General features: G+C 41.7%; 2 protein-coding genes across 6 annotated transcripts; both read left to right on the forward strand.

The window, feature by feature from the left end:
• Positions 1 to 2,479: 2,479 nt before the first annotated feature.
• Positions 2,480 to 66,980, forward strand: EPC1 (enhancer of polycomb homolog 1). 5 transcript variants are annotated; one of them, XM_066628207.1, is made up of 15 exons: positions 23,650 to 24,032; positions 34,414 to 34,573; positions 42,113 to 42,258; positions 42,338 to 42,544; positions 42,839 to 42,987; positions 43,835 to 43,994; positions 45,789 to 45,965; positions 46,059 to 46,148; positions 46,240 to 46,388; positions 47,040 to 47,392; positions 60,334 to 60,452; positions 60,533 to 60,616; positions 62,444 to 62,585; positions 63,072 to 63,435; positions 65,627 to 66,980. In XM_066628207.1, exons 1-15 carry the CDS (start codon positions 23,880 to 23,882, stop codon positions 65,697 to 65,699), a joined length of 2,526 nt encoding a protein of 841 aa, XP_066484304.1. In that variant the 5' UTR covers positions 23,650 to 23,879; the 3' UTR covers positions 65,700 to 66,980. The 5 variants fall into 5 exon arrangements, with proteins under 5 accessions (XP_066484301.1, XP_066484304.1, XP_066484299.1 ...); XM_066628204.1 differs by lacking the exons at positions 23,650 to 24,032; positions 60,533 to 60,616 and adding an exon at positions 2,480 to 2,766; XM_066628202.1 differs by lacking the exon at positions 60,533 to 60,616.
• A 28,308-nt stretch (positions 66,981 to 95,288) lies between these two features.
• Positions 95,289 to 140,740, forward strand: KIF5B (kinesin family member 5B). Its single transcript, XM_066627210.1, has 26 exons — positions 95,289 to 95,715; positions 105,705 to 105,792; positions 107,189 to 107,262; positions 111,211 to 111,315; positions 112,995 to 113,043; positions 113,905 to 113,960; positions 114,040 to 114,127; positions 114,808 to 114,932; positions 117,505 to 117,609; positions 117,960 to 118,105; positions 119,382 to 119,530; positions 119,923 to 120,116; positions 121,397 to 121,465; positions 124,326 to 124,532; positions 126,303 to 126,446; positions 128,940 to 129,128; positions 129,826 to 129,943; positions 130,292 to 130,353; positions 130,456 to 130,565; positions 131,242 to 131,343; positions 134,222 to 134,282; positions 134,361 to 134,432; positions 134,543 to 134,647; positions 135,611 to 135,827; positions 136,735 to 136,886; positions 138,351 to 140,740. Exons 1-25 carry the CDS (start codon positions 95,590 to 95,592, stop codon positions 136,869 to 136,871), a joined length of 2,898 nt encoding a protein of 965 aa, XP_066483307.1. The 5' UTR covers positions 95,289 to 95,589; the 3' UTR covers positions 136,872 to 136,886; positions 138,351 to 140,740.
• The last annotated feature ends 3,439 nt before the right edge of the window (positions 140,741 to 144,179 follow it).

The following is a 144,179-nucleotide window of genomic DNA, read 5'->3' on the forward strand; positions in this document are numbered from 1 at the left end:
TGCAAGGCCTTTTATAGGCCTTGAGCTATTGCAAGACCTTCATTCATTCATATAAGTTCATCTTTAATACATTCATTTATGTAAAGTTATGTAAATTTATTCAAATTTTAAATGTAAATTAATTCTTTCCCCCCCGCCCCCAACACAGTGTCAGAGAGATGATGTGGCCCTCCCTCCAAAAACTTTAGACACCCCTGATCTGTCTGAACACAAGCACCTTCCTGCATCTGTAATTTTCAGAATAAAGGGAAGGTAATACATGTGCTGTACAGACTTCTTACGTGCTGAAATATGAAGTGGGAAAAGCAAGATGGATGAATATTTGCAATCTTGCTTTAGCTATAGATGGGGGGAGAAGTAGTACTGCTTGAATGTACAGCAGACTCTTGAGAACAGATGGCTAAACTGAAATTTAAGAGGTCACTTGAAATGATTTAAACTAGTTTGATTCTGCTGAAGTTTATTGTTGTCACCAAGCTAGGATCAAGCTAGTCTAAGTACATACATGCTTGCTCAAATAGTTTGTGGTTTGCATTTTAAAGCCACAGTTCTAAAAATCAGGGATTATTTGATAAGTCATTTGAAGCTTGGTAGAAAAATTGCAGTCAAATTAAAGACACCCATGAGAATTAATTTGGAACATTATTGAGTCTATGGAATTGTACAGGAGGTGTCATGTTTATAAAATGTAATAAATGATGAGCACATTTAATTTGCATAAGCAGTGTATTTCCCCCAGCATAAAGGACTAAATGGATACAATAGCTAAACAGAAGTTTCTAACATATAAAATTGTTCACAAAGAAACAGTAGTATTAGTTTAAGCTAAAAATATAATAAACATACAATAATATATTATACCAGTGTTTCTCAAACTGTGGGTCCCCATTCATTTTGATATTTTATTTTTAATATATCAGACTTGATGCTACCATGGTATGTGACTGCATTTGGGGAAATGTTACAGATCTGTACTTTTAACAGGCTACTATGTATATGATTTTAACAATGATAATAAATGGGACTTACTCCTGGGTAAGTGTGGGTAGGATTGTAGCCTAGGATTATTAAAAATTTTCCTGCTTGATGATGTCACTTCCGATCATGACATTGATTCTGGTGGGTCTTGACAGATTCTCATTCCAACAGTTTGCTAACAGTTTGAGAACCACTGTATTTTAGACATATGCAAACATTAAACTTTGGTTTCTGTCTAAAGCGAAAGTGCTTAATCGCTTGCATTGTGCAATTAATGTCTCCTCTGAAAGAGTAAACGTGGAGCCTGGTTTAGCCAGAATTTAATAAATGTTTTTTTTGTTTTCCTTTGTTAGGCCAGGCATTTTGATCAACACAGTTGCAGCAACTGAGGAGTACTCAGCTATTCAGTACTCAGTACTCAGCAACTGAACTCAGCTCAGAACTGAAGACACACAAGCATCCAATGTCCCAGCCCACTTCGTCTGGAAGCCTGCCAAAATAGGTGAAAGACGTTATACATATGTAAAGCAGGAAGTTCAGATTACACAGCCATGTAAATTTCCAGTGATCGATGCACGTTTTATTTAAACAATTAAAAAAACAAACCAATCCTCCAAGAGAGGACAGGGTTTCGCCAGCGTCCTCACCTTCCTGGTGCTATGTGGAGTTTGGACTTTGAGTGCTGATTTATTCTGGATTTCTTCCACTTCCCGGAGAGAAACCTGGTGGGAGGATCCCCCAAAACTCGGTGCCACAGCCATTTTGTTTGTGGGCAGCATGGCAGAATTCTGTCAGTCAGTGCAAGGAGGGGTTTTTAAACAGCCTTTGTGGAAAAACTCTGCCTACCACCATGGATGATGCATCTCTCGAAATTAATATTCCTAGCAAGAAGAATATTTGCAAGAAGAAAGACTAGTCTCTTCTGTGGCTTCCACAGCCTTCCCATATCAAGGAGTCCTGGATTCTGGTTCCAGGCGTGACTGCCTGTCTTCTTAGCTGCTCTGATCTCATTCTGCCAAACTCATTTTCCTGTTTCCTTTTCTTGTTTTTTTTTTCAGTGGTACCAAAATAATACCTTGAACCAGGAGGGAGGTTAATGGACGCTTTATGAGTTGAACTTCATTTTTAAATACTTAAGGTGGGAGGGGAAAAAAATCGCCAAGCCCCTAGGTGGGAATGAGTGAATTATCTGTGTGTGTCTTTTCTTCTTCTTCTGCTCTCTGTGTCTTTCTTTCCCCCCAACAAGGACACTTTCTAGACTGAAGGAGACCTGGAGAAGAAGCTGAAGGGAGAGCTCTTGTTTTGCAGTGTCACAAAACCTGAAGCCTGGGCTTCTGCTGGTTGGGTTGGGGTGTGTTGAAGAAGCCTGTATAAAATGGCACACTGCATTTCTGCATTTTTTCCAGGCTGCAGAAGGAGGGGGGAGCGGGGGATAGTGCAGACTGTGTAGGGACACTGCCCTCCTAACCAATCAGAACACGCCTGTTTGCCATTACAAAGTTGTTAACCCCAGAGTCTTCTGGCTCCTGCCGCTGCCTCTCGCTTTTAATCTTCTTTGGCTATTTCTCCGGTTTGCCCAAACGCCCCCCGCAGATCCCGAGGAAGAACCTTCGGCATCGACCCCGATCGTGGGAAAGAAGAAGAGTCTCCTTTATCCTCGGCAAAGATTTCTAAAGATGTTTGGGGATCCTCTCGCTGCGTGGAAGGGGCGATTTGCAAGCGAGAAACTATACACAGCCTATTTTGTTACAGTCGTGGTGAAGAGGCAGCTGCCTGCTTCCTTGCGAGGTAAATTTCCTAATCCTTTTAATTTTTGAATCTATGTATCTTTGTTTATCTGTATTTGTATCATTCTGTTTGTGTGCCAATCCGCTAGCCTGCCTCAAAGCTGTTTCTTGCGTTGATGATGAATCAAATGTATGCTTGTCTTTTCCTCCCCAGGTCTGAGCTCTTTTAATTAATTACACCAACGTCGTATCATTATTTTTCTGATCACTGGAAAATAATTTTGCTTTTCTCCTTGGAAGTGAATATATATATATATAATATAAGTGAATATTTATATATATATGAACATACGTTGCGCTTAGATCTTTTCTGGAGTGAACAAGAACTCCAAAGATATTTTCAAGGTGGAGTTGGAGCCTCCAGCATGGATAATAAATAGATTCAGAGCAAAATATAATTTTTTTTTAATATGGTTTAATTGGAATACATCTTAAGATATTGTTGGAATTAATCGTTTTCCTTGTTGTAAACTACAAGACAAACTGCCCTTCATGTAATGAAGGAGGGGATTGACATAACAGGGTTTATATTAAGTTATGTCTGTTACTAAACATTGGCCTTTTTATTCACCAATCAGCTTTCTTTTGGTCACTCATCTCAAAGCCTTCTTTATGTAAAGGATCCTAATGAGCATACCTCATCTAGGTGTTGTGTTCTTCTCTTGAGAAGGTGCATTTGGGAGACATTTTGTAATTTTTGGCATTTTTCTACGTTTTTTTTTTTTTTTTTGCACACGGTGGGAAATCTTTTTTGTTTTGTATTGATCTGTGTTGGTGGCGCTGTGGTGCTCCTAAACAATTTATGTCCGTTTCACCAAGGGGGGGGGGGAGAAAGGTGGGGCAAGATTTGATCTATTGTATCATTTCCTCCTTTCTTCTATTGAAGTACAACTTACAATTTTATTACATATATTTATATATTACATATAACACACATACTTGAAGTACAGCATTCAACATAACAGACATGTCGTCACAGTCCTTTGTTGTTCTGTGAGACGAGGCAAGGTTTGAATTTTTTTTCCTTGCTGAAAAAAACCCTACTAAGGTATGTGAAGAACTGGGATGTTTTTCAGTAATGTTTCCAACCTTTTTCCAAAAAGAATGTTATAGTGACTATGAAGGATTATGTACATTCTTGGAAAATCATATATATGACTTGACCATTCTGTAAAATCATCACTGAATGTTAAGAATTATTCACAATTAGTGGCTTAATTTTAACTCCCTTTCTCTTGGTTAAAGGAGTAAAAAGGACTTGTAAATGTAGAAGAATTTGGAATTGGGGCATTCTTTCCAATACTGTGTATTGTTTTTAAAGGTATTTTTGTAGTTTGTCATGTTTTAATTCAGATGTATTTGTATAAGCATGGAAATTAAGCCTAACAAGGCAACTATTACATAAGGCATCTTAAGTATCAAGCAGTCTTCTAACCATCATAAGTGCTTAAGATACACACACACACACACACACACACACACACACACACACACAATACATATGTATGTATATGCACACACATACATTAAGGTCACAAATGTGTTGAGTCCTCAGCAAACACTTTCATTGTGCATACATAAACAAAAAGTGATTAATGTGATACAAAGATGGCTGGGAAGATTTAGCCGCACATGCCAAAATAATTAAATAAAAGGTCTTGTCTTGTATATGTATAGTTCCAAATGATCAAAATATCTTTGAAGACGCAACAGGTTAAGGAATCTATTAAAGAATTGTAAAGGAATGTTTTATTTTTCTCTCCTTAGGAATTCTGCAACCTGGTACTATGAAATCCTTTGTATGAATGATTTATTTATATAATTCTGTGGCATACACACATTTAAACACACTAATCATAAAGGTTGTCACTATATTGTTCTGTACCAGAAATGTTTTGAACATATACCTCAAGATAATTGATTTTTTTTCTTGTCCTTGAAACTGGATCTCTTACATTTTGCAGCATCAAACTCCTTGTATCAGAAGGTTGTGGAGAAAATTTGCTTAATAAGGGTCACATTTTTAGAAGATGGATATCTATTTGTATAAATATCAAAATACCCACATTTTTCTAGAAGTAAAAAAAAGGATCTTAGACCAGTTCAGTCCAAATGTGCAGCAGAAGTAGAAGCTTTTGTTGGTTATGGGCCATGCTATGTAATAACAATGGTTGAAGAGGCCAATCATGGATGTTCTCTTGCAGATCTTGGAATGCAACTCATGCAGCCTCCATCTCAATAAAAGTGGCAGTGCAGCATATGATTGCACCATACTGTGTTACAGGCACTTTGATACCTGGGTGCAGTTCCTACCACCCAGTATGTGCAGCTGCTATGAAGAAAGAAGTATGTGAATCTGCCCTGGCTGACTTGGGTCAATAAGTTACCTGTGTTTTACTAGAGACTGCTATTTACTCTTTACCCATGACAGCCCTCTTCATTCCTCTTTCGTTTGACCACAGTAGCTGTGTGTGCAGGATTGTAAAATCTTGCTATTGTTTATCTGTAACACCTGTGTCTCATTCTTCCTCTAAAGAACTCAGAGAAGTGTGTGGGGAGGGTCTATAATGTAAAGATAGTGCACCTGTTTTGCATGAGTTAAGGTCCCATATTCAGTCCCTGCCATCTTCATTTTACAAAGGCTCTCAGATAGTAAGATTTGGAAAGATCTAGATGTAACAACTTGGACAATAATGAGTGAGTTTTGTCATTTTTTTATTAATATCTGTTCAATACAGAATCCACAGTGGGCTCCAGGCCTGTGTAATTTTAAGAAATGGAACTAAATAAGGCACCACCAGATTGTTTTCTAGATCTTTTATACCATCCATGACTGCATATTTTAAACCTAGTATAATAGGCATTTCTTCTGCTGATACAATGCTTTACTAAAGTATACCAATTTTGGATGGAATTGCTGGCCACTATGTGTTGGAGGGAAAGAAAATAACTTATACAATTAATACACCTGCACAATGTTATATTATATATTTTAGTTGACTGTAAGTTTGGTCATCTGATGAAAATTACTAGCCCACAGGTTTTTACTTTTATTACACTACACACTTTAATGTTGGATTGAGAAATCCATGTTCAAATCTGTGTTACTTTGCACTGTTTTTTGGCCTGATCTATCTCAGAGGACTAGATGAATATTAATATAATGTAAATGGTTGTGCTGTTCAGTTTCTAATGGATTGATGGCATAGAGGGGTACAAACATCTAACTCTTAAAGTTTCATAAAAGTTTTGCTTGGTTGGCTGCCTGGAGGCAATACTTGTGATAGATTACTAACCTAAACATGTATCTACTGCTAACTATGTGCTAGTTACTATTGGGAATATAATTGACATGGCCCCTTTCCCAAATTAGAGAAGACAAGAATAACAGACGGGAAAGGTCAGAAGTGAGTAGTGAAGGTGGGATAGAGGAGAGCTCTGTGCCAAGACTAGTGTGCCAAACTTGAATAGTTTGGGAAAGGGTAGTTAGAGGAAATGAAACATTTTCCTGAATAGACTGGGGGCTTTTGGAAGCTTAAGGAACAGGACATGGTTATGGTAAAAGGAAGACATTAAAAAGGGCCTGAGAGTCAATGAGTTTGTCTAGAACAATGGTCTGCAGTTTGTGAAGATCTCAAATCTCAACCTGCAACATGGGACCTATCTTCAAGAGCCCAGTGGGTGAGACAGGTAAGCAGCCAGGTACCTCCTCTTTTCTTGCCCAGTGATCATCAATCAACTCTTTCCTTCCAAGTGCATTAGAAAGATAAATGGCATGGTAACAGGGTACAGTCTGTTGCAAAAGTTAGAGGGCGAGAAAGAAGAGTTGAGGCAGAGGAGAGAGAGTGTCACAGCAGAGGTGAACAGGCTAGTGCAGTGTTATTCAAACTGAGGCGCGGCTCTTTAGGATGGCGCCAGGAACTCAAAGGGGAAGTACCAGGAACTCAAAGGGGAAGCGGGGGATGTTCTCTCACAGCAATACAGTCACACCCCTGGGCAGAATACCAGACAGTCTTCTGCCCCATCTGTGCTTTTTTTTAAAGCAGACCCCGCCCTCTTCCGAGCAGGCTTGCAGTCCTTAACCCTCCCTGATCCTTGTCTGGTTGGTTCCTAGTTCCCAGCCTGGGATCGCTTCTCATCAAAGTGAAATCTCTCTTTTCAACCCCCTCCCTCTTCCACTCCCCCCTTCGATCTCCAAACCTTCCTGCTTTCCTCCCAGATAAAACACTTCCTATTTTACCAGTCATCAGGACTCTTAAAGTTGCTTCCTTGCAGTTGGCAAAGGGGGCAGGGGGAGACAAGCACACAGTTTACTTTACTTGGCCAGGAGCAGAAAAAGGGTACTGTTTTTAAAGTGATTTATTAATCTTGTTGTTTGACTGAAGAGGAAAGGCTGTATTTTTAAAGTGATGAATCTTGCTATTTCAAGGGAATACTTATCAGCCATTGATGAAGTGATTGTCAGCCCAATCCTATCCACACTTTCCTGGGAGTAAGCCCCATTGACTCTAATGGGACCTGAGTAGACATGCATAGGCTTGAGCTGTGCATCTCCTAGTATAGGAGACAAATCAGCTTCCTAACCAAACCCTTATCAGCTCTGATATATTTTCATGGTCTATTTTTGTTTTCCCCACCAGCTGCTGGAAAAATTTAATTTCATTAAATTAATAAAGGGTTCAATCCTATTCAAGGAGAATGGGAGAAATGACTAGTCAGATTGGGGTCCACAGGGACGTGTGTGTGTGATGTTGGTCAGACTGGTTGTTCACAAAGTTCATTTGATAAAACAATTCTATTGGTATGCTTTCAAAGTTTAAAAAAATGAGTCCTCCAGGACCAGACAAAATCTATCTACTCCAGCATCCTGTCTCCAACAGTGATCAGCAGCTGATCACTGATCATAAAGCTGATCAGCTGATCATAAAGATGATCAGCTGATCATAAAGCATGTATATTGCTGTGTATTAATAATATATTTTTAAGATCTGCATTTAATTAATGATATGATTAATATAATTAATATTAATATAGTTAATATATATTTAATATTTAGTATTATATTATAATAAATATTATATTTAATATAGTTAATATTTCTGGCCACTTCCTGTTTAATGATGTCACTTCCAGCCCTCAGGAACATGATGGGGAGTCATGGCCAACAGCCACGGGGGTCAAGGGAGCCACTGGCTGGAAAAGTTTGAGTACCACTGGGCTAGTGAGAAAGAGGGCCTTCAAAAGATTGGAAAGTTTGTGCAAAGCTACCTGTTGCCAGAGTCTTTGGCTTTGATTTTCCAGCTATAGTACCTGTAGCCCTAGCTCTGGCAGCAACACCACCACAACCCACTTATGGGTCCTGACACATCTGTTGAACACCTCTGATCTACAACAGCATTTCTTAATGTTTGTCCCCCACTGTACCACTTTACATGGTCCACCTATTGCAAGTACCACCGAAAGTAACTGCTGATGATGTCATCACCAGTTACTTCCAGATTGGGAGGGCAGATACAATATGACAAACACCTGTAGGAGGATCAGGGAGGAGGGCTTTTTCAAGTGCACGAAAAGTGCATGCTAGAGCTCTGCCTGCCAAATCTCCTACCACTGCTTGCATAGTTGGTCTTACTGCCAGGCGGTGGAGGTCTGGGGGTCCTGCGAGTACGACTGGACACCACCTCATGTACCACTGGTGGTACAAGTACCACTGGTTGAGAAACACTGATCTAGAACAAAGCAGTAGAGGGAGTGAAACAGGAAAGGAACCGTTAAAGGTGGAAAGGTGATTAGCTATCTGAGGACTAGAAAGCTGATGAAACAATTGCTAGTGTAAGGTTTTGAAAAAATAAGTAATCTTGATCATTGTTGTAGAAAAGAGAGATGAGTTTAGTGCAGACATGCTGAATTGTGGAACAACTGCAGGAGGAGAAAAGGAAGGGGAAAGCTTCAGCAACCCAAATAAGAACTGGCCAGTCAGTCATGGGATTTGCTCAGTGGCAGAAATACACCTTTCCATGTGAAGAACCACAAGCAGCTTGTGCACATCTAGGATTATGGAGAGAGCTTGTGATTGGAAGGTGTAATTTTAAGCAAGTTTGAGCCCTTGTACTGCTTTTCTTAAGAAATAATCCTTAAGTTGGGCACGGATAAATGTTACATAGTATACACGAAGTTTAATTGATGTGGGACCTTCTTGTTCACTTAAAAATGTATAGTCAACATAAGAACAGCCCCACTGGATCAGGCCATAGGCCCATCTAGTCCAGCTTCCTGTATCTCACAGCGGCCCACCAAATGCCCCAGGGAGCACACCAGATAACAAGAGACCCTCCCTTGCATCTGACATAGGCCATTTCTAAAATCAGGAGGTTGCACATACACATCGTGGCTTGTAACCCGTAATAGTCCTATATTATACTGCTGTTTTCCCCAATTAACTGTGCTAGTAATGTATCTGCTGTTTCTGAAATTGAATGCAAATGATCCTTCATAATGGCAAGAGTTTTTGGCCTGAATGCATACAAGCCTTTTTACCAATTAAGTTTTCAATCATAGTGGACCAGCCTTATCTGCAGGTCCAATATTCACTGATTTCACTATCCACGGATGCTGTGGATGTGGGGTTTCCTTTTTTAAAACATTAAAGCAGGAGTGCCCAAACCCCGGCCCTGGGGCCACTTGCAGCCCTCAAGGCCTCTCCATGCAGCCCTCAGGGAGCCCCTAGTCTCAAATGAGCCTCTGGCCCTCCAGAGATTTGTTGGAGCCCACGCTGGCCCGACGCAACCACTCTCAGCATGAGGGCAACTGTTTGGCCTCTCGAGTGAGCTGTGGGATGAGGGCTTTCTCCACTGCTTGTTGTTTCACGTCTGTGATGCAGTAGCAGCAGCAAAGGAAAGGCCAGCCTTGCTTTATGCAAGGCCTTTTATAGGCCTTGAGCTATTGCAAGACCTTCATTCATTCATATAAGTTCATCTTTAATATATTCATTTAAGTAAATTTATTCAGATTTGAAATGTAAATTAATTCTGCCCCCAACATGGTGTCAGAGAGATGATGTGGCCCTCCTGCCAAAAACTTTGGACACCCCTGCATTAAAGTAAAAATCAGTAAGAAAATAGCCTTCCCTATCTTCTCGTTCCAAAATTGTGCCATTTGAAGAGCTATAGGGCAGTCTTCTGCATGCCTGTAAGCCACTTCTGGGTCATACAATGCATTTTGGGGCAAGCCAGGGTCAGGGAGGAGGCTGCATGACCCAGAAGTAGCTTACAGGAGTGCAGAAGACTGCCCTACAGTCCTGCAAACAGCATAATTTTCTGACACAATAGTAGGGAAGGTTATTTTCTTCATGATTTTTACTTTTTAAAACATTTATAAAAGGGACTCCAGTATTTGTGAATATCAATATCCACAGGGGAGGCTGGAGCCAAACTCCCACAGATCCAAGGGACTACTGTAATGCTTGGGGTGATGATAGTTTAAACCAGCAATTCTCAAACTTTTTGGTCTCCAGAACCCTTTACACTCCTAAACAGAGTCTTGGGGAGCCCTGCCAGCACATGGACAGAAGCTCAGGGAGTCCAAAATCACCAGTGCGTGCTCAGAGTTGTGCGGCACCAAGCACTTGGTGGTCACTTAAAGTGTGCTCATGAAGTCCCTGTCTACCTAGGAGCACATTTTGGGAAACACTGGTCTAAACATTTTGCATCTAATGTGAGGCATAGAACATGGGATAAAAAAGATTACTTGTTTCAAGTGCTACTATCATTTCTTTTGAAAGTCCCTAATATTTCAGACAGAGAAAAAGAAGGCAATTTATAGAGAAATCCATCCTTGCATGTTCCCTCCTGACATTCAGCAGTCAGAGGATCAAGTGGCAGCTCCTTGGCGAAGGTTGTATCCTATGGTCATTTCAACTAATGATACTGGGTAATTTAATTGAGTAGCTCATGTTTAAGTTATGAGAGGATAAATTGCAGTTCATTTGCCATTAATGTATCTCCATTATTACCCTTTCCACCAATATCTCATTCTGAGTTGACAAATCTTAGACTTGCTGTGCACAGAAGCTATTGCATATCCCTGTGAGAGATGCACACAGATGTCCCATTCTCTAGGCTGCTCTGGTGCACTGCTTATGTGCCCATATGCTTGCAAAAAATAACAATGGGGATAGGAACTAGGACATTGTTAAACTTTAAGGGGATTCTTTCCCACAGGGGAAAGATCATTCCTATTGTGTTTCCTATAACAAGGATACATTTTTCCAATCAATTTAACTTTGCGTCTATCATTGAGTAGCATGTGCCACTGTATTCAGTAAGGGCTTGATTACGTGAGCTTATTGTATAATTCATTATAGTCTGCTTCTGTCCAACTACATTGAATAATTCCGCATTGTTGTCAAGATGGTTGCAAATGTAGAGCAAACTAACCATCTGTTAACAGTTAAAGAACTTTGGGTTGTCTTCTGTTTTTTTGTTGTTTTTTTTAAGTTAAATAACAGCTGAAATAAAGTCAGAGATGATCTGGTACTTGAACTGCAAGCAATCACCTACTACATTAATTGTATTTTTTCTTCTTTCATAGTTCAAGACCTACATAATTTTGTACAGAAATGAGAACTCATTTCTCATCTTACAAAATCTCATGTTACAAAATTAGACTGCTTCTTTTCCCGTTCCCTATGGAGATAAACTGGGGAAAAATTTCAGACTATGTCTGCAGAAAATCTTCTTTGTTCAAGGACTGGAATGTTTGTGCTTTAAACTGCTACCTGTCCCTCAATGTTGACTTACAATTTGGTTCCCTACTCATAAATCCCTACTGCCTTCATCCCTATAAATTTAATAAGCTTGGAATTCCTTGCATCAAAAATTCAAATTCCATAGAAACAAATTCAGTTTGTAATAAAGCAGTATTAAACATATTTATGCAAAATGAGTATTAAAAACAACAACAGTGGTCTGAATAATTTTAATTTCTTCAGCACATGCATGTTTGAGATGGGGGTTTGCAAAAAATATATAGCTGTGTATATTAGTGCCTATAAAGTGTTCTTTGGGTATTATCCAGAGTTGCATGTTCTGAATGAAGTGTAACTCTGGATGTTACCCTCTGTTTGCACAGTATTCTTCTTGTCAAGTGCTTTTAGGAACTCTGCTTCCCTAAGACTGGTGCAATTTTTCTTGGATTTTCAGAGTGACTGAGCACCCATTATAATGAATTCTTCTGAACACTGGGACAATCTAGCTAGGAAGGAGGATAGGATTGGACCCTTTCTCTCCAGCGCCACTGCAGCTGTACCAGTGAGGTGTAAGCGAGATCCTGCAGTGTGGAGTAGGTCATGGAGGCCTCCTCAAGTTAAGGCAGGGGTTCCCAAACTGTGTCGTGATGCCCTGGGGCATTAGGAGTCACTCCAAAGAGTGTTGTGGGCACAACACTGCAAAGGATGATAAGAAGCTCAGTCAAAGTCCTTTGTGCAGTTTTTGCACACTGGGAAACATCCTCCCACTCACCTTGAGCCTCTAACTGGCCTTTGTAGCATTGATCTGGGTTTCTAAACCTGTCAGTATCTGGTAATAATGTCATTGCCAGTCACTTCTGGGAGCTGCATGCTATGTTTGCAGTGCAGAGGGGTATTACAGGCTCCAGAAGATTGGGACGCTCTGAGTAAAGGGAACATTTGTTCCCTTACCTTGAGGCTGCATTACACCTGCATCAGCGTTGGAAAGTTTGATAGGACTGGGCCCTAAATGAAGGAAGCTAGGTGAGTTTAGAAAATGTGTTAAGGCTACAGAGTTTTCTGTGCAATGTTTTTGGGAAAAAAAGAACTTTCTTGGAATTAAAGAAAAATAATGATTACCAAAATGAAACTTTCATTTGCTTTAATGTAAAAGCAAGATCAAAGCCAATTTTTTTTTTCAGAAATGTCTTCTTCATATACATGTAAAGCAACCACTTTGTTAAATTGGAGAACACTTCAGCTCTGTTGAGCCTTGTTGGCAATGTTCAGTCTCGAAAGACTATGGTATTGCGCTCTGAATGGTGGTTCTGGCACAGCGTCTAGTGTGGCTGAAAAGGTCGATTCGGGAGTGGTAATCCCTTCCACACTGGGAGCAAGTATAGTGTGTCCCTGGTCTGTCTCCCTGGCTATGGGCCTTCCTTTTTGGGCTGCCTCAGTCTGTTGGCAAAGTGTCTCTTCAAACTGGGAAAGGCCATGGTGCACAGCCTGCCTCCAAGCAGAACGTTCAGAGGCCAAGGTTTCCCATCTGTTGAGGCTCTGTTGAATTCCTAAGGCTTTCAGATCCCTCTTGCAGATATCCTTGTAGTGCAGCTGTGCTCTACCCGTAGGGCGCTTTCCCTGCACAAGTTCTCCATAGAGGAGATCCTTTGGGATCCGGCCATCGCCCATTCTCGCGACATGACCAAGCCAACGCTGGCATCTCTTTTTCAGCAGTGCATACATGCTAGGGATTCCAGCTTGTTCCAGGACTGTGTTGTTTGGAACTTTGTCCTGCCAGGTGATACCGAGGATGCGTCGGAGGCAGCACATGTGGAAAGCATTCAGCTTCTTCTCCTGTTGTGAGCGAAGAGTCCATGACTCGCTGCAGTACAGAAGTGTACTCAGGACGCAAGCTCTGTAGACCCAGATCTTGGTATGTTCTGTCAGCTTCTTGTTGGACCAGACTGTCTTTGTGAGTCTGGAAAATGTGGTAGCTGGGGGGCGGAGTTAACACTCAGTGAAGTAGCAGGGAACCTTGGAGGGCTCTGGGGGGAACTGCTAAATAGATGTGTTTTCCAAGGACCTCAACAATGAGGTACTCTTCATTGCCAAGAAGAAGGAACGAAGGCTGAGAACTTGAATGGGGCAGTCTCTTGAAACGACGGTTTCAGAGATATTTCCCCAATTGCTCTGTGCTGAATCACATCGTATCCCGGACACCATCTTCGGAGATGATTCAGGCAGCTGAGGACTCCGCCCCCCACGGCCTAGATAAAACATGAAAACAAACAAAGCCTTTAACTGAGTAACCAGTTCATTAAAAGGCTATAAAAAGAATTGCAATCAAGAGGTTGGAAGGAGGGTAAGACAACTCTAAGATTATTTATGTTGGCTTGCAGCCACCCAGAGGGGAAAAAGAGCGAGTGTGGATTTAAAAAGCTCCTGCTGGAGCAGTTTTTTCTTCTTCTTCCTTATAACAAGGATGATTGGAAGAAAAGAGATAAAGGATCACCCTGTTGGACTGGTGTGCATGGAAAAGAAATTAACAATTAATCTTTAAAGTATGGAACAATTTTCACTTTCATTTTTGCGGCAAAAGGCTTGACTCAGACCTGAACAATTAAAGGTATACTAACTTAATTTGACAGTGTTAACTTGAATTGGATTACTGACCCACCCCTTTTGGATATAAAAACTTAAAGACTATCTTTGACAAGAACGGATGCAAGACAATAAGAATTGGATGACTCTTTAACTGTGGGAATCGGCTTGATTTGATACTGATAAGAATGATATCAAAAAATTTAAAGGATGTTAGCGAAAGCCGGACCTCATTAATGGAGATGTTGTGAGAATTCAGAAATGAACTGAAGCAAGAGGTTGGAAAACTATCTGAACAAATGAGGCAAATAAACTTCTCCCTGACAAACAGACAAACAAAGAAAAGTATGGAGGGGATGGAAAAAAGAATGGACGAAATGTCAGATGAAACTAAAGAATTGGAGATTTTTGTAATGAGACAGGAGATGGAAAAAGCAGCATTTGTTATTAGAACTCAGAATTTTCAGGAAGAAAAAAGAGGGAACTCTCAGAGAAAGAGAGCACATCCTTTCAAGAAGAAGAAGAATTTTTGGATTAAATTCAAAAAGAATAAAATGGAGAAAACGGAAGAAGAAAAGAGAGGGATCAAGAAATATAAGGGAGTTAAGAGGAAGGAGGAGGAGTAGAAGGAGCAGTGGGAGGAGCAAGAAGGAAAATATCAACAAGACAGAGAAAAAAGAAAATACTAAGACAGGAAGGGGAAATGGTTGAATAACAAGTGGAAATTTTTTTTGTAGATATTAATGGATTGAATTCTCCTCAGAAGTGAGTATTCCATTAATTATGTCAAATCAAGTAGATGTAAATGAAAACAAAGTTGGAACACAAATATTAAGATAATTAAAGTGGTATCTTCTAAAGAGAATTTATATAAATTGTTTTATAGATGATATTTAATGGCAGAGGAAGTAGCAAAAATGTACCCTGGATCATCAAATAATTGTTAGATATCCAAAGAGAATGAGGGAATTCTTTATTATATGTGGTGGTTATGTGGAAAGTAAAGAAATATTGGAAAACGATATATATTGTTACAAGAGATACTGATTTGTGTAGTACCATTCAAACTGGAAATATTCCTTTTAAATATGATATCAGAAATTGACCAATATAAGAAACATTTTATTGTACATATCAGTATAGCAGCAAGAATATTCTATGTGCAAAATTTGAAGCCTTTTTATGATTGGATAAATAATTTTAGTTAAACAATAGTGATTGTTTAGTTAAATCATTAATTAGTATAATGACAAATAGGGTAATTTTTGTATCAATAATTTTTTTTTTCAGTCGTTGTTGATTTCTTTTTTTGGATTAAGACATGTTGTAATCTATGGCCAATATCCTCATGTGTAACCTATGTAGTCCCAGCCCTAAGTTTAACCCATTTTCCTTACCTGTATCTGTAATAAATAAATAAACTTTGCATTAAAAAAAAAGAAAATGTGGTAGCTGCTTTACCAATGCGTTTCTTTAGCTCGGTATCCAGAGAAATAGTGTCAGAGATTGTTGAGCCAAGGTACACAAAGTCATGGACAACCTCCAGCTCATGCACAGAGATTGCAATGCAGGGAGGTGAGTCCACATCCTGAACCATGACCTGTGTTTTCTTCAGGCTGATTGTCAGTCCAAAGTCTTGGCAGGCCTTGCTAAAACAGTTCATGAGCTGCTAGAGATTTTTGGCAGAGTGGGTGGTGACAGCTGCATTGTCGGCAAAGAGGAAGTCATGCAGACATTTCAGCTGGACTTTGGACTTTGCTCTCAGTCTGGAGAGGTTGAAGAGCTTTCCGTCTGATCTGGTCCGGAGATAGATGCCTTCTGTTGCAGTTCCAAAGGCCTGCTTCCGCAGGACAGCAAAGAAAATCCCAAACAAGGTCGGCATGAGAACACAGCCCTTCTTCACTCCGCTTTGGATGTCAAAGGGGTCTGATGTGGAGCCATCAAAGACTACAGTGCCCTTCATGTCCTTGTGGAAAGACCTGATGATGCTGAGGAGCCTGGGTGGACATCCGATCTTGGGGAGAATCTTGAAGAGGCCGTCCCTGCTGACCAGGTTGAAAGCTTTCGTGAGATCTATGAAGGCTATAAAGAGTGGCTGTCATTCTCTGCATTTCTCCTGCAGCTGTCTAAGGGAGAATACCATATTGGTGGTGGACCTGTTGACTCGGAATCTGCACTGCGATTCTGTTGAGCCACAGCACAAAAATACATAAACCAAGTGGCAAAGCACTACCGTTCTAAAATGGTAGTTTGAGTCCTTGTATAGTCATTTGAAATTTTTTCATGCTCTATGGAAAATGAAAAAGTCTTTTCATTAATGTTGGCTTTCTAATTTTTCCTTGCAGACAAATTTAGTAGTTGAAAACTTCCAGCACCATAGCTTGTATCTTAAGAGAAACAACATCCTGGCAACATTTTTTTAGGAAATGGCAAAGAAGATATTTTGTGTGTGAGAGTAGTTACTGAAAGGGTGATAATACAATGTCTGTCACTTTGGAGCAGCAGGTACCAAACCCTGGTCTGCGGGCCAGATCCAGCGTCCTGGAAAAGGTGTCTGAGTGCAGCGCATAACTTTATGTTCAATTCTGCAGCCTCTGTTCTTCATGCACAATCTGCACCCAGCCTTGCAGTCAACTGCTTCTGTTTCCTGTTGCCCCAGACACTTCTGTGCCCTGATTTCCTAGGGAGCGTGGCTGCCTTGTGTAAGACTAAAGGAAAACTGGGTGCAAAGAACAGAGGCTGCAACATGGAATGGAAAGCCCCATGCAGTGATGGCTTTTTCTGAATGCAGTAGTCCATGATTTGGAGACCACAGACCAAGAGAGGAAACAAAGAACAAAAATTGTATTCCTTGAACTAATCTTAGTTTTTTGACGGTACAATCCTAATCTTCCCTAGCACCAGTGCTGTGAATGCAAACATGCCTTAAAGCATGTTGCAACAGCCTAGCAGTTAGGAATTGGTAGGAAACCCTGTACCATCCCAACAAAGCAAGTGGCAGAAGAAATGTGTGCTGGAGCATGTAAAAGCTGCTCTGAGCAGCACAGGGGCTAGGGAAAAGCAGGGGTGGGTGGATTGGGTCCCAGGAGGGGGGCAGGATTGGCAACAGTGGCACACACCAAATCCTACCCCCCCCCCGATATTCCATCATAAGGCAACTTGAACTTGAGCCAGCTCTTTAGCAAGTGCAGATCCAAGTTGCCCCACTGAGGAGCCTGGGGCTTTACCCCAGGGTAAGGGACAACTGTCTCCTTCACTTGAGGAGAGTTCCAGCCTGTTCAATCTGTGCTTAGGATGCAGCATGGCCATACTGGCCCCATGGCAATGGTGTGGGTTAGGATTGGGCTGTGAGTCAAAGTAAAAAGATTCTGCTCTCCAATAAGAATTAGCTATTTTGTTGTAAAATTATAAAATATTTTCAGAACATATTCTTATGGTTAAATACAAAATAAGTATTGTAAGGCATTTTGCACCCATATTCCGTTCTGAAACACATTATATAAAGTTATTTATATAGTACCATCAATGTGTGGCACTTTACAAAGATCTCTGCCCTGAGAAACCTAAAAACTAACATTTATATTGAATTCCAACTTCCAGATAATATGTTAAGTATTAGTGTTAACAGTGCAGTCCCTTGGGGTAGCATTGAGCACCATCCATTAATTTTTGTGGTGCAGGAAAACTTTTGGGACTGGCAGAAGCTATTCTCATGGATGATCTGTCTGTTCAGTGAGTGCAGAGACCAATAAAGCTGGTAAATAACATTAAATAAATTAAGGATGCAGATAATTTTCTTACTAAGGGGCAGAGATGAATAGCTTTACTGTATTTTCTTGTTAGGACAGTGGTTTCCAAACTTTTTAGCACCAGAACCATTTTTTAAAATGACATTCTATTGCAGTGATGTCAAACATAAGGCCTGCAGACCAAATATGGCCCCCAGAAGCAGTTTATTCAACCCCCCCCCATTGTAATTGGGCTCTCCCACATTAATAACCAGGCTCTTTCATATCTTGAAAATGATTTGCACATTTTCTCTTACATTTACAGCTAATGAGTTCCTATGTGGGAGCAAAGTGCTTATTTCTGGCCATCGCCTGCTTTATAATGTCACTTTCTGCATCATGATGTCACTTCTGGCCCTCAGCAGGCAGCATAAGAACACAAGAACAGCGCCACTGGATCAGGCCATAGGCCCATCTAGTCCAGCTTCCTGCATCTCACTGTGGCCCACCAAATGCCCCAGGGAGCACACCAGATAACTAGAGACCTGCATCCTGGTACCCTCCCTTGCACTGGCATTCTGACATAGCCCATTTCTAAAATCAGGAGGTTGCACATACACATCATGGCTTGTAACCCATAATGGATTTTTCCACCACAAACTTGTCCATGCTAACTTCAGCCCTCGATATGAAACAATTTGACACCCTTGCTCTTTCAGGACCCACCTAACTTTACAAGACTTAGGAAAAAAGTTTCACCTTACCAACTGCTGAAGCCTCCATTTTTATCCTTTTTGCTATTGAGGAGGTCATCTTCTGGAGTCTTTGTTGAGTTCCATGTTCATCAGATTGGGACCTTTCTGGTGATGTTGTGTTCCCCATGTCCTGCCCTTTGAAGTGGACTGAGGCACATTTGCCTACTCATGAGTAAATGCACACATGTGGCTTAGTCTCCATAGGGCTCAATACATTTTTGTCAAGTTTAGAGAGGAAGTACTTCTTTCTTGAGTGTTTTTTGGGGCCTATGGTCATTGGATCAGGACCATTCACTTTCTATCAGACTCAATACATTTTCCTAGTCAGCTGTCAGTTTGCTGGTTTCAGCTTCATGACATCAAAAATTGGGCCACGACCAATTGGTCGACCAAGATACAAATCATTTAAAAAATGCATTGTTACAATATAAAATGAATTATTTTTACTACATGTTTATAGTATGTCAAATATTTATATAAAAGCATGTATCCTGGTTTTCAGGTGGCTAACAAAGCAGTTAAAAACCATATAATCCAAACGCTAATTAAAAAAAATAATGAATTGCAAAAACACCTAGAAGCAGAAATGACAAAAACAGAACCATAAAACTGTCAATTGAGATTAAAAGCCTGCCTTAATGGATACGTTTTCAAGACACACTGAAAACAATATAGAAGGACTAGGCAGATCTCCTAAAGCTGGTTCCATTCTGGGTACTGCCATAGAAAGTATTTAGTTGTACCTCCTTTGTTCCAGAAATAGTGTCTAAAATACCTCTGTGCTTAAAAATGCAAGTACAATTAATTTCTGTTAAATTGCAATTCTATCCACACTTAAGCCCCTGGAAGCTCCTGGAAGTAAGCCCCGTTAACTATAATGGGACTTGCTTCTGAGTAGAGATGCATAGGATTGGATTCACAGTTATCTTCAATTCTTCAATATCTGTGACAATAGATAAACAAGTTTGTGTGGACACCAGAGGTTGTTCTTGCGCATCTTTTGATCAAAGGTGACAGCACAGAGTGAAATAGTTCAAACTTTTACTATCTTCACATTATCAAACAGCACGAGTAGTTTCTGTAGGAATTAGTGAAACTCTAATAAAATTTAAAACACAAAACCAGTTTTTTAAAAAATGGAGACTCAAACTTTTCATAAGCATGCTGTCTCTGCATCATCTCCTTATAATTCATAAGACTGCCTATCCATAATCCATAAAAACTACCTGTATTTGAGACTACAATTATTTGGTTGCTTATTGAGCCCAATCCTGAGCTGCCCGGCGCACGGGATTGCTGCAGTGCCAAAATGGCTGCCACAGCATCCTATGGGTGTTTGAGCAGCCAGCAGCGGGTCCCAATGCCATCTTGGGGGAAGGAGACATTTGTCCTGCAATGGGATTACTCGACCGGTGCAAAGTAAAGGAGTCTATGTCAGGCTACAAGGCCTGATGCAGGGTTCTGGATCCAGTGGAGCTGTCCCACCCCTATCCCTCCCCCTGCCCTGCCTTCCCCCCACGCATCTCCCCATCCCAGAATGCCTCCCCCAGTCTCCACTTACCTCTCTGCCATCCAGCACTCCACCATTCTGGCAGGTGCCAGCCCAGAGTGGGCTTGAGCAGGGCCTGTTTTGGTGCTTGGCCAGCACTAACCTCTGCAAATGTGCCTTATGGCGTGTTTGCAACAGTGCGTGCTGTTGCTAAGTCATCGCACACTGTTCAGGGTTGGGCCCTAAGTCGTATAAAGACATTTGTATGGAACATGCATAGGATCAATTTGAACAACAGCTTTTGCCCTAGTGGAACAAAAGTCATGTATTCATATGCAACGTAAACATGCATAGTATCTGTTGTACTCGTATTAATAGGAAAATAAGAGGGGCTTATATTTTGATGGGTGGTGTGTGTGTGTAACGATGACAGCATCTGAAATATGTAATCTTGTTCCTTCTTAAACACATCTTTGATGTATAATCTAACTAGTGGAAGGTAAACCCTGATAAAGATTTCTATTAGATTTATTTCTCTTCTGTTAATGGTATTGTTGCATCAGAATAAATGGTTCAGAATATTTTGCATACTTCATTCCCTGGGAAAGTGGGCATATTTCCCCAGTACCTTCCCCAAAAAGTGTATTCTGTACATCTCATGCAGATGCTCCTTAAAAAGAACCTTCAAAAGGTCATTTCACACCCCAGGCAGCCTTTAAACCGCCTTCCATCCCAAGTGGGAAGCATTTCAGTGTAAAACGACTTCACCATGTAGTTGATGGACTCCTAAATCACATTTTAATTTGGAGTTAGAATTGGAAATAAACCATTGGATCCCATTATCTGTCTCTTGCTTGAGCATTGACCATCTTATAGTACCTAAAAATGTCCTTCCAAATTTTGTACTGTCTAATAAACTGTCTTCATGTGATGTGACTCATGGATGAGTACTTAGTACTTGCATGTTAAGAAATCACGTTAGAAATTAGACCTTGGTTGTTAGAATATGTGCCTTCTAGGTATATTTGTTTAATGGTACTTACTCCTAGGTAAGTATGCCTAGAATGGCAATCTTAAAGTACATGCAGTACTGCAGTATATATCTGGATCAGTGTGAATCAGGAGTTGCAAAGTATTTTACTCTGTATAAACCTTTATTTCTTCCATGTCTTCTCAAACTTTACACCTACTCATCTCTACTATGCCTGAACTGTGTGTTATGGACTACAAAGTCCACTGCTTAAGGTGTAAACATAGCTCTTGTGTCTTACAGTAAGTACAGAATTTCATGTACTATACATAAATGAAGAAGGGGCATATGTAAAGTTAAAGGTGTGAAGAAGATCCTGCTGCTGGTAATGCTAGAGACAGCTTCTTTCCAGAGGCTCAGATCTAGCATTAACAGTAACCAAGTGTTATAATTTGGAAGCCTTAGAGAGAAGGGGGATATGAAAGTTTCTGTGCAGCACTTCCACTCCACCCTGCTCCCTTTCCTGAATTGCTGATTTAGCAGAGAGGATGAGGACAGTCTTTGCAGAACAGGAGATGAGGTACTGAGTTGTCTGGATTTCAGGATTTCAGACCATAGGTGGAGCCCAGATGATGGAATACCCTCGTGTATCAAATATTCCTGCACATCAAAAGTGGCATGGGGGGTGAACACTTCTCCTTGATGTGCATATGTATGTATAGACGGCCTCCCACCTGCAGTCTGAAATGTATAGTATAGCTATTAATTTATCCCCCATCTAATCCACTGTCTGTAAGAGCTATGCTAAAGGTGCCCACTTCTCTTCTAATTCCAGAATTAGGTTCTATGAATGAGGGCACTAAGCTTTACCCCTCCTCCCCCCCCCCCCCCACACACACAGCAGGCTACATCCTTGTATGTAGATGCCTAGAAAAAAGGATAGTTAGTGGGCTGGATGGGTATTAAAGGCAAATTTGGTCTAGAACAGCATTTCTCAACGTTTGTCCCCTACCATACCATTTCACACGGCCCATCTATTGGACATACCACCAGGAGTAACTGGCAATGATGTTATTACCAGTTACTTCTGGATTGGGTGGCCAGATGTAGCACAACAAACATCAGTAAGAGGCTCAGGGCAGACAGGAGGGCTTTTTCAAGCATGCAAAAAGAGCAGACTGGAGCTCTATCCATTGAGCTAAGCCTCCTACTGCTGCTTGTCGTGTTGCATTGTGGTCTCGCTGCCAGGTGGCAGGGGTCTAGGGGTGTCACAAGTACCATTGGACACCACCTCAAGTACCACAGGTGGTATGAGTACCACTGATTGAGCAACAATGGTCTAGTAAAGAACTCATTTTCAAAAAGTTAAGAAACGCTGCTTTAGCATGTCATTTGTTTAGTACTGTGTACTTTTTTTTTTTTTTTTTTTACTATCGAACACTTTGGGTTAGAAATGCTTGACAGGAAGATCAGTGATGGAGAATGAGGGGGAAAGGGGGCTTAGGACCCAATCCTAACCAACTTTCCAACCCAGTGCAACCGCTATGCAGCATTGAGATAAGGGAGGAAACATTTCCATACCTTATTGAGGCCTCTGTGACTGCCCCACCACCACAGGACGCAGTGCATGCCCACTGGTACGGCAGCACTGGCACTGGAAAATTGGATAGGATTGGGCCCTGATAGAGTTCTAGCAATTTTGGAGGGGGGGAAAGCAAGTTACATAGAACAGTGTTTCTCAGCCTGTGCCCTCCGCTGTATCACGGGTCCCTGTATTCGAAGTAACTGGAGATGACGCTGCCAGTTACTTCTGGGTTGGGAGGCCAGATGTGACATGACAAACACCAGTAAGAGGCTCAGGGTGGAGGGGTGGGCTTTTCGAGCATGGAAAAGCAGGCTTTGGCGCGCTGCCTGCTGAGCCGAACCTCCTTGGGCTGATGGTTGTGTCACATTCCTGGTCTTGCTGTTGGGGGGCACGAGTGCCGCCTCTGGTAGAGAAACACTGAGCTAGAAGAGGGAGGCGGCTGGGTGTGGGAAGGCAGGTGAGGCAAAGCCTCCCCTCTGGAGTGCTCTGAAAAGCAGCGCCCCCGCTGTGTGAGGTGTGCAAGCACTCACAACCCATACGCTCTGCACACCTCACACAGCGGGGGCGCTGCTTTTCAAAGCAGTCCAGAGGGGAGGCTCTGCCTCACCTGCCTCCCCACATGGCCCTCAGCCCAAAGCTGCCCAGGACTGGAGTGCGCCTCGTGCATGTGCTGCTCAGTTGCATGGAACGCTCTGATGCCGGGTGTCTTCCACGGCAGAGCGCAAGCGCCAGGGCTGGCGGGGGGCTGCTCTGGCCAGCTGAGGCGGGGGCGTCTGTCTGCCCCCCGCGCCGCGGGCGCGCCCTCCACCGTGGCGGAGGCAGGCGCTGAGGGACGCCGACGCAGCGCTCCCGCCCCTCGCGCGAGGGGACTCCTGCGCGCGCGGCGCGGCCCGCATCACAATGGGGACTCCCGGCCGGCTCCGGCTGCGGGGCGGCCCGTGCGCGCGCCCCCGGAGCAGCGCCGTGCGCGCGCCCGTGCGCGATGCAGTGTGGGAATGGCTGTGGCGCTGGGGTTGGCTGAGAGAGGCGGCCAGTCGAGGTTTAATGTCCGCCATGTTGGCCGCGGCGTACTGAGCGGCGGAGGAGAGGAAGCGGCGCCCCAGCCTCGCCGGGAGGGAGCCCAGCCCCGCCCCGCCACGCCGCGGGAGCCCCGCTCCCCCCATGAGAGCGCTGGGCGCGGGGCTCGCAGCTCGCAGCGCCCGCGCCGCCGCCCCAGCCCGAGCCCGAGCAGCCGCCATCGCCGCAGCCGCCCACGACCGACATGAGCAAACTGTCGTTTCGGGCCCGGGCGCTGGACGCGTCGAAGCCGCTGCCCGTCTTCCGCTGCGAGGACCTGCCCGACCTGGCCGAGTATGCCTCCATCAACCGCGCCGTGCCGCAGATGCCCACCGGCATGGAGAAGGAAGAGGAGTCGGTACGTGACCCCCCCGCCGCCGCCTCTGCGCAGGCACAAGATGGCCGCCATCTTCCCTCCCCTACCCTCCCCCCCGGGGGGAGCACGAGCCCCGCCGCCCCCTCCAGCGCTCCGCGCCGGAGCGCCCCAGGCCGCCCGCCGCCTCAGAAAGGCACAAAGGGGGTCACGTGACACGGCGGCCGGCCGCCATTTTGTCGCGCCTCGGCTCTGCCGGGCTGCGCTTGTGCGGCTGCGTTCGAGGCGGCTGCGGTGGCGCGCTCCGACCGCCAGGTGGCGCCGGCACGCAGGGAGCGCGCGCTCCGAGGGGAGAGGAAGTGGCCGGCTCGGGGCATGTGAGTTTGTGTGGCTCTGGTTGCCTGGAAGGGACCCCAGCAGAAGGAGCCACCTCTGGCTGCAGGGGCTGGGGGACTCCCACACTGTGAGCTGTTGCCAAAGGCGGGGACGTGCACCTCCCCCACTGACAGGGGAGGCAGAGCCTGCCCGCTGGAGTCCTTTGGAAAGCGCCACCACCGTGGGAGGCACCCAAGCACCCACAACCCACGCGCAGTGCACGTGGGTTGTGGGTACTTGGGTGCCTCGCATGGCGGCGGCACTTTACAAAGGACTCCAGCAGGCAGGCTCTGCCCCCCCCCGCCTCCCCACCCACCACACAACCCTACCCAAAGGGGAGTCACCAAAACCAACCAGGGAGCCACAAAATCCTCATGAAAACCCACCACCCTACACAACACATGGGATTGTATTCCTAATGGGGACCCGCAGCCAGGATCCCAGTAGGATTCGACCAGTCAGAAAGGTTTGGGAACCTGTGCTGTAAACTGTAACTGCACACGTGGAGGTGCACTCCTTCCAGCTGACAGTTGGACAAGACTGCTAAGCATTGCTGCCTTCTAAGATGACTTTTTGAAAAGTCGTTCCTGCCCATCATTGCATAGACGCAACAGGGACCAAATGTGTATACCTTTGGGCTGGGTAGAAATGGGTTGATGTTGCCATATGCTTTTCCCTTTCCAATAAATTTAAAATGAAGCACTGATCAAGTGCCTCTTAAGCCGACTTTCAGCAGCTTTTTTGGTGGAATAGTTAACGGAACCTGCAATCCTGTGCATACTTTCCTGGGAGTAAACCCCACTGAACACACTGGGACATTTCTGAGTAGATGTGCATAGGATTGTGCCATGACTTGCTTTTTAAAATTAAACTTTATCTTGGTTTTGTGTGAATTCCTGTCAAAACACTTCATCAGCATTGCTATTGCATCTATCATTACCAGACTCTAGAATCAACTGTTAGAAGTCATGACATTACCCTTTTTGTTTTTGCAGATGATGCCAATTCTAAATGTTTATTTGATCAATTCATATGTTGGTATAGGTCAGGAATGTCTGGACTTGTCATTTGGCATAGTCACTGTGACAGCTTTCCTCTGTTTGCATGTTGATTAACTAGTTTTAAAGTTGGCATAGTCTTTGAAGATGAAGGCTGAAGTTCAGGCTTTAGGGAGGAAATGTGTGTAGCTAAATGGGATGCTTTTAAATAAAGCCTTTTTGCAGCGAGGTTGGGAGCTTGTAATATGGCAGCAGAATTACAGTTGTAGAAATGTTTCAGTAACTTGTGATAACTTAAAAGTTTTTGAACTATGAATTTAAGAAACTGAGGTACTTAGAAATATGGGATACTCTTCAGTACAGTATGTAATAATTCCCATTAGCATCCTATAAAACTAGAATGATCACATGATTTTGTTTTTGAGTTTTAAAAAGAATGCTAGATTGTGTCAGTGAAATTGATATTCTTGACCGAGGACAATTTAGTACTTCTTTTATTTAGCATCCTTAAAACTATTGACCAAAAAGTAATACAGCTTTATGTACTAGTGGAGAAATGTAAGACTGATCTGTACGCATTTTCTTTTGGTATTTTCTGTATTGCATTTCACCAAAATGCAAATTCCATTTAGGTAGTCAGCATGGCCTGCTTGATTGAAAACAAGTTTGCTGTGAAAGAAACAAGTAGTGAAATGAAGGTAGCAGTCCTAGAAAATCAATTCTTTCTTATGAGTGAAGAGTGGCACTTACTTCTGAGTAGACACTGTCATGATGCAAAGAAGCAACCGGAACAGACTTTTATTTATATTTTCCTTACTGTCTTGCTATTAATCTTTGTGACACTCAGCCTTGCTGAATTGCTGCCTTGCATTTCCTTAATACTGAATTTATGTGCTCGCATGTATCTCAATAAATCTACTACTGTGTCCTGAATAAGTGAGAATTAGGAAGTCACTGGGTTTCAACTCTTATGAACAGAAATTAGCAGATAGAATTAGGAAGGTTTGTGGAGGTGAATTCGTTTAGGGATATCATTGTGCACGTTAACTGATGTTCTTGGAATTTAAAAGAATCATACAAAATAGATGTACAGTAGTGGATGTTCTGCAGTAGTTAATGACTGAAAAGGAAGCAGACTAATCATGGGAAGCCTTTGTGTCTGTATCCCTTCTTTTAAAAAAGTAATGCTTTGGGCTAGAATAGTTCCAAACACATTTGCTTGTAGCTCATACTATATGAATGTTCTTTTTTTTAAAGTGGGAGTGCTCTAAAGTAAGTAGATAGTGGAAAATAACAGTTGTGTAACTACTTGAAGTGTTAGAAGTGTACTATTGAGTTAAGCTAGTATAATCTAATGACAGTTCTTAAAAGGCAAGGAAGTTTTTGTTAGAAAAATGCATTTTGGAATGATTAGAAGATACCTATAGTCTCATAAAAAGTTTAAAAAGTTGTCTTGTCAGTTACACTGGATAACTGGATTTTTGCAGCTTGTTGAACGAATTGAAAATATAACTGAATACAACTTCAAAAATAGTTACATTAAGTTTTAAATAAAACATAACAAACTGTTAATAGGAGAAAATGTGACTCAAACTTTGTTCATCTTTCTGTCTTGTATCTAAGAATAACTTCAGGACATTTCTCAACTAATACATGCCCCATGTCTGTGAAATTATTGCCTTGTGTACAATTTTAAAAAACTAATGTTCTAAGACGTTTAACATTGGTTTTTTCAAAGGTTTTTCTGATGGGTTTAACCTCTGAGAATAGTCACTGACTTCAATAACTGATATTGGAGTAAAATATTTGTGCTTTATTGTTGACAGGATTGATGCCAGAGAAAAAGGTCAAGTGAGGTCCAGAGAGGGCTGACATGTTCATTTTGTGTTAGTGACAGAGTTCACGTGTTCCCTGTTGCTAATAGTAATATACACTACAGAATACGATAATTCTTGATCTCTTTATTCAGATGTTTGCTGTCAACTCTTGTTTTCTGCTCTGATAGGATCCCAACCTTCTCATGTGTTGGCATGTGGAAGTAGTATTAGAGTGATTTACCCATGCATTGAAGAATCCTAGCTAAATAGTTAGTACTTTGGTGGTGGGATTGGTGGAGCAATGAGCTATTTATGGTAGTGTGGAAAAGCAAGTTATAGCTTCATGGTTTTGGAGCTCTGCTATACCCTTCATGCCTCTACTCGGTTGGTTGCTTATTGCCACATAAAATATGGAATGGATTGGAAATAAGGATGCCCCCACACACCACCTCAGGATGCAAAGTACACCCACTGGCACAACTGCATTAGCATTGGAAAATTGGATAGGGTTGAGCCCTTAGAGTTGTTACTTGAATTATAAATATGACTCTACCGAAGACCATAGACGTTAAACTTCCATCTCATGGAGAATGTTAATCTTTCCAGGGGATGGAAATGGACAGTTACATGACAAAGGAGAAGGGACTTTGTTGTTGGTATCCTTCAGTCTTGGAAGACTATGGTATCGCGCTCTGAATGGTGGTTCTGGAACAGAATGTCCTCTTCAGAGCATGAAGCCTGGGTAAAGTAGGTATGGAGGATAGACTGTTACCCATGCAGCAAATCCCCCCTGTCCGTGTCGCTGAAATGGTCCAATGGAAAGGCAGAGGCCAATGCGGTTGGTTCCAGCAGCGTCACAGGAGTTGCCAGAACATGACTGTGTTCAGCCATGAACTGCCTCAGGGACTCCAGCTCCGGATTCTGCCTCGAGGTTGACTCCTGAAGACTTTTCCATAAGTAGATGTAGCCACAAGGCAGTGGAGGTTTGGGATCAGTTTTCCTTCTCTTAGATGAGCTGCCTTCCCAGGCTAATGAGTCCCATCTACCCGGTGGCTGTTTAGTCGCCTCTTACGACAAGTACAGCCAAACCGAGGGCCTATTCTTATCCCCAGCCCCCAGGGGAGACTAAACCAGACTAAAAACTGGTTTAACCAGACTAAAGACTAAAGGGAAAGACTAAACCAGAAAGAAACAAAGACTGTGACAAGATAACATATTTTTAGTGTTAATAGTTGTGGCTTAAGATAATAAATTAGGAGTATTTTGAAAAAAATTCCTTCACATTAAAATAAGCGAAATGTGGTAAAGGAGCAAATAGACACTAGTTTTTTTTTTCCAAGTTGTGCTTGTCTTATATTTAAGAGAGGAGAATATCTATCCATTCCAGCACAGAGTCTTTTCTAGTGCTGTTTCCTGGTGTTTCTTCTGCATCTTTTTAGATTGTGAACCATTTTGGGGTAGGGAGCGATTTGGTTATTAATTTTGCCTGTCAAGTGCTTCGTGAGCTTTTTATTGAAAAGCAGTAAATGCATAGTCTTAATGTAAACAATGCAGCAAAGAGATGCAAAGTCTGATTATCAGAATTAAGCATCACTGAATCACTGGTTTTAGTGACTAACTAGTGTGCTTTTAGTTTTATTTAAGTACAGTTTATTAAGTACAGCGTAGTAGTAGTTTATTGGTCTCAGACCAGCATTTAAATACTAAATGGACGGTGTTGATTTAAATCAACATTTGTTTTTGTTGGTGACATCAGTGTGTTTGTTTTGTCTTATTCCAACCCACCTGCTCAAAATTGTTTCCCCTACATTTTGGGGATGCTTGTTCTAAATGAACTTTATTGCTATCTGTAAGAGCACCTTACAAGAAGACCATGACTACCCTCTGCAAGGCTATTGAATTATGACTTAATATGTTGATGTATTGGTGTGCTGCTGTTTCCATGTAGGTGGGACCGAAATGATTGTAAGTTCTTAAAATATGAGGAGATATTTATACTTCCTTCCCAAATTACCTTTGCATATTTCTCAGTGTGCAATTGAATGTCACTTTGTGTATATTGTCATAAGAGAATGTTTTTGCATGAGTAATTAACACATGACTGAGCTCTGAATTTCAGATTTTAGGTGGATGTCCAAACCTTGCCAATATGCAAAAGCACAGTAACATGATACCCCATCATTTTATTTAAGACATCTTCCTGTTCTCTACATAAACTCAGGTTGGCTCACGACTGTAAATATAAAATCAAATTAAAAAGGCTAAACATTAGTACAATAGCCTTCAAAAATTTGTGCAGTATTGGCAAGATATATATTTTATGATATCAACACTAACAACACATAGGTAAGCCATAGTGCTGGTGGAGCCTGTTTATCCATGGATTTTATATCCGTAGATCTGGCTCAACACGGGTCCCCCGGAACCCACCAAAGATGATTGGAGCTTCAGCAGGCCTCTATTAAAAAGTCACTTCTTATTTCCTTCTGGAAACCAAGTAACTTTTTTTTTTTGACCAGTCTGAAACCCACAGAGGCCATGGCTGTTTGTTCTCAGAGGCTTTAAAAAGGGTGAAACTGCAGATTTTGGTATCTGCTGTGTTCGGTATCTGCAGGAAGTCCAAGACTTAGATCCCTTGTGGATACTGATGCCCTGCCTGTACAGTTGTACAAAATGGGTATTGATTCACAGAAAGCAAATCTGGACAAAATGAGATTAATAATTTCCTACACACCAAAGAAGTTTGTAAGCCCACAGTGGGGGAGGTTTTAACACCTCTCTGCTAAAGATGCAGCTCTCCAGAACTGAACTAGCAGAATCTGCAGCTGTGCCTAGTGGTATCTTTAAAAGTATTGTTTGACATGTTAATTTTGTGTTGGGCATAGCCTCTATACATCTCTTGATTACCCTCCCAAAACATGGGACTGTATCAGACTATATTTGTTTGGAACTTCTCTAGTGAGAATTCATCTGACTTGAAGACTGCTTCATTTTGAAGTTGAATACATGATACTTTAAAAACTTAAGATGTATAAAACTATTTAGTGCCTCCTTTGTAAATTATTCTGCTCTGTTGGCATCACCATTTTGCCTGTCTTACATGTAAATATGGATGGATTTGAGTTTTTTATTTAGCATTCTTCTGTGGACATACAAAGAATGTTTCAAATTGTACTGTGATGATAGCAAAACTTGTGGGATGATCCTCGAGAATGTATCTAGAGACCTACAGGAACTGGATATGTATCTTTTAATTTCTGTATCTTTCTAAAATTTCTGTATCTTTCTAAAACTGTCAGTAAGAAAAATACTTGCCTGCTACTCTCTAAAAGCTGCTCAATACAGCATCGAGTTGTTTTCAGCTTGAAGCACCAATAAGTGTTTGGCCCTATTAACAGCTAAAAATTTTACATATTTCGGTGCTACACTTAATTGTGTTGGGAGTGAGGTGATGACACTTTTAAAATCTTATTAAGTGGTAGATTCTCTCAGCCCACCCCATGAAATGTAAAGGAGAAAGGCTTTTGAAGGCAAATGGGGAGGGGGGCTAAAATGTTTTTCATGGTTAGTAAAAATATCTCCCTAGTCCAGTGATTTTCAACCTTTTTCATCTTGTGGCACACTGGCAAGGCACTAAAATGGTCAAGGCACACCATCAGCTTTTTGACAGTTGACAAGGCACGCTGTGCTGTCAATGGGGCTCACATCCCCCAATGGTCCTATTGATAAATGACCCTCTCCCAAATTCCCGTGGCATACCTGGGGACCATTCACGGCACACCAGTGTGCCATGGCACAGTGGTTGAAAATGGCTGCCCTAGTCTTTGTATCAGATTGACTCTGAAATAGATGTGTACCCTCTAGCATAGTGCCAATTGGGTTGATGTATAAAGGATTACAACAAAACAGAATGATTAACTCTGTCACTCATTCAAATCTTGTCTAAATGGTATTAGTGCCTCTGGAAAATAGTGGCTTGGTTCTTGCTTGTGCATTTGAAATGCTTGACAATGGGACTTGATTTTTTGGGGGGGAGGGTTAAAATTCTGAGTATTTAAAAAGGAAAATATGCCAGATCTTAATATGTATACTCTTCAGTCTTGATTAGAGAAATATTTTGTTATGGAGTATTGACACTGAACTACAAAATGTAAATTAAGACTTAGGCCTCAGTTATGTTTTAGGTTCATAATTTTGAGAAGTTTAGCATTTTAGCTGATTTAATGCTTATTCAGGATCTCAGTTACAACCATGATTGGCAAGTTAGTTTGTGATACTTAATTACAAATTCTGTATTTCAGGAATAAACTAGTATTATAAGCACTTTCAGCAATTGCTCTCTAAGCTTAGGCAGCTTGTTTAGCCAAAGGTATAATTGCCATAAGTGGCAGTGATGAATTCTAAAGCGACTAAGGTAATTGGTTAAAGTAGGCTGCTACTGTAAAGGTGGAATAATCTTTCAGTTTGTACCTCGAAGCATCCCCAAAGTTAGCATGCTATGTTAGTTGCCTATTCTGACTATGCTTAACTGCTGTGATTTTAAACACGTGCTTCTTAAGGAATTCATCTTCTGTTCAGCAGGAGAGGATGTAAGAGTTGTTGGAGAGGTTTTGAAAGACTGAGTATTATTCAATATACTCAGCAAGGTGGAGGTTGAGTTCTGGCATTTGTGCATGCTGAATTAGTGTGGTTGTGGTGGGGAAGTTCTTGGGCAGCCAACTAGATATTTGGGTCAGCATGAACAAAACTGGTAAGAGAACTTAATAGGATAAAATATTGATAGCATCACAAAATGAATGCTGCAAAAAGGATTTTCATTATTTTACCATGTTAAAATACAGCTGCTTTTTAAGTTACAGATAGCTACACTGGTGCTTTTGCATATGTGCAGTCAATCTATTATAGTACTTTTGTACATTACATAGCATGGTCCAGCAGGAGCGAACTGTTTCCACCTACCTCTAGAATAGAACCAGTATGTATGGTGGTAAATTAGAAGCTCTAGTAGTGCAGATGAAAGTGGCTCAGTGAACATGATTTGGGTCATGGGGTACTTGCTGTAAGCTTGTATATGTTCTCTTGTTTTGCATGTGTGTGCTGGTTTGTTGGACCATAATTTGCCTGATTCAGATACCAGAGCAATTATCATCTAAACCTGCTGTTTTTAAACTCTCCAGGAGTTTGAAACCACAGTAAGTTCTTGCAAGGGAGGGGAGGGAGGCAGCGGGAGCGGGGGGGAAGGCAGTGACGCAATCCCCAGGATCGCGCCACTCAGGGGGGGCTGCAGGGACTGGGGTACACCCACCAGTCCCTGCAGCAGCCTTCTCGGGGTGCACCTGCAGGGCTCCCCAGGTCAGGGAAAGTGAAAGTGACCGAAAGTGACAGTGGCGATTGCGCTCTGCCTCCGCCAAACGAAGTGTAGCACAATTGCTTCACTTTCCCTGACCTGGGGATCCCTGCAGAGGCTTGTGCTGGGCTCCCCGCACCCCGGGAAGGCTGCTGCAGGGACTGGTGGGTGCACGCCAGTCCCTGCAGCCCTATCAGAAGTGAAAGTGGAGCGATCGCGCTTCACTTTCGGTTTAGCAGAGGCGGGGTGCATTTGCCCCACTTTGGAAGTATCGGGGAGCCCTGCGGGCAGCTGCGCAGGGCTCCCCACACCCCCTGGCAGGCTGCAGGAGGCTGTGGTAAGTGCAGCCAAGCCTTTGCAGCCCCCTGAGCAGCGTGATCCTGTGGATCCCTGCCTCCTGGCTGCCCCCGCCACTTAAGGGCAAAGAAGCTAGGACCCGCAGGCTGGGTTGTCGCAATGTCCCAGTATGGAAACCTCTAATCTAAACTGTGATATGGAAGATTGGAAACATCTGAATTTGAGTGGTCCCTGTTTACTGTAGTTTTCAGGAAATTGGGAACCAGCCATGGATGTATGCTCTCTCTCCCTTTTGTGGAGCAAGTTCCTTCTTAATTACAGTTTTTCTCCAGACTTATTGTATAGTCTGTTCTTCTGCCAAGAGTAGCATCCATAGATGTTTTTCCTTCCCCCCAGAACAATCCTGAAAGGTAGTTAAACTAAGAAAATGTGACTGACCCCAAGGTTTATGCAGTGAGCTTCATGACCATATAAGGATTGGATCCCAGAGTTCACGCTTCTTAGTCTGATACCCTTAACCATGACACCATGCTGACTCTCTTGGTTAACATAAGTGTTGATGTTTTGCTTAGCCACAATTTGGAGTGAGAGTGAATTACTTCCAGGAAGGGTTCTGTAGGAACAGAACACATTCCTGAGGCTTGCTCTTAGTTAGCAGGGAGCAAGCATTATGTCTGCACTGGTCCATATAGTTGCTGTTAGTGATAGTTTGTTCTGTTTTCTTCCTGATTTTTTTTTCCTGATCTCCATCATTTTCCTCTGGCTTTCTGGAAGGGGAGAGTGGAACCCTCTGATGCACCAGTGAGTTGGGATGGGTTTACCAGGGCATGGTGCAGCATTTATTTTTATGGATGAAAGCTGTTGTCTGTGAGTAGTGGGCTGCAGCATTGGGCACCATTTTCTGTCTCAGAAATGGAACACTGGGACAAGTGTAATACTCTGCACTGGAGGGTGCCAGTTGCTGCTGCTGCTGCTACTCTCTCACAGTTACTGACTTTTTATTGGTAAAGGATAAGAAGCAAGACCACCCCCCATAAACCTGTGGGTTTTGTGAGATTATTCATGAAAATGGTTAAGCCCTCCCTTTCTCTAGTATGTTCACTGTTGTGGGGATTCTGATCAGGTAGCTGGTGATACGATGGTGGTGTTTTATGAACGGTCTGCCTCTGAAATGTCTTTGAACATATTTAAAAAATCACCTACAATCACCTACAATCACCTACACCCACCTACAATGGGTTCTTGCAATCAAAATTAGAATGTTTTTACTTGCAGAACTACTGGGGATGGATTTTGGTTGCCTTTTGTGTTTAATGGGTATAAAAAAATGTAAGTAATTGGAAATCTAGTAGAATTCTTAAGTTAGTTCAACATGCTAACTTTTTTTACCCTTCTGTAAATCTATATAGTCTTCTACAAATGTTTGTAATGTAGTGTCTGGCTGTTACAAAGTGTATTGGTTTGTGTATGTTGACTTGGAATTGCAAAGCAAGGGAACAAGAAAGGAAACTTAATTTCATATTTCTGCCCCCATCTCTCATTTAATTTTCTTATGAGTAGGGTGTTCAACTTTTTCCTTTCTTTTCTTCTAGGAACACCATCTTCAGCGGGCTATCTCAGCTCAACAGGTATATGGAGAGAAGAGGGATAATATGGTTATACCAGTCCCAGAGGCGGAAAGTAATATTGCTTATTATGAATCTATATACCCTGGAGAATTTAAGATGCCAAAGCAGCTTATTCACATACAGCGTGAGTATTTCTGTATATCTGAATGTCAAAACTTCACAGATGGCGCTTGGGTGTTTTTCTTTGATAGTCCTACTGCAATAAATACCTACCTACCTTTGATAGTACCATTCTTATTCTTTCATTTCAGAAAAGTAGCTATGCTAGTCCATAGCAGCAAGATGACAAAAAAATGCTGTGCTGCCTTTAGAAACTAGTCTCCTTGTTGGGGCAAGAGCTTCTGTGCTTTGTTTTTGTGAAGCCATGAACACAGAAATGGCACAGTTCAGTCACCTGTACTGACCCATGGTTTACCAGGACTATTCCAAGTCTCGCATCTTATGCTTTTTCCTTCATGCATGAGTGGAGGAAATATTCAGCTTCAGCTGGTGGTTTCTACCTAGCCAGGATTAAGTTTGAATCTAATAAATATTGACTACTAGCTAGTCTATAAGCAAGCCAAGACTTGCTGGATTCAGACAACAAACTCTAGCTTATTAAAAGCACCAACATAAACAGGACTTTCCTTCACATGTAAAGTGGAGTGTGTGTGTGTGTGTGTGTGTGTGTGTGTGTGTGTGTGTGTGTAAGCCCAGGGCTCACAATTGTCACACTGAACTAGTTGATGTGCCAACTGTGGCTGTACTTCAGGCTGTTGAACCTGACTATGTTGGTCCATGCTTTAGTGACATTGCAGTGGGATTATTGTAATGGGCTGTGTGTGGGACTGCCCTTAAAGATGGTTCTGTTGCAATGATTGCAACCTTAAAGTTGCAATGATTGCAGAATGTGGCGGCTTGTGTGGTTACCAGAACTCTGTGGTTTGTTTCTATCAGATCGCTGCTCTGGTGGCTACATTGATTGCTCATCCATTTTTTGACCCAGATAAAGTTGTTGGTCTTTGGATCAGGCTATCTGAGGCCTTCTCCCATATATTCCAGTCTATCCTCTTAGGTCATCTGAGGGGACTCTGCTGCAAGTGCTGTCTCTGAAACAGGTTGGGGGAATGGCAGCACAAGGACAAACCTCTGTAGTAGCACAACAGTTATGGAATTCCCAAGGCATTTAAGAACTATCTCTTTCTTTGCTATTTTTTGGCAAGTGCAGAAAAACATTTTTTAATCATTCTTTTAATTCATGACCTTTTAGGTTTGGGCCTCCTGTATCAACATTGCATATCTCTAGCAGCTCTTTCTTCTCTGCTGATGCTATTATTGTTTGTAACTCCTGGTTTTATTATTGTGCTGCTGATCTCTGTAAGCTTCTTAATGTATTATTGTTTTTAAGGAAATTTTTTTGTAAGCTGCTTTGGGCATTTAATAAATAAACTATGGTTTAGTAATCCAATGCCCAAATGGAGCTAATATATAAAGGAATAATTCAGAAGCTGTTGCTATTCTTTTTGGTGGTTGGTATTTGGTTTTATTTGGATTGTGTTAACTGTTCTAAACTGTTTAGATTTTTTCCTAAATACATGTATATTTTGTTAAATATTACCAGGACAAAATGTGGATTCCAGACAGCGTAATTACCTTTATTGTGTAGCCTTGCATACTCAGGCAGTAGTCAAAAGACTTAAATCTTTGCATGAGGCTCCATGATTGCAAAATCTTTGTTCAAAGGCAACATGTATTGAAACATTCATAATAGCAAAAGCATATTTTATTGGGCATAGCTGCTGTGTCTTGTTGGTTGCAAAAGATGAAGTTGGAGGCAGTCTGTGGGGTACCATGGATTCTTAGCATTTTACGTGAAATTGTTAGGAAAGCATCTGTAGATTTGGGACAAGGTGCTACCTATACATGGATGATGCCCACCTCTTGTCTGTTGTTGATTTGGATGCAAGAGATGGGTTGAGGGGTGTCGAGCTCTGATTGCTTGGATGGGGGAGAATAAACGGATACCGAATCCACAGAAGACCATCATGGTAGAATGGGGGTGATCTTGATGAGGTGTATATTCTTGGCAATGGATGCATTTAAATTCCTAGCCTGAATTCATTTTTCAGAGTATGTCTTTGGCTGGGGAGGGGTTATTTTTCAGTTATTTCTCAAATACTGGCTGCATCCCTTCTAAAGCGCAAGGGTCTTGCTATAGTTATCTACCCTCTAGTACAGTGGTTCTCACACATTTAGCTCTGGGACCCACTTTTTAGAATGGGAATCGGAAGTGATGTCATGACCAGAAGTGATATCAAGCAAGGAAATTTTTAACAATCCTAGGCTTCAATCCTACCTGCACTTAACCAGGAGTAAGTCCCATTTACTAGCATTGTTAAAAGAATATATATAATAGCTTGTTAAAAGTACAGGTCTGTAACATTTCCCCAAATGCAGTTACATACCATGGTAGCATCAAGTCTAATATATTAAAAATAAAATATTGAAATCAATGGGAACCACCTGAAATTGGCTCATGACCCACCTAGTGGGTCCCAACCCACAGTTTGAGCAACACTGCCCTAGTAAACTCCAAGGTGAATTGATGGTACTGTGTTCTTTCTGGAGCTGCCTTTGACTATTCAGAAGCTGCAGCTGATGAAGAATGCTGTGGCCTGGGCTCCTTATGGGTCAGGTTCCAGAGAACCTAACTAACCTTTGTCCTATATGACTGGTACTGGTTTCCTGTTCACTTTAGACACAGTTCAAGTACTGGCATATACAGTATCTCTGCTTCAGTCTCTTTCTGAATTACAGGGTCACGCTCATGAACTGTGGAGGTTACATTCCAGGCCATCCCCCCATGGATAAGGAAACCTGCGGATAATGAAATCTGTGGGGTTTGGGGGCCCTGTAATCCTCTGGAGGCAAAAGGAGCTGTGCTTAGCCTGAAAAGCATGCCTCCGGCTAAGCACCTCTCCTGCTTCTCCTAAGCGCCTCTGAGTGTCTCTCCAGCCCTCAGAATGCCTTCTAAGGCCTCTGGGAGGCCTTCTAATGTCACTTCCAATATTTACAAAAAACTGAAAATGGCATTTTAAGGCCTTAGAAATCATTCTGAGGGTCGAGGAGGCTGTGCACAGCCCCCCCCCCCAAGTCCTCAGAAACCTCGGAAAGGCTCCAGAGGGTCCATGTGGATCTGATGCAGGTTTGGGAACCTGCAGATACTGAAATCCGCGGGTCCTGGATCTGTAACTACTGTCGGCCCACCTGTATTTTTAATGAATTTGCCTTTTCAGTGCTATGTTTCAGTCGGCTTTCCTGGATTTTTACAGCTAAGTTGGATCCTATTCACATGTATGGGAGGGGGAGTGGGAGGGGGTTGTTGCACATATAGTGCTGTCCACAATGCATTTCTTATTTTAAATTTTTTTATCTGCGATTTTGTTGCCTATTCACCCAGTTTGGAGAGAGTCTTTTTGACTTTGCTATAATTTCTTCGGGATTTTCCTATCCACTAGAGACACTTGGCCAACAGTCTGAGGCAAAGAGCCAAAGAAGGAAGGCCCATAGCCAGGGAGACAGACCAGGGACACACTACACTTGCTCCCAGTGTGGAAGGGATTGTCACTCCCAAATCGGCCTTTTCAGCCACACTAGACACTGTGCCAGAACCTCCATCCAGAGCGCGATACCATAGTCTTCCAAGACTGAAGGTTGCCAACAAGTTTGCAAATGTTGCTAATTCACCTCCTTGCTCCTGGCAAAACTGATCTTGGCTGTTTAATGGCTTACTTCAGTCTGCTGTGCAAACTGTCAGTTTGTTATACTCTCTTTGTTCTTCTTTGTTAAAAATAATAATTGTAAATTATAACCAATTCTGGTTTTTAAATCTTAGTTCATATTTAAATGAACGCAAGAAATAAAGAAAAGTAATTAAAAAGTTAAAATAATAATAAAGTTAAAAGCAAGGCAAAGAAAATTTCTAACTGTTCCTAATGGTACTTAAAAGAATGAAGCAAGGAAAGAAATAATCTGCCAGCTTTCATAGTAATGAGAAACAAGCTGCATCTCCCTAGGATCTGTATTGGACCAGTGCTATTCAACACATATTTTTAAAAAATTGTGTACCAACCCATAAACTAGACAGAGGTGGTTGTTATAGAAATGTATTGGGTAGGCTTCTATGCATATCATAAGACTCCTGTTGTAACTACACACACATGCGAATGCAAGGGTAAATGGATAGTATTCAGACCTTCATCAGAGTCGTTGTTCATCATCAAAAGCTCCCTCCAAAGAAAAAGGAGTGTTGCACTTTCACCAGGGGTCCTTGTGCAAGGGATCATTTGTGTACGCAGAATACTCCTTTTCATGGAAGGCGCTTCTGGTGATGGAGCACCGCTTTGCTGAAGGTTTGGCTGCTCACAAATGACTCCAAATTCTTAACTACTGTGTGTTTGAACTAAAAACATCAGGTTGAAAACATTTGCTTTGATTAAAAAAATACCTGATCCAACAAACTTTGCAAATGGTTTTTTCTGTCATTATTATACTATGGAGAAGAAATATAATTTGGCATTTTTCCTACACCTATTCACTTGCCTATTGGCTGTGATTACTGATAGATGGGAAACCTTGGCCTCTGAGCATCCCACTTGGAGGCAGGCTGTGCAGCATGTTTGAAGAGACACTTGGCCAACAGACTGAGGCAAAGAAGCAACTAAGGACGGCCCATAGTCAGGGTGACAGACCAGGGACAGACTACACTTGCTTCCAGTGTGGAAGGGATTGTCACTTCCGATTCGGCCTTTTCAACCACACTAGACGCTGTTCCAGAACCACCATTCAGAGCGCAGTACCAGAGTCTCTCAAGACTGAACGTTGCCAACTCCAACTGGCTCTGATTAACACTTGTTCTGACTCAGATTATTTGGATTGTTTCTACAATATTCATAAAATGATCATTATTCATTGTTACGAAAATTTTTGTGTTTTGTTATGCTTACTGTTAGAATTTTTGTAGAAATTAATGTATTTTGAAGCCACCTCAAATTTGAGGACCAACTCAGTGATTATAACTTGGCTACTGGGTTACATTTATATGATTGAAATGGTAACCTTAATCTGGAATACTTTTCTGGGCATTCCCAATAGATTGCTTTGTATTACTAAACCACCAATGTCTTGTGTACTCTACTGGGAGTCTAAAAGCATTAATAGGAATTTGTGTTTTTTTTTGTTTTTTTAATGGCACTAGCTAGATCCTCTTAAGTATAGACTTGTGTGTTGTTGGGGGGGACAAGAAATAGATGACAGTTTGCAGTTAGTTGCTATAATAATTATAGCTTGCATTTTGATGGTACTTTTCAAGGAGTCGCTGCAGTTGTGTGAACCTAGTTAATCTTGCTAAAACAAGCCAGTTATTCAGAAGTACTCTTGTTTTTCCACACAGTATTGCTTTGCAATCTTGGAGTTAGGCTGTTGGTTACTTGGATGTGTGTCCACTATGATTAACAGAATTGACTTGTCGTCTGGGGACAGGTACACGTACATATATGAGTGTGCTTTTGCTACTACATTCTCTGCACACGGAACAGGCACCTGAGAAGTTCCCAGTGTGATTGTTTCCCAATGTATATGTGGTTCCCAGTGTGACTGTTAATGCATAGGGATACATTCCTTGGCCTCCTTTTCTCTCCTGCATAAAATCATTACAGAGGCTGATTTCTTTCTTTATGAACCTAGATGTTCCTGTATCTGTTTGCTTATATCTTAGTGTAGCGTTTCTCAAACTGTGGGTCCCACTATGTGGGTTGCCACCTGATATCTGCTGGGTCGCAAACAGCCCAAGTTTCAACTCTTGGGTTGAGAAAAGTCATGAGAGAGGGGAAGGGGGAAAAGTTCAGTTGGCAGTCAAGAAGGTGCTTGGCTCCAGTGCAGCTTGATTCACCGCAATATGTAAATGAGCCTAGCATCAAATGCATACTGGGGTTCATAGTTGTAGTCTCCAACTTGTTCTCTCCCTCTTCCTGGAAGCAAAAAGAATAAAGCCACATCCCCTTGGTGGAGCAGTCCAAGTACAGTGCTAAAGTTTACAAATGGACTAAATTCAGTGGGGGAGGGAAGCATGGAAGGGTCTGTGTTTTTGAAAAGTTGCGTGCTATGAAACTTGGGTGTTACTTTTTGAAATAAGACATCTGCAAAGGCTGCTGTCCCTTTCCTGAAGTGTTTTGCATCAGGATACATAAGACTGGGCATGAGATCATCCAGCCAGACTTGGGCAGTGTTTTAATAAAGATCAGGAAGCGTTTTCGAGGCAAAAAGTCATAGGGAGGAATATTCGAGTCGCTCTCGTTCAGCTCAGCTGGATGAGGAGTGGGTCAAAGCTCACCCCTGGACTGTTCAATAGGGAGGGGAGCATGCAAGCGCCTGCTTGTTTTGCCCTTCCAGTCTCAGTCAGAGCAGGTGGTTGAGAGTAGACAGACAAGTGACCTGCTCAGTCCTGGCTGTCCAGGGGAGGAATAGGCCTGACAGTAGGCAGCACTGCCTCTGGGTGCTCCATGCAAACTTGAAGCAAGTTGGCCACAGTGCACCGCCAACCAGGCTTCAGCAGCTGGAAGAAGGGGATGCCTCCAGGCCTCTCCAGTAGGCAGCATGAGCACCTCTTTCAGGGCTGATGGTTGCATTGGGACTTGGTGGCAGCGGCAGTAAGAGAAGAAAGATGTCTCTTCCCTTCTTAAAGAAGTAAAAGAAAAAAGCTTCCCTCCCAAAAGACCTTGCTGCAAATTGAGTTTAAACAAAAAGACCTGTAAGAGTGCATACAGTGAGGAGAGGCCATGGGCGCCTCTCAGGCACACGTTTGGGAAACGAAGGCTTTGAAAGAGCTCTCCTGATCATTTCTGCATCATTAGCATAGCGCTGACTTGAATGTGCATCTTAAGGATGATGGTGATAATAGTACGTTTGAGGACTGAACTCACTGTCCTGCTTTTACATGCTTTGCATTACTGTTGACTGTATTATACCTTGATTGTGCACTTCCCTACATGTGGGTTGCCCACAAAGGGGGGGGGGATCACGTATCTAGAAAATAGGTGCTCTAGTAGGCAAACATAGAAATAAATTCCACCCATCCAGCCCAGTTATCTTGTCACAAACCAGAACACATCAGAAAAAAAAAATGGGAACCACCGGCTTAGAGTAATTTACTGGAGTTTGGAATAAACAGAGTGCTCTTCCAGAACCTCTGCTGCTCATCGCGCTGGAGGTGGGAAGAGATTAAACAATCTTCTTTGCAAAACTGAATTGGATGCAAAGTCCATATTATAGCTCTTCAGCTCTTGCTCAGTTAAAAAAAAAAACAACCATCTGTCCTAAGATGGTATTCTTAGGATTGTGGAAGAAGGATAACTTTTTGTTGGTACCACTTCATGCAGATTTTTAGATCCTGAAATTATCCAACCTGAGGTATGCATTCCTCTGAATTTAAAATACAGCAATTAAAGTGTTTATCTTAAGGTGTATGAGACAGCAGGGTTTTAGGCTGAAGTACGTTTGTTATTCTTAAAGCAACTTTAACAAGATTCTAAAACACATTGATTTACACTTGTTTTTGTCCTGAATATTTGAAAAATAGCAAAGGTAAATATATTTTTCCCCTTCTTTCTTACCCACCCCCCACCAGCTTTTAGTTTGGATGCTGAGCAGCCAGATTATGACTTGGATTCAGAAGATGAGGCCTTTGTGAATAAGCTGAAGAAAAAAATTGATATTTCTCCTTTGCAATTTGAAGAGATGATAGATCGGCTAGAAAAAGGCAGCGGTCAGCAGGTACAGCATTGTTTCAAATAGTTGAAATTGTCCTAAGAAATATTTTTATGAAAGTGACATGCTTGGGTTTTACCTTTAGCCAGTCAGCCTGCAGGAGGCCAAGTTACTCTTGAAGGAAGACGATGAACTGATTAGAGAAGTCTATGAGTACTGGATTAAAAAGAGGAAAAACTGTCGAGGTCCCTCTCTTATCCCAGCAGTGAAACAGGAGAAGCGTGATGGTTCCAGCACAAATGATCCCTATGTTGCGTTTAGAAGACGAACAGAGAAGATGCAGACCCGAAAAGTAAGCCTATTTATGATCTTGCACTTCAGTTCATAAAAATCTAGACTTCACTTTCTATTCCTTTTTAAAAGTATGGTGTAACATTTTGTGTTTTCAGAAGAGTCAGTGTGTTAGTCTGTTGTAGTAATAGCAATAAGAAGTCTTATGACACTTTTATAGTGCTGCAATTCTTTGTTACCTTTTGGCTTTTGTAATTTATTTGTATTGCAACATAAATGTGTAAGACTTTTAGAGTGTTCAGTCCTAGAATGTTTTGAGTCGATTTAAAGTGTTTTGATTTCTATACTCTTGCAGAATCGGAAAAATGATGAAGCGTCTTATGAAAAGATGCTTAAACTGCGTCGGGATTTGAGTCGTGCAGTAACTATTCTAGAGATGATAAAGAGAAGGGAGAAAAGTAAGAGGGAGTTACTGCATTTAACACTGGAAATTATGGAAAAGAGGTAAATAATGTTGAAATATTTCTGTCTAAAATTATCACTGTTAAATATAGAAAGCAAAGATGTCTCTAAATCTCTGCACAGGTGTATATGGTTACTTCCCATTTTCAAACGAATATAGTAAAGATTTGACTGTAATCAAACAGCTTTGCTCTTTAAAAGCTTTATTTATGGACAGTTTATTCAAAAAGTTTATTGACATGGAGATAACCTGATAAGAGCTGAACCACATATTATATCTTTTGAGATTAAAAACTAGTCATGCAGAGTTTGAAGCAGAAGTTCTGGATTGTTGAGCACCTTTTATAACTTTAAAATTGAAGCATTCTGTATTCATTCTATAGACTGAAATGAATTTGGTTTGTTGTAAAATTTGACACATTAGTGCAGTGGTTCCCAAACTTCTCTATGGATGTTTGGGAAGCGCTAAGTGTTTGCGGGGACGGGGAGAAGGCAGCAACATGACACCCAGGATCTTGCTGCTGCCAAGGACAGAGGGTTTTTTAAACTAATGGTGGCTCTTGCAGCCCTTTTAGGGGGTTTGGGGAGCCTGCAGAGCCTTCTGCAAGGCTCCCTGTACCTCCAGACAGCTAAAAATACTGAAAAATAACCACTTTAGGTTTTGCAATGAAAACCCTGGCTAGTCCTATCTGGTTTTCACTGTAGTCCTGCCATCAGATCTTTAATATTGTCTAGAAAAAATAGTTTTCTTTAACTATTTGCTCAACTAACTATTGTTTAGTTGTTAATGTGGTAAATATCTGCATTCACTGGATAATGTGGGTTGTGCCAATATTGGGCATAAACATGGGCTAATATTCAAATAAGCATGTAACATTTTTTCTTTCAGATACAATTTGGGCGATTATAATGGAGAGATCATGTCTGAGGTAATGGCACAGCGACAGCCCATGAAGCCTACCTATGCTATCCCTGTTATTCCTGTTCCTAATAGCACTCAGTTTAAACACCAAGAAAGTATGGAACTGAAGGAATTTAAAGTCAATAAGGTGACTGAATCTCTTAATGTGTGTAGTACTTGCTGATGAGGATAAAAAACCCTTAGGGATTGTGTGCCATAAATAATCTCACTAACCTCTGTAATTTTAATGCCATGATATGTAAAGATAAAAGGTCTCTACAGCACATATTCCTGCCTACTACAAAGTATAGCAGTTTATAAAGTAATTGGGGTTGGCAAATACCCTGTTAGCTAGCTTTGTAAGACAGAATTTTAGAATAGATCTGGAAAACAATTGAGAAGGTTGGTGCAATAAGACAAAATCATGTAGAATTGAAACTCCCTTAAAGCCAACAAATATGTACTGCCTCTTTAAGAACTAAAAACACAGTATGAGAGATGCAGGGACTGAGGTAACAGCAGCTTCATTCTCCTGTTTCAGGCATAAATGGAGTAAATTGAATAGTGGGTGGAGTCACCTGCACTATTTAAACTATTTTTCTCAATCTTTTGGGGAGAGGGCCATGTGCACATACTGAATTCACACAAGTCAGTTGCATGTAAAATATGGGCCCAAGTGCATAAGGTTTGGATCTCCAAATCTCACAAATCTGCAGAGGTTAATATATTAGACCTCAAGTGAGCAGTAATATTTCAAGTATAATACAGATGTTTATTCAGGCATGTTTTTCCTACATTATTACTCAACTGGTTCATGTTATACTTATCATTTGGCATCGTAAAATGACCCCACAACTTACAGCCCAATCCTAGGTATAGTTACTCAGGAATAAGTCTAAAGTGAGTGTGAGTAGAATTGCAACTCTAGAGCCTAACCTACAGCCCAATACTATCAACTCTGGGGCCGCAGGATGCAGCATCGCCAAAATGGCTACCACTGCATCCTGCAGAGGCTGCTGGACGTCTCCTCAGGAAGATGTCTTCTCCTCCTCATTTGTCCCCTTTTCCGTGGGTAAGGGTCAGACCCCACAATGGGGCTCACAAGTCTCCACCGGCTATTATGCCAGTGCAAACAAGAACCTATGTATTGGACTTTTCAACCCGACACTGCAGATGGGATCCGGCAGAGGAGACCTCTGTTGTCCCACCACTCTCTTGGCCCAGCCCCTCCCCCTGTTCTGCCTCCCTCAGTCTGGTACACCTCCTCTTCACCTCGAACAGCCACATTGCCAGCTGGTGGTGCCACTTACCACTGGCTCATGTCTTTCTGGCTCTGGACCTGGCAGTGGCATTCCCTCCTCCTGCGATGTCATAAATGTGCTTTACAGCATGTTTACGACACCTAGCTCTGGCTAGGTAGGGTTTGGGCGGGATCCTCTTGGGTCAGTACCATCCTCACTAGGGTGTTCTCAGTGCTCCTGCTGGCCCTGAAGATTGGGCCCTTAGATTCTTCTAAAATAACTGGAGTATAGAAATGTAAGATAAAATTTTTATTATTATTAACAATAGTATTTATATACCACTTTTCAGTGAGAGGTTCACAAAGCGGTTTACAGAAAATCAAACAATTAATGACTCCCTGTCCCAGAAGGGCTCCTGAACTTAAAAAGATGCAGAAGAACACCAGCAGACAACCACTAGAAAAGACACTGTTGGGGTGAAGAAGGCCAGTTACTTTTTCCGTGCTAAATGAAAGAGGAGCACCCATTTGAAAAAGTGCCTCTTACCCAGTTAGAAGGGTTTTTAATTAATGTTGTTTAGTTTAATGATGTTTAAATTAATGGTGCTGTTTAATTTTTGTGTTTTCAACTGATCAGATATACATTTACCTAAATTTTTCTGTGAAAGACTAGAATGGTTGACCTGTTCTCATTTCTTGCAGCAAGAGAAAGCTGATGCTATAAGACCCAAAAGAAAATATGAGAAGAAGCCCAAGGCTGTACCTTCGTCGGCTGCTGCTGCTGCTACTCAACAGACACCTGCTGTGCTGCCTGTCTTTAATGCTAAAGATATGAATCAATACGACTTTCCCAGCTCAGATGAAGAACCTCTTTCCCAAGTATGACTTCTGTATGTTTAAATGTTTGGAGGAAGAAAGAAAACTGTTTATTCCTTCAATTCTTACCCGTTCTTCTGTATGTTTTGTTTAAAGATCCTATCTGGCTCTTCTGAAGCTGAGGAAGAAAATGATCCTGATGGTCCGTTTGCTTTCCGTAGGAAACCAGGCTGTCAGTATTATTCTGTAAGTGTTGTTTGTACAATGTTTTGAATATTGATATTCAAGAGTGAGAAAACTGTGTTTTTAATTCTTTTATTTTTTTTCCCCCTCCAAGCCTCATTTAGACCAAACTGGTGACTGGCCGTGGAGTAGTCCTAAAGGGGGAACATTGGGAGATGAACGTTATAGATACTGCTTAACTACCCTTACTGTACCTCAGAGGTGCATAGGGCTTTCACGTAGACGGGTTGGACGTGGTGGAAGGTAGGCTTGTACTACTTTTTAAATGTGCTTTATAAGGAATTGAAGATAAAAATCTTAATCAGCTCTCAAAACCTTATTTAAGAGTGTGCAGATGACTCAGTTCAGGCAATACAAACCACAAGTGCCTCAAACTTTGCATCTCTTCAGGTATATACCAGTTCCTTCCTCCATTTCCAGGTTGCGCTAACCAGCTTGCTGTGGCATCCAAAGCCATGGTTACCATGAAGATATTTAAACCATGGTTTGCATACCTACTTACAAACTATGGAATTGAAGTTATGATTTTGACTTTGCCACTAACCATAGTTGTTCAGTTAATACATACAGGCAAGTTTGTTCACCTAGTGCCAAGTCAGAAGCTAAGAGAGATCCTGCCTACTTCTCAGTGCATGCTATCTTGACAATACAGCTTTTTAAAAATGATAAGCCTTCATGATGCCTTACTCTGTGTCTCTCTCATATGACTTTTAACTTCTCTAACAAGTAATGAAGAACATTGCTAACAATTGACTTGGGTGTTTTGTGGCACAGATTTCTCAAAACTTGTTTTGGCTCAAACTTGTGCTGATTTCAGCGTTAACAAGCAGAGGTTGGGTTGGATTGCTCAACAGGCTTGGTATGCTGCTAAAATGATTATCTTCCTATTTTTAGGGTGCTACTGGACCGAGCCTATTCGGAGAACAACAGTGCATTTTGCCAGCTGGATTCAGAAATGCTTTCCTCACAACTACACTCTTCAATCAATCAATTTGCCAATACCTCAGAAACAAATACCTCGGACAAATCTTACTCTAAAGACCTCAGTCAGATATTAGTCAATATCAAATCATGTAGATGGCGGCATTTTAGGCCTCGGACACCATCCCTACATGACAGTGACAATGATGAACTTTCCTATAGGAAATTACACAGGAGTGTAAATCGAACAGGCACAGCACAACCTGGGACCCAGACATGCAGTACCTCTATACAAAGTAAAAGTAGCAGTGGTTCAGCGCAGTTTGGTACGTTCATTTTGAAAATCTTAATTCTAAAATTGTCTTTGGAAAAAATAATCCCACTTTTACTTGGCTCCTCTGTGTCTCTTTTTATTGGCTAATGGTGGTATTTTGCATATTGAGAACTTCATACTAAAATCTAAACATTTTCAACGCTGTACAGACAACTGTATAAAACTTCCTTGTATACAGAATTATTTTTATGCTTTGCTATCTGAGCAACTGCTTAACCCATGAAAGATGTCAAAATTCATTGTATCAATCCAGTACTGGGGTTAATTTTACCCCAAGAAAGTAATAAAAATAAAATGCCTGGGGGATTTTATTACACATGAAACCTTTTGCAAGCAAAAATACATTTTATTGAGAACTTTGCAGTACACCAAGTGCGTGTATATTATCAGGGTCAATAACACCCCCAAAATATAAGGTATATAATACGTATATACAAGAATAGAAGGCAAAGTCTAACCAACTCTATCTTTTAAAAAATGTAACAATCCAGGAAATTCAGAAGACTCTTCCAGTAATGTCATGGTGGTTTTTTCAGGGGATACTATTCAGTCATTCTTCTTTTCCTCTTTGCTTGTCAGAAGTTGCAGGAAATTGATTTTATTCCCTGCTTGTTAATCAGAAGCAAAAGGAAATAGCAGCAAACTAACTACCTTTTAAACTAGCACCTGCAGAGTCATTATCTTAGTTCTACAAAAAAAATCTGTGACTTAATGGTTTTTAAGATGGATTCTTTCCTGCTACTTAGATAAATGTACATATTATGAACTAGCTGGTTACAAAGATGGCTGAAAGCAGCTCTCAAAGACACAGTTTGGAGAGATCCTTCTATAACTGAGAAAAATGTTCATCTAAAAGTCTTTGATGGAGAAGTACCATCAAGTTTGGTCATGTGCAAAAATGTGAGGTTGGGGGCTTTTTGCATCTGCAAATTTTGCAATAGGGAGAAGTATGGCATCAGAATTAGAACAGTTTCTGAACATGAACTCTGCTGATAGCTGTAATAAAGAAAAAGTTTTGCTGGGTCACAAAGAACATTCTAGCTGGAAAATAAAGCAATTTAAAATCTTACATTTATAAAGAGTTTTATAAAACTGTGGGGCAATATAGAATTGTTTCTATGTTGTTAAAGAAATTGAGAAATATATCCTCTGCTCTTTTCTTTCTTGAGATTGAAATAACAAGTTCTTGTCTAAGCATTTAGATGCATGAAGAGGAAGTAAAATGTTAATTGGCAGTTTTTACTCCCAGCACTGTTGTGTGCATGGGTTATATTTAGTTTTCCGAGACTGTAATTCTGTGCACATTTTGCTTGGGAGTAAACACCAATGAACACAGTGGGACTTACTTTTGACTAAACTTGCATAAAATTGTGCTTAGACATTCAAATAGGTAGAAGTCACCCCATAATGGAAGAAACACACACACACACACACACACACGTGTATATATTTAATTTTTTTTTTACTAGATCTAGGGGGAGATTATCTGAAAAATAATGGCCATTCTGATCTTCTTGTTTTTGAGGAATACCCCTAGAGCAGTGTGGGCTGCCAAGGCGTATGCAAGTGAAAAAAATGTTGGGAACCAACAGCAGGGGTGTCAAACGTCAGTCCTGGGGGCCAGATGCGACCCACAGAAACTTTTTATCTGGCCCTCAGACTCTCAGCTGCTGAGCAGAGCTGAGGTGTTACTATTGAAAAGGCAGCCCACATGAAAATTGGGCTTTCCCATATCTTGGAATATGATCAAGATTTGCATATTTTGTCTTCTGTTATTTGCAGCTAATGAGTTTCTATGTGAGAACAAAGTGCTGATTTCTGGCCATCAGCTGCTTAATGATGTCACTTTCAGTTGAATGATATCACTTCAGGCCTTCAGCAGATGCCTAACTTTGGTCCTCTGTATGAAACAGGTTTGACACACCTGCCTAGAACATAGATTTGTTAAAGGCTTGCATAATTATTTTTTTTTTGTAGTAAAACATTTGACACTGAGAAGCCACTAAAACCCCTTTGAAACCCAGGGCTAAGCGTTAAAGTTCACATTTTCTTCTGGCTTATTTGTAAATTTTCTCTAGAAGGGAAAATAGCTTAAATATATTTATAAATGGCAAAGTATGTGACTTCTGAGAAAAAGTATTCTCCAAGTCAAACTGTTTTTCATGTATACTTGCACCTGGCAACAAGCCTAAGGTATGATGATTACGGGCCCAATCCTATGCAGTGCACACTGGCTCACTGCTGGTGTGCACTGCTGCAAACATGCCATAAGGCACGTTTGCAGCCCTCAGCACTGCTAGAGCACCAGTGCTAGCTCAGTGCTGGCCGATGATAGGCTAGCACCAGTGGAGCACTGAAGCTCTGCCGCTTGGCAGTCGTGCAGACCACTGGGCAATGGAGAGGTAGGTGGGGCATGGGGGAGGCAGGGACGAGGCATTCCAGTTGGGGAGAGGAGGAGGGAGGGCACAGAGAGGCAGGGAGGAGGCGTGCTGGGGGAGGGAGTGGGGCAGGTAGGAGGCCACCTGCCTGCCCGACACAGAGATTCTAAATTCTATGCTGACCCTTGGATTGCCATAGAATTGAATTACCCTATTGTTGGGCTACTCTCCTTACCCGGGCGAAGGGGTCGAAAGTCCCCTTCTCCCAAGGTGGCAGCGGTAGCTGCCTGGGGTGCGCTGGATGCAGTGGCAGCCATTTTCGGGGCCCCTGCAGCCCCAAACACAGGGCAGCTCAGGATTGGTGAGCTGCCCATCACCATCAACTCTGCTGCTTTCTGGAAGTATTTGCCAGATTTGAGAACTTGTTTAAATTTATAACCTGTGAACATCAGTGTAGAAAGTATATTTATAATTTATTATTTTAAAGATTTATATCCTACCTTTCCAATGCCAGAGCAAATGCTTAAGGTGGTTAATTGCTGATTAGTATACAAAATGGATAGGAAAAGGCAGCCAACAGCAATCCAAGTTGATGAATACTTTAGTAGAGATGGGTGGCTTTTTCTATTTTAAAGTTACATTTAATCTCCTCCACTACTGAATAAAAAATTTCAACAGTGTTGTCCCATGCAATTCTTATTAACTAATTTGGTAATTCATTAATTTATTCTGTTACCCATGTTCTGGCCTAGAAAAAGTTCTATTAGCGTCTCTTATATCCTATAAACTGTTATCTTCAGTGTCGGAGACAGGAGAATTTGTAATGCAAGAACAGTTGCATATACCATATAGTACTAAAATGCATATTCATGCGGCCACTGTAGCATTACATAACAGGCTTTATGGCCCACACACTTCATGGCCTACTAAACCAAATGCAATCTGCCAGTTGTTTGTTGTGTCTCACAGGGTACTCTGCAGTCCTCCTCCCACGTTCTTAACAGTCTTGACAAGCAGGATATTGTTTGAATTTGGGTGAACTGTGTGTGCTGGCTTGGTGAGGTACAAGCTGTTGTTCATTACCTACTGAGAGAATTTAACTATATAGTGTTCAAGACTAGGTTCATTGCAACTGCCTCATTAGAATTAGTTGGTTTTATGTAATGTTAAAATAGTATTTCTTTGTTTATACTTAGAATTAATATCTTGCATTATGACTGCAGCAGTCCTCCCTAGGTACACTGACAAGCTAATAAGTTTAGTCAACAATCTCAAAGTTGACAGTTGTAAACATACAAGTAATTGTATTGAAAGGAAAGGAAATGGCTGTCCAGCCATTGAAAGGAATAGTGTGCCTGAATAGTAGTTGTAATTTTGAAGGCTAGAAATATGAATAGTTACATTTTCTTTTACTATAGTTCAAGATAACTGACCCTCTTATTTTCCAGGGTAGCAGGTGCCTACACTTGCTGTTGTGAAATGCAAATCTGGAAGGTAATAGTAAGGTCTAATGTTTAAAGTCTTTAAGATGATAGCTTAATCTGTAGATCAAGGAGGAGATACTATAGGTAATTATGGGCCCAATCCTATCCAACTTTCCAGCTCCGGTGCAGCCACAATGCAGCCCCAAGGCAAGGGAACAAATGCTCCCATACCTTGAGGAGGCCTATGTGACTGTCCCCCCACTGCAGGATGCAGCGCAAGCCCAATTGATTTAGTTGCACCAGCCCTGGAAAATTGGATAGGATCGGGCTCTGTGGCTGTAATAGTTTAACCATGGCTAAACCATTGAATCTAAGTTTTGGATTTGCATACTTTCCTGCTCCTCCATGGTGTGTTCAATTCCCTTCTTTAATTCATTTTTCAGGCAAACAGTAGTTTGCTGCTAATCCAAATTGACAAGATATGGTTTATGCTTGCCATCAAAACCAAAATTGGAAATTGCTGTTTAATGTGAGTTTCTAGTATTGGTTTGGAGAGCAAACATAAACCATAGTTTGGCAATGGTTTGCTTCAGCAAAGAAATTGGGAAGAGAAGTGTACAAACTTAAGAAGACAGCCAGACTTCTTCTTAGGTTTGGGACTTGTGTATGAATTGGCCCATTTTACTCTCAATAGTAAAATTATATGTAGAATTTTATGTGGAATAGGCCACATGAAAAAGTTCTGAAGTTACTGTATTAAATAAAGCTTTCATGGGAAGATTATTTCATGCAAGTAACTGCTTTGTGTGTTGACTGGGCCTGTAAAAAAATGGACTCTAGTCCATTCTGCAAATCAGTACATTAGACTACAGTTACAATATTTTAGCTTATTATTAAATTTTATTAGGTTTGGCAATAAAACATTTTTGTGAACATATGAGTGGTTTGGGGTTTCAAGGTTGAGGTGATTTGGATGGACTTTGCAAGTTGGCTCTTTTCTGTCTTGTATTGTGTATTTTGTCCTGCCTGAGGAAGTTAGTTTTGGAGCCAACAACTTTTCATAGTCAGTGTCCAAAACACTTGGAATTAATAACTATACATTAAAAATGCAAAGGCTTTAGTTGGGCTAATATGCTTTAAAGTTGGAGGGGTGGGGTAAGTACAACATTAGGACTGCTTAGAATGTTGACACTGTCAAATCCTGCAGTGGGGAGTAAATATATTTTAAAATTGAGCACTATCACATTCTTATTCCTAAAAGTTAGGTTTAATTATGTACCAACCACAAAATAAAATTTTGTCTACATAACCATGAAGTAGTTACCTTGAAGTAGTTAAATTTGCCTCAAGAATTCAAGACAGTTTTTTAAAAATGTTTGTTTTCACTGTTAAGATTCCTAACTATCACCATTATCAATACATGTTGAGGCATTCAGTTCCTAGCTATCCATATGTAAAGTAAAACAAAACTGTTGACATCCTTTGAAGTCATACTGGTACCTGATAGGACCAGTGGTGGTGAGTATTTCAGTAGTCTGGTGAAGGGGTGTGTGGGGGCATTTTGGGCAACCCATTGGGTGTCGGTAATCTTAAAAAGGTTAAGAACCCCATCCTAATACTAGATAGGTAGATATAGCAATTATAGGCAGAAGCAATTGACTGGTTCACTGCATTATCCTACAGAGGTTCTCTTCAATGTTCTTTGTTTGAATGAAGCCTAGTCTTCCCACATACCTAATTCTTTCTCTACTGAGAGACTGCTCATATTTATGCTACCTGGGCAAAGTGGCATGGCAGGGAGGAGATGTTCCATACAGTTATATTAAATGGGAAAGCCTGTGTTTTGGTATATTGGCAGCAACCGTTGTGTTGAATAAAGGCACTATTGAGATTATTGTTTGGAGAGGTTCTAAGGAGTCTCTTTATTTCAGTGAGACTCAGTAGGCTTTATAATATTTTGATAGTATGTGAACTTTAAAGCAAAAAAAAAATTCCTGAATTTTCACAATGTAGCAATGTAAACTAAGGTGAGAACCAGATAAAGTCCTAAAAAGAGAGAGCTTCTTTTTAAACCTAGGTCAATCTGCATTTTGTTAGACTTTCTGTTGCTATTATGAGTTTTTGTTTGTGATCCTGTCTCTGTTCAGACACAGGCACCCCCCTGTATCAGCAGGTGAGCCATTCCAGCTTCCCCCCCCCCCCGTGGATACAGAAACCTTGGATATGTGGGAACTCTATCCCCCTGCCACCCATTAACAATGTTTACAGGCTTACTGGGGCGAAGCATTTCTTCCTCTTGCAGGATGCTACAAGCATGCAAGCTTATAGTACTATAAGCTACAAGTTTGTGCTTTAAGTTTGCATGCTTATAGCATCCTGTTAAAGGAACAAATGCTTCACCTCAGTAAGCCTCAAAACAACATTAAGGGGGGAGGGAATCCATGGATAACTGTGGATATTGGATATAGGGGGACACCTGTATAGGCATTCAGCATACACCTGAAGTTTCTATATCCCTGTCTTAGTGCCAGAAATTTGGAGATACTGTATAAGAGAGGCCCTGCATGCTGCCTCTCAACCTATATTAGAGTAGAAGTAGAGTATCAAGATATTTTGTGAAATTGTCCCAAAATTTAGGTACGGTAATATGAGAAAGATGGTACATGGTTTATACAGAAAGGAAGAAAAAATAAACTTCAGAGTAGTAGATCTTAAATCTGAGGCATAGTACTTTTTAGTAAGCTTACTTGTCAGTCTCATTAAGTGGAATGTACTAGTACAGAGGTTCTCAAACTGGCGTGTTGTGATGGCCCATTCTGAGGAGCTCTGTTTCCCCTTTAAGGGGCAGGGGGGAATGCAGTGACACAATCCCCAGGATCGCACCAGTGGCAGGGGCTTTGTTTTACTCATCACACTGCAGTAGCAGCCTCCTGGGGGTACAGGGCGCCCCATGGAAGCCTCCACACGGCTCCCCAAGCCTCAGAAAATCTAAAAATTGTGCCCCACTTCTGGTTTTCGATCATGAAACCGGAAGTGGGTTGCAATCTTTATTTTTTTATTTTCCGAGGCTTGGGGAGCCCTGTGGAGGCTTCCATGGGGCTCCCTGCACCCCCAGGAGGTGGCGGTGGCGGCGGCGGCGGCTGCTGCTGCTATGTGATGAGTAAAAAGAAGTCCCTGGCAGCGACACAATCCTGGGGGTTGCGTTACCACGTTCCCCCTCCTCCACAAGGACTTACTTCGTCTCCCAGACTCCAGATAGTTTGGAAACCACTATACTAGTACTTTGGTTAATGCTTCATCTGTGTCTTGCTAAAATCTGTGTCTTGCTAGGAAACAACGAGCTCAAATTCTAAATACAGAACTTGAATTGAAATTTCTTTTCTTGCACTAGATTATGTAGTACCATTTGGAAGTTTAAGGGCCCAATCCCATCCCACTTTCCAGTGCTGATGCAGATGTAATGCAACCCCAGGGTAAGGGAACATGACTGCTTCTGCACAGCAGTATGCAGCGCATGCCCCATTGGTATGGCTGCATCAGTGCTGGGAAGTTGGATAGGATTGGGCCCAAACATTAACAAGGTCCATTCACACTTGGACAAAAGTATTCAATATATGCATGCTGGTCCTACAAATAGTATGATTTAAGTTCAGCATCTCTTCACATAAAATGAAAACAAGATTATTTGTTACTGAAACCTACACTTATGTCTGATCTGCATGCCTATATTCTTGGAACTAATGGTGCTGTGCTCTAGCATACCTGCTGAGGCAAGTGACCCTGGGCGACATGTCTACGGGGGGTGCTGCCACCACCCCCCGCAGCCACTTGGAGCGGCTACCCTGAGTGGTGTGCAACTACTCAGTGTGCCAGAAGTAATTGCAGTGATGTGATGACACCACAACAGTTACTTCTGGGTCAGCATGTAAAGTGCTGTGCTCCTGCCCACCCACCCCCAACTAACCAACATAGGATCTGAATTGACCATCCTATTTATGTATTGTTACTTTAAAATATACATTCAGGGCCAAGAGTAACCAAATTTTATAATGTTCTTTACTTGGATGCACAAGCATAAAACAAAACTGAAATGGACTTTTCTTCATATCTGCCTCAATCTAATAGAAAGCTACTTTAGGTGCACCCATTGGGGCTCTGGCTCTTTCTTTGAACTGAAAGTATATTGGTATTTTGCAAACCTTTTAAAATTTCCCAAGTGTTTCAATAGTTTGGCTGAAAAAGTGACTGGTACCCAGTAGAAATATCTGATGCTGCACTAGGACTTTCCTGGTTTGTTGCAGTAAGTAGAGGTGTGAATTTTTGGTTTTATTATTTTCACAAATTTATTTATTTATTTATTTATTTATTTATTTATTTATTTATTTGCAGAAATGAGAAGTGCAGAAGGCAGTGTTGGGTGTGTTTATTCCATGGGTACATTTTTATAAATAATAATTGCTTTAAAAGTATACTAGGTAGGTGGTATAGTGTTGGCAGGTGCAGCCGCAATCCTTACCTGTGCACACACCCCCAATCAACACCCCCAATATGTAGAGGAGTTAGAAAACAGTTTAATTCACAGATTTAGAGTATGTTTTTTGTTTTTTACAAAAGTGAGAAGTGCAGGGTTGTGTTTTTTTATTTTGTTATCATACCTCTACAAAAAAGTAATTTTAAAAGTATTTTAAAAATAGTTAATATGTTCTTATAAGAGTCGATGTACTCCAAGTACTACTCTGAGCTCCAGACTAACAGTTGATATACGATTTTAAACACTTACGTAGTCTGCCTAATGGGGTGTTAGAATTAAGACCTGCATTTAAATCTCTTTCTCAGTTGTTGCAGGATAATATTTCAGACAAGATGAGGTTGGCATTCTTTAAGGAAAACTTCGAGCAAGTTTAATGCATCATTGGGTAATAGAATGGAACGTTGAACATTTTTGGATTTGGTTTGGCACACAACTTTCTGTGTGGGCTAAATATGTTTCCCCTCCTGTCTAGAAGCCTCATAGACTTACCTGGTGCTTCAACTCCAGTTTCCTCCTATCAGTAATATTACTAATAAGTGGCTTTTCAAAATGGAATTTAGAAAGCTCAGAAATGGTACTCTGTCAAGCCTTTTGGGTCTTAGAAGATTTTGGGCATTATACTATCTATGTGTTTATTTGTCAAAGTATTGTAAACTAGATTTCACTCGACTTTTTTTTATTAAAGATGAATTTCATAGATGACCGTTTTGCACTTTCTAGTCACATTGTATAATGTGTTGAAGGCTAAGGTATACATATACAGAGGTCTATTCCTAAACATAATTGCTATGCCCTATTTTACTTTTCATAAAGAAAATAAATTCTTAAAGCTCTTTAGTAAATGTATGCAATCACTGGTTCATAAATGTGATGTGGACTGTTGGGGGGGGGAATTGTAACTGAGCAACTGCTTTGCAGGACTTCAGATTTAACCACTATTGACTAATGTTGTGTGATGCTTGTTTTGAAAGGTTGTCGGTTTATCGATAGCAGCATGCCACTTGATACTAGTAAAGTTGCTTATTAAACATACATCCCACCTGAACCAACCAAACTGTGTAGAGTTTTTCTTCCTTGTACCATTTGACAGAAGCATTTGAAAAGGCATGATGATTCCTAGACATTGCATGAAGTAGTCCTTCACACTGGCCCAGCTATCACAGGGGTGAAACTCATCCCTATAGCACTTTCTGTTTCCTGTTTTCCACTTATTCAGAGATTCCCATAATAAGTCTTCTACCATTACCACAAAAGATTGTAATAGACAATCTCTGTGACTTCCTGCTAAATACTTGTTAAAAGATAGCTTGTAGAAAGTTAAGTACTTCTCACTTTTAATAGTTTTAACAGTGTGGCTATCTTTCCATAATCATGACTGCTTTTAATAGGAGAACCCAAAAAAAGTCCTCAAGCATGGAGAGAATAATTACTTGCCTGTTAAAGAAATTGCCGGGTACAGAGCAATCACTGGAATAAAAAATGCCCAGAGTGATGACACATAACTGGAGTCTTGGTAACTGAAATTGAAATACAGTTACCTTTTAGGTAACAAACATGAAAATGTATAAAGTGTATAATACACTCATATTTTCTAATATAACAAAATTTTATGTTGCTAAAAGGATTTAGATGATTCCAATATGTGGATGGATGTTTGATTCTGGAAAAATGCAAACAGAGCTAATCTCTGAATTTTCTTCTCTGTATCTGGAAATGGCAGAAAATTTCATTGCAACATTATGCATATATTAGATATGTGAAGGATTTTTGGTGAAGTAGTTGGTCACAGAGAAATTGTTACCTGCCCCAGCATATCAAAATGGGTTGACCTAATGAGGATAAACTAAAGAGAGGTTGAGAAACATTTAGATTCTGTTAATGCTTTATCTAAAGGGGAATATAGGTGCTTAACATCTTCAGCATTAATACTTCTGAAAATCCAGCCTTGGTTGAATTTCCTGTAGCAGATAATACACCCTTTGATTATGGTTATGAACTAGGAATTGCAATGAAAGAATTTTGATGCAAAATTCTATAATCTTAGTGCCACCAGCAGTCCTAAAATCTGTGGTGTTATTTTTTTTTGAGGAAATGTGCGTGCTAACAAAACTTGTTTTTTCTTCCCTACTAATAAAAAAAAGTGCAGTATTGCTGGAGATGGTAGAATCTATAGGCGTTTGTTAAAGTTTTGGCTCTACCTGTGGCAGCCCCCATTTCAGCAAACCCCACTCATTTCTACCTAAACATGCCAAAATAGTCTGTGGCCACAATTAAACATTCCCCTTAGCACTGTACCATGCAGAGACTTACTTTTTTCCTTCTTGTGTCAGCTTCATTGTGGAGTCTGCTTTGAAGCTTCCTTGAGTTTTAAGGAATAATCTATTGTGCTGCATGGGAAGCTGCTTTTAGAAAGAATTTTGAAATCTCTAAATTCTCCATATAGCCTTATGAATTGGAACCTTTGACTTCTTATTAGGGGTCCCATGGGTCCTGTACCAAATGTAACTGACAAGGACGCCACACTGCTGGTGGGGGCTCACATATCCCAATCTCTTTACTAATAAATGACCCTCCTCCTGACTCCTGTGGCACACATGTGGACCATTTGCATCACACCAGTGTGCCGTAGCACAGTGGTTGAAAATTGCTATCCTAGAGAGAGTGAGGTGTACCTAACTGTTAAAATCAAGAGCTTTATACATCTATTTGTACGCAGAATTGAGACTCTAGACACAGAAATAGCCGTTTGTTGCACTGGAAAACCATTTTAGCACCTTGTCAGTGTGCTGGGAGATGAAAACAGTTGAGAATCACTGCCCTAGGATCACTGTTAAGACATTCTTGTTTACAACTTTAGATCTTAAGAAATGTATGCCTATAGTGGTAAGGAATCCATAGTACCACCTCACCTCATTTTGTGTGCTTCAGTGGACTTTGGGTCTGAACCTGAAGAGGCATTTCCAAAAGCAGTTTTATTAGGATTTTAGGATCTGCTTGCAATAAAAAAGCTGCATCTCACTGGACATATCTAAATAGGGTTTTGGATCCCAGCTCAGCCCTTGTAAATATGCTTTAGGGGCCTTTTCATGCTGTTGAATTCCATCAGGTGATAGTGTGTGCAAGTTGCACGTCCAGGTGAAGAGAAGTTGGTGTGAATATGGCTAAATGAGTGAGCCATCTCCATGATTATTGCTTGGCTGCCCCACTCCTTTGTACAGCTCAATTCTGACATCCCTTTATCCATGCAGTTGTGTGCATATGTGTATATATGATTGCGTGGAGAAATGAATGAAAACGGTTTTTTGACTGCTATGCTGTTGGAAGGGTAGTAGTAGTAGCTACAGTGTTCAACATTTCAAGTTTTTCTGTGTTTCATCTCTGCATAGAACAGATTAGAATACAGGATCTTCATTTCAACACCCAATTATAAAGGTGTTAACTAACTTTTCCTGTGTAGATGTCTTTTTAAGGTAATTTATCTGCAGAACTGTAGCAGTAGTGAATTATGTTCATTGTTCTGTCCATATAAACAATATTGGAAGCAATGTCTTTGCATAACTACTTTTGATATCTGAAAACGATTTGCTTGGTTAGTAAAGTATGCCCAGTGTTTCAAGTGTGGAGTCAAAGTTATGATTTGGAATTCTATAAGATATGAATTATATTTTTGGTTAAAAAAATTGTCTTGCAACCTCTTTAAGAGTTTGGTAGATTAACTCATTCTCAGGGATTTCTTATTTTATGTTTAACCAGCATTTTTAGTGAGGCTGTACTCTGTTTCTGGAAACTTGGCAGGCACATGAAGAGTACTTCTCTGTAGTCTGGCGTGTGAGATGAAAAGCTAGACCATGTTGAATAAAGTTAAGCTTATGTTTTAGGATCTTTGATCTTTCTAAGACAATACTGGGGTACTTCGTACTGTAAAATGTCTCAAAATATTCAGATTTGTGTGCTTGAGTATGCACCAGAAGCTGAAATTAAATTATCTAGTCTAGCATACTTACCTCACTTTAAAAGTTGCTGGTAAGGAGTTTTTCATCAAGATATACTGAAATGAAAAATGCAATGAAACTTCTCTATTTTCTATTTTTAGAACTGAGCCCTCCATAGACAAATAAGTAATATAATACAGTCTTTCTTCATCTCTCTGTAAATCAGCATAACCAACTGCGTTCTTATTGACTGGATATTTTTTTTCCAGGTGGGTTAATTGTGGGAAACAGAGTGATTAAAACGTCTTCATACATCCTCATAGAAAAGATTTTATTTTTCCTTTTTGGGGGCGGAATTTAAGCATTATTTAAAATATAAACATGGAGCAAATTCCATCTGGCAAAGCTCTTTCATAGTTAGTAGTGGGAGTTCCCCTAATACAGTTGTTATGAGGCAACAGACTGTTCTGGAACAGCAAACCACATTTCTGAATTTTTTTTAACCTGAATAACGTGCAAGTGGCTATTATTGGCTCCCGTTGCAGTCAGAGCAATGAATATGTGTTGTTGTCCAGACCTGCACATGCTGAGAAGTTGTTTTTTAGGATAAGGGATGTGCATACAAGGTTTACTTATTTTGATACAGTATTCTCTTATTTTATATTCAGCATTTACAGCCGAACAATACCGGCAACATCAACAGCAACTGGCACTAATGCAGAAGCAGCAGCTTGCACAAATTCATCAACAGCAAGCAAATAGTAATTCTTCTGCGAACGCTTCACAGGTGAGGGAGTTGTCTGTATTATGATTTATTCCTCATTTTTTCCACCAGGGTTCATCTCTAATTGTCAACTGTTGCCATAGCACCTTGCAACTAACCATCAGGAAAGTGGCTTTCGCTCGAATCTACGTCTTAGCCATACTAAGTGTTTAGAAAGGACGCTACAGGTGAGTATAGTAGGCATTGCTTCTTCCCTCCTAACAGAAAAGAGGTGACTTAATTAGTATTAAAAGACATAGGTATAACATATTGTTCTAAGGAGCTCCAGACAATATTAATTGTGTCTGCACTTGCTCTTTTGTTTTTTCCGCCTGAAATAAAAACGTTAACCCTTAAATAATGGAAGTGATGTAACTTTAGACTTTCAAGTGTCTAGAGCAGTGATTTTCAACAGCTGTGCCATGGCACATTGGTGTGCTGCAAATAGGCTGCAGCTGTGCTAGAATTTGGGGAAGGGATATTTATTAGTAGGGTGATTGGGGGATATGAGCACCATGGTGTGCCTTGTCAATTGTCAAAAAACCGATAGTGTGCCTTGACAGCTTTAGCATCTTGTCAGTGTGCCTTGGGATGAAAAAGATTGAAAACCACTGGTCTAGAGATTAACATTGATTGCTAGTATAGGTGGAGCCTTTTTATCTGCATTAGTTCTGTTCCGTGACTCGGCGCAATTAACAAAAAACGTGTTGTGTAAATTCTATAGAGTTAAGCAAATACACTGCAGCCTAACACTTCTGGATGGAAGGAAACTAAGGCAGCTGTTATCAATCCCCTCCCCTCCGTACTCAGCCCTCCCCGTTGCCAGTTGCCCAGCTTCTTTCACATGGGATGCTGATCTTTTAAGAGTCCAGCCCTATGTGTTTCTACTCAGAAGTAAGCCCCATTGTAGTCAATGGGGCTTATTCCCAGGAAAGTGTGGATTGTAGGCTATATCTCATGCTTTGCTTGGTGGGAAGGCTTGCTTGTGTCGCTGAGAGCCTGCACCGTCTCAACGGGGGGGGGGGGGAATTTGGCAAACACTCTCTGGGTTTTTTTAAAGCAATCCCCTCTGTTGCTACCACACCTGCCCCTGTGTGTGAGTGAGTGAGTGAGTGAGAGAGAGCTCCACCTTGCTGCATGTGTTCTGGCTACAGAGATTTTCGGGCCCCCCTCTTCAGCCTCTTTGCTGGCTCAGTGGCTCCAGGAGTGTTACTGTTCCTTTGCAAGGGAAACCTCTTCCAGGGCTGTTTCCCTGCCTGGAAGTGTTTTTGCAGTGTTTTAGGCTACCTGGAAATGGATCGAGATGCCAGCGCAGGGCAAAGGTGTGTGTGACTTTGGGTTCCCCCACCCCATTCGTGTTGAGACAAATCCGAAGATTAAAAAATCTGTGGATAAATAAGCTGCACCTGTAAACCTAATATGGCTTAGAGGTTCCAAGTAGGATATATTGTGCTTAACTTGCTTGAATTTCTTGAGTTAAATGTCTTAAGAATAGAATATAATTTGTTTTCATAGATACTGTTTATTCTTGATGGTATAGTTGTCAACACAGGCTCGCACGTATTGATTTTGATAATTCCAAATTTGGTTTCAGATGTATAATGTTTTCCCACTATTAGTTCTTGATTTTAAGGGATAAATGAGGTTTTAGCATCATGGTTTTTGAACAGTTTAATATTATATATTAAAATTTTTATATTAAAACAGTTTATATAAACTGCTTTGAAAACTGTTAGTTGAAAACCAGTCTAGATATATGGGTTGTATCCTGAGAAAGTGGATCCTGATTGAAATCAATGTAACAATGAGTCTGAAATGAATGAGAATAATTGAAATCGGTGAGACAAATTAGCTGTGACTGTGTCCCGTTAATTTCAGTGGGACTTGGTCATGACTGACTTTCTTAGGATACAGCCCATAGTTAGAAATGTGTTTACTATAGTTCATACTTTATAGCCTGCAGTGTTGTGGTTTTTTGTTTTTCAAACGCCAGTGTGTTGCTTTTACTTTTAAAGGGTTTTATTTCCAAGACATTGGATTCCGTTAGTGCTCAATTTGCTGCTTCAGCATTGGTTACATCAGAACAGCTCATGGGATTCAAAATGAAGGATGATGTGGTGCTTGGAATTGGGGTGAACGGCATCCTTCAAGCCTCAGGTAAGAAATGCTAAAGGGTATCCTGTTCCGATTTTGTATCTTAAGTCACTAATGAATATGCCAGTGTTTCTCAAACTGTGGGTCGGGACCCACTAGGTGGGTTGCAAGCCAATTTCAGGTGGGTCCCCATTGATTTCAATATTTTATTTTTAATATATTAGACTTGATGCTGCCATAGAATGTGACTGCATTTGGGGAAATGTTACAGAACTATTCTTTTAACAAGCTACTATGTTTATTCTTTTAACAATGATAGTAAATGGGACTGACTCCTGGGTAAGTGTGGGTAGGATTGCAGCCTAGGATTGTTAAAATTTTCCTGCTTGATGATGTCACTTCTGGTCATGACATCACTTCTGTTGCGTCCTGACAGATTCTCATTCTAAAAAAGTGGGTCCTGGTGCTAAATGTGTGAGAACCACTGGAATATGCTAACACTGGGCTTTGAAATGTCACCTAATTTCACCTGTGTTCTTTATTCCATAGGAGTATATAAGGGCTTACACCTCAGTAGTACTACGCCTACAGCACTTGTACATACAAGCTCGTCATCCACAGCAGGTTCAACCTTGTTACAGCCTTCAAATATAACACAGACTTCAAGTTCCCACAGTGCACTGAGTCACCAAGTAACTGCTGCCAACTCTGCAACAACTCAGGTTCTGTTTGGGAACAACATTAGATTAACTGTACCCTCATCGGTTGCCACTGCAAACTCCATTACTACGCTCAATGCACGACACATACCTAGGACTCTAAGTGCTGTTCCATCATCTGCCTTAAAGCTGGCTGCAGCAAACTGTCAGGTACCCAAGGTGCCAGCTTCATCCTCTGTGGACAAAGTACCAAGGTAAGCTTTTGTATTAGAATTCAAGAAGATTTCTAATCTGCTGCTGTTCCAACACTGAAAAATAACCCCATAATACTTTGCAAATCTGTCTAGACCAGGGGTGTCCAAACTTTTTGGTAGGAGGGCCACATCATCTCTCTGTGTCAGGGGCCAGGAATTAAAAAGAATTAATTTACATTTCAAATTTGAATAAATTTACATATATTTACATAAGTGAATATATTAGAGATTGAACTTATATGAAAGAATGAAGTTCTTGCAATAGCTCAAGGCCTATAAAAGGCCTTACACAAAGCAAGACTGGCCTTTCTTTCGCTGTTGCTACCACATCACAGACATGAAACAGCAAGCAGTGGAGGGAGCCCTCGTCCCACAGCTCATGGAAGAGGTCAAACATTCGCCCTCACAGTTGCATTGGGCCAGCATGGGCTCCAGCAAGTCTCCAGAGGGCCAGAGGCTCATTGGAGACTGGGGGCTACCCGCCAGCCGGATTGGGAGTCCTCGAGGGCCGCAAGTGGCCCCCAGGCCGGGGTTTAGGCACCCCTGGTCTAGACAAGAAGTCACTCTGGTGACAAACAATTGAAACCTGCCCATTTCTGCATTTTTGATCTCAGTAATAACATCTAGAGCAGGGATTCTTAACCTGGGTTCCATGGATGGGCTTTAGAGGGCTGTGAATTGGTTGCAAAAAAATTGTCTATAGCTTTCATTAGATTCTCAAAGGGGGGAGGGTCTGAGATCCAAAATAGGTTAAGAATCACTGATCTGTAGGTTCTTCAGGGTGTGCTTAGAGTTCTAAATGTGGTCTCTTCTGTTGGACCCAAATGTTCCATTAAACATGGAAACTTGCGAGTGTTTGGATTTGAAGGACCACTCTAATGCAGAGTCTTCAACCTTTTTTGGGCCATGACCCACATACATTCATATAGTTTGAAACTGGGAATCCACTGTCAGTCTGCCTCTCTCCGAGTACCCTATCCTCCCATCCCTGCCCCCGTCACCACCCACTCCTCACCCCAGTCTTATTAGAGAGAGTTGGGAAAAGTTACCATGAAACCTGGAACTAGTGAAAGCTATTTTAGCACAGTTGCTAAGAATCTGAGCAGGACTGGAATACAACCTCCTGAAGAGGTATACCAGATGCCTCTCCCTTTACCTGGTAGTGCCTTGTCCAGTAGACTTCAACCTTCTTTGTACCTGTTTAGTTGCCATGAACCCACAACTGAGGCTTCCTAACCACTATACACATTGGGATCCTGCCCTCAAGATTGAAGAACACACCTCTAATGTGTTTGATGTCTGAAAGTCTTTTTTATGGAGCTTTTTTATGCAGCAATTAATAAATTACAATTAAGTAACTGGATTTGAAGCAATTGTACAGTGGGCCCTCCTTATTTGCCAGTTCAGCACCTGTAGATTTGGCTCAACATGGGTGCTGACCCATTCTGGAGGGCCTCACTTGACCTCCCGGATGTGACCAGAAGAGCCTTCCAGTTGCATCCAGGAGATGTTCTGAGGTTGGGGCACTTGCGTGACCCCTTCGCTTCTGAGAGGCACTTCTGGTTTGAATATCTGGATTTTGGTATCTGCAGGAGATCCTGGAATGGATCTCCACAGATACTGAGGGCCAACTTTATTCTGTCATTCCCATAATTGGTTCTAAATGCAGTTACCTGAAAGTAAAGCTTTTCAATTTTTATTAAACTTTGATTGAATTTAAATGGTTCAAGAGCTGTAATAGATGCACCATTCATTGCCTTATATCACAAACTGCTTTTTAAATCTGCTACCCATTCTCAAAGGTTTATGGATTCAAAGTAATCCTTATTTTTCAGGTATCTGATATCTCATTCTACATGGAAACATAAAACATGCTTGCTTAGGTGAATTCTTCTGGTTTTACAGTTTTTGTTTACTTGAGACTTTTTCCTACTCCTGAAATGTTTTCCTTGTAATGATCATTTTAAATATTCTAGAATAATATATGCTTCACTTTTAAACAAACTTCACAGCAGTACATGTGCAACATACCATAATCAAAGAAAACAGAAATGATGTGGATTAATTGTAAATATATAGAAGTTCTGAAGAGAGCTCTTGCCATGTGTTTGAATGGGGGCCTGGACAGATTGATTTAGCTCTTCTGTCCTACATTGTATATTTATGGTTTTTTTCCTCTTTTATTTTGCAGGGAAAACCATGAAACAGAAAAGCCAGCACTGAACAATATAGCAGACAATACAGTAGCAATGGAGGTGACGTAGTTTCCGTAGTAATGGAACTGCAGCCTTTGGGAACTTGTTTAGGTGCTATGCATCGGTAGCAATTTGAATGCAAGGGATGATGGAATGCAGCATATTGCGTTTCCATGGCAGCTGTGGGGACTTGACAGCAATGCACATCTCTCATGCTTTGGTTCTTCTTTTCTTACTGTTAATAGGAAAGAATCAACATCTGTAAATTAAGAATACAGCAATTATCTGTACAGTACTGCATATTTGTAATACCCTTGTATATATGTTACTTGAATACAGAACTGTTCATTTGTGATGCTTTGCACTTAGGGCTGGGGGGAGGGAAGGGAGGGAGAATTGCAACAAAGTAAGAGTGTGAGAAGTGAGATTGTATAGAGATGAAGTGTCATCACATCATGTGCATGGTGCGGAACCTGCTGTTTTATCTATTTATTGTGCCGTGTTTACAGTTTTTTGTACACTGTACCTTCATTGGTTCCTGTGCTGTAGTAAATGTGTTAGGTAGCTGTGGACTCCTTGGTATTTTGTAAATGGTATTAACATAACTTGGTTCCCCCTCTGGGTCCTTGAGTTTTCTGTGTATCATGTGAAAAATGGTGACATACATACAGAATTTTTTTAAAAGGCATCAGTTTAAAAATGGGGAATGTACTAAATGGGATCTTCCTAATATCATAAGGCAAGTAACAAGCTAAAAATGAAGTCTCATGGATTCTACCAACTGACTTGCTCACAACTATGTGCGCAGTTTCTGGTACTTAAAGCACTAAAAGTTATGTTGCTGCTCTTCATACAGCCCCTTCTGTTGTCCCATTTCCTTGTGCACCAAAAAAGTGGTGTCAAATCAAGTATGCAAATGGAGTCCTTACAACTGGAGTTTTTATGTTGTCTTGCCCTTCTTTTGATCACAAATTATATTTTTTTATTGTATAATTGTTAGACTTCATTCTTTACTTGTTCTTAAAAAAGGCTATAAGGGAGAAGAATGCAGTAATTGCTGTACGTGTATCATCATTCCAGTTTCTGAAAACAGCCAGCTTTTTTTTTCCTTTAAAGATTCTCCAGAAGGCTGCAAGGCCAGAACCACAACTGTCGGGTGCCTTCCTTTGGAAATATTTGCCCTCTCTTCTGTGAAGAGAATGGTACTTAAGACTCTACTACTAGTGCTTTGTGAGTACCAAAGCCTGAATGCCCACTCCAATGGCGTACATTATCCTTAAGGTTTTTAATCCCACCTGGAAAATTGTGACAGAACTCTCACAAAATAAACCCAGGGCATTACATGTTGACAGACAAATGTGTGGTGTGTTTATAATGCAGCTTTCACAATTTCTTCAAGCAAAGCAGGAAGAATCGTCTCAAGATGTTCTGTCTCTGTTCCACAGAGATGGAATACAGAAGTTTCACAACAATGTTCCTAAATTACCTTAATTTCATCACTGACATGTGTGTGACATGGTGGTTTCACTCGGCTGAACTAGTGTGTGTGTAAGTTCTCTCCTTGTCCACACTTTTCCACACTATGAATGATCAGTATCTATCTTGAAAAGTTTCCTAAATAGTCAGAACCGTCATAACTGCAACCTTACTTTCAGTGCCTGGGGCTGGATAAAGCCAGCCCAACTGAGGTATAGCTCAAACCTCTTACTGATTTATTATGTACACTTATAAAACAGAGTTCCATACAATATAAAGCACATTTAAAAAATCAAGCATGCATGTTTGCTGGGTAAATAAAAAAGACACAAGGGCAAGAGAAAATGTTCTTTTTAAAAATGCATCAGAAGTTAGGGAACGTAATCAAAATGTTCCTATACAGGTCTAAGCACGTAAAGTATATTCACTTAGCATATCAGTGGTGTGCTCTGCAAATGAATTCCAAAACAGTCATGGTACCACCTATAAATTATCCATCCCTAAATCTACAAAATGCACTTCTGAGCAGCCTCAGCTTCAAGCTGTTTGCCTTTCAGCATCATATAAACCTATTGTAAGAGAACTGGACTGTATGCTCCAATATTGTCTATATCAGAGATTTTTAACAGTTGGGCTGCAAATGGACTACCAGTGGATTGTGACAGTGCAACTATCATTTTGTCTTCGAGCTCAGGCTTGCACAGGTTGAATTAGTAGCCAAGGTGTTATCGTCCTAGATTGAAAGTGGGGAGGCTCTTAACAGCATTTGCCTCAACTATCAATATGTCCCCACTGTCCTCTTGCCCGATTTACCCCAGCAGCAGTGCTTGTGCTGCTCTGTGTTGCCTTCTTGTCTACACGGATCAGTTCCAGCTCTCCGGGATTTCACATAGCTCTACCTGGACTTGCCAGACAGTGAACAGAAGCTCTGCCGATAAACATGTTTTACCACTGAATTATAGCCCAATTTCTGTCAGCTGTTGCAACCCTCATATAGTTTAATACTGTATATGCAAAATAAAGGGACTGTGGTTTCTTACGTGCTCTAACTTCAGAATAGATAATTTTTGGATTACTCTTCAAAGGTTAACGGTTTTTGTCACTATAACTGTGACTTAGCTGTGTACTGATGGTTTTATTGTCTGTTTCCACCTGAAGTGCTTCCTGTCAAGCCTTAGAGGAAACCTGCCATAGAGAGGCTGCCCTGTGATCAAGGGTGGTATGGGAATTATGCCAAAGCAGTGGCATAGCTAGAGGGGGTGCAGAGCACTGAGTTCTGCAGGGAGCCTCCATATGGTGTGCAAATGGCCCCTCCCCTTTGGAGCCATTCCAGGCAGGGGGAGCAAAACAGGCATATGCCTGGAATGGCTCGGGGGGGGGGGGGGGCCTTGCACACCACAGCGAGGCTCCCTGCAAAATTTAGTGCTTGGCACCCCCTCTAGCTACACCACTGTCCCAAAGGCTCCAATACTTCAAACAATGCTAATCCCATTATATATTCTGGCTTCTCTGATATTTAGGTGTATTATAATCTAGTCAGGAATCTGCTACCATGCTGAAATCTTTAATTTCACTGTTAGCCTGAAAATAATTTTTCCAAATGCCAAATCTATACATTGCAAAAGAGAATGGGAGAAGTACTGTGCTTCCAACTCCCAAATTGCCTTGTCTTTTTGCACACTATATATTCACAGGGAGGAAGTGCTGTTAATCAGTTAAGGTACAGCAGATGCTAAGTTAGTTTTTGTGAATCTGAAGGATTCACTGAATAAGGTCAGCATCCCCCAATTACAATTATCAAACAAACACCAGGCACTCAGCCATATTAAATGCAACTCTTTATTTTGTTTGAAGTAAACACTTCCTTGCACGGCTAACAGGAAATTATCTAATTGTAGCAAAAGGCACGGGACTGTCAAAACAGGTGGAAATTACAGCTGTGTTTTGCATATCTTAGCAAGAACGCCAGTGTAGTGAGCAGGCACCATTTCCCTAATTGACAACCCCATCTCTGTGTATTCTAATACAGGCTTAATTGAGTCAGCCTGTCACCTCCACCATTCTACCAATACTGTGCTGCACATACCAGATATAGTCTTTACCGAAGATGTGTGGTGAGAGCGTCAGCCAGCCTGTTAATGCCAGGTCCCTGCTGAGTTTAACTCACTCCAAGCTTAGTCAACCATATAACTTGGCAGTAAGAAAATGTGGGAGTCCATTAAGTTTCAACAATGCCACCAGAGTTTAGCAGCCCCATCCTCCCCCAAAAGGAGCAACTAGTTGAGGGTCAGTGAGCAATTGGATTCTCATCAGAATCATGCAGTGCATGTTGAAGCTGTCCTGGGGAGAAGAGGGTTAATTCTCACCAGGTAGACCTTTCTGGTGCCCGAAGAGGGCTAGGAATAAAGAGGGTAAATAGATTTAACCTAGAGAATATGCAGTCAGAACTTTTTTTTGGTTTTTTTGTCCTTTATCTCTGATCTCAAAGACATAGTTTGAGTGTCTCCCATTTTCCCCTTTTGCATCAATGAATCTTTCTCTTGTTTTTAATAAACAACCTCCTAATTCTTTCAGCCAGGAAAAAAAATCCTTAGGATATCTCAAGCCAATACTACTTGAGGAAGTGCGTGAGCCTTCTCTTCCAGGCAACCCAGCACTGAAATTGCTGGCTGATGGACAGTTTCTGAACTGGGAGAATGGCACTGGAGGGTGGCTTTAACCACTCTCCCGGTAGCAACAAACTACCAATTTGTGTGATTGTGAGTTTCGAGAGTGACCCAAGAGTGCAAAGGGAAGTCAGGTTGGTGGCTGTGTACCTAGCTTCTTCCAAAGTAACCTTTTGGACAACCACAAGTTTCCCTTGGTTCTGCGCTGTAAACACTGACTGTGACACATATTTGCATTTGCCATAAATCAATATACTCAGGAGAGGTTTATCAGTTTACACAATCTTTTAAGCTTATTCTTGGCATCAGTCTTCTGGGCACACGACTCATCAGGCATTTACAATGGCTTGAAGCCAACATAGGTGCCTATTTTTCTATGTGATCCTTCCTGCAACTAGACTTCACACTGCTTCCCATGCCTATATTTAGGGCAGTAATTCTAGCTGTGGACCAAGACACACTACAGTGCTCTAAGTAACAGAACAAATTGTAATATGTAGGAATTATTTCTTTCAGTTCTATAAGGAAGAAAGCTACTTCCTTGTCCTCCCTTCAGCTGCTCTTAGTGGTGTTGCTGGAGGTAGCAGCGTGTGAAGTACTGTAGGTGCCACAATGTGCTGTGTAAGTGGCCCCTCCCACTCACCATTGGAGCCATTCCAGGTAATGACAAATGACAAACACTGTAATGACAAACAGCCATTCCAGGTAACAAACACTGCATGTTGCCATCACTGCCCAGAATGCCTCTGATGGTGAGTGGGAGGGGCCGCTTACATGGTGCATTGTGTTGCCTGCTGTACATGCTGTGCCACTACGCTACTGGCCCCTCTTGACCCACAGGAGAGTGGCAGTTAAGTTTTCAAAAGATAATACATTACTCATAGTTTACTATCATATGTATCTTCTGAGGTATCAGGGGGTTCTACAATCTAGGGAGCAGGGAACATTTCATGCCGTTCTCTTTACGTGAAAGTGTGGGGCTGCTATCAGCATTGGCTGCTGCTTCCCTGGCTCTGGCCATTCAGGGACAGAACTTAGGCACCTGGATGCTGCTCCTTTAATGATCAGGGAGAGAGATCAGTGCAGGAGGGAGGGAAGCACGTACCTCCTGTAGGCACCACAAGGACAAAGTGAGGGGTCTCAGATAGGGTCCTGCAGCACCCATATTCCAACATTGGGTGGGGCTACTCAGAGAAGGAGGGAGCAGGATGGGAATCTTATACAAGCTTCTTTCCACTGTTGCAAATTTGGATGCAAACCAGGATTTATACAGTGCTTTCAAGAATCCAAAGTGCTTCCCAGGCATTATCTTGCAATCCTGGCAACAGTCCTGTAAGAAAAGTCATTATTATTATCCCCATATTGCAGGTTGCCAGGTTGAAGCAGAGAGAGAGAGAGAGAGAGAGAGAGAGAGAGAGAGAGAGATGCCTAAGGCCACCTGGTGTCTGTAGTAGAAAGTAAGATCTGAATGATACTTCCTGATAAATAGCTCACTCTTGGGTACAACTTTATAACTGCTGAATCATTTTAGAATGTTCAGTGTGCTGCAAAAAGCCCACAGAGTAGGATGCCTGTCTGTGTCTGCATGATACACTGGCCTTGTCTCTTGCCTATCGTCCTGAGTTGGGAGTGTCTGGCATGTCTTTGCATCAGGTAAAATCAGCCCATTCAGTTGTTCCTGGCACAGAGGCAGCAGAATGAATCACTTCTCTGAGCTTACCTCCTCAGGAGACACACCCAGATCATTGACTCACACAGAAATTTAGGAGGGGAACCTCCTCTGGGGTGGGTAATTCTAAATTGCCTCACACTCTGGAATAAATTCTTTTCAGATGTAAGAATGACATGTACCTCCAATTTTTAACTGAGGAAAGAGACTGTACCTTATTTACTATGCACTAGGAAAACAGGGTTACCAGTTGCAACAGAGACTTAGGCTGATGTATGTGCTAGAGACACTTCTAGGAGGTACAGTTTTTCTCACCCCTGCAGCTGTATATTAAGGAGCAGCTGCAGAAATTCCTTCTTCTACACAAAAATTGAAGATATGGGAACTCCATTCTCAACTACATCTGGTCAGGGCCTAGGAGAGGGGCGTCAAGGGGGTAATTTGTACCCGGGCCCAGGGTCAGAAAGGGGGCCCAGGAGCCAAAGGAGGGGGCCCAGAAAGTTCCTGGGATCTGACATTTTCCTGTCTCCCCTGAACTCCCTGTCTGACCATGATACTTGGGCACAACTACGTGCATGCAGTGTTAACTGCTGCTGCCAGCCATACACTCTGGGCTCAGGAATGCATCCATGATCCTCCTGAACACAGTGTCAAATCTGGGTGTCAAAACTGGCTTGCTACAGTAGCTCTTTGGCTTGTGGATCCCATAACCATGAAGGAGTGTAGAGAAGCTCAGTGACCCAGGTGCGGGGCTACTGCTGCTGCTGCAGAAGTTCATTTTGGTCCATTCTAGTGTGAGCCTAAATACAATGATGCTAATTTTCTGCAATCTATTTTCTATGTTTCAAAGATTTTAGAGAGACTTGGGAGTGTGTTTGGTTTTCCATATCACTTTACCTAGCTGCCAATGCTGCATGATCAGGTGGACCTGAGCTCTGCATCAAGAAGCCCAGTTGATCTGGGTTCCAAAGACTATTGTGGCTTTCAGCACCCACCCGCTACCTTATTTTGCCCCCCCCATTCTGCCTGTCCCCATTGCCCCCCTCCCCATTTGGGAAGGGGCCCAGAAGAAACTTTGTACCCCCTGACAAAATTCCTCACATAGGCCCTGCATCTGGTCACTGTATCTGTTTTGAAGTGTAGCATCTTTGCCTGAAGTGAGGAGCTGGTTGGTGTTCTGGCCAACTGCCATTCTCTTATATTGATTTAGGGACAGACTAGGGATACCTGTAGTTGTTTGGTTCTTTGGAACTTGGCCAGTGACCTACACAGTACAGTACAACAAAATAGATTTATGAAACCTTTGCTGTCTGCCCACCTGAGAAAAAACCAAAAAACTTGAAAAACGGGTCAGTCTGATTGACTCCAGCAAATCTTACATGATCTGAAAAGATCTATTCACCTCATAAAGAGAGAAGGAGAAAGTTTGGGCAAATATTCTCAAGTGCAATTGACAATTTAACCTTGCTTTTGTTTTCCTTGATGGGCTTACAGGTCAAGTCCCCTGAACCATCAGGCCCAGGTGAAGCATAGGGTGTTCCCCTCCTCCATGCATAGAACCTGAGTAAGATTGAATTTCTTGCTTTCTTCACTTCTTCCATTCCACAAGAGATACCTGATTAACTCCTGTTTCCACATCAGAGGAAATTGTGCATGATCCACTAACCCAATGCTTCGCAAACCTTTTAGCACCAGGACCTACTTTTTAGAATGGCAGTCCGTTGGGACCCCCTGGAAGTGATGCCATTAGCCTGGAAGTGATGTCATGTCTGGAAGTGACATAATAAATTTAGGCTTCCAACTTAAGCCTAAGGGATCAGTCAAAGGTCCCCTTAAACTGTGTACTCATGCTGTTATTTTGCATAGCACGGAATTCAAATGCTCCAGCTTGTAAGTCAGAGCAGAATGCAGGCTTGGATCCTTCTCCAACCATACAGCCCTCTCCCCTTTCCAGCATCCTATCTTCCCACCTATTCAGAGCAAAACACCATGCCTCTCTCCCACCCAAAGTCAGCCCTGCCCAGCAGCTCTATTCCCTGTACTTTCAGCTCTTTTTTTTTCAGAGGTGACTCAGCTAGTTGCTATGTGACCCACCTGAAATTGGCTCATCACCCACCCACCTACAGTTTGAGAAATGTTGTTGACTAACCCTCATCCAGAAATGGGGGGGGGGGAGCTTCTTGTTCACTCGCTTGTCAAACACTATTTATTGCTAGAGAGCAGTTGTTTAGCAATGAAAGGAAAGCGCCATCTAGAGCCTGAAGATACATATAGCATCACTGGCAAATTGCACTGTGGAGAGAAGTGGATTAGGAAGAGGCATCATGGCTCTTGGAGGCAGGCCGTGTTGTTTTCCAGAGAGTTTCAGATAATTCATACAGGAACCTAATGCACTTAACAAAAGGCTGAACGGAAGCACTTAAGCAGATGCAAATTTGTGCTGTGTGAGCCTAAGCATCAGAAGCAAATTCCACTGAGTTCAATGAAATGTACTGCAGAGTAAGTATGCCTAAGATTGTAGTACAGACTAAAACTATTGTTTTTGAGTGTTATTTTAATGCTAGAGCAAAAGCAAGAAGAAAAAATGTTCATTACAAGCAGAAAAAAATGGATCCTTTAGCATATGATCCAGTCAGTTTCTAAGGGCCCAATCCTAAGGTCGTGCTATGCTGGCAGAACACATGTATATAATGAACTCTGAAGCTGTTGCAAGTGCGACTCTATTGCAGAGCACATCTTGGCTGCTGCAGGAAGTGGTGAGCAGCCATCTGTGTGACAAGATGCTAGATGCCCACTGCCTCAGGTAAGGCTGTGCAGGGACTGGAAGGTTTCCTTATCCCAAGGTGGCTTCTCAAGGCCAAAACTACTCTATGGGATTCAGTGGACGCTGTGCTGGCTGTAAGTGATCTTTCATCTTTCAAGTGATAAAGTTTAAATCACTCAACTTCAGAGAGGCCTCAGTCTTCACCTTTTATATATCCAAGGAATGGAACTTAGTGTGGCAATTCCACAGTTCCACAGTGCTGTTGACTAAGAGATGGAATATGCTTTGAGAGAGTGGCACACGCCTTCCCAGTCTGGACTCTCTGCTCACATAAATGACTCTCCTTCTTTCCACTGTCACAATAGGCAGCCCAATCATAACCAGCACTGGCGCTGCGGGGTTGTGTGGCCCATGCTATGTCCAGCGCTGGCAATCAGCAGACTAAGGGCACAGTCTTAACCAACTTTCCAGCACTGACCCAGCTGCAGTGCAGCCCCAAGGTAAGGTAACAAACATGCCCTTACCTTGAGGAGGCCCCCTTGACTGCCTCCCCACTGCAGGATGCAGTGCATGCCAGATGCAATGTGACAAATACTAGTAAGAGGCTCAGGATGGACAAAGGGGCTTTTTTGAATGCAGAAAGGCATGTTTTGGAGCTGCCTACCGCTGTTTGTTGTGTTCCTGGTCTTGCTGCTGGGCAGCTGGTGTCCAGGGGTCTAGAGAGTACCACTAGACACTGCCTCAGGTACCACTGGTGGTACCCTGCACCACTGGTTGAGAAACATCTAGATCCACCATGACAAATGGAAAAACCACTGCTGGAAAAACCAATCAGTGCTACAAATACTGATTGCTTGGGCAAATCCAAATCCAGCATCATCCCCTCCCCATCATCCCAACATTTTTCAAGTTCCGTTCAAGGTTTCCTCCTATTTTTCCTTCTCTCCAAAGTCACATTTGGTCTAGAGATTACATTTAGGGTTGCCAATGTCTTTTCAACAGAAGCACCTGTGCCTTTAAACAAGTGTATGGCTGCTTTGCCCCATTGGAGTTCCATAATGAGGAAAACAACAGCTGTTGAATTTCTCTGTGTCACGCTTCATTCTGTTAACACAGGCACTTGTCAATCTTAAAATGAAAAAGGGATACAGGATAAAATAAATACAACTGAAAATGTAGGAATTCCAAGCAGCTTTAAATACTCCATCAAATATATTGTGGTCTTAAACTTAATGATGCAAGAGAGAGCTCATCTAGTTCTTAAAATCCCTTGCTTGTTCAATCAGTTCTTTGGAAAGAAGCCATTGGTAGACACACAATCCAGTCCTATTGAAGGATTAAACTGGCAGAACGTGGGTTCTGGAGAAGAGAGTTGCGGTGGAATATAAAATATGTTAGTGTCAGAATTTCCTTCAAACTTTTAATCATTTTTCTTCCATGGTGGAAAGGTAGAAACCTTTCTGCCAAAGAGTGGGGGACGGGACAGACCAAGATTGTTTAAATTTTAGATCTATTTAAATGTCAACACACACCCATAAGAGTTTGTTGATAAGCACATATTCCAAGCATTCCTGTAGACCTGTGGTTTAAATGGTATGTCCTTTCCCTTTTTAAACATAAGCTGGCTACAATGAGTAAGATTCCCTTTTATTTCTAAACCAGATTTCATGGAACAAATGTAAAGAAAAGCGCAACACTCTGCCATCTTGTGGTATGAAGATTTACTGCAGCTGGGGAGCAGAGCTCTTATGGACAAAAACTGCTACAGTGCAAGTTTGTATCATTTAACACGAAGTAACACTTTGTAAACTTTTCTGCCCAATGGCTATTTGCACTTAACACTTTGTTACTCATCCAGTCACAAACTGAGCTACAAGTCCAAATAAGCAGTATTCATCATCACCATTTTGAGCGGTAGTAGACCCTTGGAGGCTGATAGGTCCAGATGATTTCCTATCTTGGAGGACTTTATAGGATGGAGCAACTGTCAAATCCCTTCTACTGTGATATTGAGATGACTTTGGTGGTTGACATGTCTGCTCCTAAGCACCTTCTCCTGCAGCCCACTGGGCTCCCTGTTAATGGCGGGGCTTAGAGCAACAAAGCAACTAAGAAGAACACCAAATGTAGATGGCAGAAAACGTGTAGTGACCCCAACCAACAGCCCATTAATGAATTACAGTTGTTGAGGCTCAGTGATGTGGACAAGGTACTTGGTAGGGATTGCCAACCATTTGTTTGTTTAACCCAGGGGTGTCAAACATAAGGCCCGGGGGCCGAATGCGGCCTGTGGAAGCTTTTTATCCGGCCCTCAGGCTCTCAGCTGCTGAGTAGTGCTGAGGTGTTACTGCTATAAGGACTGCCTACATGAAAATTGAGCTCTCACATAACTTGAAATATGATCAAGATTTGTGTACTTTCTCTTCTGTCATTTGCAGCTAATGAGTTCCTAAGTGAAAAAAGTGTTTATTTTTTATTATGACCTGATTAATGACATCATTTCCTGCCTAATGGCATCGCTTCCGGCCCTCAGCAGGCACCATGAATGCTGTTCAGCCCTTGGTATGAAACAAGTTTGACACCCCTGGTTTAACCCTTATCATGTGGCTTATAACATCTAGCAGGAGGGGATTTATCTGGATCCCAAAGGCAATTAACTAGGTGTCACTGACTGGCCTTCTCTAATGTCACAGCTAACTCAGGTAGGTAGAAATGTCACAGCCCCTCTGGCTCTCATTGGCTTAGCTGCTATGGGGCCACAGAGGGAAAGAGCTGGACTAGCATGATAGCTTGGTTCAAAGAACCTCAGGCTGGTTTTGAAAACACTGACTACATTTTCTACCTTCTAAGCAACAGAAACTGCAGAATATCTCCTCCCCTCCCCATCCATAGTCCTGAGCGCTTGAGAGCTACTCTCTTCAGTTGAAAGTCAAGGAGGCTCCGGGGAGTTTTAGCTCACCCTCCCTTAAGGTTTTCTCAGATGAGAGCAGTGCTTCTCAAATGATGGGGAAGGTCCATGGGAGAGGGTACAAGACACATGGAGTGAAGATAGCAACATTCCAGGGGTTCTGCAGAGTCAGAAGCATTTTCTTCCTCGCAGCAGGTTTAGCTTTGCTGCACCCCAAATTTCCTGCATCAAGGAAGATGCTGAGAAGCAGGAAATATACTGAAGCTTCTGGTAACAGTAGCTCTTTCCCACTCCTGCCTTCTTCCCCAGCTGGCTGTATTTCGGATCTGAAATATTCTAGCTTTCTTCTAATGCTGCTCTTGGATTCATGTCCTGATGCACACAGGAGCAGGTTGAATATCCTCAGCTGTGTGCAAAGGTTTTTTGTGCTCAAAACAAGTGTTTGAAATTAGTACATTGGACAATATACTCTGTGGCACAGCTATGTGCTCAGCTATTTGCACAGGTGTCACAGTGGTGGCAGCCAACTGAGAAGGCAGCACACTAGTGTTATTGTGTATAAGCCAATGACTTCTGATTCCTGGCATGGCAAATCGATGTGCTGTCACTTAAACCTGAACTCCAGCTGCTAAGAAAGATATTATTTTTGGCTGATGTGTCATTCTGACCCTAAATAATTCACATACAAAGAATGTTTGAGATGATGATGAACTTTTAATGATGTCTGCGTTCAAAATGAGCGGAGAAGTTCCTGATTCAAATCTTATTTCAGTTACTTATTCTCTAAGCTTCAGCTCTCCACTTGAAATTTGATAATACTGAGCTACCTTACAGAAGGCCCAATACTATCCAACTTTCTAGCCCTGGTGTAGCCATGCCAATGGGGTTTGTGCTGTATCCTGTGGTGGGAGGTTAGTTATGGAGGCCTCCACAAGGTAAGGGAACATTTGTTCCCTCGCCCAGGGGCTGCATTGCAGCTGCACTGGGGCTGGAAAGTTGGATAGGATTGGGCCCAGAGTTGCTGCAAGGGTCACAGAGTTAATGCTTGAAGTGCCTTACCCTAAAGCAGGTGTGGGCAGACTTCAGACTCATGAGAACTACCTTGCCTTTTAACTAGAACCAGAGAACCTCCTGTCTTCCCCCCTTTCCTCCTAAAGGCCATGACCAATGGCAGCAATTGCTTTGGACCAACCTAGGGTGCAATCCTAACCTAATCCAGCACTGACATAGCTGTGCCAATGTGGTGTACACTGCATCCTGCTGTGGGGAGGCAGTCAAGGGGGCCTCCCGAAAGCAACGGCATGTTTGTTACCTAACCTTGGGGATTCAGCTAGGATTCAGCTTGCAGCTAGGTCAGTGCTGGAAAGTTGGTTAGGATTGTACCCCTAGTGTCACATCAGTGGTAACATTAAGCCAAAGCTGTTGCTGTTGTTCTTGCCCAAAGTTCCACATTTATTTTTTTTTAACGCCTGTACCTACATTTTTCGCAGACCTCACTTATGGTTTGGGAATCTGTGGAGTCTCCCAATGTCTCATGGAGCCACTAGCAAAAGAAAAGGGAACAAAGAGGCAGGCAGAGAACAGAAGAGAAAGAGCACAATGGGAACTGAGATGTACCAGTGGGGAAGGAGGGAAGATAAAGAGAAGAGAATGCAGAGAAGTTAGGGGAAGGAAGAAGAAGGAAACCAGAAGAAGAGGCCAAAGGAGCAGAGCAACAAGAAGGGGCTAGAACAGGGGTGTCCAAAGTTTTTGGCAGGAGGGCCACATCATCTCTCTGACACCGTGTCAGGGGCCGAATTAATTTAATATTTGAATATTAAAGATGAACTTATATGAATGAATGAAGGTCTTGCAATAGCTCAAGGCCTATAAAAGGCCTTGCACAAAGCAAGGCTAGCCTTTCCTTTGCTGCTGCTACTGCATCACAGATTTGAAACAACAAGCAGTGGAGGGAGCCTTCATCCCACAGCTCACTTAAGAGGCCAAACAGTTGCCCTCACGCTGAGAGCAGTTGTGTCGGGCCAGTGTGGGCTCCAACAAATCTCCAGAGGGTCAGAGGCTCATTGGATACTAGGGGCTCCCTGAGGGCTGCATGGAGAGGCCTTGAGGGCTGCAAGTGGCCCCAGGGCTGGGGTTTGGGCACCCCTGAGCTAGAAGGTAAGGAGGCAGAATGAGAGGAATGCATAGGGAGGGGAGGAACCTTGCCAACAGCAGGCCCAGATCATGGGTTCATCCCAAGGTTAATGGGACCACAGTTCTGGTTACTGGCTCTGCCAATTCCCAAACCCACTGGTGGTACCTAAAGGTGGTATCTTGCTGGGCCCCAGCCATCCCACCTGAGCAACCCCTGGCTTCTGAAGAGAAGAGGGTCCCTCTAAACACCCAGGGAGAGCACCCAGTAACAGGGACTACAGGATTCAGGGCTGTGACTCAGGCTGGATCCTGATGCTGTCTATGACTCAAGATTGTAATATAAGGCTACCTGCAGCATATCTAAGGATAGTGTGGTCTCTTGGTCAGGGATGGAATCCAATTTGTAGTACCCAATCCTCTTTGATGTCAACTTCTCATCATTGGAGAAAGCAGAGGGGCCAGGACCCCCAACAGAACCAATTAAATTTGTTTCAGAGTGAATGCACTGCTGATATAATAGATAATAAGCCCATTAGCCAGAAAAATCTCATGGTAATTTAGAGAAAATATTATCAAATAATACTATCAAATAAAACAAAAACTGAATAGTAAGGCACACAAAAATAAATACCATCTGCTACATGCTTATTAAAATATAACATGGAAAAAAAAACACAAACCAGACAATAGCAGGATGGAAGAGCCAAAGAGTATGCTTGTTAGCATTTCATTTATGTGTGGGAAAGACAGCATAGCCGAACTGGGAATCCAATGCAATCTATGAATCAGCTGCTCCGGAATGCCAGTGCAGAAAGAATGGCCATAATTGATCCAACAGGACACAAAGGCATGTGTGAGCAATTCCAAGTGTACTTTTAGCCTAGTACAGATCTCTCCATACCCCACAATATCTCCCAGAATGATGGACTGAAGTCTTGATGACTTGGTGCAGTATATTTAATACATTCTTCAGAGTCTCCATTCAAATCCCTGAGATAGCAAATAGGCAGTCACATATGTTAACCAAGCAGAATTCAGATGATATGTCTTCTTAGGGGCCATTTATAAAGTACGTCGCGCATCAAGAGAGAATGGGAAGCACAGCTGAGATGAAGAAGGGATGAAGGATGGGTTAAAATGGGATGAAGTGTGACAAGGAGAGAGGAGATTAAAAAGGCCTTAAGCAATGACACATTTAATGGAGGATCCTCTAAATTGGCTGCTCTCTGACTTTCAGCATTCAAGAAACCCTTTCTATATCAAATCGTCAACTTTGTGCCTTGTAAAGAATACTGGGACATATTCAAGGATGCACACTCAGTTCACACAGAGCACGCTCCAGGTCTGCTGAGATGCACTGCCACCCATTCATTGCTTTTTCATCCCAGCATACCTTGCTCCAACACACTGGCTTACCTGGGGGGGGTCAAGGGGGGCAAATACCCTGGGGCGCAACACCTTGAGGGGTGACACTGCTGCCCATGGTCCCCCCACCACTGCCGCCTTCCTTGGCCGTCTTCTGGAGGCCTTCTGCATGCGGCCTCCCTGACCCTCCAGACGCTTTCTGAGGCTTCCAGAGGACCATTAAATACCATGTTTAGTTTTCCAACCCAAACTGGAAGTGGCATTTAAAGGCCCTCCGGAGGCCTTAAAAGGCCTTGGGAGGGCCAGAGGAGGCTGCACACAGCATGGTTGCAACCAGTAAGGGGGAGTGACCAGTGGGGGGGTGATCCTGGCCCCATGCAGGACAGGGGCCAGGATCACCAGTGCTCCAACAAGAGGGACTTTTGCACTGGGACAGCTGCAAACCACTTCATCTATTAAAACTGTGATAATCTACAGGCTGGATGTTATCATTGGGGAAGGGCTGTAGTTTAGAGGTAGCATACATGACTTGTATGCAGTAGGTCCCAGATCAATCTCTAACATTTCTAGATAGGACTGGAAAAAAATTCAGGGCTGGCCCACCTTTGAGGCCAGCGGATACAGGATGCTTTAGTGGCAGATTGCAATGGGCCTGAAGGGGCAGAGGATTCAGAGTGCCTTTCACCCAGAGTTTGCTGTCACTATTGCTGCATCCCTCCAAACAGCACCAATATAAGCTGCAGTGATCTACTTCCTGCTTGCTTGAGCAAGAAGCAGATAGATCCCCTCCTTTCCATTCTCCTTGCACACTGTCATCAAACAGCCCTGGAAGTGCAGAATTTCAGGGATTATTTCCCCCCTCCTAACAGGGACAGCTAACTGGTTAGAAACACCGCCCCCCCCCCAGAAGTCTTGCATGAGGGGCACAGTAAGGGTTTATACAGTCTAGGCAGCCAGGCGTTGGTGCTGGCTGCTCTGTCAAGGGCACTGCTGACAGCAAGGGAGAGGAGTTCAGGGTGGAGACTGAACACCTTGCTCAGAAGTGCAATAAGGAACACAAGCAGCCTCAGATGTGGCCAAGGGAAGGGATTAAACAACCCAACTCCTGTCCTGCCTTCTCCTCCAAGGAGAAGAGGAGTTGCCTACCCTTTACTGAGCTCCTTATTGGCTGCTTTTATATATGGACACCTTTGGTCTATATCCCATCCCTTCCTTCCCTTGCCCTGGTGTAAGTGTTGCTCCCATCACAGGCCCTGATCCTGAAGGGAGTCTCTTCTCTCTGCTTGGTTGTTCTGCTGAGGCTTTGTGGCTGCATCGTCAGCCCGTTATCAAGAGGTGGCAGGAGGTGGGCTCTTTGTGACCTAGGTGACTCGCAGTGAGCCTGGGGGTGCTTGCTTCATAACGCCCCAATCGTGTTAGCCAACTGGGCTTGTCCCAGCAGTGACTGTGTTGCTGCTCTGGGGTGGACGTCGTGCCTGGGCCACTTGGTAACAGGCCCAGTCAGGCCATGGCAAAGACAGGCTCAGTCAAGCCATGTCCTGCCTTTCCCCACCCCTCTGCTGCCTGGTGTGGAGCTTACCTGCTCCTGCATCAAGGCCTGCACTGGTGCCAGCAGGATGGTCCCAGGGTCATGGTTCCAGATACAGTGGAGGTCAAAATACCTATCCCTTTAACCATTGTAAGAAGGAATTCTGGCAGATGCACCTAACATGGATTTAAGTCCCACTGAGTTCAGTGGGACTTACTCCGGAGAAAGTGCCTATAGGATTTCAGCCTTACCATGCAAATTTTGTTCAGAGTGTTGCAGAAAAATAGCAACAGAAGTCTATTAAAAGTGAAGTGAAGGCAGCTAGGAATGGACAATCCCATACTATTTGTGCATGACCGTCTCAAATGTCAGACAGAATCCAGCGGTAAGGCCATCGGGGCAGGATGACTGGATCATGAGATATCTTGCCTTGATATGAATACAAAGAAACCATTGGCAACATTCTTCTGAGCAGTATTTGTGCAGGATCCTGCTGATGACTGAGGGCTGAATATATAGCGAGGAGCTAATAGTACTGGGAGGAACAGCTATTCTGAAAATTGACCTGCTTTGTAGTTGTTGGTGCTACAATAGATTCTTTAACTCCTTTCAAAGACTAAGGTAGATTCCCTTGGCAGAAGATTCTGTTTCTCATATTTCACTTTGGCCCCGTATCCAGGGTTGAGAAAAGGCTAAATCAGTGTTTTTCAAACTGTGGGTCAGGACCCACTAGGTGGGTCGCGAGCCCATTTTAGGTGAGTCACCATTCATTTCAATATTTTATTTTAAATATATTAGACTTGATACTTCCATGGTATATGACTGCATTTGGGGAAATGTGACAGACCTTTACTTTTAACAAGCTGCTATGTATATTCTTTTAACAATGATAGTCAATGGGACTTACTCCTGGGTAAGTGTGGGTAGGATTGCAGCCTAGGATGGTTAAAAATGTTTCTGCTTGATGATGTCACTTCCGGTGGGTCCTGAGAGATTATCATTCTAAAAAGTGGGTCCCGGTGCTAAATGTGTGAGAACCACTGGGCTAAATCACTGCTTCCATTCAGTCATCTTCCTAGATTAATTGCTATAGGGCCAGCAATGGCACCTGCAGCCAGGAAACACTTCCATCAAAATTGGCTGCCTCTAGGTTGGGCCTGAAATTTTCCACCTTCAGAGCTAAAGTTCCCATTAAGCAGAAGATCCATGACTGGAATTGGTTTTTGTTGGTGTTTTACTGAAATGCAGCTGCTGGGGAGGGGGCAATTGCGATCCTGGACCATGTACAGCCCAGCGCCAGGACTGCAGAATGCTGCCCCTCTCAAGGAGACCACTGCCCCCAGTCGCAGAATGCAACATTACTTTAAAGGCCCTCCAGATGCCTCAGAAGGTTTTTGTTGGTTCTTACTGGAAAACTGGAATTGAGGTTTAAGAGCCCTCTGGAGGCCTCAGAAGGCTCTTGGAGGCCTAGAGGCTGCCATGCGAGGCCTCCCCAGCCCTTAGAAGGATTCTGGAGGGTGGGCTGTGACAGTGGGGGGCATAGGCAGTGATGCTGCCCCCACAGGCCTCACAGGCATGGTGCCCAGGGGTATTTTCCCCCTTGACCCTCCCAGGAACGCCAGTAGGAGAAGGTACCAAATTTATCAGTGCAGTGGCAGGAGCTGCCACTGTGTAATTCTCCCCCCACCATGTTTTCCCAATCAATATTGGTCCTTAAGCTATTGTTTGGCATGTTTGGGAAAAATAAATTTTCTCTGTAGGGTGAATAGCAAATTGGGGTGCATGTGTACAGTTTTGGTTTAGAACCTCTTTCCTGCCATTGCTCCCCAAACACTGGCAGCCCCCTACAGTTGCATTTCATTAAATAAAAATGTCATGAAGTCCAATGGTCGACCATGTGACATGTAGTTTGGCCCTCAGCTTGCCTCATGATTGGGCCTTAAATCCCATGATGGCAGAAGCAGCACTGATCACTATTCGAATGGGCGTGAAGTGAATGCACAGGCACATGTTGCCTGCAAGAGTTGAACATGTATTGGGTGTGCATTCCCTTTGTCAGTGCTTCAAAGCTGCCATGCCCATGGAATCAGTTCCATTGCTTAGGCAGGGAAAATGTGCAGGAATTGCTACAGTGCAATCACAACACACTTCTGACCAAGTTCAGTATGCATGTTTAGACTTGATCAGATAAAACAAGCGGTACTTATCTCAACTGGGTGCTTACATTGGCTTTCCTGGAATAATAATTGTAACACCAGTTTCCTTAGATACATTTGGTTTATAATGATTGATCCAAGCCTCAGTTCTATGAAGTAACATCCTCAAAGAGGAAAGCAGAGTTTTTCAGCTTGTCTCTGTTTTGTGCTTGCTACCAGTGAACAAACTGCCTATTCTGACCCTTCTGTTAATAAGATCTAGTCCTCTCCATTCAGCTTTGTCCTCTGTTTGGTACAGGGAAAGGTCACAGCTCAGTGGTAAAGTCTGCATACAGATTCAGTTCCAGGCATCTCTGCTTAAACTAGCAGGTGATGGGAAGGAGCCCTGCCTGCAACTCTGGAGAGCCACTGCCAGTCAGAGCAGACAATCCTGGGCTAGATGGACCAATGGCCTGACTCCATATAAGGCATATGTATGCATGGAAGGCATGTCTTCTCCTGTCACTGACCTATGAGGCCTCTATATGACTGACTCCATAAAAGGTGTGACTTTTTGTGAGTTTCCTTTGAGCATACAAATAAACTGCTAGAATCTACTACTCCTTTGCAGCTCTGAGGCTGTACTCCAATGTGCACTTGCCTGGGAAGAAACCCCACTGAACACAATGGGACCCACTTCTCAGTACACATGCATGGTAGGACTGTGCTGCAAAAGGTTTTGTGCTGTGATGCCATAAGGGGATTTGGTGGCTCTTCATCAGATGCAATTAAAAAGGAACATTACGGTGTAAAATACACGTGCCTGTGATTGATGTCTATAATATGTTTCAGTGGTATGTATTGTGTTTTAAACTGAGATCCAAGAAATTAGAACCAAAGAATTGGTATAGCAAGTGCATATATAATTGGTGTGCTATATCTCCAAGTTCTTGATGAGAAAAGTAAACAGTGATACAACCACTGGCCTCCTTGAGACAATAGAGCTGGTTGCCTCCCAAAAGGCTTAGAAGATTATTCTCCAGAGGAATCGGCTGAGATGAAACAAAACAAAATCTTTCCTATTGAGTTCTCAGCAGCACATAATATGCTCCAGTTAGATGCTATTGTTTGTTGCTTGTTAAAAGGACTTCTGATTTTTATAATGCCAAAAATAAAGACAAGCAAATCACACATCAGTGTGCATTATTTTTGCCACAGCAACACCCTGTCAGTTATGCCACAGTCAACCAGTAGGGAATTAGGCAAAACAGAATACTTTATAGATGCGGGGGTGGGGGTGGCGAGGGTGGCCAACTTAGAATATGCCTGCCAGATTGGTAGGTATACACCACTTAAATCATGTAGTGGTACTGCCATATCGGAAGACCACTTTAATGCACGACTGTGCACTTTCAAGTTATTTTTATTTTATCCTGACATCCTTTCATAATGGACTAATCAGCAGTAATGTTTCTGGAACCTTGTACAAAAACAAACAATGGAATAGTGTGCTGTTGGCAGGCTAACAGTTCTGCTATCTTAAATGTGATTGCTCATTGTTTTTCTTTCACATTAAAATGTGTCTCATGTTTAAAACAAACTTGCCTTTAATCTTAGTAGAAGATCTTGCAACTCCTTGAGCATTTGCTTTATTTCCTCAGTGAAAAAAATACAGCAGCAGCATTGATGGGTATTTAGCATTCTGATTTTCAGGAGGTCCTTTATGCACTTGTATCTCATGGGAGTGATGCAATCTGTACCCTTAAGGGATTTGTGTCTATTTCACACAGTCAAGCTCAAGAGCAACAGCAAAATCATGCTTGCTCCAAGCGTAAAAGCACTCAAGGTCTTACTTGCAAAAAGGGTCAGCAAGAAGACAGACATATCCCAGATCTGATCAAACACCAATTTTGTTCATGCATTTAATTACTGGTAGTAGTTACATTTCCATTCTACCTTTATGGAGTTCAGGGCAGCATATAAAGTACTCTCCACCCTGTGGGGTAGGTTAGATTGAGAGATATTGTGACTGGCTCAGGGTCACACAGTGAACTCTGTTGTTACCAGGCATGCTTCAAGACACATGTGGCATGCACACATGGAGGAAACTGATCACACATGCAGGGACTGAGTGCCGTGGCTCATGGCACAGCTCTATGGCTTGGCCTAGAATGAAGAGAAAGGCAAGGCAATGGAAGCATCAGTACTGTATATGGCTTTATTGTGGGGATCATTATACAAGAAGAGGGGGATATGAAAAAGATAATGCAATACACACAATGCAATCCAGGCTCATGGCTAACCCCTAAATATTAGTGGTCACTAGACAGACCAAAAGAGAAAGTAGAACTCCTTACAAGAAAAAGGAACATTAGAGAAAGAGAAAGTAGAACTCCTTACAAGGAAAAGGGATGTTAGTAATCTAGGAGCCTTTATTGGCATAATTGACATAATGATATAAAAACTGCATATAAGCCACAAATACCCCGAATACAGCATCATTGTTGTTCATTAGCCTGGCTCTTTACAATCTGCCTTAGAAAGGTTGCTGTTCTCTCCACTACATCAGCCACCTCTGTGGAAAGAACAAATCAGACCTTTTCTTGGACTGACCGACCACCCATGCTGGCCTAGATTGAGCCTAAAAGCTTCATGTGCATCTCCTCATAAAGTGAACAGTCTAAAAGCATATATGATATTGTTTCCACACCCTGCCTACATTTGCAATGCCTTTCAGCGTAAGGGACATATTAATACACAAAATGCAAGAAGGAGCAAAGTGGGAACAAGATATCAGCATTTTGCCTGATTATCACTTAGTAAAACAACAATAGGATCGATAAATGGGCCAAAAGGGTAGCTTAGAAAGGGGCCCAAATACAGCTTCCTGAGTAGACAATGCGCTGGACAGTGGATTAGAATATGCTCGAGAGTGTCCGGGACAGCCTGCTATTAATCTGTTATTGGTGTACAATTGACTGCTCCATGATCCCTACATTATGCTTATGTTTTGAATAAGCAATGACAGCCCTCTTGACATACTGATGGAAACACACTAATGATGTTATGATTTCTCTCTCTATGCCTAATAAAGGTTTATTCATTCATTCATTCACTAATGATGCCCCTAGCCCCCTCCATGACATCAGCCTCCATCAGCACCAGTGGGAGTTTCCCTCCTAAGACATAAAATGAAGAGGGTCCACCAATCTTGATTGGGACAACAATGAGGACAAAGAGTAAAATTCTGCAACACTATAGTCTGATCCAAATTGCAGCTGCTGTTTAGTATACAAAAGTAAAGCCTATCAGTGTCAAAGACATGTTTAACGTAAGGTGTAATTTGGTCCTAAGCCTGCAATCCTTATACGTACATTCTTTTGGTATTAATTGAACCTGGTGGGACTTACTTGTGGAGAGGAGCCATAGCTCAGTGGAAATGCTCCTTCCTTTGCATGCAGAAGGTTCCAAGTACAATCCCTGGCACCTGAGGGTAGAGCAGAGAAGAATTCCCATCTGCAACTCTACACACACCAATGGTCTGACTCAGTATAAAGCAACCTCCTATAAGCAAACATGCTTAGGATTGCCCTGCAGGAGAATGAGCTGTGATTCAGAAAGTTCCCAACTCAAACCTCACCTTCACCATGAATTCCCAAGCTGGCCTTAGGCAAGTCACTCTCTCTCCACCTCAGCCTCTCATCTGCAGTACAAATATAAGAATATTCATTTACCTCCCAGGGTTGTGGCAAGCACTGCTGATACTGCATATGAATCACTTTCAACAGCCTGAATGCTACGTGAACATTCTATGCGCTAACTTTTATTATCATCTGGGGTTCTGCCTCAACACTGACATAAGTTTCCAACATTAGTCAGGAGCGCAAGAGAGGTCACTGAGGTTACCTGTGGTGCCTGGAGCACTCATGTAAGGGTAAAGAGTTTTGGAAAATAAATTGCATGATGGGCTCAACGAACACATGCAAGACACTTTGGGCATGGCCATCTTTCCCAGATATACCTGTGCCTTATGTTTGGCAGGTTTTAGGTCAATTCAGCATGCCTTAAATGCCATCAAGTTCTGTACCGTACTGTACATTTACAGCAGCTGGAAAGAAGAGCCATGTTTATTTTACAGATACCAGATTTCAATGCACACTGTCAAGAATGCTGTCTAGCATCTTGGCTTTTAAATCAGGGTGACAGAAACAAACTCTACTCCACTCTACATGTGCACCTGTGGTGTCAATGTAGCTAAATTCTTTTTTTAGATCAAATTTAACTTGCTTATGCCAAACCAATTTTGACGGGATAATTACATCATTATGCAGATACATTAAGCCTCAGGAGCTGGCAGAGTTCCTGTGCTAAAGTGACTGTTCCTATAATATGTGATAGCAGCAGACATTAAAGAATGCTTTTCACAGTTTATTGCATTACCTGAAGAGACTGAACTGAAAGCATAAATCAGTCACACTTGCAGCCTCAACCCAAGATCAGCTCTTCTGCTGGCCGCCAGCACCTCTCTCTTGTCTGGATTTCTGCCCAATGTTGCATATACACAACAGGGATCAAATGTATACACCTGTGGGTTGGGCAGAAATTGGTTTTAAGCATCGGCTTGCTTGCCCACAGGCAGCCTATCACTGCCTTCAGATCCCAGCTGAGGACATCCAGATCCCTCCCTGACTGCCCTATCTCTACTCAAAATCAGCCCACAGTAGTCTTCCCTCCCTGTGAGGTCTAGAATGTGGAATATGCACACACTGGGCCATCTTGGGTGAGGGTGCATTTTAATCAAAGAAATGGTGCATTGATAGCGGGTCCCTGAATTCTGTGAAAATGACTCCTATATACAGGACTGCAGCCAATGTCCTTCAAACCTTCCTTTCCCCAGACCGTTATGGCCTTTTAAATTAAGCAAAGTGCTGCTAAGTGCAATCAGATAATTACATAGATGGCAGTTATGAATGATTACACGTTTTCTATACCATCTGACATAATGGATAGCTCAGCAGTCCAAACCATTTCTGCTGTGAGTCACAGTCAGAAGGGGATAAAAAGACAGTTGATTTTACTGTTGCATTTTTAGCCTGAAAATGAAGAAGAGTCTCTTTCATGAAAACTAAGGTAGGAAAAGATTTTCTGGGACCTTTGGTGCAGTTCAAAGCATACAATCGAAATATACATTCAGGCATACACATATGAGGATATATGTTCTAAAACTGGGGTACAAGTTGTTTGAACCCTTCTCTGCCCTAGAAACGAATACCTAAGAAATGATGAAATATAAGTACTTCCACCATATTCAGGAATTCTTGCCTGCACCCAGAGGTTACTCTATAAAACAGGGGTCAGCAACCTATAGCCTGCAGACGGACAGCCCAATCCTGAGCTGCCCGGTGCTCAGGGCTGCTGTAGCGCCAAAAATGGTTGCCAGTGCATCCTGCATGCTCTGTGGGCAATGCTGGAAGCTCCTTGGGGAAGGGGCTTTTGTCCCCTTCCCCCAAGTAAGGCAAGCAGCCCCACAATGGAGCTACTCAATTCTACTGCGACCTAAAGGTTGGCATAGAATTTGGAGCCTCCATATAGGGCCAGTGGCCCAAAACGGAGGCTCAGGATTCAGTGGAGCAAGGCTCCACCAGTCCCACCTCTCCCGCCCCACTCCCTCCCCCAGCATGCCTCCTTCTCCCTCCCCACACTCCCTCAGCCCTGGAACACGTCCTCCCAGCCCCATGCCCCCAACCTACCTCCTCACTATCAGGCGGTTCGTGCGACCGCTGAGCTCCGCTGCTGCTAGGACCCGTAAACATGCCTTACAGATGTTTGTGACAGTGTGTGCTGGCAGTAAGCTGGCGCACACTCCTTAGGATAGGGTCCTGAATCTCACTATTACTTTAGATGTTATAGATAAAGAAAATGATATGTACTTAGTTATTATGATTTTAACTGTAGTGAGGATTTTATATGCTAGATATTGGAAGGACTTCAAAATACCAATGAAAGATGAATTAATAGAAAAAATAATGAATGTGGTAGAAATGGACAGACTTTCAGAAATTTTGGATCACCAACGAAAACTGACACAAATTGAGCAATGGAGACCTTTTTATGCTTGGTTGAAAATGAAATTTTAGAAATAGGGCATTTGGATGATTGTACTACATATATATAACTTGATATGAAATGATAGATGAATGAAAAATGATATTGTCATTATTATCAACAATCAGAAATATATTTCTTTGCTATACAGCAAAGCTGTTAATCTTACTGTTTAGAAATTTAGCTTGCACACTTCCAGGACTACTGTCATCTCTCCTAATGCAGCAATCTTTTGCAGACATTTCTGTCTGCAAATTTCTATACATGGGGAACGTTCCACCTCAAAACCACTCCATTCATTTCTGTTGAGGGAGAATTGTGGACTGAATAGAGAAACCCATGTGTGTAGGCACTCTGGGCACCGCACTATGGAGGGCCTCTGAACTGTGGGAGTGGTGTTTGATATATCCTATTAAAAACAAGGACCCAGGCACATCTTACCTCAGACTTGATCAAAGAACAAGGGCCTTTTAACAGCTGTGTTCACACACTCCGCCTTATGAATAATGATCGCCTGCAGCACTTCTGCGGCTGTGAGGTAGAGTTGTTTTTCCCCTGCTTAAGCCAGAACTAAGGCTTCAGCTGCATGAAATGGATGGACTTGTTACAACATGATATTGATGGCGAAAACCAAAAGCTCGCCTTGCTACACCAAACCAAACTTTGAAAGAAATTGCTCCATGTGTTCAGCTAAAGCATCACACTCTTCAAAGTGAAATAGGGTCACATTTGCTACGTGACTATTTTGATCATCAGGCCAATCTGTGCAATTGCTGCCAATCATGACAAGGCCCTTATTTGACCGTTTCCTCCACAGGGATGGCAGATGGAGGTGGGGAAGGCATGCTGCAAGGCAGAACAGAATGGGAAGACCCTGTTTCTCCATCACACTTAGGATCTATACATTTCCAGTCAATACAACATAGGTCTCTGCTTAACTTCTATAACAAATACCATAAATATTTACACGCTGCCTTTCCACTCTGCAACACAATGTCCAAAGAGGCATACAACAATTAGACACTTCTGTAGTGATTGCAAATGGGTAAGCCTATTTTTTGACACTGTGCATATATGTCCACAACCATAAGGCACCCAAGACTGAGGAGTCAATAGCCAGCAGAAGTAACAGGTGCAGAGGACACCGCTCCAGGGGCAGCTGGCGACAGAATGGGCATCCTAGATGTTAGCCACATAGCTGACAATCTAATGAACTGGAATGGCAGAAGCAAAAGAACGGCTGGACATGCACACTGAACATTCTATACTTGTACCTCAGATAACTTTTTGCTAATGCTTTTAATTCTTTTTTTAAAATAAAACAAACCAGAAAAGCTTCTGCTGCACTAATAATACAACAGATGTCATTTCCCTAATGCCAAATGTCACAATTCTTCCTTTCATAAATCCAAACATAAATCCAATAACAGCTGGGTTTGAATTTGTTTTTTAATGTTCTCAGTCCTAAAAAAATGAGCCTAACCTTACAAATATCTGTCTGGAAGGTATTCTCATTATGGTCAACAGGACTTTCTTCTTAGTTAAAGTGTTCAGAGGAAGACAGATAGATCCATACATATACACTAGTGAACACAGCATGCGTTCTGAAAACACAAGCTCCTGTCTGCCATAGGAAACATTTCCTGAGCGTCAGTCAGCAAAGTCAAGAACTTATACACATAATCCTAAGTGCACCCGAACTCCTATTGATTTCAAGACAATTTAGGTTGCACTCCTATATGCATTTACTTGGGAGTGAAGGCCTAATCCTATCAGCTTTCCAGCACCAGTGCAGCCGCAATGCAGCCTCAAGATAAGGGAACAAATGCTGCCATATCTTGAGGAGGCCTTTGTGTCTGCCTTCCCACCACAGGATGCAGTGCACACCCCATTGGCATGGCTATGCCAGCATTGGAAAAATGGATTGGCCCCTAAGGGCCAAATCCCATCCAGCTTTTTAGCCCTGGTGTAGTTGTGCCAAAGAGGTATGCGCTGCATCTTATGGTGGGAGGGTAGTTATGGAGGTCTCCACAAGGTAAGGGAACATTGGTTCCCTTTTCTTGGGGCTGCACTGCAGCTGCACCGGTGCTGGAAAGTTGGATAGGATTGGGCCCTACATCCCTTTAAACTCAGTGAGGCTTCCTTCTGAGCAAAAATGCATAGGACTGCACTGCCAGTCACAATGAGCAAGTTTAATAACTTGACCTGAGTTTCCAGTCCCCTAACAGTTTGCAAACGTGTGAAAAAATGTATACAGTATTAATTTTATTCACTATTATTTTTGTTGTTAATATATCGTATGGAATGAAAACACACATTTTAAAATGGCATCTCAATGTTGTTATTATGAGGGCAGCAGCCATTGGGAGAAGTTGGAAAGATGCAGCACACCAAACAAGGTTCCATTAAATTGCACAGTTCCCAGGACTGCACCCTTCCCTACAATCACAGCCTCTTCTTTCCAAAAGAGATTAATAAATAATGCAGCTGCCTTGGGGAAATGCCTCAGCTTTTCCGAGTTGTTCAGAACTGCTCTGCTTTGCTAAAACAGACTCCTTCATACCTTATTAATTTCAAGTCCATTAAAAAAAATAATCTAGTAGAGGCAGACAACTGCCAACTCAGAGTGGCCTCAAAAAACTAAGATGCAAATCTGCACCTATATCTTTTGCATTTCAAGGGTTTTGTGTAGATTTCAGCTGTTTTTGACACCTCACCCATAAATACTGCTGAGGGGCTCTTCTGGGGCTATTTCCAACTCTTATCCAGAAATTATTAGCTCCCCCCCAAATTATCAGTACTTTGGAGCTGCCCTATTGGCACCACTTTCCTAAGTCAAGAGAACTGAGAATGAACATAAAGGCTGTGTGGTTAAGGTCCTGGCATTTGATTTTAAAAATCCATCCTGGCATCCCTGCTACTGCTTTGATAAGAGAATGAAAACAGGCCAAATAATTCCAGTGTCAGTTATGCACACATCAGGTGATTGCTGATGCTTGAACATATCGGGGCGGGGGGGGGGGGAGGAGAGCTCTCAAGTGCAAAACAAAGAGTGTGAAATGAAACAAAGCGGACAGTTTTCAAAGTCCCGTTGAACAGGAGTCACAGAGAGTAAATATCATGTGTATTCCGCAGGGGATACCCACCTCAAATCTTTTCATTTCATTATTAAATAAAAGTAGGAGAGCCTCCATTTTGAGGCACAATAAGCAACAATTCCATCAGACTCCTATCATATGCAACAAGAGTTACTATTCATCTGCAGTTACATGTAAAAAAGCAACATGACTCAGTAAATTATGAAAACATGGGAACAGTCAGTGAAAAATGTGTATTGTTTTAAGTTAACCCATTTCTGCCCAGCCCACAGATGTACACATTGGCTCCCTGTAACGTATATGCAATGTCGGGCAGAAATGGCTTAATCCTCTTCAGACTATAAGGCAAGTAGTTTTCAAACTGTGATGTGTGGGCTGCCTAGAAGCTTATTATTAGTTCCTCAATGTAAAAAGCATTCATCAGTACTGGCAAACAAGCTACCCAGAAAGATAACTTGCTCACCACAACCAATGTTAGGGTGCAACTCTAAAGACACATAACTAAGAGTAGGCCCCAAGTGTAGGCCTGAACTCAATGGGATTTACTTCTGAGCAGACATGCATAAGATTGTACTATCACTCTGCAATGTGTCGGTGCAGGGGAATGTCAGAGTAAGCCATGCTTTATATGCAGATAGTCCCAGGTTCAGTTCTTGGCATTTCAAGGTAGGGCTGGCAAAGTCCAGTCTGAATCCCTGAAAGCTGCGGCCAAGTAGAGAAGAGAACCCTGAGCTGGATGGGCCAATTGTCTGGCTTCACATAAGACAGTTTCTGTTTTGGGAGGGACCAGTTCAGAGGCTGTGTATGTGATTTTCCAGGGCTAAGCCAAGGCCCCCTGGCTCCTGAGACCATAAAGTCTCTGCAAGACACTTACCTTCATGTTGTCCTTGTGCCCTCATTCTCCTCCATTCTCTTCCTGCTGTCTGCCATTTCAAAAGGCAGGCAGGAGAGGTAAAGGGCAAGTGAAAAGAAGAAAATGACACCATTCCAGTTCCCCCCCCCCAGTTGAACCAGGGGTGTCAAGCATAAGGCCAGTGGGCCAGGTGCAACTTATCTAGCCCCCATTATAACTGGACTCTTCCAGTGTGATAATTGGGCTCTCATATCTGGAACACATGAACAACATTTGCACATTTTCTCTTATGTCATTTGGGGCTAATGAGTTCCTAACTGGTAACAAAGTGCCTTTTTTCTGCCCATCACCTGCCTAATGACATCATTTCCTGCTTAATGACGTCACTCCCTGTCCTCACCAGGCATTCTACTAGCTCACTGTATGCATAAGTTGGACACCCCTGGGCTAAACCCCTCTTGCTTTCCACGCCTCTCCTCCAGATTTCCCTCCCTTAAAGTTTCTGCACAGCCGCAATGCATGCTTTCCTTCCACGCCCTCCGTCCCAGGCACGTGCGCTTGCGCATGCGCACAACGTCTCATCTCTCTGAAGCAGTGGGGAATTTCCTTCAAGTTCCCCAACGGCTGTGCTGGGGCATTTTTCTTTCAGAGGGACGCGGGGAGAGGGTGTTGTTTCTGCGCAAGCGCAGTAGGCTCAAGGCAGACTGGAGACTTCTCAGAGGGACGCGGAGGGGGCCACTTTTGCGCCTGCGCAGTAGGCCCAAGGCGGAGGCACTTGTCTCAGAGGAACGCGGGAAGAGAGCGCGGACCGCTTCTGCGCAGGCGCAGTAGGATCAAGGCGGTGCCGAGGCACTTCTCTGAGGAATGCGGAGAGAGACCGGCCTTGCGCCTGCGCAGTGGCCCCAAGGCGGAGTTGAGGCACTCGTCTCTGGGACGGGGCCGTTTCCGCGCCTGCGCAGTGGGCGGAGGCGGTGCTGAGGCAAGGCTGCCTGTCGGCGGAGGGTGACGCCAGCGCCGGAGGGGGGGCCCGGCTTTGCCGGCTGCAGGCGCCGCCATGGCTGCCATATTGGAGAGGAAGTGAGCGCGGGAGGCGGCCAGGCCTGGGCGGAGCGGTGCGGCGCGGCTGCCCTCCCCACGCGCATTCGGGCTGCGGGCTCCGACGGCGGTAGCTGGCCGGCCCCGGGGCCGGGCGAAGGGAGCGGGGCGCGGACGGGAGCGCGGCGCCCTGCCGGCTGAGGAGCGCGGAGGCGGCGGCCAAGATGGCGGACCCGGCGGAGTGCAACATCAAAGTGATGTGTCGCTTCAGGCCTCTCAACGACTCCGAGGTCACTCGTGGCGACAAGTACGTCGCCAAGTTCCAGGGCGAGGACACTGTCGTCGTCGCGGTGAGTGGGGAGCCCCGGCCTTCTCCCGAGGGGCGCTGGCCTCGGTAGGCGGAGAGCCGCGCCCGGCCCAGGTCTCCTCAGAAGCTGTTATGATCAGTGGGGCTCACTCTCAGGCACGTGTGGGCGGGGCTGCAGCCTGAGTCTAATCCTAGGAGTGTCTACTCAGAAGTAAGTCCCATTATAATCAATGAAGCTTACTCCTAAGTAAATGTGTATCGGATCACAGCCTGACTCATTATGGAATGTAGGGCACTTGCCCTGAGCCACTGGATGAAGGAACGCTGTGGGGGTGGGGTGGGTGAATAAGCTCCTTGATGTCAAGAGTCCAGTGCTGAGGTTGGCGTTCACAGGCCTCTCCAGGAAAACTGCTGGAGTGTGTCTGCGACCCCATCCGCTTTCCTGGGAGTGAGCTCCGTTGGCTATAATGGAGCTTGCTTCTGAATACACAGGCCTAGGATTGGGCTCTGAATTTATTTTCTTTTTGTGCCACTGCCCTATCATTTCGTGGTCAAGCCACTGAATGCGAGGGGGGGAACCAACTTGTATTTAGCAGTTCAGTTCCTCTCACGGTTTTCCATTCTCCCATCTTGGGGAGTTGATGGTCAGCTGACTCTTGTGTACTGGAGGTTGTTTCTTTCCTCTGCAAGTTTGCTTAATGGCAAAAATGTTGAACTGTAAACCTGAGAGTGTTTGCAAACACTTGGGAATGGAACAGAATATAAAAAATACTTAGCAAGTCAAAACAGGCATGAAACTTGAACTGTATTTATAGCAACTTCAGTAATGTATTCAACAAAGGCCAAAAAATGTAGCCAGCTGTGGGCCCAATCCTATCCAACCTTCCAGTAGCGGTGCAACCGCAATGCAGCCCTGAGGTAAGGGAACAAATGTTCCCATACCTTGAGGAGGTCTCTGTGATTGCATTCCCAGCACAGGAAGCAGTGCATACCCCATATGCACATCAGCACTGGCACTGGAAGATTGGATGGGGTTGGACCCTGTGTTGATCCATTAAAAAAAAAACAACTCTAGAAGCCGTATTCTAGTAACATCCTTATTGGGACCAACCCAAATGACACACGGAGTTGGAGAGATAGCTTTTCAGTTCATCAGAATCCTTCATCAGGCTTGATGATAAGAAGAGGGAGGGAACTGGACCTGGTGAACAGGCCCCAAAAGTTCTGCCCCTTGGGGACTATGTCTCCAGGCCTAGTCCACTTTTTTATAGTTTTCTTTCCATCCAGCCTGATGAAAGGTGTTGCTGGACCGAAAAGGCAAGTGTTCAAGATTTTGGCTGCAATCCCTTACTTGAGAGTAAGCCCCATTGACTAAACTGGGACATCTGAGTAGATATGCACAGGATTGGGCTCTTTGTGTTATTTTGGTTATGCTTGCCAACTTCAGTAGCAAATACCAATAAATCAATGTACAGTAGCTTTCTTGTTAGCAAGCATTTGTTTGTACATAATTCTGAAAGGCTATGCTTACTTTTTCCATTTAAGACAGAATGGTCTTGTTTTAAAATGCTTTATTCTAGCCTTGCAGTTTATGATGATAATGTAGAATTAAGAATCTCTATAGAATCTCTATTTTAAAACTGGTTCAGAGAAAGCAGAGGCTGTTTCTCTTTCAAAGCAACCCTAAATCAAATATATACGCAAAACCACTATTCATAACCAGACATTAACCTGCTAAAATAAACTGCAGTATTAGACTGACAATTCAAATTTTTCCAAAATGCTAGATGCTTAATGCTTATCTGAATTGAATTTATGCTAACTCACTCTTATGTTTGACTTAAATCCTGGCTGATATATTAATAATTGGTCATTACTCCGTTGTCAGACTGTATCTAGAGAGCAAGCCACTGTCTTGTTCTGTATTTTCTTCACAGTCTAATGTGTCTGGAGGGTCTTGGATAGAAATCTAATTCCACTTTATAGGTCTGTCTTGTAAAAGGATGCCAGATACATGATAGCTAGGAGTGTAGAGTTGTTTAAACCTTACCTCAAGTGGTCTTGGTATAAGAATATGGAAGAATGATGTTGTGAGCTGTAACAAAATATCTGGCCTTATGTCAAATCTGTGAAGAGAAGCTTGCTATTAATGTTGCTGGAGTTTAAACTTGGTTCAAATCTAACTCAGCTTTGGTGATGTGGCCAAAGGTATCAGGTGTCTTTGTCTAGCAACCATCTGCAAAATATGAATTATTGCAACCTTATTGTCTTTGGCTACTGTGAAGATGTACAATATAAAAGCTATAAAGCTTGGCAAGCTTCCAAAGGATTTAAACAATAAAGTGTGTCCTCATCAACCCCCAGGCAAGGAGGAGTAATTTTATTTGGGTCATACTCACTAGGATAGGATCCATGGTATAGCCTTAAGATGATGAGTGATAAAATGAACAGGAGTTGAAAATCTATTTGGTGTTAGTGAGCAATAAAGAGTTTCTACAGTTAGAAACGAGGATGGTTGTCTAGCCTCTGGGTGTGAACCAGCAAGATCTTGAGAGTTTGAACTCTCCTTAACTGCCTTCTCTCAAATTTTTCCTTGTCATCTCTGCTGAGCACTCAGCTGCTGAACTCTCCACCTCTTGGTAGTCGGTCCTCAAGTTTCTATTCTGGCTTTTCACCCCGTCTTGTATCTGGTACAGCTTTTTTGTCTTTAACTGTCCATGACTTTTCTCACCTCTTTTTCTGCTGTTTTTCTTGCCTGTGATCTTGCTCTTCCAGTTGAATTCTTTGGCCCTCCTAAAGGTCTTCCATTCCAAGACTCTGTTCCTTATGCCTGGAACTCCTCCCTGAACACTGGTGGTGCCAAATTCTCTCTTGAGAACCCAGTTTAAAACTCACCACCTCAGTAAAGTGTTTTGCCCTTTAATTGGAATTGGAACTAAACCTTAAGTGCCAGCCCTATATTGCCTTGAAGTGTATCTTCTTTTTTGAAGCTTTTACTAACTTGACCGCATAGCACAATAGAAGGAAAATAAATACCTACTTGGAACTGAGGCTACAAAAATACTCCAAGCTGCTACTTGTAGTTCATATGAAATATTTTAATAATAAAATAATAATAATAAACTTTATTTCTATCCCACTCTTCTCCCTAAAGGGACCTAGGGCGGCTTACAACATATTAAAAACAGATAAAAACATATTAAAAACACATTAACAGAAACCATAAAAACAGTAGTCAGATAAAAGTCAGAATAAAAAGAGCATAAAACAGCAGTTCATAGAGGAATCAGGCCTGTAAAAAACAACTAAAAGGTGTATAAAAGATGTTAAAAAGGCCATGAAGTCAGAAGGCTTGTTTAAACAGCAGGGTCTTCAGGCCTTGCCGAAAAGTCTCAAGAGAGGGAGCCATTCTCAAGTCAAGGGGAAGGGAGTTCCATAACATTGGCGCTACTACTGAGAAGGCCCTGTTTCTTGCCGCCGCCCCACGTACCTCCTTAGGCGGCGACACTTGTAAAAAGGCCTTCTCTGATGACCTGAGAGGATGAGCCGGATTGTACGGGAGTAGGCGATCTCTAAGATACCCTGGCCCAGAGCAGTATAGGACTTTAAAGGTCAAAACCAGCACCTTGAATTGGGCCCAGAAACGAATGAGCAGCCAATGTAGCCCCCAGAGAAGTGGACTGACAGAGTCAAACTGCCTAGCTCCAGTGACCACACGGGTCGCCGCATTCTGCACTAATTGCAGTTTCCGAACCGTCTTCAGGGGCAGCCCCACATAAAGCGCATTACAATAATCTAACCTTGATGTCACCGTAGCATGGATCACCATGGCCGGGTCTGCACGATCCAAGTACGGCCGCAACAAGTATTTTACTTGTTCAAGACACAAATTGAAATGTGTATGTGCAGAGAAGTTTAGTTGAGTGCTATTTGGGAAGATGGCTTTTGGAGATATGAAAAACCATGTTAAGATTTGGCAGTTTAGCTGTTTGTGCTATATTTTTCAATAACACAGAATGGATTACAAGCATTTTGTCTAATGCAGATGTTGAATTGTTTCATAGGGTTGAAAAATTGTAACAGGCAGAAAGGCCTTTCAGTTAAATTTAATTCAGTTTTTTCCTTCTGTGTACAGGAACACATTGAGGAATCTTTGTGCAAGGAGTATGAGTATATCACAGGGTAAACTATCAGAAGGAGAAACAAAAATCTTCTGGCAGTTTTGCTGTATATAGCTTCATAACCTTCCTCAGCAGGAGTTTCTGTCCTATTTTTTGCATTTGGGCAGGCTGTCACTTTACTGTCTCCTGTTTCCTTCATCTTGTCACCTTCTTCTATCTTTTTCTCATCAACTTAATCCTATAGCCTTCCCTGGTTTTACAGTATGTGCTCTGTGAATGGTGAGTGGGCTGCAGTGACTGGCTGCTAGGGGAAAGAGATGGAAATAGAGCTAAGCAAGTCCCAGCTCTAATGGGAGTAGAGCCAGATAGGAAGTTTGAGAAACAATATACTTGCTGTTGAGCCTTAAAATTTTAACTGAGCGATTGAACAAGGGCTGTCCAGGCATTTGAAATACTATCTCTGCTATTTGCTGTAGGCAAGCAGTCTCATGCGTAATTGCATGTCTGTGTTTCTTTAATGAGTACAATGAAGAATGCATTTCTGCAACTTTCACACTTTGCTAATTCACATTTGCTGTAAGAAACAAGTTTTGGATTTTCATTAGTCAGATCTGGATCAGGATGTTTATCTGAAAATAAGATGATTTGGAATCTGTTTTATGAACTTTGAACAGCTTTTGTGCCACCTGGTGGCATGTAGATTTGGTAATGTTCAGGTAATGCATCACACTTGGTGATATTTTCTGTATTCAGACTACATTGAAAGGTACAATATAGTGGCATAGTTCATGAACCTTAGTCATTGAATGGCTATTTCTACCTACATCATCCATTCTTGAGGTTTATTCTTTGACACTTTATTTACAGTGAACCTTCAGTTTAACAGATGTCAGAAATAATGAAATCTGCTTCCTTAAACAAGTATGATTTGCACACCTGCACACTCATAAATGCATCTAAATTTAATGGACTTTTGGCATCAGTGGAAACTTCTGCCCTCCATTTGTTCATTAAATTGGCACAAATGGCATTACAGTGAACCCTCAATAACTTTTTTGCATTCATATTAATCTCATGGTAACCGAGAAAGATGACTCAAACTGATCCCTTCCTAGACAATACAAATTATGTTTAAAATGTCTTTTGTTGAAAGTCAAAGCAATTGGTGTACCTGGGAACATAGAGACCTCTCTTTGAAATGGAGTTAATACAGTCCATGTATGTATGTATGTATTTATTTATTTATTTTAAGAGATGTATGCCAAAGCAAATGCCCAAGGTGGTTTATAAAACTTTATAGTCAAGTATATAGTATCACAACAAATAACAACATCAAACAAGGCAGTAGAACTTTAATTTTAACATTACATGGTTAAAAAATGAATATCCCAACAAAGCAAAATTTAAGGGAAAAAGAAAAGAATTCATGGAGCCTGTGGGGAACAGATAAGTTCAGGGAGGTCATCAAGTCACAACAGAAAGGCAGAGGGCAAAACAGTAAGGCAGCAGCCAAATGCCAGATGAAACAGGTATGTTTTGGGCTCTCGCTGAAAACCCCCGAGCAAGGGAGCAGTTTTCAGTTCCCCCAGGAGGGCATTCCACAGCTGTGGTGCCACCATTTGCCTGGTTTAGCAGCAGAGATCTGTTTCTATTCTTTAGCATGCTTTTGGGAAGGGAGTGCATGGATGTTATTTTCTCCCTTCTTGCACCATGCCCAACTGCAGCTGTAATGCTTTATGTTTATGAAAATAGTGCAGGTTGTTATACTAGCATACAGTTTCAGAGGAGTGCAAACCATCAGGTACTGTGTGTTCATCAAGGAAATACAATTACACAAAGCATCTTCTGCAGCAGACATATGTGATAGGCATGATACTTTCATGAAACCAGACAGCACTGTTTACATCAGGGGTCTCCAAGCCCTGGCCCAGGGGCCAGATGTGGCCCGCAACCAACCTCTTGTCCCCTGAAAGCCTCTGGCCCACTCAACTGAACATGACCAGAACTGTACTCTGATTGTATCTGGAGGGTGTTCTGAGGGTCAGAGAGGTTGAATGAATAAGCCCATTCATTCATTTATTCACTCATCTATTATTTAAATTTTATATTTAAATTTTTTTTCCAACCCTCAACACAACGCCAGATATTTGATGCGTCCCTCTGGCCAAAAAGTTTGGAGACCCCTGGTTTACATCAACAGGCAACCCTGCATTTTAAAAAGTTGGAGCTTATCACCATGTAAGAGGTTATTTGCTGACAAGAGCCTTCAGTGTGATAGGAATTGTGTTCAGCTACCTGAAGTTAAATACAAAAATATCAAACAGCGCCATGGAATATAGATAAGTAAATTCATGTGGGTTTTTGTGTAAACCTTTCTGTAGGTTTGAATGAAGTTGGGTGGAAGGTGTTTTGTTTACATAGTTGTCAGAAGTCTGCAAATTTTGACTGGTCTTGGTAACTTCTGCTTTATTTGTTTTTATTGTATAGTTGACTTCTCCTGAGACACAGACAGAAATCCTTGCTGTTTTTGAGTTGTCTTTAAAACTAGAGATGGTGTGACTGAATATTCTCATGAATTCTTTGCAAAGCATGGAACACTGTGTGTGTATCACTTTGTGCTGGGTATGCAGAGGCAGAAAGACTTGTAATTTGCTGCTTATTGCCTGGTAATCACATTTGTGGAATGTAGATAACTGCAGCTATTTCACAAGCCCAACAATTCCTGTAGAAGAGACCAGGTGTCTTATGTTATTTTGTGTATATGTTGAGAGGACATAGTGTGGTGGTACTGATGCTGTACTTTTGAATTTGTAAGCATGCTTCCAGGTGTTGGCTTTCTGTATCACTTGTGCAGCATTTGCAAGTGACCGGTTCATTGACCTTTTGAAAACCTGGAAGCGAAATATTGTGTTAATTGCCTTTTTGCTTAATGTTGATCCTGCTAAGTTGCTTGGGTTAGCATATGGGGAAGGGGAAATAGCAACGTCTGCAAAATCAGCATTGGTAAATGAATGCCATATTTATCTTTAATGAGAGAGTTTGTTGCACTTCTGGGTTTGTGGCTGTTGGTATTTGCAAAGGTAGAAGCACTTAAAAGGCGCTCAGTCAGTGTGAATTTGAAAATGGATTAGAAGTTTTTGTAGAACTGGTATTCTGCTCTAAACCAGGACACTGAATTACATCTATGCATGTAACTTCATAGTTAAATGCAGGTGTCATGTCAGGCCTGGGATGGGGACTCTGGATCTCGCATACACCACTACTGTTGAGCTACCCCTCTGGCTCAACTCAATCCTAACCATGATCTGCCCCGAACTTAACCTTTCTGCCAACCAGGGCCTGTTGATGGCCTTTCTGGGGGTGTGTGTCAGTGGCTTATGTCCTTGTGGGCCTCATGCAGGTTGAAGTACTTCAAAGAACAATGGAGAGACTGCTGTGCTAGCAGACCTTGCGGCCCACCAGCAGAACATGGCAATAGGTAGAGATGGTAGAAAACTATAGTGATGGACTAAAAACGTATAATACTGCTTTCTGCACATCTCAGTTTTGTAAAAAAAAAGAAAAAGAGCGTGAGAGAACCAGAAATCTACACTTGTTTGGTTTTTATGTATTTAATGGGGGGTGCATAGGTAATGACTGTGGCTGCATCTGCTGACACTATACTACCTATATCACTTACCTAGTACTTTTAAAGTGATTATAATTTATAATAATGTAAACTTTGAATAAAAGCGCATAATACCATGTTCTGCACTTCTAACTTTATAGAACACTGAACTCTACAAAAAAAAAATCAGTTTTTTCCCACCTAGCAATAGGATTGGGCAGTTAAGGGTTGAAGATATGGCTTCCTATATCTTATCCTTTTTGCTTACTTCAATTGGGATTGTTCAGTTTTTCTATAAGTAATCCTTTCCTAAGTATATAAAAACTCAGGTTGTATTCTCATTTCTCATCTAAACTCTTTATATCAATGGAAGCTGAGCAATACTGTCATCACCTGCATCTTTTGCTTGCATTACTTTGATAAATTGTTGGGCATCCTGATGTTACTCAATCAACAAATACATTTAAAGTACCTGCATAGTTCAGAGGTTAGAATCCTGAGCATTTGTAGGACTTTGCAGGCATTTCTAAAACACTCATAAGTCCTGTTTTCAAGGTAGTTTGTGAAATTCTTCCTTTCAGTGCATGGGCATGATTAAAGTCAGGCATTTCAGAATCCTGTTCATTTCAATGGGAGAAGTTTAAGTACTCATCTTTGTTATCATCAGTGGGCCTTAGGTGCTTAATTTAGAGAATTTGTTCTCCCATTGGGCTTCAAGTAGTTCTTGAACTGTACAAACCTTTAGCAAGGAGGATTCTAGTTGTTACAGTTCATTAGTATTTCTAGTTGGTGATGTTCATACTTGAAAATGCTAGTCAGGATTTTAATAAGAATTTCCAAAAATCACAAAATGTGTTTAAAATATTTATATACCACTTTTCAACAAAGTTTACAAAACAAAAGAGGGAAAATAGCTTCTTCTTGCAAAGGACCTCACAGTCTGAAAAAAGAATGATTTATCAGTACAGCTGTAGGAAAACATACTATTCTGGTTTGAATAGGGAAAGTTGCTATTCCCCACTAAATATAAGAGAACCACTTAAAATGAACCCCCTTACCCAGCTAGCTGGTCTTGGCTGTTACCTCATTTCCATTGAGATTTTATCTGGTTCTTGAGTAGCTTCTACCTCTAGGGTTTGTTCTATTCAAGATATTCTTCAGCTTTTAGAATTTGATCACCAGGAAATTTCATGCCCTCTTGCTTTCAGTGTACTTAATCGTGTGATACTAAAAATATTCAGAGCATATACAGAAACCAGAATTCCAATGTATACAGTAGTCTCCACTGTGAAATGAAAGCCCACTAGTAAGGGATAAGAACTGGGCTGCTGGGTTTCTAATATATTGAATAAAATGTTGGAAACGCTAATATTGTGATGTATATCCTTTTGTCTAATAGACTTGGACTTATTTCTGTACAGAACAACATTTTTAAACCAACAAGCACTTGAAGGCCCCATTAAGGCTTGGTACCATTGAAAGAAACAGCATTTTGGTCAACCTGATAAAACTAGAGAGAAGGCAAGATGTCAAGATTGCTTCAAACAAACATTGCCCTTTTGTCAGGAATGTATTAACTCATTTTTGTCCAACCCCAGGTGTACACACTTGATCCCAGTTGTGTATATGCAACACTGGGAAGAAATGGCTTTTAATATCCCAAATGAATAGTTATAAAATAGCAAATCATATAATATACAGTACCCATGTTTTCATTTAAGCTTTCAAATAGCAATCTCAGATTTCATTAGTATTTTTTCATCCTGCATAGGCAAGGAACTGTCCACATTTTTTACACATTTAACATATTTTTGTGTCATTTGTTAGTCAAAATTGGGGAGAAAATCAGATTGTCACCTCTTGATGTCAAGAGAGGATGTCACCTCTTTCTGAGCTGATATATTGCTCTGCTTTTCAGTCAGATTAAGATTTGTTATTGCTGCTATTGAAGCAATCTGCAGCTAGAACTTATTAGAGCATGTCTTATATGCAGTAGATCCCTTGTTCAGTCCTTGGTATCTTCTGGTGGAGTTGGGAAGGGCTCCTGTCTGAAACCTTAGAGAGCTGCTGACAGTACTGAGCTAGTCGAGCCAGTGGGCTGATTCAATATAATCTGAATATCTAAAGAGAATGAAAGTTTTCAGCATACCTTATGAATCTAGGCAGGAACATAGCTTTATTTTTGCTGCACTTTTCAAGGGTACAAGGTAAGGCCTATGTCACAGTATTTAATAGGGGTGGTGTAAAGAGCTGGTCCAGTTCTCATAAGTTCAATCTCCTTTTTTGTATTTTTTATATTTCCAGTCTAAGCCTTATGCATTTGACCGTGTATTCCAGTCACACACCACTCAGGAGCAAGTATATAATGACTGTGCAAAAAAGATTGTTAAAGGTAAGTGGATATAAGGATATATAAGTTGGAAGGCATGGAGTTTCATAGATATAATTCTGTGGCCATCAGGAGGCAATTGGTTTAGTTCAGAATGAAGAATGATGGCATTACTTCAGGCTGAAATTTTGCAGTCTGTCCTCAGTAATTTGAGGAGGACAGGAGCCCCCAGTATCAAGTCCCTTATCCGCAGTTTTGCTTACCTGCGGTTCTCGGATTCCCCCTTTGCACTCATGACTTGCCTCTCTTTGTTTGCAAACCACAAGACCCTAGACTCGTTGCTGCAGATGACAACAGATGACCACAGGCTAACAGGAAGCGACATCAGAGAAAGCAGACAGGCGGTGAGAACACTAGACCCTGCTTTCTGTTAGCGTTCTTGCTTTTGCTTCCTCTAGCATTCTTCTAGCAATTATTAGCCTGGATTCTTGCTGTCTACTTCCTTTTGCAAAGCATTTGCAAAAGAGGAGAGGTGAGTCATGAGTATAATGGGGGAATTTGAGTAGGGTTTGCTGCTATCTGCAATTTTGGGTATCCGTGTTAGCAGCAGGAACATATCCCCCATGAATATGGGGTAGATGCTTGTATATTAAACAGAAAAGTTTGAGAATATATTTTGGGAAGAGGGTTTGGTCTTCCTGAATTGGCTGAAAATACATGTCCGTGTAAACCCGAATTGATGTGTCACCCAGCTCTTTTATTAACATGATTGTGGAACTTGAGGGTTTGCAACAAAAAAGGTAACTGGAAGGTGCAGGTTTGCCTTAGAATTGTCTAGTGCCGGGCAAACATCAATTCAAGCCTTTTGTTGACCATCACTGGGTTTTTGGATAGGGAATTGTTGAACTCTTCTTCTGTTCTCTCTAAACTAGATGCAGAGATTGTGTTCAAACAGATATGCTTCACTTAATGGTGGTTTATGTTCAAGTAACCCTGTTAAGAGAAATTGTTGTTCAATGAAAAATGTATAAGAATTTGCCTTGGTGGTGTCCTTAGGAGGCCCTAGAGGACTACTCCAGGTCATGCTGGGCCTCCACGGGCCCCAGAAATACTTGCAGAAGCATCTAGAAGCTATTTTTGGTTTTGGGCAGCAAACCGAAAATGTAACTTTTGGAGGCTTCTGCAGGCTGTTCTGAAGCCCAGCATCACCCTGGGGCCTCTAAGGACACCACCAATATAAAAGTGAAGAGTTTCAAGTGCTTTACAGTAAACCAGTGACAAACCATTGTATATGCAGTCTGTCGTTGGTTGGAATGTTGCTAAGTGACACACATCTGTACTTAGTTCTTTTTATCAAGATTTAGTTGAAATCCTTTTGCAAATCAGCATTTCTTCAAAGCATGGTGCTTTATAAGGTTCTCATGGAATTTATCCTTGATGAATATATTTTTTATCCTAGATGTACTTGAGGGATACAATGGCACAATATTTGCTTACGGACAGACATCATCTGGGAAAACTCATACTATGGAGGTAAGAAATTTGGGGGAAATGGCTTTCATTTGTTTTCTCATTAGGGCAAACAGATATAGCACATTGCTGTATTCTCTTGTATGTTTTTAATGTATTTACTGTTTAATAACCTTGTTAGTGTATTCTGTTGGCAGTATTTATTACATTTTGGTAATCTTACTAGTTGTCCTGACCTTTTCCTGTTTTTATGTATCTTTTCAAAATAGAATCATTTCGTTCAATAAAAGAAAAGTCTTTTAAAGGTTAAATTTTAGTGCTAGAAAAGTTTATACCTAATGTAGAATCCATTTATACATCAAGGCCTTTTTAAGGTCTTTTGGCATGACAGTTGTTCTATGGGTTGCTGATTATTTTTTAATGGATGTTTAGTGATATGAAAAACACTTTGCTTATATAGTACTTTGATTTGTCTATATAGTTTTGTCCCAGAACTGGTGCTGTTGTGTTATCAATTCTGCAGCAAACATTGTTGTACAATATAGTTGGTTCTCTTTGTATGTGAATTCACTCTCCTCGAATTTGCTTATCTACGAGGGGAAGAATTGGTACCTATTTCTTATTATTTGCGACTCTCTTCTCGTTATCTGCCAATACTGTGCCTGTCCCCTTGAAGCAGGAGTAGCTTGGCACATTTTCAAGAGGGCAGATGGGGGTGACAGAGCTTGCAGGAGGAGGAGGAGAGGCTGTTGCCTTCTCACGAGCAGAAGACAGTGCTGGCCCTGTGTAGGGGAAGTGGAAGAGATCCCTATAAACAAATGGAGAGGGGTTTGGAGTAATTGCATTACTTCAATTATATTCCTCATTTTTTTTTTAGAAAGTTGTCTAGATTGGGTTGATTTTCAACATCAAATAGGCATTGTATTGGCCGGGTAGATGGAACTCGTCAGCCTGGGAAGGCAGCTCATCTAAGAGAAGGAAACTCTGACCTCAAACCTCGACTGCCTTGTGGCTATATCCAGTTGTGGAAAAGGCTTCAGGAGTCAACCCCGAGGCAAAATCCGGAGCCGGAGTCCCTGAGGCAGTTCGCGGCTGTACACAGTCACGCTCTGGCAACTCCTGTGACGCTGCTGGAACCAACCGTATTGGCTTTTGCCTTTCCATTGGACCATTCCAGTGACGTGGAGAAGGGAGATTTGCTGCATGGGTAACAGCCTATCCTCCATACCTTCTTTACCCAGGCTTTGCGCACTGGAGAGGACACTCCAACTTCGCCATATGGCGTCGGCACGACACAGGACGCAGCAGTTTACCGGTTATAAGTCTTCACTTGATTGGCGTAGAGCGTGATGCCAGGGGCTGCTTCTGACAGTGGGAGAGATCATTGCATCTCATTGGGCAGCTACCGCCTGCCTTAAGCTGGGCAGTCTCCAGCCAGTAAGGTGTTGCCTCGCCACGGTCCATTAACCTCATGGGGTGCGTGAGTTTTAGGGTGAAAACTGACAAACAGATTTTCTGTTGCATCATGCAACAGAGAACAGAAAACTCCTGCCCTAAAGCTGGGCAACTGGAACGTAAGGACAATGACACCTGACTTCTCTGAGGACCTGCAAGAAACAGACAATGCACGCAAAACAGCTGTCATTGACACGGAGCTGAACAGACTGCAGATGGACATGGTTGCCCTTCAAGAGACGAGGTTACCGGATTCCGGATCTGTCAAGGAGAGAAATTTCTCATTTTTTCTGGCAGGGAAAACCACCAAACGAGACCAGGGAACATGATGTTGGCTTTGCGGTCAGAAATACCCTGCTGGAATCCATCATCCCACATACTGTGGGAAGTGAAAGAATTTTGTCCCTGCAGCTCCACTCATCAGCAGGACCTGTCATTCTCATCAGTGCTTATGCACCGACTCTGTTGTCTCCAGCAGAAGCCAAAGACAAATTCTACGATGACCTGTCCACCACTATCAAGAAGATCCCCGTAGAAGAGCCATTGTTCATCCTTGGCGATTTCAGTGCTAGAGTTGGTGCTGATAACAGTTCGTGGCCCACTTGCTTAGGTCAGTTCGGCACTGGGAAGATGAACGAAAATGGCCAACGCCTGCTAGAGTTTTGCTGTCATCACGATCTCTGTGTCAGCAACACGTTCTTCAACACGAAGCCCCAACATAGAGTGTCTTGGAGACACCCAAGATCAAAGCACTGGCACCAGTTCGACCTGATTCTCACCAGACGCTCCAGCCTTCCCAGCATCAAGATCACACGCTGTTATCAGGGTGCTGCCTGCGACACCGACCACTTCCTGGTGTGCAGCAGAGTGAAACTGCGAACAAGGCAACTGTGTCATACGAAAAAGGAAGAAAGACCTCGCATTGATACCAGCAAGACCCGGGATCAGAGAAAAGAGGAAGAATTTGCATGAGCACTTGAGGAATCTCTTCCAGGCCTGGCCGATGCAAACGCATCCAACAGATGGGAACTTTTCAAGAATGCTGTTTACAACACTGCCTTGTCCATATTCGGCAAGAAGACCAACAAGGTGGCAGACTGGTTTGAAGCCCACTCTGAGGAGTTGACACCAGTCATTAAGGAAAAAAGGAGAGCTCAAGCAGCATACAAGGCCTGTCCCAGTGAGCGCAACCTGCAGGTCCTCTGAGCTGCTCGCAGCAAAGTCCAGCAGACTGCCAGGAGATGTGCTAAAGACTACTGGCTCCAACTCTGTTCCCAGCTACAGATAGCAGCTGACACAGGCAACATCAAGGGGATGTATGATGGTATCCAACACAGAAGAAAATTGCCCCTCTGAAGTCTGCAGCAGGCGAGGTCATCCAGGACCGGGCGCAGCAGATGGAATGCTGGGTGCAGCACTACTCTGAGCTATATTCCAGAGAAAATGTAGTCACCAAAGAAGTGCTGAACAACATTGAGTGCCTGCCTGTGCTGGAGGAGCGTGACAGTGAACCAACCCTAGAAGAGCTTCACGTGGCCCTGGACTCCCTTGCCTTTGGCAAGGCCCCTGGAAAAGACAGCATCCCTGCTGAAGTCCTAAAATGCTGCAAAGAGATCATCGTCACTGAGCTGCATGAAATCCTCTGTCTCTGCTGGAGAGAAGGTGGAGTACCTCAAGACATGAGGGATGCAAACATCACGCTGTACAAGAACAAAGGCAACAGGGGTGACTGCAACAACTACCGTGGCATCTCTCTCCTTAGCGTTGTAGGAAAGCTGTTTGCCCGAGTTGCACTAAAGAGGCTCCAGGTACTTGCAGAGAGCGTCTGTCCAGAATCGCAGTGCGGATTCCGAGCCAACAGGTCCACCACTGATACGGTATTCTCCCTTAGACAACTGCAGGAGAAATGCAGGGAACAACAACAGCCAATCTTTATAGCCTTCATGTATCTCACAAAGGCTTTCGACCTGGTCAGCAGGGACGGCCTCTTCAAGATTCTCCCCAAGATTGGATGTCCACCCAGGCTCCTCAGCATCATCAGGTCTTTCCACAAGGACATGAAGGGCACTGTAGTCTTTGATGGCTCCACATCAGACCCCTTTGACATCCGAAGCAGAGTGAAGCAGGGCTGTGTTCTCGTGCCGACCTAGTTTGGGATTTTCTTCGCTGTCCTGCTGAAGCATGCCTTTGGAACTGCAACAGAAGATATCTCCGGACCAGATCAGATGGAAAGCTCTTCAACGAGTCAAGAACTTGAAGATTATGAGTTTAAGCAAACTTATTTTGATGTAGGAACAAAACTCATTGGGACTTTCATTAGAGAAAGTTGTGTTTTGCTCCATGTCTCATTTTTGTTAACAGAAGAATTAAAATGATTAGCTTTCCAAAGTTGAAACCGGAAAATGATTTGGCTTGGCTGGATCATGCCCACAAGTTCTGGATTTGAATTGTTTATAATATGCTAAAAAATTTTCTTGTTTAGCATTCTAAAAGTCTTTGGCCTGTGCATTCTTTTCGAGAATTGCATTTCTGTTTTCTACCCATTTTTGCATTTAGGGGACACTACATGATCCAGATGGAATGGGGATTATTCCAAGGATAGTACAAGATATTTTTAATTATATTTATTCCATGGATGAAAATTTGGAGTTTCATATTAAGGTAAGATTTACTTTGTTTTAATTGCCTTTGTTTGAAATTCAGTGGCTCATCTCAGGATTGAGAATATTTGGGATGCATGACTCGCGTTTAGTTTAGAAAGTTCTATGGCTCTGTCCATGGATTGGAAGTTTAACTCTCTAAAGCAGGGGTGTCAAACATAAGGCCTAGGGACCGGATGCGGCCCGCAGAAGCGTTTTATACAGTACTCAGGCTTTCAGCTGCTGAGTAGTGCTGAGGTGTTACTGCTGAAATGGCAGCCCACATGAAAATTGGCTTCTCCCATGTCTTGAAATATGATCATGATTCATATATTTTCTCTTTTGTTATTTGCAGCTAATGAGTTCCTAAGTGAGAAAAAAGTGTTTATTTTTGGTTATGACTTGTTTAATGACATCACTTCTTACCTAATGACATCACTTCCGGCCCGCAGCAAGCATCATGAATGCTATGTGGCCCTCCGTATGAAATGAGTTTGACACTCCTGCTCTAAAGCATAAGTTCCCAGTCTTTGGTTGGTGCTACCCCTTTAAGGAGAATAGAGATCCAACAGGGACCCATAGGTGCTGTTAGTACAGCACTTTGGTTTCACTGCTGCCAAAGAAGTAAAAAAGGTGTTTTTTTTACCTTACCTGTAAAGTAAGTGAAAAAGGGTGGCCATGAAACCCAGTGCCATACTAATGGCACCTATGGGTTCCTCGTCGGGTTGCTACCCACCTTAAGGGGTTATGTCCCAAAAGCAAACACAGACACTTGCCCTATGGAGGTTATGACCCCTAGGTTGGAAAACGCCATACTAAAGAATGCAAATATAATTAACTGAAAAAATTGCTTTAAATGCCAGACTGTCAGTTACATGTGGATATAACCACATGTTAAACTTAAGAATGAATAGTGTTAGTTCTTGTGTGTCTTGAAGACTATGTTTCAGGTTTCAAGGTGATAAACTTAAGACTAACACTTAAAGCATTGTAATGGTTAGAAGAGGCTTTATAGAAATTGCAAAAAGGAACAAAGCACTACAAGGGTCCATTTGAGGCAGATAAATCTTGTTAGAGATGAGAGACAAAATAGTAATTGGTTTTTTGTGGTATTAAAACAGATCTTTACTACAGATATATTTTGAGGAAACTTGGTCCTTAATCATATAAAGTGTTCAATTTTCTGCATAGTGACAATAGACAGTAGCAGCATTTCTTCAACTGCAAGTCTGAAGACTTTGCATTTTTGTTATAAGAACATAAGAACGGGCCCACTGGATCAGGCCATAGGCCCATCTAGTCCAGCTTCCTGTATCTCGCAGCGGCCCACCAAATGATAAGGCTATCCTATATTCAGGGCTATCCTTAATCATCTTAGACACACATGATAAGATTTGTTTCTGATATGTGCAAATATAATTTAAGAGGTCTTGCATGTTTTTGTGGAAATATGTTTGGCAAAATGATGCTGGCTCCAATACCTGTATTTAGAATAGGCAAAAAGTATGTATATCCTTAATGTGACATTTGTATTAATCTTGAAGCGTGTGTTAAAGTTGAGCTCTTATTGTCCAAATCCAATCTCTTCATTTTGACTGAGATTGCCTTAATTTATTCAGATTGTTTATGCTTGCAGGCTGTTTTGATACCAGGGCAGGGATTACTATTTTCATTGCCCCCTAATATTTTATATTCTCTTAGGTGTCCTATTTTGAAATCTACCTGGATAAAATAAGGGACCTTCTGGATGGTGAGTATGTGTTCTTTCCATGAAGGGGATTATCAACTTGCTGTATTGCAGAAGGAATATACTAGAATGTGATCATCTTGTATTTAATTTCAGCCTTTTAAACCAGAAGTTATGAAAGCAGTGGGACATACAGTTGGGAAATTAGGTGGGCATCTAGTTGCCTGTATGCACATTTGACATTGTTGATAGTGATTGTGTTGGTTGTTGAAGGATTAAAAAGAAGGTGAATTAGAGAGGAGACTACTCTAGATGAGCTAGGAAGATTAAGGACTGTCTTGTCCTTCACAAGAGGTGAATTTGAGGGCAGGAAGATATTTAGGGGTCCATGTAAACCATAGTATGAGAAGGAAATAGCAGGAGAGGTAAAGGTTAGACATTAGAAGACAATTCAAGGGAAATATAACTTGAAGCTGTAAAGGAGGAGCCAGCAAGATGAAGTCTGCTTGGCACAGTAGTGTTGGCAGAAATCTGGTGCAGCAATACACTGGTGCAGTGGTTCCAAACTTCTTCTGCACACTTCTTCTGTGATGCCATGCTCCTCTGAGATCTCATGTGAATAATACAAGATCCTGGCTGTCCAAGATGGTGTCACCTGGGAGAGGCAGGGCTGCCTGGAACATCTCATGGTACACTGTTTGGGAATCACTGCAGTGGTGAGTACAGAAGGCTGGTGATAGAAGTGCTGTAAATGATGACGTGGTAAGATTAGTCCCTCTTTGTGTAATTTATACACACACATAAATACATGCATGCATGGTGGGTCATGTGTTCCAGATATTTATATGACACTGTAAACATTGCACTCTGCTGTCTTAAAGCTTTTTGACATGATACTATTTTAAAGGGTTTTTTGTCTTTCAGTCTCAAAGACCAATCTTTCTGTCCATGAGGACAAAAACAGAGTACCTTATGTGAAGGTGAGTATAAGAATTTAGCATCTTTGCCTTTCCTAGACTTCTTGTAGCACTTCCTTACATTACATTTGTGTCTTTGCAGGGCTGCACTGAACGTTTTGTATGTAGTCCAGATGAAGTTATGGATACTATAGATGAAGGAAAATCTAACAGACATGTAGCAGTTACAAGTAAGTGGTTAATTTTGCAATATATTGTTAAATAAGGACATCTGCATTGTTTTCTGTAGAAAGATTTTTATAGAGTTGTAGCCACCCATATGATATTAAAAATGCACTAGGTATTCAGTATATTGTACCTCCCTGGTGTCCTTTCTTTGGAAAATTCTTGGTGGTTTCAGATGTTACAGGAAAACATAGGTTTCCACTCCAAAAAATCTTGAAGGCCACAGAGTTGAATTATTAAAAATGTGGGTTTGGTTCAAGTTCATGTTTACAGTTCAGGTGCTACTTACTTTTCTCCATCTCTTACTGTCCCTTCTCTCCTTTTTTCCTGCTCTTTCCCTCCCATCTCTTATCAGCTTTCTCTGTCATTGCTACTGGATCCTATTTCTTCCCCCTGTATCCTATCCCTTCTTCTGTCTTCCCCAGTCCAATGTTTTTCTTCAACTCAGCTTCTAAGCATTGCACATATAAAAAATTTCTCAGCCTCAAAATCCAATAATGCATTAGGAAGGAAAGGAAAAGGGGTGTGGCATTGGCCCTTTTTCTATCAAGGAGATGATACAGTTTTTGTTCTGTAGGTTTATCAGTTACCTTTTCTTTAGTTGTTTTAGTCTCATATTAAATTAACAAGTGAGATTGGTTGCAAGAATGCTTATTTATATACCCCTGAAACGTTTTCTTTATAGACATGAATGAACATAGCTCACGAAGTCATAGCATCTTTCTCATTAACGTAAAGCAAGAAAATACTCAAACGGAGCAGAAATTGAGTGGAAAACTTTATCTTGTAGACTTGGCAGGTAGTGAAAAGGTAATACACTTATGTTTGAATTAAATTTGTTTAAATTAAAATGGTTGGTTCTGTGTTTAACTTGTCAAAATCCAATATTTAGATGAGATGGGTGGACTGCTGATCTCCTTTGTGAACCTTAGGATAATACTTACACAATCTTGTTTGTAGCTTTAAGATATTTTGCAAACTTAATTTGGAATCTTTGGGAAGTAGCATCTTATGTGCTTCGCAGAAAGCGTTCAGGCACCTTCTGAATTCTTATGATTTGTAATCATTGTCCTATAAATGTTTAATGTATAAAACATTCTTTACCACTGCTAAAAATGCTAGACTGGGTCCAGAGATCCATACGCAATTGAAGCACTTCTGCTTGTGCTGGGTTTCTCTATGTTGCTCATTTTCTGTCAGCTTTAATTGAGAAGGAGTAAGAGTGGTCTTTACATCCCTTGGTCTTCCTGGCCCTTTCTTACAACAAAATTGAGTGAAGTGTTGCTTTATCCCCCACAAATGCTGCTTCTGGGCAACACTCAGCAGGTCAGTAGAAGCTGAGGCCATCCTTGATATGCTGACTTAAGTGTGGCGCACAGCATTTGTGTGCTTGTAAACGGCTATAGAGCCTGTCAAGGAATTGGAGGAGAGATGCTGCCCAAGATAGTGTTTGGGTATCTGCTTCAATAGGACAACTGCCTGATGAAAATTCGTAATGGGCAATTTTTTTATTGTTGCTCAGGAAGGACAGCTCGTATTTGTATCTAAGGGAGGGAGCATAATTGATTACATTGTCTTCTTGATATCTTTATTTTGCTATGTGGATTTGAGGTACAATAACACTACTTTTCCTTTTTATACTAGCAGAGATTTTTCACAAGCCTTACATTTCTCTTGGGTAAAACAGATTGCAGATAGCAAGATTTAAGATAACTGTAATGGAGTCCACTTAACTCTGAAAATGCTAGAAATTAAAAAAACAAACAAAAAACTCCTGAGAATCTATATTGCATTTTGAGTAAATTGTACAAAAATTTTTCTGCAGATTGATAGTAACACATTCTCAAGGTTGTGTTTTCAAACAAAGCCCTTGGAGTACCTTGATAGTTCCTATTCTGGAGTCCTGCTCAGTCAGTGTACAAAGCTTAAATACAATGAAGGTATATAGATTTGTTGTGAAACAGAAATTTCAAGACTTTGCACCAAACCCAACAGGTGCTCAAAAGATGTGTTGCATTGGATCCTGATAAACATTACCTTTAAGAAGGCAATGCTTGTGGAATTAAGCAGTAAAATGACATAGGGTCTACTGCAATTTCAGTTTTCCCAAGTCAAAATAAGTTTTTCTTTTTTGTCTCAGTGCATTCGCACATAGAAGAGTTCTGCACATGTGCAGTGCCAGTCTCAGAAGCTTCCAGAACCTTGTCAAGCATGCTACCCTTGTACTCAAGTGGGGAAAACCCCTGCATGATTGTGTGTTTAACGTTTGAGAAGAATATCCAATCCATTTTTTTACTGCTGCTGAAAAAGCTTTTAAGTATACTTCCCCCGCTCTTGATTAATGAAAGTCTCTTGTTCTCTGACCATTCTGTGTGTTGGTTGTGTTTATAGAACATAAAATTTTGTAGTAATTAATCCTGTTTCATTATAAAATGAACGGGTCACTTTTCTAAAGCATAGTAGCTATTGGTGGAAGTCTGTTCCATTGATGGGCACAACAGCTTTTCTGTAGAGGCTCGATAACCTGTCAGTGATGCTGTAGCAGTTGTCTGCACTGAGCGGGGTTTAAACCAGACAGTCTCCAAGGTTCCTTCCAGCTCTAACATTGTATGAATCTCATGGCTGAGTTAAATCTACCTCCAGATAAGGGAGTAAAGCTAGCTAGTTTCCATCATGTGTGACTTCACAGTGATCACAAAGGAGGATAGGTTGTTTGCATGTCACAATAGTTCATGTGATCATCTATGCAGAGACACGACCCACTTGTTCTCCCTTTTTGCGGGTCTGGTTTCAAGTTCTAGAACTGACTCCAGACAGTTGGAATCCTCAGTAAATAAATTTTGAACCAATGGATGGTCCTCAGCAGAACAGAGAGATTGGTGGTTCTTTCCATACTTGAGGCACACAGTAGTACACAGGGTGTCCTCACTTGAACATGGTCAGTACAGTTGACAAAGCTCTGGAAGCTTCTGAGGATGGCCTTGCACATGCTTAGAGCTCTTATATATGTATGCACAGTTGACCACAAGCAACTGAATCTTGCTTTGCTTAGTCTGTGGTGTTCTGGCTGACTCCTTTTAAACAAATGTGTCTAGTGGGGCCATTTACTGCATACACCTTTTTTGTACTCTGATTAGAACTTTGATGATGTAATCTCTTGTAGCTATATAAACTTTTATCTGGCTTCTGCGGACCCTCCTATTTCTTCTCCATCACAAGCCATTCCAGAGAGTACTCTGACACTCAGGAGAAACTTCTCAGCACAAGAAGTTCAGTGAAAAGGAGAGTAGGAAATTCAATTGTGCAGAGGGAGCACAATTCATGTTCTACAACAGAGTTCATAAAGTGAAAAATGGTTATGGTTTTTAATCCTTTATTATAGGTTAGTAAAACGGGAGCAGAAGGTGCTGTGCTGGATGAAGCTAAGAACATCAACAAGTCTTTATCAGCTCTTGGAAATGTCATTTCTGCTTTAGCTGAAAATAGCGTAAGTGTATTTGTTTTGAAAATATTTGGTGCAGAATATTTAAACTTCAATGAATGTCATCTTTATTTTAAGCCATTGAAGGAGGGTCTAACAGAGTACATGTCTGAAGGAGATTATATTAGAGATGTTGAGCTTAATTAGTATTTGGTGACTATAGTTGTAACATACATAGCTATATTTATGCAACACTATAAGTTTTCATGCTTGGAAATTTGATACTGTACTAGAAGTTCAATCTTGGGTAGTCAATCTAATCTACTGCAGATAGCTTAACAAGGCAAAATGCTTAATTACTTTCCACAAGTTTCCTAAACTTAGACTAGTTTTTTCCCCTTCTTTTTACTTTGCAGACTTATGTTCCATATCGTGATAGCAAAATGACAAGAATCCTTCAAGATTCACTAGGGGGCAACTGTAGAACCACAATTGTTATATGCTGTTCTCCTTCATCTTATAATGAATCTGAAACAAAATCTACACTACTGTTTGGTCAGAGGTGAGCAACGGTTTTGTAAAAAGAGTTAAGTAATTGAGTGCAATCTAGAAAGAAAACTACCAAATCTTGAGCTGCCCAGTGTTCCAGTAGCTTGCTCTTTTTATTCATATTGAGATCTATTTAACATTTTAAGATTGTAGAATACTTACCCAGTATGATCTACTCTATGCATCCTTGCATTAGAACAATTCATCTAAAATGTTGCTTATAAGCTTGTTAATACTTGATTTTGAGTACCTTTTCTTTCAATGCAAAATGCTTTACCAACACAGGGATGTTGTGGTTTCTGGAATATGTTCTGGGAGATCACTACATGGGTTTGGACCCAGTAGTTTCCAAACTGTGAGTCATGGCTCCCCGGGAAGCCATGGAAACTGGCCAGGGAAATCCTTGCAAAAAACTCGCTACCCTATACAATGTATAGGATTGTGACCCTAATGGGGAGCAGTAGTCAATGGCCCAGTAGGTCAAGGGAGCCACCAGTCCAAAAAGCTTGGGAACCACTGCATTGCCCTGTCGAATTAGTGTTGATTCATTTAGCTTTGCCAGTTGAAATCTTTTGCCTCTGTTTTGTTTAGGGTTAACCTTATGAATAAATTAATAAACTTTTCCTGATGTATGACTGCCTTTGTGCCTGCTAAAGCAGTTTTGCAAACCACTTTTGCATAGTGCTTTGAGATTGAAAAGTGATTCACATGTAGTATATTATATAATCCTGTAAGGTTGGTAAATATTATTTGCATGTTGCAGCTGGAGAGTTTAAGCTGAGAGGGAATAACTTGTCTGGGGGGAGAGCTAAGACTGAAAGCAGGGAAGTCCTGATTTGTACCTTAGGGCCAAATCCAATCCAATTTTCCAGTACTGGTGCAGCTGTGTGAGTGGGGTGTGTACTCCATCCTGCAGTGGGAAGGCAGTCACAGGGGCCTCCTCAGGGTGTGGGAAAATTTGTTCCCTTACCTTGGGGTTGCATTGCAGCTACACCAGTGCTGGAAAGTTGGATAGGATTTGGGCCTTTAGTCTCTTAGGTGCCATGTTGCACCAGGTTCCATATGCAATGTGCAAAATAAAGTGCCTAGATGTTAAACTGTAAGGGAAGAAAATATAGCAGTGTTCCCTGTAACTGTATAGCAGCAGTAGGAACAGCTGGTAGTTGATTCAATGATGAGAACAGTCACAAATTGGTGATAAAATCCGCTGTACAAATCAAATCTAGACTATCTTATGAGCTAACTACTAATTCTATATCTAGTTTCTAACTTTTAATCTTCTTTTCTAGAGCCAAGACTATCAAGAACACAGTGTGTGTCAATGTAGAGTTAACTGCAGAACAATGGAAGAAAAAGTATGAAAGAGAAAAGGAAAGAAATAAGACATTGCGCAACACCATACAGTGGCTTGAAAATGAACTCAACAGGTGGCGTAATGGTGAGTTATGTCACAGTTCTTCAGTGCCATCTTTGCTATCAGTGTAGTGACATGTCACACATGAATATTTGTCATATGGTAACTATAGTTGCAAGATTGTAAAAATTGCAATTCTGGCTATATGGTTGTCTGATAACTTGTTACTTAGGAATCTAAAGTGTTTATCACAGTTCAATGCAGGTACACTGAAAGCTAAACTGGAGCAAAACTTCACAACCTTGTTAGACTGGAGCTGCAATTTTCAGTCTAGCAGACATTCTTCTAGGTAGCTAGAATGTGACTAGCTTGTTTAAATGCAATTTTCATCTTATGTAAGCTGACTTAATGTTGAGTCAACATGTAAAAATATTTCCTACAGACCTGAGATACTGATTGGGAATTTTGTTTTAAAGGAGAGACTGTACCCATTGATGAACAGTTTGACAAAGAAAAAGCGAACTTGGAAGCATTTGCAGCTGATAAGGATACTACCATTACTAATGATACTCCAGCTACTGCGATTGGAGTGATTGGCAACTTTACTGATGCTGAAAGGAGAAAATGTGAGGAAGAAATTGCTAAATTGTACAAACAGCTGGATGACAAGGTAGGTCTTCCTTTAAATCTGAATGTACTTAGAGCCATCTAGTTACCTTATCTTGCAAAATTAACTGTTTTAGTTAATACAGTCCAGTAGATTGCTCTGCAGAGTAAATGGTGCATCATTCCACTGAGAATGAATGGCAGTTGCCTTCTTTTTTTTTGTTTTGTTTTGAATAGGAAAGATTTTGTTCTTGGCCAACACTCAGTATGTGGCTTAATGACGAGATAGTTGCTCATGAGCAGCATAAGAAATATAACTGTGATTTAGTATTTTGGATAATTTAAGTGGTTCTGAAATCCTATGCTGTGGAAAGTTTTAAATTGAGCAATTTCTTCTGTGACCCAAAGTTCAAAAATTAGAAAGTAATGAACACAAATTAATCCGATATTTCTAATAGCATGTACGTACTTGGATTCAGATCATGTTGATCTTAAGAATTCATTCTCTGAAAGTTGACCAGAATGCAAAGAGTTGGTTGGACATGCCTCATGGGTTTCTTGCCTTTTTTTTACTTGGACCTCTGTGGTATGTTGTAAACAATTTTGGAAAGTCGTTTCTGCTTCAAACAGGCAATCGCCATCTGGCATGAGAGAATGCAAGCATAAAAAATCTCGGCACCTGAAACTAGTTTTCTAGTTCTTTGAATTCCAGCTGTTTGCTTATCCATGCTTCACATCCTGTATAGATTACTGCAACAAACTCGGTTGAAGAGATCTTAAACTCCCCAGAAGGTGTGCAAAATGCAACTGTAAGACTGCTAGTGGGAACTATTACAAACATATTACTTATTTATTGTTCTAGTTCCATTGTTCATTTCTGAATGCAATTCAAGGTACTCTTTAGACCTATAAAGCCCTAAATGGCTTGGGGCCTAGGTACTTGGACTACTGCCAGCAGCTACCTTGTGAAGAAGCCATAGTGTTGGTTTGCTTATGGGAAAGCTGTTTGAATCAGCATATAATGTTATGCATACCCCCAAAACTAGAACCAATTGGGCAAAACCAATTTTGGATTCAGCACCTCAGAAATATCCAAAACTTGTTCAAACATCTTTGGCAACTTAAAAAAAAAAAAATTGTAGGCTTCTGTTGTCTTGGCTGTCTAATTTTTGGATTTGTTGTGTCAGCTTTTTAAAATAATTGTATGAGTTTTAATTGGTATCCTGCCTGTTTATGAGTTTACAACAATTTTTTAAATAAATCCTCTCTGAATGAGGCAATGCAACATTCATAAAGAAATTGTTGGAACTGTAGAACTAGTGTGGGCCTGTGTTTTTAATTTAGGATGAAGAAATTAATCAGCAGAGCCAGCTAGTAGAAAAGTTGAAAACACAGATGCTGGATCAGGAGGAGGTGAGTTTTACTGGGTTTAAGTTACTGTACCTGTTGCTAGAGCACAGAGCAAAGAACAAGCAAATGTACAGTGATGTCACTATGTGCACTGTAACAATGCAGAGGTCATAGTGTTTATGAATTGCTTCTGTTACTTTTGTTGGGCTTCAAACCGTGGTGTTGGTATTTTACAGTGTATTTTAAACTCTTCAGAAAAGTGTACTGTGTTCAGCTTAGGCCTGTTACCGGGTATACTTTCCCAAACACTTTAATATGCCCATAAGGGAAACCCTACTGCGTGTGGAGGGATCAAGTGCCGTGTCCATTGGCGTAAACCAGTGTATTGGCATATACGAAAGAGGAAGGTAAGGGGAAAGGTTCAACAGCAGAGAACTTCTGTTGTGGAGATGTAATACAATAGCAGGGAGGGACATCAAAAATTTTAGAAATGCATTATTTTCAAGTGGTTCATGAGTGATAGAGAGAAGGAAATGCTTGCAAGGGAAAGGAGGTATATGATGGCACGAGCAAGAAGGGAAAGGACAATATAGGGAAACCAGGAAGATTATCCAGGAAACTGAAGTTGGAGATTGCAAGGCTTCTGACTGCAGAGAAAAAACCACAGCTGAGTTGCAATTTTCTGTACTCTAAATGAAGGGCTACAGGCCCAAGGTTACCCGAAGTGAGCCCCCTCATCAGACCATAAAATCATTTTACTCACTTGCAGTGGGAGGATTAGTCTCTCCCACCGAACGATTGCTCTTAACCAGTGCTCTAAGCCTGTAGGATTGTGAGAGCATGCAGGAGAAGTGCAGCCTCCTTTACTCTCAGAGTTCTTGGATTGGTGAAGTGGAGTCGCTTGTTGGAAACTTGAACTGATCTTGGGACTCTCCATTTTGCAGTTGAACAATAGACTCACAGATATACACACACAGTACTGGTACCAAGAAGAGAGAGGCACTAAGACCATCATCAATTTGACTGCCATGTGACAGGAAGTGGTGTTTGTGGATCAATTATAAGGCTGCCAAAGACCAAGGTTTCCCATCCGATTCTGCTGGGTGTGTCCAAAGCATTGCAGGAATTGCCAAGTTAGGTTTCCAAGACCAAGCAATCTGATTCAAAAGTAGTCTGAAACAAACCCAGAGACTAGGCTGTAGCCATAACTGGAGGGAAGCAGGGCAAGGGAGCTGAGGCATCTTTCCCAGGTAAAGCAAGTTGCAAAGCAGCCTGCAAAAGGATGGCTGCCAAGCTGTGCTGATACTGCAGCTTTATACTCAAGCGTGTAAAGAGTGTTTACTCAGTGGGTGGTGAGCCAGGGATCATATGCTCAGGAGTTTACCTGCTCAGCAGGTGCTGGAGCAGTGGTTTCTGAGTTGCTTCCAGGGAAGGGAAGTGGAGAAGAAAGCAGTCTGTTGCCAGCACCCAGGACTAATTTGGCACAGTGGGTCTGAGTTAGCAGAGGAAATGAGGGTGCTTAATGCAGCGTTGGTGGGTCCATGAATACCAACAGCATGGAACAAGGAACAAAGACATGAAGAATCTTGTGACCCAGCTTTTCATACCGTTTAAAATTTGCATAGGAATATAGAGACGCCTGCGTTGGCTTGGTCATGTTGTGAGAATGGATGATGGCCGGATCCCAAAGGATCTCCTCTATGGAGAACTCGTGCAAGGAAAGCGCCCTACAGGCAGACCACAGCTGCGATACAAGGACATCTGCAAGAGGGATCTGAAGGCCTTAGGGATGGACCTCAACAAGTGGGAAACCCTGGCCTCTGAGCGGCCCGCTTGGAGGCAGGCTGTGCAGCATGGCCTTTCCCAGTTTGAAGAGACACTTTGCCAACAGTCTGAGGCTAGGAGGCAAAGAAGGAAGGCCCATAGCCAGGGAGACAGACCAGGGACAGACTGCACTTGCTCCCGGTGTGGAAGGGATTGTCACTCCCGGATTGGCCTTTTCAGCCACACTAGACGCTGTGCCAGAACCACCTTTCAGAGCGCGATACCATAGTCTTTCGAGACTGAAGGTTGCCAATACAAATTTTGGGGTCAACTCCAGGAACCTTCTTTTGTGTTCTGATTGCTCAGCCCTGGCCCTAAATGGGTGCTTCAGTTATCTTGCAGCCTGCCAAGGTTGCAGTAATAAGTTTTTAGCTGCCTGTGGAGGCCATTGCCTCAATTAACAGAGTCCTTGGTTGAATTTGGCCAAGGTTGGAGACTCTTGTTTTGCTAATGATTTTGGTTACTCCAAGCTGAGAAATTTCCAGGATCTAGCTTTCCTTCTGAGACTCAAATGTGTTGTGCAAAGTGTGGCCATTCATAGAATTTTCCAAGAAACAAAAGTCAAGCAAGGCTTCTCCCCAGCCAGCTAGCTTGAGTGCCAGGGTAATGAGTGCCAGAGCAAAGCATGACCTTCCTTTAGACCTGTGGGAACTGATGCTTACTGCTGACATCAGATCATAGTCATAGTACTGGCTGGATTGTGCTCTCCTGGCAGGCACCCAGTGCCACACCAGTTTTCAAGCATGTCATGCATTTTAAAAAAACAGTTTATTGGCAACAGGCCACTGATAGGGTTTCTGTTCTGTATAATGTCCTCAGGTACAGTCACTGACAATAGAACGCTAGCAGTCCATATAATGCCTGGTATTAAAACAGTGTCATAGAACCTTTGAGTAAATTAACAGAATTGCATCATACAGTAACTGAACAAGTATCATACTATGTTAGGAAATGTTAGCTACTCAACCAAAATGGCTAATTAGCCGTGGTAAATAACTACACAAAGACATCTAGATTGAACAAATTCTGCAGTTGGCTTTAAAGTTTAGGAGACAACTACTTAAAATACTGTTCATTAATATATAACTCTTGTATGTAGCTTCTAGCATCTACGAGACGGGACCAAGACAATATGCAAGCTGAATTGAATCGCCTCCAAGCTGAAAATGATGCCTCGAAAGAGGAAGTAAAAGAAGTTCTCCAAGCTCTTGAGGAACTGGCTGTCAACTATGATCAAAAATCTCAGGAAGTAGAGGACAAAGCAAAGGAATATGAACTGCTTAGTGATGAACTGAATCAGAAATCGGTAAGAGACCGGGAGAAAGAAGTGATGCATGCCTATAGCTTTTGTTGATAAGATATGATTTTCCAATACAATCTGCCTTAAATTCTAACTGTTGGCAGCTACTCTTTAATTCAGTAGCATTTTGTATCTTCATTCCTCCCTAGACCATTTTTTGTCTCTGTAGCATTTCCTAAGATATATTCCCTAAAATTGTCAGATTTGTTATCTAAGTCAGCCATTATCAACCACTGTTGAGGGTTGTTTGAGGGAGGGTCATTAGGGCCGTTGGGGGATGTGAGCCTCCCACCAGTAGCATGGTGTGCCTTGTCAATTGTCAAAACACCGATGGTGTGCCTTGACAATTTTAGTACCTTGTAAGCGTGCCATGAGGTTGCCCCCCACATAGCATGCAACATAAGGAAGGGGGGAAGAAGGAGGGAGAGGGCTTAGATCCTAATTCCCCCCAACAAGTCTGCCCCCCCCACCCCAGGGATCCAGAAAGGGGGAAAAAAGAAGAGGCAGCTTACCACTGGCTAGAGGGAAGGAGGTGGAGCAAAAAAATGAAGATGTTGCACACACTCCTCCTTGATCTGGGGCACTCAGGCGAAGGTCCCTGGTCTGGCTACGCAGCAGGGCCAGAAAACTTCCAAGCACAGACTGTGAGAAAGCACGACTTAGCCCTTTGCTCCCTGCTACCTCTGTGGGTGTGCACCACCAGGCAGGGAAAGGTAGGCACTCCCTGCCATGCTGGGGCTCTTCTTCAGCCAAGCCCCCCTCAAGCTCATACTGTAGAGAGTGGGGGGGCCCTTAGAGTTGTCCGGCCGGTGCCTGTGACCCCTCTCCTGCCCCCTCGGGTGGCAATTAGGGGTGCAGACAAAAGGTGCATGCCCCCAAGGTGATCTCCACTGCCTGGAGGGAGAGAAGCCTCTAGGAGCCAAAACAGGACAGGGAAGGTTATGCAGGAGGCAGCGCGAGGTGGGGAAAAGGCGGGGGGCTTGGCCCTGGGCACTTTTCCAAGGAGTGAAAGTTGTGCTGGCTGGCAAGGCTAGCTTGCAAGCAAGGAAGCCCAGCCTGCTTCCTCCAGAGGGGCAAGGTCAGTCTGCTGAGCCAGGGGAAGCCTCTCCACTCAGGAAGCTTTTGCCTGACCTGCCTATCCTGAGAGGAGGAGCTACCCATCTAAGGCTGACTGACCTGGCCATGGAGTCCTCTGAAAAAAGGAATTCACAGGTAAGCACAGGTTTCCCCTGTTTGGTTCATTCACAGCCGTGCATCGGTCACCAATTTCAAGTGTAGATAAAGAACTAATGGTCTTGAAGGGAGATAGCTTATTCCAAAGCTCAGGTTTATCAATATTAACGTGACTGGCTCTAGTATATGGATTTTGTACAGCAAAATCAATATTTCTAACAGAAGGGTATTAAAATCCATGTACTTTACTATTACTGGTTGGAGCCACTACTCACAGCACCAGACTATTCATTCTTGCTTAGGAAATAGCTAAAGGTCCCTGAATATGGTTGTGAGCAGTTGCAAAAACCCAATAATATTGGCTTCTAAAACTCTGTTGCCAGTACAAGATGTGTATAATACAAGAGGTAATTATTTGGAAGCCTGTGAAGTTAGAGGATTTGTTTATGCAGCAGCTTTCTGTGTAGCAGAAATTTATTATGCCATAGTATTACACTTATAACAGAATTCCAGCTGATATCATCTTTGACCAAGTCTGCTGAAAATATTAACTGGGCAGTCAAATAAAAATTGTACAATAATTATAATAATTTTTCATTCCAGGTAACATTAACCAGTATAGATGCAGAACTGCAAAAATTGAAAGAAATGACCAATCACCAGAAAAAACGAGCAACAGAAATGATGGCATCTTTATTAAAAGATCTTGCAGAAATAGGAATTGCTGTGGGAAATAATGATGTGAAAGTAAGTGGCAGCTGAGTTACATTACAAGAATCTAAGATGCAAATTCAAATGATTGTTTCATTAGAAGTTGGTATTTGTTGATCCCCTATGTGTTCATCCTAATTTAATATGTAACATTTCCTGTAATGGCTGTCTGATCAGAAGGTACAGTATCAGGTATACCTGTCGATAACTTTGCTTCCCACAATTTCGATTCTCACTCATTTGGCAAGGAATGTACACTGCTCAAAACAATAAAGGGAACACTTAAACAACACATCCGAGATCTGAATGAACGAAATATTCCTATTAAATACTTTGTTCCTGACATAGTTAAATGTGCTGACAACAAAATCACACAACAATCATCAATGGAAATCACATTTATCAACCCATGGAGGTCTGGGTTTGGTGTCATACTCAAAATTGAAGTGGAAAAACACACTATAAGCTGATCCAACTTCGATGTAATGTCCATAAAGCAAGTCAAAATGAGGCTCAGTAGTGTGTGTGGCCTCCACGTGCCTTTATGACCTCCCTACAACGCCTGGGCATGCTCCTGATGAGGTGGCGGATAGTCTCCTGAGGGATCGCCTCCCAGACCTGGACTAAAGCATCCGCCAACTCCTGGACAGTCTGTGGTGCATCGTGGCGCTGGTGGATGGAGTGAGACATGATGTCCCAGATGTGCTCAATTGGATTCAGGTCTGGGGAACGGGCGGGCCAGTCCATAGCATCAATGCCTTCATCTTGCAGGAACTGCTGACACACTCCAGCCACATGAGGTCTAGCATTGTCCTGCATTAGGAGGAATCCAGGGACAACCGCTCCAGCATATGGTCTCACAAGGGGTCTGAGGATCTCATCTCGGTACCTAATGGCAGTCAGGCTACCTCTGGCGAGCACATGGAGGGCTGTGCGGCCCCCCAAAGAAATGCCACCCCACACCATTACTGACCCACTGCCAAACCGGTCGTGCTGGAGGATGTTGCAGGCAGCGGAACGTCTCCCTGCCATCTCCAGACTCTGTCACGTCTGTCACGTGCTCAGTGTGAACCTGCTTTCATCTGTGAAGAGCACAGGGCGCCAGTGGCGAGGTTGCCAATCTTGGTGTTCTCTGGCAAATGCCAAACGTCCTGCACGGTGTCGGGCTGTCAGCACAACCCCCACCTGTGGACGTCGGGCCCTCATACCACCCTCATGGAGTCTGTTTCTGACCGTTTGAGCAGACACATGCACATTTGTGGCCTGCTGGAGGTCATTTTGCAGGGCTCTGGCAGTGCTCCTCCTGTTCCTCCTGGCACGAAGGCGGAGGTAGCGGTCCTGATGCTGGGTTGTTGCCCTCCTACGGCCTCCTCCACATCTCCTGGTGTACTGGCCTGTCTCCCTGGTAGCGCCTCCATGCTCTGGGCCAGGGGTGCTCACACTTTTTTGGCTCGAGAGCTACTTTGAAACCCAGCAAGGCCCGGAGATCTACCAGTTTTGTTTTTACAATGTTCATGCCATCATAACATAACATTTATGTGTACAATGTATGTTGGTGTACCTTGAGCCCCACTGAGTATAACAGGACTTACTCCTGAGTAGACATGCCTAGGATTAGGCTGTGAGGCTGCAATCCTAGCCACACTTACCTGGGAGTAAGCCCCATTGAGTACAATGGGCCTTAATCCTGGCATTTCCTCCCAGAGGTTCCTGAAGGGGGGGTCGGCACTCCGCGATCTACTCATTTTGCCTCGCGATCTACCGGTAGATCGCGATCCACCTATTGAGCACCCCTGCTCTGGACACTACACTGACAGACACAGCAAACCTTCTTGCCACAGCTCGCATTGATGTGCCATCCTGGATGAGCTGCACTACCTGAGCCACTTGTGTGGGTTGCAGACTCTGCCTCATGCTGCCACTAGAGTGACAGCACCGCCAGCATTCAAAGGTCACCCAAACATCAGCCAGAAAGCATAGGGACTGCGAAGTGGTCTGTGGTCACCACCTGCAGAACCACTCCTTTATTGGGGGTGTCTTGTTACTTGCCTATGATTTCCACCTGTTGTCTACTCCATTTGTGCAGCAGCATGTGAACTTGATTGTCAATCTGTGTAGCTTCCTAGGTGGACAGTTTGATTTCACAGAAATATGATTGACTTGGAGTGACATTGTGGTGTTTAAGTGTTCCCTTTATTGTTTTGAGCAGTGTATTTTCTGAATGTGATTCTGATTAATTAACTTCAGTGTTGAAATTATTCTTAATCACTAAAATCTATTAATAAACCATGACATAGTATTTCAAAGTCAAAACATTGGTTAGGTGTCTAGAGTATTTGCTTCAGAGACTTCTACCTCTTAGAAGCAAATATTTAGCTGATTACTAAGCAATTCTTAACTCTTTAAATGATGATCAGCTGAGATATTATACACTATAGCAGGAAGTGAATGGTTTGAATCATGGTTATTGCAAACCTTCCTAGTGTGTTGCACAGTTTTGGAAACTAAATGTTGGCTTTTCCTTTTCAGCAACCAGAAGGAACTGGCATGATTGATGAAGAATTCACAGTTGCAAGACTCTATATAAGTAAGATGAAATCTGAAGTGAAAACTATGGTAAAACGATGCAAGCAGTTAGAAAGCACGCAAACAGAAAGCAATAAGAAAATGGAAGAAAATGAAAAAGAACTAGCAGCCTGTCAGCTTCGAATCTCACAGGTAACCGTGACTTGGTTATGACAGTTCAGTTGCTTCTATTCTTTGATTACTAGGCTATCAGAGCTTTTTCTATAAGTAGGTAGATTGCATTTTCTTGGCTAGTAAGCATTAGAATTTGTTTGAACACTAGTTATCTTGTGTTGAATGCTTTTCTCCCAGTGGGGTTGCCATTTTTACAGCAGATAGCTAATTTATGGCCATAACATTAGAGAAACTTTTCAAAATGGGCTATTTTGGCTGTAAAGATACAGCTGTAGTAAATATGTATTCAGTGGTTAGTTAAGCAGCAGGTGTTAAGGCAAATAAACAACCTTCTGTATTTTTTGCCTTTTTTTCTACAAGGGTAACCAAGAGTAAGATTTTGCTATGATGTCAGCCCCACAGTTGCATCGTTCTTTAGTATTTAGTATTAAAAGTAAGTGGAAAAGCTGGTGATGCAACTATGGTAGGACAAGATGATTGTACCTTAAATGTTGGTGAAGTTGATGCATACCAAGCAGATCTCATTATGTTGAAGTATAGGATTGCTGTAATTTTTTTTTCCTTGTGTACCAAAGAGATTTCACTAATACTATTTTTCAGGGTCTAGTCTTGCATATTTTCTGCACGTGCATTTTGGTATTGCAGTCAAACTACCAATTGCAATTTATCTTGCATGGATGTTTATATGTAACATAATATCAATCTCATCCAAAAGCATGAAGCCAAGATCAAGTCACTTACAGAATACCTTCAGAACATAGAACAGAAGAAAAGACAACTTGAAGAGTCTGTGGATTCCCTTAATGATGAACTAGTTGAGCTTCGAGCACAAAGTATGTGTTCTTCATATATGTGTTTGTATAGTTGTTAAAAGCATAAATTGGAAATTGGGATGCTCATATCATTCTTTAACACTGTCCTTGGGCAAGTCACTGTCAATCCTTCTGCAACATGTGGTTTATAATGGCCTATTTCATAGTATGAGTGTAAGGTTGCTAAGTGTACATGAAATGCAGCAGCTAGAAAATGATCTGTACAAGTGCTGTGTGTTCATGCCTTGCTTATGAGCTTCTGACTTGCCATTGTTGGAAATGGGATCCTGGTCAACATAGACGCTTGCTTTGATCCATTATTTTGAGAATGACATGTGAAAATCTCTGTGTGTTTCTCTCCCCCACTAGAAAAAGTCCATGAAATGGAGAAGGAGCACTTAAATAAGGTTCAAACTGCAAATGAAGTCAAGGCAAGTAAACTTTCCATTAAAAATTGTTTTGCATAATCTTTTATATTTCAAAAAGTGATATCTGAGTGTGTTGTAAATTAATGAAAACATCTTATTCTTTAGCAAGCTGTTGAGCAACAGATTCAAAGTCACCGTGAAACTCACCAGAAGCAGATTAGTAGCTTGAGAGATGAGGTTGAGGCCAAGGAGAAGCTAATTACTGACCTGCAAGAGTAAGTTTCTTCCAAACTATTATATTTTCCTTTTATGGGGAAATAGCATTGCTGAAAGTTTCCCTATTCACAATGGATCGTATTCAGACTTGTGCTCACACCATTGTGTGAGCACCAAGGATCTCTTCTGCCCTCTTTTCCCCACTGCGTCCCTTAAAAACTACTTCTAAGAATCAGGGGACCTTTTGGGAACAACATAAAAAGTTGGGGGGGGGGAGGCTTCAGGGAAAGGGGAACTTTCCAGAAACCATGCCCAAGCACTTATACAAGTATAAACTGCTCAGACTTTCCTTTGTAATGGGTAGTAAAGCTGTACATGTGACTTCTCTACTGGAGACTAATTTCCAATGCTCGTTTTTTATCTTTTGGTTCCTTAAGAAATTGCTTAATATTACCAAATAGAAGAATAGTAAACATTCATTTCTGACCAATATTGAACAAGAATGGAGGGTGAAAAAGGTTTTTTTGAATGTAGCTAACCTGTTGGTGCTAAAGTTATGCAGTTGCTGCCAAATATGATTTTTAAAAATCTGATCTCTTGTGGATTCCAGTTTTCGCTACTGACACAAGGAGCCAGCCTGTTAGGTGTGCTTTGCCGGCTAGTGCCATACGTCACAAGATGGTTGATTTTTTTTAGAAGTCATTTTAATTTGTGTGTGCATTTTTCTATGCTTAGTCAAAATCAGAAGATGATGCTTGAGCAGGAACGACTCAGAATTGAGCATGATAAACTGAAAGCAACAGATCAAGAGAAAAGCAGAAAGTTGCACGAACTTACGTAAGTAGAAGATGCAATGGAGTTAATCTGTGATTGCAAATACTTAAGTGATGTCGAAATGGTGTGTGTTTGGGTCAGCTATGCTGAGCTATGAGTTTCCTTACCTGTGCATTCTAGATAATCCATATATGGGTGCATATTGGCTTTTTAAAGGTTTCCCATGAATCACCATTGTGAGAATGCCTTTATTGCTAACCACCAAGCCTCACAATTTGGAAGTCACTGAACTAATCTGTAGTTAAAAATAAAGAGATTTTGAGATTTCATGCGTAAGTTTGAGTAGCATACAAATATGTGAAAGTCCAACAAAATCATTCAAAAAGTATGAAAGGATGATTTAAAATGCTTTTTAACCAAATGAAAATAGTTGGTGTGATGTCTGCCTTTAAAGGATTTTAGACTTACTACCTAGAGCAATGTTATTCAAACTGTGAGGCGCAGCTCTTTAGGGCGGCGCCAAGAACTCAAAGGGGAGGTGCGGGATGTCCTCTGACAGTGATACTGTCACATCCCTGGGCAGAATACGAGCCAGTCTTGCCCCCTTGTCTGCGCTTTTTTTAAAGCAGAAGAAAGGGAGTTGCTCAACTGTGAGAGTGGCTCCTGCTGCCCCGCCCTCTTCCAAGCTTGCTCGGCTTGCAGTCCTTAACCCTCACTGATCCTTGTCTGGTTGGTTCCTAGTTCCCAGCCTGGGATCGCTTCTCATCAAAGTGAAATCTCTTTTCAACCCCCTCCCTCTTCCACTCCCCCCCTTGGATCTCCAAACCTTCCCACTTTCCTCCCCCTTCCCAGAAAAAACGCTTCCTATTTTACCAGTCATCAGGACTCTTAAAGTTGCTTCCTTGCAGTTGGCAAAGGGGGGGGGGAGACGAGTACACACTTTACTTGGCCAGGAGCAGAAAAAGGGTACTATTTTTAAAGTGATTTATTAATCTTGTTGTTTGACTGAAGAGGAAAGGCTGTATTTTTAAAGTGATGAATCTTGCTATTTCAAGGGAATACTTATCAGCCATTGATGAAGTGATTGCCAGCCCAGTCCTATCCACACTTTCCTGGGAGTAAGCCCCATTGACTCTAATGGGACTTACTTCTGAGTAGACATGCATAGGCTTGAGCTGTGCATCTCCTAGTATAGGAGACAAATTAGCTTCCTAACCAAACCCTTATCAGCTCTGATATATTTTCATGGTCTATTTTTGTTAGACCAACTGCTGGAAAAATTTCTTTAAGGGTTCAGTTCTATCCAGGGAGAATGGGAGAAATGACTAGTTGGATTGGGGTCCACAGGGGTGTGTGTGTGTAATGTTGATCAGACTGGTTGTTTACAAAGTTCATTTGATAAAACAATTCTATTGGTATGCTTATAAAGTTTAAAAAAATGAGTCCTCTTGGACCAGACAAAATCTACCTACTCTAACATCCTGTCTCCAACAGTGATCAGCAGCTGATCATTTATAAAGCATGTATATTGCAGTATATTAATAATATATATTTAAGATCTGCATTTAATTAACGATATGATTAATATAATTAATATTAATATAGTTAATATTATTTTATAATAAATATAATATTATAATTTAATATATTTAATATAGTTAATATTTTTGGCCACTTCCTGTTTAATGATGTCACTTCCAGCCCTTAGGAACATAATGGGGAGTCATGGCCAACAACCACTGGGGTCAAGGGAACCACTGGCTGGAAAAGTTTGAGTACCACTGACCTAGAGTATTCACATGGAATGTTATTTTAAAACTCTTATTAGTTAATCATTTGTTTGAAGGTCCACCTTCATTCTGTTTAGATAGAGGTGTAACCCTGTCACCAATGAGCTCAAAAAGGTTAGATAATGAATGTAAAGAGCTTGAGGAAACACAGGAGGGACAATATTTGTTCTCTGTTTTATAATATTAGTTTATATAAGCGGCCAAGAACATTGATTTCTTGTCATCATTTCCTTGTCTGTTATACTCCACTCCCACTTACTTCCACAGTCATTGTGTAGTTGTACCCTCTCAGATGCTGCTCTCAGCATTTTAACATTCTGCTCTGTGCTCCATCTCTTTGGGCTACAAACAAGGAAAGCATTCTTACTGTTAGTATATCTGATTCTTGAGACTGCTATGAGATGGAGGAGAGCAGTACTGGCTAGTGATAAGACACTGGTGATAGGTCATCCATTCTTTCCTCGTCTTGGCTGACAAAGTAGTTGGCTTCTTAATAAAGACAATTTGTGTTTGTCCAACTGCTTTCATGAATTTGTGGCAGTAGTGGTTGCCTGCCTCCCTGTATGTCCTTAAAAGGACTTTGGATTTGTACAGACTTGTTTCACGTTCATGGAACTCATTTTTAGAACGCTTGCTTTGGCTTCAGGCTTACTTCAGCTGCATCAGGCCAGCAGTTCTTTGTGACTAGCCAGATACCTCAGGAAAGCTACATGTGAGCCCAAACCACACTAACTCTCCATTACTGCTGCTCCCCACCCCTCACTTTTATTCATAAGTATGCTACTTCCAGAACATGAAAGGTTCATGTAACTTTCATGACTAATAGCTCAATGTGTTTGAAAAGGGTGTTTTACTCAAAAGTAAACCCATTACATTCAGTAAGACCTAATTAGGCTAAGTAATCCTATCTTACTCATCGGAAGCAAACACCTCTACTAATAGCCACTTGAGTATTCAGAATACTGCAAATATTGTGTGATTCCAGGAAGACAACATAGTATTTATCTTCAGAATTTTAAAATCTGGGAGCTGTTCCCTGGATTGTCTGATTTACACTTTATGTTCTTGGTTTTTGTGTGCTGTGTTCTAAGCTACTTAGGTCCTGACACTGGTGAAAAAGTGAGTAATATATGAATTTTTGTTAACTTTAGGGTTATGCAAGATAGACGTGAACAAGCAAGGCAAGATTTGAAAGGTTTGGAAGAGACTGTGGTAAGTATTGATTCAAAGTACATCTCAAATTCTTCTCAGTCAACAGATGACTTGACTTTAACATTCTTATATCTTTAGGCCAAAGAACTTCAGACCCTGCATAATCTTAGGAAACTGTTTGTTCAGGATTTGGCTACTCGAGTTAAGAAGGTAATATAAATATGAAATACATGAAATGGGACTATTCTTTGTTTCAAAGTCTTGCTATACTAGTGCTTGTTTTGATGATTTAAAGTTAATGTTGTATCTTCTTACCATAGAGTGCAGAGATCGACTCGGATGACACTGGAGGCAGTGCTGCTCAAAAGCAGAAGATTTCTTTTCTTGAGAATAATCTTGAACAGCTCACAAAAGTTCACAAACAGGTAAACTAATGTGGTGTTGCATCTATTACTTCTATGACATTTACTCTAGGGGTTTCTATCCTGCCTTTCAGTCTCCAATGAGGCCCCCAAGGTGAAACCTTAAACAGCAATTAAAAAAAATACAGCTGATATAATAAAATAGTAATCATAAAAGTAGCCTTAACTCTGACAATGGAAACGGGAAGAAATCAGCTGAGGAAAGCAAGGAGCACAAAAATTATACACAGGGTAACAACTCAACCAAACACCTGCTTGAACAGAAAAGGCCTTTGTAAGAGTTATAAATCCTTTGGCCTATGAGTGGGATTTCTTGAGTTACTGTGAGAAGTACCTTGTCATATTTATGTTGAAGTACCGTATTCAAGCAAATTTGTGCTAATTGAAATTGGAGAACCCCCTTGGCCAGTTTCACCACTTTAAATGTTTATTTAAATGGTCTTGCAGAGAGCAACTCCAGAACACATTTGCTGCAGTTGGTTTTATTCATTTCCTTCCATTTGATAACGATTTTAAAAAAACAAAACTTTTCCTCGGAGTAAAGTTTATTTCCATTACATTTTTAAGTTCATGACCACGAGAATTGTAGAAGCTGCTTCCTTCAGTTTTGTCTTGAACTTTGTAGTGGGGAAAACATGCTATTAAGAGCCCCAAACATAAATGAGGGACACTCCTACACTATTTAGATCAAAATCTTTCTCTTCCTTAAAAGATCCTGCAACCTACTGAATGGCCATCAGAAGGAGTATACTGACCGTTGATTTTTATGGGCTTTAGCCGAGGTCAAGAGCCAAGCAGACTCGCTGAACTAATACTAACTCATGTAGTGATGTCTGAAGTTTTATTTTATATCTTTGTAAAATAATATGGACATTTTATTTGCTAGGACTTGTCTTTTTGCAATAAACATGAATGAGTGAAATTTTCTCCTTGGCAATAAAATTGATGTGTTTTTCTTCACCCCAGCTGGTTCGTGACAATGCAGACCTTCGCTGTGAGCTTCCAAAACTGGAGAAACGGTTAAGAGCTACAGCCGAGAGAGTTAAAGCTTTGGAGTCAGCACTAAAGGAAGCCAAAGAGAATGCATCCCGTGATCGCAAGAGATATCAGCAAGAAGTAGATCGTATTAAGGAAGCTGTGAGATCAAAGAACATGATCAGAAAGGCACATTCTGCCCAGATTGGTTAGTAAATGAAATGAAGCATTCGTCACTGCAAATGTGACTTGTTTGGTTCTTGTTGCCTTGTTCTTGGTCATGTGTATCATATATGTGGTGCTTAAAACAATGGAAGATTATATACATATTCATACAGTATGTGTTCATGCACCTCCATTAGACTTTTTGGAATTGGTTACCCAGGTCTTTGAAAGAAACAGTTAAAGCTTCTTCATCGGCTACCAAATTATTTGTATTTGTAGTTGCTCCTGCTGGAAGCTTAGAATGTATACCCAGCAAAAAAGAAGTGACTATCTGGAAATGAAGCGTTCTATAAGTTTATCATAGAACAATTGTAAACTCATTGGTTTGGTGATTGGCAGGCTATATGAACTGCCTTGAGTCTGTAAGACTCTTTCTCATTGAGAAAGGTGGTATAAAAATACTGTATAATCTGTATTTGGGCATCAGTAACTGAAGCTGTACAACTTGAGGTGCTGGTATCTAAAGAGTGTCAGCTCTTTTGATAATTAGTATGCAAGGCATGTATGGGATCATGTACAATAGAAACTTGTTGACTTGTGTTTTTGCACTATTATGATGAATCTTGCCGGATGGCAGACAATCTTGTGCATGTCTACTTGGAAGTAAGGCTTATTGGGTTTACTAGGATTTACTCACAAGTAAGTATGTATGGGATTGCAGTGTTAAGCTTTTGTGTGGTGCTTTTGTTTCATCAAAAGTTTCTCAACTCTATGCCAGAAGATTTCTGAATTTCTTAGTTGTTTGGTTATGGAAGCCAAGTACATCAGGCATAATCATGTATTTAAAATAGTCTCAGTCCTGTATATAAGCATGTATTAATCATATTTGAGTTGCAGTTGGAATAAGTAGTTCTGTTTTTTGCATCAACTCTTGCTTTTATTTCATGCAGCTAAGCCTATTCGCCCTGGTCAGCATCCAGCAGCTTCTCCAACTCATCCAAGTGCAATTCGTGGAGGAGGTGCTTTTACTCAAAACAGTCAGCCAGTTGCCCTGCGTGGAGGTGGAGGACGGCAGGAGAAGGTGTAAATTTCCATCATGAAGGTTGGTTTCTATTTAGTTATTTTGTTTGACCTGCTGTCTTTGTGGCTTATAATTTTCAGTAGTTTATAGGAAATCAGACTATAAACGTTTATTTGTACTTTTAGAGTTTATTCTAAATTTTATTAATCAGGAATAAATCTTACTGAAAATCAGTGTGACTTAATTATGACTTATAGCTAGAGGTGTTTGAAAAGGTGGTGTTTTGTTCATAAGTAAGCCCATTGTGTTAAGTAAGACTTTAGCTGTAATCCTATCTTACTCACCGGAAACAAATACCTCTGCTAATAGCTTATTTCTATCACACACACACTCCAATATAGCATGAAGGTGGCCAACGCTCTGCACTGTGGTGGGGGGGGGGAGGCTTGGGAGAAGCAAGGGAAAATATTTTCCCTTGCTCCTTGGTAAGCCCCTTGATCACCTATGGGTCTCCTTGGACCTGTGCCAGTTAGATATCTGGTGCAATTCTGAGGAGAGAGAGGAGGCATGTTAGGAGGTTTCGGAGGGGATAGCATCCTGTCACACATTGCTTGTGCTGGAGTATGCCACCTGAGCTCCCCCAGTCCATCCAGGAATTCAAGCCCCACCACCATCAGCTTGCTGGTGTCTCGGCAATCCATCAGTAAGTGTTGGAAGCAACTGGTGGTTTCTGCTGTCGGTTCCTGGGCCTTGTGCATCAGGGTACCTTTTGTGGCACTGCTGCTGTTGTAACACTCCTGCAGGTTTGGGCTGTAAATTTAGGGTACAATACTTAAACAAAAGCCTGGGTACATAAGATGTGCAGGGATTAGAACACATCTTGAGTTGAACGTTTGGGTTGGGTAAAACCTAATTGATTCAGTACTAAATGAATTTTTAAGTGACCAATTATTTGATTATTACTGTTTATTTTTATGTGCTTGATTATAGCTCATGATTCTGCCTTGTATAATTGCTGATCTAATCAAATTTTAACATGGCACTTGGGTCAGTTACATGAAACATTGAGGATAAGAAAGAACTGATGAACAAGCTGGAAAATCTTTAGATGATTTAAATAAAATAGACATAACCCAGGAGAAGGGGATGTATAGATTAACAGAGCTGGGAAAGATAACACTGGAAGTAAGAAATTCAAAGTGTTTGAACTAAGCAAGTATTTAGAATACAGTTCCCACTATGTTAAGAAAATCAGCTATGATAAGCTCTGTTCTAAATTCATGGGACTTTATTTGTGATGGCAAACTTGTCTCCTTGACTTCAGTGGTGCTTAATCTTAGCATTCAACCCTGAGATAGGTTGTTACTTTAATTACATATTGGCTCGGGTACCACCTCATAGTGGGGCAAACTGTGAATACTGTCAGTTGTGAATAACAGTATGGTGTAAAACAGATATTATAGTAATAGTTCCCCCATGTTTTTGCACTAATTAGTGGTAGTTATCTTTTCTGTTCCTGCATAAATTTATTTTGGTTCTTTCTAGATGCTGAAAATTGTGTGCAGCATGAAAAAGTTTGAATACTGCGCAATGAGAGTCATTCCGTGACAGTGACCTCTATATCTGTCTGTCTCTGGGGTTGTAGGATTATTCTTTGAAAATTGTATAAACTTTTACTGGTCTGTACAGCTCTCTTTATTCGATAAATTTGGCTAATTGGTTCCCAACAAAACTAGGAAAGAAACTTGTACTTGGAAAATGGACATGTAACTTAAAATGTAGCTCTTTTATTACACGATCTGTCTTTCACATCTTAAATTTAGTCTGCACTGTGCCAAGTTGAATGTATGTTAAGCAACATCATAGTTAAAATTTCCTAGCTTAATTTGTGTATATTTTATGGTCTTAGGAAATGTGGAATAATGTTGATGTTTTCATTTTACCATTTTTCATGACACTACTTGACCCACTCTTGAACTAGAGCAGCACTGTACATGAAGTTTGAACAGCTGTATAGAACATAAGACTAAAATTATTTGTACAGTATGCAGTTATTGAGGTGTGCTTATGATAACTGCCTTTAGGCACTGAAGTCTCAAATAAGAAACTAAAAATGTTTGTTTTTTGATGAGGCTGCTTAACTGTTTGATTAAATCTTTATCAGGTTAATGAATTAATACTGTATAGCAAGTAGTAAATGTAAGTTTACATGGAAGGATTTGGTGATGACTTAAGTCCCATTCCTGATCATACACAGAATAGTTTGAAGAGGTGAAAACATTCTGCTTCATCTTGATGAGCCTTTTAATGGCCACCAGAGCTCAATAAATTTGGCTAACGGCTGTAGTGAGACATTGGGACACTGTAAACCTCCTCATGCATTATCTGCACTTCATATTTCGATGATGCTTCTTTCAAGCCACATGTGAATTCTGAATAAATGGAACAAATTGAATAAAGGAGGCAAAGTGCTTAAAGGTCCTACAAGTATGGAAATTGTGCTACACAGAAACTGTACTGTAACTTATTTGTAAATCTAGAATTCTGTAAATGTTCTCTTAAGAGTACCTTGCCAGATATCTTACTGCCTTTCATTTTTTGTAAACAAAGTCCTCAGTCCTGGTTAAAAAGTTCTGTTTTGCCCTATAGAAAAAAACCACTTGAACTCACATGCCATGTAGTTAAAATAATGCCTTTAACAAGGAGTTCCTGCATAGTGTATTCCAAAGGTTTTAGAAGGCTTTCTCATCCAAAAACAATTGGTAGGAGGCAAGAGAAGACATTTTGCAACCATCAAGGTTGTGAATAACTATTTTTTCAGAGTAAGTGGATGATAGTTTTGTATCTTGCAGTACATTCACAGGCACATTTTGGAGAAAAGGTTATATCAAAAGCTTGATTACTGACTTTAAAAAACAAACTCCAGTATTTGTATTATGGTGGATATTAGTAATAGAAAACCTGAATATTCCTTTTTTTCTATTAACTTCTGATTTGTGTCCTTTTTTAATAGTTCTTGTTTCAGGAGTTGGATTTTTATGGGACAGAACTTTGCTAGTTTGGAATTGTCATACTTTTTTTATGCTTGAATGCAACACTCCATGCTTGGGATGAAATTCTAGAACTTTGGGGGGAGGCCTCATACAAAGGAAAAGGGTAGTGAAGAAATATGAATTACCATTGTAAATGGTTGAAGTTGTGTTTGTCAGTTGCAATGGCCTATGTCTGTTTCTCAACAGGAACGATACAGTTCTATCCCCAATTCAGTTTACATAGCTCAAGTTTCATTTCCTGGCAATATACTCAAATGAAGCAGGATATTTTCTCATAACCGTTTGATAGTTTCATTCCTGTAAGTAATGTCACAGATTTTGGTGCTGACATGGCTGTGTAATTAAGTGGTTAAATAAACTGTAACTAGCATGTAGCTCAAAATGTACATCCTTTTTATACCTAAGTTTTTTTATTTTAATCTTTTATGAAGTCTACCAAGAACTGCAGTTTAGATTTTCAAAAGAACTCCAGTTTTAGTTGTTTAGATCATCTATGATAGGTGACATGGACAAGACAATTACTGGTTTTGTAAATCTTGAATCTGCAATAGAATTCTAAATGAATTGATGTTCCAATATACAGTCCTTTTTTTATTCCTCTAGGTCCTATTAAAAAAAAAAAAAGACTTAAGGTAGGAAGATGAAAACACTATTTATTCATGGAGATCAACTAAATTATTTGCATAACATTACTGATGAACTTACTTTGTGTAACTCCTAAATTAGACATGAAATGGCAAGAGTCTCCCTGTGGACACAGTAGTTTACTCTCAATACATTCTCATGTATTGAAGAATAAATTACTTAGAGAAGATGTCATATAGTTTTAACTACCTGCATGCTGTAAATGTTTTTGTGTTTTAAATAAAGAAAATCTTTGAATTTTAGTGAACTTCATTGAGACCTATATAACCTTTTAAAGTTGGATCAGTTTGATAGTGTAGCTTTTCTGTCTCTTTGCTGATATACAGTACATGTATCATACTAAGGTGCTATACTAATTAGGGAATGATGTTTCATCAGTCTTGTTTTCCTCCCTTAAGTGATAGTTTGTACATTGTTCCCACTGGGTACACTGCCCAGTGAGGTATGAGCCTTGGAAGGGGCTTGTGTGTACATCTGTCTGTGAGTATACCCTGCCCCCTGCATACAGTTCGCTGCAAGAAAAAAGGTGAACAAGTTGCATGACAGTACAGTCATATATATGCATAGAACTTGGTTCATAAAAAACATTCTGTCCATGGGGTGTGAGTGTGCATGTGCTGGGTTATGAGTCAGATGCGCTCTTACAACATATGTTTAGAGTATACGTGCCCAAGCCATGTGTGAGCTAGCCCTTAGATTCATGATTGGGAATTTCTAAATTACAGTCTTTCCAGTGTAACACTGGCATTCTTTATTTGACACTTCATGAGATTGCTATCCTGCTTTTCCTCTCGGTTATCCTCGAAGTAGCTAACAATTTAAAAAGACAAAATAATCATCTGAAAACATAAAGCTACATTAAATCCTAAGTCCTTACAGGAGCCAATATAGATTCCTTTCATGGAATTGCTTGATAAAGGCCTAGTGTATCTGGCCCTGAAACAGTCTGCCTTTTGCAGTGCACTTGTGAACACTCCTTCACTGGAGGCTTTCAAGGAGAGGCTGGATGGCCACCTGCCAAGGATGCCATAGTAAGTGCCTGCAGTGAGCAAGAGGCTGGACTAGACTCTTAAGATTCCTTCAAACTCTAACACTCTGATCTTCAAAGGAAGAGTTCACTTAAGTACAAAAATGATATAATGTGTTTGTAATATTTCTGCACCTAGGGAAGATAGTTTCTGTGTCAGATTTTATTGTATACTAATTAATTCACACTTCTGTCATAAACCCAATTGTACGCGTTTACACTTATGTTAGTGTATTTTGAGGCCCTTTGTCCTGCTGCTTGATGGCCTTAAAACTTGATAGCTAAGAAAATAACCAGTAGCCACTAGAGGGTGCCACAGTCCTGTGTTATACTGGAAATCTTTTAAGTCATTGATTTGTTAAAGTAGCAGATGGAAGAAAGCTGATCGCATCTTAACATTGCTTCAAATGTTATCCTTCACACTTGTAAAAATGGGAAGGGAAACTGTTCTGAAGACACAGATTTTATAATCTGTAAATGTTCCAAAGTTGGATAGGCATCTTGGACTGAAGTTTGCTGTTTGTACATCTTACTCTTTACCAAGCTGGGTGGAATGGATTTTCATTTATAAGATACTTCCTATGGAAAAAGTATATATGAATGTTTAACAAACCTCATGTTGCTTTATTCCCGTCACAATTCTACAACTTTATTGCACTGTTTCCATTTATCACATTTTCTTTTTACTTGGTGCACCCCAATAAAGTGCCTTGTTGTGACCTGCAGCCATGATAGATTTTTGTAGAAGAGTGCCGCTTAGAGAAGGTGCAGTTTGTTCACTTTCTCTTGTCTGTCCCTTCCCTTTTGTCGTATAAGTACATCACTGCACAAAAGATCAGTTACTAGACAGAAATAATGATGGAAGGTAAAAGGCCCATGTTCTTTGATTGGTAAGGAGTCATAAATATTTATAAATCACTAGCCCTGGCAGTTGACAGAGATCAGGTTGGAAATAGGCTTAAAATATGAATTAAAGGTCATCCAGATGGGTAAGTGAATGATACCTGCGATGACTTGCCAGTTCCTAACTGTCAGTTACAAGCCATTATCTCTAAGCACATTAAATATTGAACTGTATTATCAGAATTTCTAAAAATTGTTTTAAGTTCTTCAGTTTTATCACCCGGTGGGAAGTAATGTGGGAGGTGATGCTTTGTAATGAACAGGGCCATAAATGCACAACTAACCGGTGCAGAACCCAAACTTCCAGATAAGAGTTCTGGTACTAGTTCTAGTCGATGAATTATTTCAGCTCAGTAGTGGAATACCATTTTCTGTACTCTGGACATGAAAAATGAGTTTGGTAACTAATCGGCTAAACAAAATCTTGACATTTTTTTCTCGCTCCACTCAAGTTTGCTTGAAACCCCAAAAGACTTGGAAGGGAGATGTCAGTAAGGTGCATTGGAAAATGTTATCACTTTGTATCCAAGTGCAGTTGTCTAGTGGATGTTTGCGGTGCTTTGATTTTTTTGATTTCTTATTTAAGACAGGTGGTGTCTCAAACAGGTGTTGTGTGCCTTATTCTTTGAAATGCCTATCATTTCATTTGATCTGATGTGAAACATCTGAAATTGCGATCTCCCTCATGCTTCTGCTATATTCAACATGGCAATATGCATCTTTAATTAATTTCTGCCCAACGTTGCATATTTGTAACAGGAACCAAATGTTTCTATTGCTTTTAATTGCATTAATATTACGCCTGTAGTTTGGAGCATACCCAATTCCTTATGTTGATTTCAAAAGGGAATGGAGGCATACATTGAATGCTTGGACTGCTTTCTTGGTTGCTTTTCGAGTGTTTCTATTGGGAATCAGTTAACTATATGTGCAGGAGAGCACAGAAATACCCAAAGTGGTAGCACAGCTATCTTGTGAAACCACTACCTTCCTTTTAAATAATAAATATATACTGTATTTAAATAATAGATCCATCCAAAGAGAGTCCCCTATGAAACCTTACGCACAGCATAGAATATCTGCTGTGATTTTCTGTCGCAAATCTTCATTTTTGTGGCCAGTATGTGAAGTTGCTCACATGGGGGATTAGATTCAAAGACATGGAAGCGGGCTACGTGCATCGTCGTCTCCTCTAGCATTGAAAGCACTTTTTTATTCATAGCCCACCAGAACTATTCCAGAGATCCCAATTCTGCTTGTTAGTCAAGATAGCCGGTTTCAAGGAGGAGATGGCATGCTTTACTGATTATCATCTCTCCTAGTTTAAACATCTTTGAAACCATAGCAACATTTTTAATGCTGGCACTGTCTGGGGTGGGGAGTAGGCAGTGGAAGAGCAGGTGATTAAATAATGCAATGAACTAAAAAGCATTCCTTTCATGATTGCTTTGGTTCCAATTTGGAATGGTAAATAATGCATGGTAACAAAACTTTGTCTTGCAAAGTATTGAACCTGCTACAAAATATCTTGAGAGGCCCTTGGTTTATTATAGATTTCTAGAATTCCATCTCTAGACTATAGGTATAATGTTGGAATTACCCAAAGTGAATGTAGCACGATTCCTGTGCTTTTAGCACGTGTGTGACAAACAGAATTCTGGCACCTGAGACCTCCCTGCTTGCTGATGAAGTAGTAGGGAAAAATTTCACCTGCAGAAGCTCTTCGCATGATGTAGTTTGTTCAAA

This window comes from Tiliqua scincoides, chromosome 5 (assembly GCF_035046505.1).
Source record: "Tiliqua scincoides isolate rTilSci1 chromosome 5, rTilSci1.hap2, whole genome shotgun sequence".
Taxonomy (NCBI): Eukaryota; Metazoa; Chordata; class Lepidosauria; order Squamata; family Scincidae; genus Tiliqua; species Tiliqua scincoides.

Excerpts from the sequence above, each read along its gene's own strand:
- EPC1 (XM_066628207.1), top strand. The coding sequence starts at position 23,880 with ATGAGCAAACTGTCGTTTCGGGCCCGGGCGCTGGACGCGTCGAAGCCG. Across the intron at positions 24,033-34,413 it reads TGGAGAAGGAAGAGGAGTCG|GAACACCATCTTCAGCGGGC; the intron begins GTACGTGACCCC and ends CTTTTCTTCTAG. Across the intron at positions 60,453-60,532 it reads CTTCTGCGAACGCTTCACAG|CACCTTGCAACTAACCATCA; the intron begins GTGAGGGAGTTG and ends CTGTTGCCATAG.
- KIF5B (XM_066627210.1), top strand. The coding sequence starts at position 95,590 with ATGGCGGACCCGGCGGAGTGCAACATCAAAGTGATGTGTCGCTTCAGG. Across the intron at positions 107,263-111,210 it reads GGAAAACTCATACTATGGAG|GGGACACTACATGATCCAGA; the intron begins GTAAGAAATTTG and ends TTTTGCATTTAG. Across the intron at positions 131,344-134,221 it reads AGAAAGTTGCACGAACTTAC|GGTTATGCAAGATAGACGTG; the intron begins GTAAGTAGAAGA and ends TGTTAACTTTAG.